The following is a 125969-nucleotide window of genomic DNA, read 5'->3' as shown; positions in this document are numbered from 1 at the left end:
TTACGGGCCCTGGGGTGTGGACTACACTACATCGTCCCTCCTCTAAGGTGTTTACAATCCTCAAACCCCTATCACAGTGAAGAGGGCGTGGACAAGGTGCACAAAAAGGTTACAACGTCAACTCCTCGAGAGACACACCAGATGCGTAGGATAATCCTACTAGGATTCTAAAATATTCCTCCACCCTAAAGAGCTCCTCGCTCCGGCGGTTTCTCCATGCGCATTCACACGCCACTCCGAATCTCTCGTTTCACCTGATTCCAAATGGTTAGCATTGCAAGTGAGGGAACAGATGTTTTCACACGGCTTGTGTAAGGATGTCGTCGCCGGTGTGACAGCTGCACAGAAGACCTAGCTTATTGGCTGGTCCTCGCTCAGCTCCGGCCCGTCCCAGACGCTACATTTCCGTTTTATGGCTGATCCCGGTTCATTCTTCTTATAGGCTTGTTTGAGACATTCCACTTTCCCTGTGTCGCATCCCCAGAGCGTCTTGGCTGCTGCGATGGTCGTAGTCAATTATCAGCCTGCCAAAAACTCCACATCCCCCTCTCTCCATCCATACACACTCATACTGACTGAGACTTCTGGAATGAAATCACATGCGTTCATAAGCATGTGGAAAACATATTAGAATAATTTTTATTCAACGTTTCTCCTCCCCCCCCCTGGTACTTTTGAACTAAGATGCCTTTGAGATGAACTCAGTCAGGGGGTGGTGGGTGTTCCATGTCTCGGGATGCAGCTGAGGGCCTCTGTTGGCTAAGTACAAAGCCACCCCTTCCTACCCTGGCCTGCTGCCTGATCGTTTTTCCAGCGTTGTGAAGACGTTACAATGTATGTCATCTTGAAATGCTACTCCGGATAAGATGGACATTCTTATGCAAGAGCACCTCTTAACTCTTTTAAGATGCACAAGAAAACACCTGTGTCTGAAAGCAGAAAATACATTACTATTCACTTTACTGCTGTAGATTATAGATTTGATAGATTGATTAAGAATAGAGCATCTTAATTACAGTAGCGCATAATGGATAATGTGGAAACAGGCTTTGTATTTCCATTAGCTAGCCTTCTGTCTGACTTGGCATGTGTAGCTCACAGGCCAACACAATCAAGATTGGAAAATCACTTATTTCTGGTTTCTCACAGGTCAGTCCAAACACCAAACACACTCATTTTACATTCATCAACATACAGATGTTCGATAGTCACTGCAGAAACGGTCTCAAACAGTGTTTGGTTAGTCCAAACAGCAGCATCCCTTGCGTAAGAAACTACTGTTAATATAACACTCATCTGCAGATGCAAATTCTGCCTTTCTGCAGCAGAGACTGTCACACTGTCACAGCCAGCTCTCCTTCACACTACCAGTGACTGATAGTAAGCTATAGTATTCTGAGTCAAATAAATAAATAATGGAGAGGAATCTGTCTGAGGGTTATTGCCACACCCAGAGCCGTTCCTCAGCCTGTCCACTTTGAAAACACAAACACACCCTTCCCTAAAAGAAAACAACCACTTCTGGCTGCGGTGGCTGGCTGTTCCTTTAGCGATCACTTAGAACTATTGCAACGCAGCGACGACATGACCACAACATTGCAGAGATGCTAAGGGAGTGCTCGGCTGGGGCGTGTCATTGTACAGTACTAGGATTCGTGTTTTGGATGAGCAGAGGGGGGGGGGGGGGCATGTGTGTATACGTATCATTCACGACCTCTTCGACAGTCATTCAGGAGTCAATCGTGGCGTGGGGGGGGGGGGGCGTGTCCTTCCAGTCTCGTTAAGGTGCCAACAGCAGCCAAACCACTGAGCCCCCCCCCATCCCTCCCCACGACCAAAATTGGCATCATCAGGGTCAGGTGGTCCAACCACAAGACGACGCACATTAAACCTAATCTCTCTGGGAATGCTACAGAAAAATGGTTTTCCTCACATCCACGACCCTTTGCCTGCTAAAGACATCTGCTGTTACAGTTCAGGTGCCGCCGGTGATTTTCTAGGAGGCATCTCCTACAGGTTGTTGATTTGTACTCTAGTTCCCCTCGCTTTCTCCTTCTTAGTGTCGTTTTTTTCCAACTTGCAAAACAAATCCTTCTCGTCTCCACTTTGTCCTTTGAACCCTTTGAATTGATGCTGCTTCTGTGCTCCTCTGGGTTTACTGCGTGGCGCCATGTTGTCCACATGGTCTCTAGAGCTCGTAACGCTTCAGTGTGTAATGTTACCATATGCCTTACATGTTTTCCAGGACTAATAAAAAAGCATAACAAAAATTTGTAAGAAAATTGATTTTCTTTTATTTTCCGCAGCCTGTTCATACATCCGACATCTCAGACTGAACTCTTGAATAGAGCAGAATATAATCTATGGTATAATTATCGACTAGTGGGTTTCTTGATGAGAATAAAAAGAAATGGCTGTCTCATCTCACATGCACACACTCTTCTCAGAGCAGTAGAACATTTCTTCAATCACCATCATCAACCGGAAATTGTATCAAAAGCAGGACGTTGACAAAACAAGACAGGAAAATATAAAAGTGTAAAATACAAACTATATAAAATGCACTGTTCTATTCTAATCATTGAAGAAACGCCAGAATGTCCACGGATGCAGTTGACTACTATATGAAGGCTGTGGTGGTTGATCAGACAGTATGTTAGCCTTAGCTAGTTTAGTTGGTTAGCCTTAGCTTATAGTAAGGTATGGATGGAACATTACCATGCTACTTGTCATCATACAAGACATCGGAACTCAACACAGTGCAAGTTGTCTTTAAATGAGACAAGGTAAGAAGACAGAAGCTGCATTGACAACATTCAAGCTATGAGACAAAAAAGACATTCTGCAGCTATCATCTGTAAGATTGACATATTTCCATTTATACATAATAGCAATTAGCCATGAACCTATTCAAACAGGGAGCGAGGTGAACATCCTTCCCGCTTGCAGACTCTTACAACCACAGTGCAAATGACATCACTATATATACATATTATTAAAAAGGATATAAAACTAAGTTTAGTTTCAGATTTGAAACTTATTTGGTGCCTCTTCAATCCCATGAAAGGTCAGGACCTCAGACAGGCGAGTCAAATAGTTGGAATCTGGGTAGCCGTTCCTGAGAGACAAAAAGAACAGTCATTATCTCATTTGCATAATTGAACCCTTGCACTGAAGAACCATATGACTCAGTGTTGACAGCCCATGTATTTGCAGTTGTGAAGGCAGTCCAACTCACTTGGGGTGTGAACGTGATACATCACAAGAAAGTACTTGAGCGCTACTGTCTTTAACTATGAATGAACACAACACTCTTACATAACATTCTGAAAACGTTGTTGCTCTGAAAATGGGGTTATATGGTTCTTCGTCTGAGGTACTCATTACTGTTGCTTTGATTCCTCAATAAAGGTATTTCTTTATTGATCCCCTTGGGGAAATTCAGGTGTCATAGCAGCATGGGGGAGGGGAGATAGATAGATTAGATAGATAGATAGATAGATAGATAGATAGATAGATAGATAGATAGATAGATAGATAGATAGATAGATAGATAGATAGATAGATAGATAGATAGATAGATAGATAGATAGATAGATAGATAGATAGATAGATAGATATGGGCAGGGTAATAGTAGAAAGACATAAACAACAGGCAATACAATTAGATCTGAATGAAAAATAAACAGTATATACAAGGTGCAGTATACACAAGGTACACTAACTGGCATGATTCCATTAGAAAGCACTAGATGAGAGCGAGTCACTTACCCAGACCTGCCTCCCTGTAGGCTGGTCTTGTGGGGGATGACGTCCCATCTGACCTTGGCCCCGGACTCTTTGCTGGTCACAGTGAAGGTGAGTCCCTGCCTGAAGGCTTTCTCCAGCCTGGGCAGCAGCTTCCGTGTCCTCTCACAGAGAGGAAGGTAAGCCTCAAACACTCCTCCTCGAAATGGACACCCAGGAGAAAGGTGACCCTCCTGTTAGGACAGAAAGTAAAGGGGAAATAAATCACTGTCTTTAACATGACTGGTTCCGTGACTATTTGTATGGGAGGCGTCAGTGTGTGAAAGCAGGTGAAAACGGGTGATGCCCAGTCTTTTTGCAGATAACAAAGGGTGTAGTGCAAGGTTACATTTTGGGCCCAGTCCCCTTCACTATTTATGTTATGTAAATGATATAGTCTCTACTAGGGATGAGCTCGAAATCCGAATATGATTTCGGGAAAGCAGATAATGAGATGGACTACTAGAATGAGATGGATAACGTAAGGTTATCCTATAACCCTAGTTATATGAGTACTGGCTGAGTATGGAAGCAAATGAGTGACAGAAGTATTTGAATTTGATCAGACACCGAATTTATAGCATTGAAAATAATTACTTTGAAAACATGTATCTGAATTTTTTTCAGACACCGAATTTATAGCATTGAAAATAATTACTTTGAAAACATGTACCTGAATTTTTTCAGACACCGAATTTATAGCATTGAAATCATGTATCTGAATTTTTTGCTCCGAATTTACCTATGTGAAATAAAAATTCAGTGTTTAAAATTCAATGTAAAAAATTCGAATGCATAATAAAATTCAATGTAAAAAAATTCGATGCTAATTGCGGTGTATAAAATTCAATGTAAAGAATTCGATGCATAATTGCAGTGTATAGAATTCAATGTAAAAAATTCGATGCAGGGTGCTCCAGTAGCACACCATGTACCGCGCTGCGTCGCGGAATACCGTGCTGCGTCACGGATCTGGTTGACTCCGAGTTCGATTCCCGGACCCGCCGTCATTTGCCGAATGTCTTCCCCTGCTCTCTCTCCCGTTTCACCCTACATCTGTCGGTCATGCTTGACCAGAAAAGCGATAAACGCTAAAAAATAAAGTTACAAAAAAAAATAAAAAAATAAATCAATGCATAATTGCGGTGTATAGAATTCGATGTAAAAAACCATCATCCGGGCTACCCAGACAGGATAAGCAATCGAGCCTGGATGCAATCGAACTGACTTCTGGCCTATCACTGCACAGCTTTGTCAGTCATGTGATCACACCAACCCAGGAGAAAGATGGCGGTATATATACATACGGTGGGGAGAGAATATATACATACGGTGGGGAGGAGACTGTACATTAGGAGGGGGTGGGTGGGTGGGAGAGAAATATACATACGGTGGGGAGAGAATATATACATACGGTGGGGAGGAGACTGTACATTAGGAGGGGGTGGGTGAGTGGGAGAGAAATATACATATGGTGGGGAGAGAATATATACATACGGTGGGGAGGAGACTGTACATTAGGAGGGGGTGGGAGAGAAATATATATATGGCGGGGAGAGAATATATACATTCTCTCCCCACCATATGTACAGTCTCCTCCCCACGTATGTATATATTCTCTCCCCACCATATGTATATTTCTCTCCCACCCACCCACCCCCTCCTAATGTACAGTCTCCTCCCCACCGTATGTATATATTCTCTCCCCACCATATGTATATTTCTCTCCCACCCACCCACCCCCTCCTAATGTACAGTCTCCTCCCCACCGTATGTATATTCTCTCCCCACCGTATGTATATTTCTCTCCCACCCACCCACCCCCTCCTAATGTACAGTCTCCTCCCCACCGTATGTATATATTCTCTCCCCACCATATGTATATTTCTCTCCCACCCACCCACCCCCTCCTAATGTACAGTCTCCTCCCCACCGTATGTATATATTCTCTCCCCACCATATGTATATTTCTCTCCCACCCACCCCCTCCTAATGTACAGTCTCCTCCCCACCGTATGTATATATTCTCTCCCCACCATATGTATATTTCTCTCTCACCCACCCACCCCCTCCTAATGTACAGTCTCCTCCCCACCGTATGTATATATTCTCTGCCCACCATATATTTCTCTCCCACCCACCCACCCCCTCCTAATGTACAGTCTCCTCCCCACCGTATGTATATATTCTCTCCCCACCGTATGTATATTTCTCTCCCACCCACCCACCCCCTCCTAATGTACAGTCTCCTCCCCACCGTATATATATATATTCTCTCCCCGCCATATGTATATTTCTCTCCCACCCACCCCCTCCTAATGTACAGTCTCCTCCCCACCGTATGTATATATTCTCTCCCCACTATATGTATATTTCTCTCCCACCCACCCCTTCCTAATGTACAGTCTCCTCCCCACCGTATGTATATATTCTCTCCCCACCATATGTATACTATATTTCTCTCCCACCCCCTCCTAATGTACAGTCTCCTCCCCACCGTATGTATATATTCTCTCCCCACCATATGTATATTTCTCTCCCACCCACCCACCCCCTCCTAATGTACAGTCTCCTCCCCACCGTATGTATATATTCTCTCCCCACCATATGTATATTTCTCTCCCACCCACCCCCTCCTAATGTACAGTCTCCTCCCCACCGTATGTATATATTCTCTCCCCACCATATGTATATTTCTCTCCCACCCACCCCCTCCTAATGTACAGTCTCCTCCCCACCGTATGTATATATTCTCTCCCCACCATATGTATATTTCTCTCCCACCCACCCACCCCCTCCTAATGTACAGTCTCCTCCCCACCGTATGTATATATTCTCTCCCCACCGTATGTATATTTCTCTCCCACCCACCCACCCCGTCCTAATGTACAGTCTCCTCCCCACCGTATATATATATATTCTCTCCCCGCCATATGTATATTTCTCTCCCACCCACCCCCTCCTAATGTACAGTCTCCTCCCCACCGTATGTATATATTCTCTCCGCACCATATGTATACTATATTTCTCTCCCACCCCCTCCTAATGTACAGTCTCATCCCCACCGTATGTATATATTCTCTCCCCACCATATGTATATTTCTCTCCCACCCACCCACCCCCTCCTAATGTACAGTCTCCTCCCCACCGTATGTATATATTCTCTCCCCACCGTATGTATATTTCTCTCCCACCCACCCACCCCCTCCTAATGTACAGTCTCCTCCCCACCGTATGTATATATTCTCTGCCCACCATATATTTCTCTCCCACCCACCCACCCCCTCCTAATGTACAGTCTCCTCCCCACCGTATGTATATATATTCTCTCCCCGCCATATGTATATTTCTCTCCCACCCACCCCCTCCTAATGTACAGTCTCCTCCCCACCGTATGTATATATTCTCTCCCCACTATATGTATATTTCTCTCCCACCCACCCCTTCCTAATGTACAGTCTCCTCCCCACCGTATGTATATATTCTCTCCCCACCATATGTATACTATATTTCTCTCCCACCCCCTCCTAATGTACAGTCTCCTCCCCACCGTATGTATATATTCTCTTCCCACCATATGTATATTTCTCTCCCACCCACCCACCCCCTCCTAATGTATAGTCTCCTCCCCACCGTATGTATATATTCTCTCCCCACCATATGTATATTTCTCTCCCACCCACCCCCTCCTAATGTACAGTCTCCTCCCCACCGTATGTATATATTCTCTCCCCACCATATGTATATTTCTCTCCCACCCACCCACCCCCTCCTAATGTACAGTCTCCTCCCCACCGTATGTATATATTCTCTCCCCACCGTATATTTCTCTCCCACCCACCCACCCACCCCCTCCTAATGTACAGTCTCCTCTCCACCGTATGTATATATTCTCTCCCCACCATATGTATACTATATTTCTCTCCCACCCCCTCCTAATGTACAGTCTCCTCCCCACCGTATGTATATATTCTCTCCCCACCATATGTATATTTCTCTCCCACCCACCCACCCACCCCCTCCTAATGTACAGTCTCCTCCCCACCGTATGTATATATTCTCTCCCCACCGTATATATATATACCGCCATCTTTCTCCCGGGTTGGTGTGATCACATGACTGACAAAGCCGTGCAGTGATAGGCCAGAAGTCAGTTCGATTGCATCCAGGCTCGATTGCTTATCCTGTCTGGGTAGCCCGGATGATTGTTTTTTTACATAGAATTCTATACACCGCAATTATGCATCGAATTTTTGACATTGAATTTTATACACCGCAATTATGCGTCGAATTTTTTTACATTGAATTTTATTATACATTCGAATTTTTTACATTGAATTTTAAACACTGAATTTTTATTTCACATAGGTAAATTCGGAGCAAAAAAATGCAGATACATGATTTTCAAAGTAATTCTTTTCAATGCTATAAATTCGGTGTCTGAAAAAATTCATTTTCAAAGTAATTATTTTCTGAACCTTCTCGCCACAATCAGCCGATTGAACGCAGATAGGTCCAGTATAGGTCTGACACCTCCCGATTTCTTGGGCACCAGAAAATACCGGGAGTAAATGCCACACATCGCGTCCTCCCTTGGGACCACGACGATGGCCTGCTTCGCCAACAGAGATTGGATCTCGTCAGCCAGGGCTGTCACTGCTGCGGACCCTGACAAAAGGGTCTGTACCAAACCCAAAAACGGAGGGTGGGGTTGTGCAAACTGTAACACAAGCCCCATCCTCAGCGTTCTCTCCATCCACCTCGACATATGGCACTCCTGTAACCATACGTGATGATAATCCCAAAGCGCACCCGCAGCCAACTGGCGCTGGTCCGCCAGGAACCGTAGATAGGTGGCCCGGTCCCTCCCGCTGTGCGTTGCCAACCCTGGACTCGCCAACCGCGCGAGCAGGGTGTCTCGCGGAGCCGGGATATCGCACCCCGACTCTACCAACGAGGCAATCGCACCCAAGGGGGGACCCCGACAGAAAGGGCCGGTCTGATACAGGGAGAGCGGCCATCACCCCTGGTGACATAGGCTCCCCCGCTGAGCATCTTCCCGGCATAAACTGCTGAGGACAGCCTGCTCTGCAGCTGGACATGCTTGGTGTGTGGTCCCCACGCTGCCCGATAGGGTGAGTCCCTACACACCGTAGCCCTGTAGTGATATTACTACCACCCAAATTATGCATGCCTGACTGACCACCGCCGGTCTTCCGGTCGGGGGAGGCACTAACGTAATACCCGGCCTGGTGAGGGCGGGCTGGGGGAACCCACGCTGCGACCTCCTGGGCCTAGAGTTCCCCCTCTGACAATTTTTTTTAGATACAGGGAACCCTGCTCCGTCGACAGACACAACACCAGGCTCACCAAACACAGATGCAGGACGTGTGGTGTGGGAGACGCTTGACAGCACAGCATTCTCATACAGACCCAGGCCTAGCTAGCAATTGGGTGTCAGCCCCTGTCTCCATGAGAAGAACGCGGCCCGCAGCCAAAGGGGTCAAATCAGAGCCCTGTGTCCCGTAGTGTAGCGGGAGGGAGTAACCGGAGAGCGTGCTAGACACAGCTAGATGGCAAAGTTTTTTTTAGGGCGTGCGCATCTAATATAGCCGATCCCTCGGCCGCCGAGGCTGTCGGCATTGTGATCACCTGTTTTCTTTGTGCCCAGGGTATCTCAGGCGGGGGAAACATGGCCTCTGGCCGGGGGCCTCGCCGCAGCCACTGGTGCTCTCACCTCTGGCTGCGCGGTGTGGGGCGGTGTGGAACCCAGGTCAAATACCGCCCGCGTCTCCTCTCCTCCTCAAGGGGAGATTGCTCCAACCAAAGATGCCTGTGAACAAGCGTTGACAGCATCCTAGCCCTCCCTGCGGTTATAGCTTGCGGCTGGGTCAAAAGCTGAATAACCTCAAAAACATGTGCGATGTTTTTGACATCGGCTGGCCCTAAGGCCCCACCACCCGACACCATTTTGGACAGAAAAGCAGCCAATTGAGCAATGTTATTGGTTGCTGCTAAATTCTGTCCCGCGGCGGTATCAGCCCACTCAGCCACCTGCCGGGCCGACTCGCCCTCCGGCGTCGGCTTCCGGGTGGGATACCGTTCAACCATGCCAGGGCAAAGAACCGATGCTACCTGCTCCTCTAAGCCTCAGCTAAACCCCCAACATTAGACACCGATTGACCTTTAGCAATGAAATGGTTAAGAGGAGGGAAGAGTGGCGACAACCCCCGGCGGGGCACATGGGAACGGCGCCCCAAACATCTTAGCATTAGCATCAGCTGCGCGCTAGGATACCCAGCCCCCCGCGCCAATACATCGCCCGGTCGTCTCACGAGACAACAAGCAGTATCAAACATGCCAGTACCAACGCCTGTCAGCGTAGGTCCTACCTGAGCGCGACCTGGCTCGACTGCCAAACGCCGCGCGTAGCCCATCGGTCCGCTGTCAAGCGACGAGGAAAACACAGGATAGGACCGCCGTTCTGTCTGGACGTGCCGAGAAGGTTCCGGGGGCTGGCGTACTTCTGGCGAAAGCCCAACATTGCGTAATTTCTCCCTACGCTTCATAACAAAGTTCCACCTGGTTGAAGTGCATATGAGCTGCTTCCGCAGTTGGAAAAGAATGAGGAAGGGTGTAAGCGTGACCACTTCCTGCCTATTGTAGAGGCACGCAGGGGAGTGGCGTGGTCACATGCAGGTGGGTGCATGTGTTTGGTTTCCATGGGCACAATAGGTGCTGGAGATAATGATATCTCAGAAGGCAGAGCGAGACGCGATTGCCAGTATGAGATATAACTACCTGTAGGACTGCTGTCAAAACTACCTGTAGGACTGCTGTCAAAAATACCTGTAGGACTACCTGTAGGACTGCTGCCAAAACTACCTGTAGGACTGCTGTCAAAACTACCTGTAGGACTGCCGTCAAAACTACCTGTAGGAATGCCATAAAAACTACCTGTAGGACTGCTGTCAAAACGACCTGTAGGACTGCTGTCAAAACTGCATGTAGGACTGCTGCCAAAACTACATGTAGGACTGCTGCCAAAACTACCTGTAGGACTGCTGTCAAAACTACCTGTAGGACTGCTGTCAAAACTGCATGTAGGACTGCTGCCAAAACTACCTGTAGGACTGCCGTCAAAACTACCTGTAGGACTGCCGTCAAAACTACCTGTAGGACTGCCGTCAAAACTACATGTAGGACTGCTGTCAAAACTACCTGTAGGACTGCTGTCAAAACGACCTGTAGGACTGCTGTCAAAACTACCTGTGGGACTGCTGTCAAAACAACCTGTAGGAATGCCATCTAAACTACCTGTAGGACTGCCGTCTAAACTACCTGTAAGACTGCTGTCAAAACTACCTGTAGGACTGCCCTGTTTCTTAATTTGGACCCACGGAAATATCAGTAATCATATTTTTTAAGTTGTGGGTCAAATGAGAGAAAGAAAAAGGCAGGCATTTTCTTGAGTTTTCTCTCTATCTCAGCTGTTCCATGTCGAGCAAGGTCTCCCCTACATTTTCAAAAGCCTAGAGAAAGCTTGTCTTAAATCATCATCATGAGTTATGCATGTCTAATTAATTATATTTATTGCGTGCGTGCGTGTGCGCTCCTTTGGAGACCTATTTCAGAACCAACCCAAGACACACAGCGCGCTCCCCGCCTCTCCTCTGTTACTGCACCAACAGCAGCCTTTACTTACGGCAATTCCAGGGATATGATTTATAGATATAATTTATCTGTTCAAAAGTTGTCATGAGTTGTCATGGGTTGTCCTGGTATTACAAATGCAGTTACTACTGGTAAACGGAGATTGTTCTCCAGACATACACCATTCCAAATATTTCCTAAATATTGCCTATTTATCATTCTTATGTATGAATAATTTGTTAGATGACAGACTTTAGAAACAAAATCTTGAACATGGGCCAATTTATATTTGTAGACAAGATGTGAGCATTTTTTTTTTTTTTTTTTTTTTAAGATTTACTTTTTGGCGTTTTATCGCTTTATTACTACTGGGCAGTCCAGTAGGGAGAGACAGATGAGGAATGGGAGACAGAGTGGGGGGAAGACATTCGGCAAATAACGACGGGTTCGGGAGTCGAACCCGGGTCGGCCGTGTCGCGGCTGAGCGCGCTATGTGGTTCGCCACTGGGGTGCCGATGTGAGCATTTTTTTAAGATTTGTTTCCGACGGTCATTAGTATCATGCTTAAACTTTTTCTGCTCTATAAGGCTGATTTTGTTTTGAGAACATCACACAAATATTAGATTAAACATTATTGTCAGAGAACAACTAAATCTTACGGGCAGCCAATTAGTCTACAGGCTGCGTAAAAAGAACACACTTGATTTAGTAGAGGAGGGAAGGTGGGGTGTGTCGCCTGCTGTTCTACTCTTAACAGAAATGGTGCTAAATTGCACTAAAAGTGGTTATTTGGCCCGTAAAAAGGTTAATGTATACTATTACCATTATGTAATACTGTTGTAAATATTTATTTCAGTTTCCGATTGTTCAATGTCCCCCAGTTAAAGGGGGGGCTCAACTCCAGACAGTTCATAAAGCTTACGTTTAGTTAAAAACAAGAATAAAGAGAGAGAGAGCACAAGTACAGATGACAAGTATGAGGAGGTATATATATTCATAATTAATGATATGTCAATATTAAATCGATTTGATGTATGGTGGGAATTTCATCAAGCATTCGGCTTGATGAACAATTTTCTTTTAAATACCACATAGCCAATCTCCATAGCAAGCTGAGACAAATTATTGGATTATTTTACAGAAACAAATCAAGCTTCCCTATGATTTGCAGAAAGAGGATTGTTGAAGCAGTCTTTATGTCAGTTTTGGATTATGGTGATGTAATTTATAGAAACTATTTTACCACTGCTCTTTTAAATAATTCTGCTCTTAGATTCATGCTGATAGTTAAGGCACTCATCATTACATCCTGTATGATAAGGTGGGTTGGTCTTCTCTATCAGAAAGATGAAATAGGCATTGGTATCTGTTTATCTTTAAGGCCATTTATGGAAGATTGCCACCATATATATCACAATGTTGCTGATTGGAATTATGGACCTTATATGACCCGCTCAAATAATTGGCTTACACTTAAGGTACCATGAGTTCAGTCTGAACTTGGTAAGTATGCCTTTTGTTTTGATGCACCATATTCCTGGAATGATCTTTAACGTAATACTTAAAATCAATACTCTATCTTATGGACAATTTAAGAACATGATCACAAACCTCCCAACCTCAGTATGTAAGTATTTAATTGAATTCGATTTCTTTGTTTTTTCTCTTTCCACCTGTGTTTTTTCCTATTCATGCAAATGTTGACGATTATTGTTCAACGTTATATTTTTTATGATAATTGTGTCAAACTGTAATGTAAATGACAATGTTAAATATTAAATATGAATATAGTCCAACGGTGAGGAAGATAGAAGTAAGCCCCTCACCCCTTGGATGCCATCAGGAATGGAGTAGGTGATCTTCACAGTGGAGTCTCTGCTGTGACCCTGCAGGCTGAAAGGCAGCTCTGAGTAGCTCATGTCGCCCTGGAAACCTCGGGCCAATCCATCCGTCTTCGGACAAACCCTACAGTGGACATGTACTACGACTAGGCACTCGGTGCACAGGGTCACCCCGCACTCCATCCTCGTCACTGAGTACCCGGTCTTCCCGCACACACAGATGCCCCCTAACCCAGGACCCCGAAAGGCACAAGCCCTCCCTGGGTTCCACTGGTTCCCTGTTCCTCCTTGTTGTTCATTGTCCTTCTGTTGCAGTTTGGAATGTAGGTTGCTCTCCTTCAGAAATGTGGCTGTGTCTTCACCGGTGTGTGTTGATGTCGACCCGCTACCGTTTACAGGTCTCACACTTATTTGATTTTCTTTCGCAGCACGGCTGATAAATGTGTCCGTCTTGTTCCCGTCCGCCTCAATTATCCCTCCCCTTCCTAATCTCTCCTTCATGACGGGGTTTATCCGAGCTACATGTTGGCTAAGAGCTCTGTTCCCGAGTTCTGCGTCTGTATTTCTCTGTCTTTTAGTTGAATCACCTCTTTGGATGGATTTCTGCTCCTGGCAGCCACCAGTTCCATCCTCTCCTCCACTTCGGTTGTCCAGCTTCTGCCGAGGGTCGTCCATATGGTACGGAGAAGTATTTAGGTCCCTGTTCTCCCACAGAGAGATGGAGAAATCTTCCTGTCCAGGCATCCGCCTTGATGTTCCAGAGAAGACCTCTCTGAGGACAGAGCCGACCTGAGAACACAACTGTTTGGGGCCAATGAGAAGTATACTCTCCTTAGATATCTGGATGGAGACTTTCTTGAAGCGTCTCCGCACCTCAGCACAGCAGATCTCTAACGTTTCATCCACTGGGTCGACCACACCCAATTCTGACAAACGCAGCTCCTGTAAACAGAAGTCTGTGGCAACCTTGGCAACAAGCCTCTGTAAATCGACCTGACAGGAATTCACTCTGGATGAGTCAACCCCCCTTAAGATGATAGTCACATTGTGGCTAGCTTCCGAGTAGCTCTCTTTCATTTGCAGGTCAGTGGTCAGGTCTTTCAGACGGGTGGCATACGCCTCTTTGATGTACTGCCACATTTCTATATCAACAGTTATCTCTGCACTCAAGACTTCCCCCTTGTCCCTACCCGTTCGATTACTGAAGCTACTTGACCTGCCCCGGACTTGGGTTGTGGCCTTCCAAGAATCCTCTTGATCCTCACTCTGTCCAATCAGCTGGGCCTTAGGCCTGGATGTCCCTGAGAAACTGCTGGCTCGCCTTAAGTTGGTCCCAGACCCAGCGGGTGGGAGTGTATTTCCCACTGACAGAGTGGCTGTGCTGAAGGGAGCTGTGGTGAACTTCTGCCCGGTGTTCACTGATGTTGGGCTCAGAGAGGGGGTACTCTGCATGGAGGTGGATGACAAGAGAGGGGCTCCACTCTTAAACAAGATGTCCCCACCAGTGTTTTGTTTCCCTGCTCTGGAGAGACCTCCACTGATCAACCCTACTCTCTCTGAGCCTACCAGAACGTCATGGCCCAACATGGGCCCAAGGCCTGTTTGTGTACTGGGAGAAGGTCGGCCTGCAGTAGCAGAGTCTCCTGGTCGATTCCCTAACACACCCAACCCTGAGTCCTTAAACCGAGCTGCTAATTTATACCGTCTGGCTCCCTCTGTTCTCCTCTCGTCCTCGTCCAACCCCAGCACCTTATCTACCCTGCGCTCCAGGGATCCTGCTCTGGTGGAGAGCGTAGGCGTGGGCCTCTCTTCTTCAGCTGATTTTGTTGAATCAGAAGCAAATGAGGGAAATCTCAAAAGGCTTGCCACATCATCGATCAGATCCCCTGCTATTCCATGGTCCAGGAGAAGAAACTGTTTGGCCTCCGACACGTCACTACTGCTCCCAATGATGTAGACATCTCTGTCATCTTCACTCAGGAGGAGCTTGGGGAGTCTGACACCCAAAATCTCCATGGCCCTCTGCAGGTCACCCCTGGGGGAGAGGATACTCTTGGGTAGCTGAGCTCGGCGAATCTTGGCCTCATTCTCCTGGTAAAGCCTACTAAGTTCACCACTTGCCAATCGCAGGCACTCCAGCTTACAGTCAACATTCCCCACCACTGTTGCATTCTGCAGAAACAGAGTGGTCACCCCCTCACTTGTCACATCCACAACATCGACACCATACTGACCGAGGATGTGTTGGTACTCCTCCCCGCGGTGCTTCTGCAGATACTGGAACAAGTCAGCATCCATGATCAGTGAAAAGTCTTCCTCTACCATGGTAGGATCCCCAGGCAGTTGCATAGCTACAGCCCCATCCTCCGCCTGTCCTGTGTCTTCCCAGCTGTGACCTCCCGATGTCAGATCTTCTTGTGGGCTTGAACTTTGACCCCCAGAACTTTGAACCCTGCCTATGTGATTCTGCTCTGTATGTTCTCTGTTCTCACCATGTCTCCTGCCGTGACCTCCTGACTGGTGACGAGCATGTGAACTCCGCTCTACAGGACTGGCATTGGGGCCACTGGTGGTGGGGTGAGAGGTCTCTGTATGTCCTCTAGGTCCTGGGCCTCCAGGAAGACCAAGCAGCTGGGCTACTGCAGCCTGGACCTGGGAGTAGGGGCCCCGGAGTGTGCACAGCTCTTCTGGTGTGTTGTAGTTGATCTGGACATCAGGGTAGCTCTTGTGAAGGCTTGTCATGGCTGTCTGTCCCAGAGGGAGCTGGCTGTAGTCAACTGTCACTGACATGTTCAAGATGACCTTGATGAAGGAAGATGATAAATGTTATGATTATGTATATATATTTTCTATTTTCTCATCCACCTCCATGCATGCATATATATATATATATATATATATATATATATATATATATATATATATATATATGCATGCATGGAGGTGGATGAGAAAATATAATTAAAAACATAATATATATATTTTTTTTTTACAATATAATAATCTATCAAAATATACCTTATCTGGCTCCAGGCTCTTGTGATGCTCACTTAAGGTTAGTTGATACTTCTTCCCATCCAGTCTCAAAATGTGTTGACTGTGTTGAATGACTCTCTGTGCCACTGTGTGAGTGAGGTCACCAGGGGGAAATCAATTTGTATCTGAGAAGCATTCTGACTAAGCACTTTTACCACTGGCCACCCCATCGAGATGGATGCCAACACTCCAGCTCAGTATGAATCAATGGTGACAGGCAAATAAAGCACAACACATCACGCTTAAAGGCACTTCTAGTAAGATTCCAACATCAATACACCATTGTAAATTCACTGTTCATACGGCAGTATTACTGCAGAATCATGATGAGACCAATGAGCATGAAAAACAATGGAGGAAACCGCAACGGGTCCTTTGGAAGCCTCGACTTCGTCTTGGTATTGTGTGCCACCGTCCACGTCAGATCCACAGGAGTTCTGCCGAACGGCATTATGGCACTAAACTAAAGGTAGCCTTTCCAAACAAAACTCGCTTTATCAATAAAACACATGGAATGTTTTTGCAATGCACTTTAAAACTCAATACTTTAGCATCCACTGGTCAGTTTAAATCTATAATAGCCAACCATTTCATCTCAGTCTGTCGTAGTTTTAATTAATTAAAATTGTTGAATTGATTGCATTTATTATGTGCTGTACTTCCCGACGTCGTTGTAAATGAGAGCTTGCTCCCAATGATCTTTCGAGATTAAATAAAGATTGAATTGAACATTCAGTTAGAATGGGGGAGGCAGAATCTCCTTTCCAACAGAAAGCAACGGCATTTATGGGAAGAGTGGTCTTATCGTGACAATTAGGCTTTTTTTTTGGTCAATGGTCTCATTTGTTTCCTGTAATTATACCAAGGTATCACAACTAATATGTCAATGTATGATATAATATGTTATTATTGTTATTATTCTCCCTTTTAATACTTTGCAAACAAATGAACAATAACCATTTTGTACAGTGAAAATAACATTCATTCTGGATCCGTCATAGCCTTACAAATGAATGTATATTATTATGGTACAAAAAGTCTAAATAACATTCAAGTGTCTTGATAGCTTGATATGTTCTCTCACCACCAATGTGTCTTGTATAAAATTAATGAATTAAGTATCCTCACAAATTCCCCACTCCGTATTACACTGTTTTTATCCCCCATACTTTATATGCGCAGACACACACACACACCCTCTGACCACACTGACCTCGAGCATCCTCAAAGGTGATGAGGGCAGACCCAGGCGTTGCCTTGACGATGGTGACAGAGGCTATTTCCCCGCCCCCGTTACTGTGCCTCAGGAAGTGGATGTGTAACTTGTCTGTCAGCCTGTCGTCTTCAATAGCAGTGGGCAGGCCACTCACCCTCACTGTCTGACTCTGTTCTGACATCTGGTGGGACAAACAGGACCATCACTGCCAGTGATTTTTTCATGACTTTTTCACTGATGGCCAACACAGAAATATTTGGACTGCTGATGGTTATGTGAAAGGGAACTCCAGCACCACAATGACCAGTATTGTACTTGTATTAACCAGGTCACAGTGACCCTCACATGCAGTTACACAGGACTTCTCGACCAATTGGGGAGTGTTGTGTGTTATGATGCCCATATTTGATAACATAACACCCTCTGCTGGAGGTTGCTAAGACACTGCATCAACACCCTCAATCTGGCCTATATTACCAGGCTCATCTGTATTGACAGAATTTAGGCTAGGTTCACACTGCATGCAGAAGAATAAAAAAAATGGCTCATATGTGACTCAGATCTGTTTTTTTTTCATGACAGTGTGAACAGCACAAATCACATAGAATCTGATCTTTTCTATTCAGATTTGGGCCACTTTCATATGTGGTCCTGAATCAGATGCAGGTCTGATTTTTTGCAATGCGATTGCGACCTCAGTCTGAACATTCTGTCATATCAGAATTCATGCGACTTTTACATCACTCTAGATTGACATTCATCACAATTCTGTAGTGGGAGTCACTCAGTGAATATAAACATGGAAGGCCGCTGTGATGGAGGTGGTCAGTGGAGGGACAGTGAGGTGTTTACCTTATAAGTGTTAGGGCCCGGGGTAATACTTCTGTACAAGCAGAAAGAGGGGACATATCATAACCGGTCTGTGTTTGAAGGCATTTTTGAAAGAAGGAAATGGCTCTCCCATTATCTGCTCACAAATTAGTTGACATCCACTACAACTTGTAAATTAAAACATAAACTGTGACTTCAGTGTCCTCCATGTTTATGTCCATCTTCATTATTGTTCATTTCCGCACACGGGTCAGTTCAAGAGTGTGGCCAGTTCATACTGGAATCTGATATTGGCCACTTTAAAAAAAATAATGTGAACAGTCAAACTAAAAAAATCTGATCTGAGCAATAAATCAGAATTGAGCACCAATGCAATGCAGTGTCAACGTAGCCGAAGTGTGAACTTACAATTCATTAAAGTCTTGTGGTTGCCATGGTAACCAATGACTCTGTGGCAGAGTGGGAGGAAAATGCATTGTTCTATCACAAAATTGTCCTTTCTAACCAAATTAACCATCCTGTGTTGTTTTCTGTGACACAATTTACCAGTGTCTTCAAATATGATAGAAAGAAAATGATATGTATGAGAGACTAGACTACCCATTGAAAGAGATAGGGGTCGGGTTTTGTTATTCCTCGTCATCAAGAGTGAGGCAGAGTGAACCAACTTGTCTTTAGACAGACTTTGATCATATAATTACTTGGGCTGTTCAAATTACAGTTAGCAAACTGGAGTCAAATGCCAGATGAACTTAATATTCATACATTTAGTCATTTCGTAGACAAACTCATCTCTAATCATCAGTATTAATTTTGAATACTTGAGTATTCTGGTATTCTTTCAAACCAATACCAAATGGTGAGATTATGAAAGTTTTTTCTCAAAATTGAAAAGAGTTAGTATATTTAATAGATACAATATGGGCTCCATTTACTGTAACCATAATAATAAGAACTACCTACCTCATACTATAGTCTACCCATATAACTCTGTATGATAGCATGTACAATAGTGCTGTATATGCAGTATATATTCCATATTGGTCTGAATATACAGGCATAATCCTTCTATACCTACTTACACCTTCATATAACCCATATAACTCTGTATGATAGCATGTACAATAATGCAGTATACCGTATAATATAATATCTATCACCATAAATTATATCTATCCACATCTGTCTATACATACCTGCATGATTGATTGATTGAAATTTGTATTAACAGATGCAGAATGGGTACAATACAGTACGGCTCAATACACACAATTGTTAAGGGGATGCAGACCAGAGAAAGACTTACGTCTTGTTTACATCAGGGTCCCCATTTTCCATTTACAGCAGTCTCCCGTAGCTTCTCTTTGAGAGTGGTTTTGAAGGTGGGTAGTGATTCGCATTCCTTTACAGCTGTGGGTAGGGCGTTCCACATTGATGTGGCATAATTGCGAAAAGTGTTTAGTCCCTTGTTTGAGCCGAATCTGGGTTTAACATGATTTGTGGAGCTCCCTCTGGTGTTGTGGTCGTGGTATTCACTGATCTTTGGTATTGGTTGGTGTGTATTGAGCTGTACTGTATTGTACCCATTCTGCAATCTGCAATTCTACAATTTTCAATAAATCAAACAAATCTACTTGCAAAAACTCCCCTACCCCATCCACAAGAGAGAATTACGAGTTACCACATGTTACTGACGCGGACTAGAAGATGTTTCCAGGTGTAGACTACCCTAATCCAAATCGCTTCAGCGTGTCAACATGCACGACAGAGGTTGACGTTGGCCGTAGTCGTGGGGCAGTTGACTCGATTGAGCATATCTGTATGCGATTGAGGGCTAAGGTTAACACAAGTGAAACTTAAAGGAAGTGCAAAAATCAGGAAGATCCAATACAATCTGACTACAACCTAATCTACTAGAATGCTGCATCTTTATCTACACCATCTCAGCGATATCGTCCACTAGGTTGCATTACGTTTACCTTACCTTACAAACTCATATCATTGTCTTTTGTATCAAACCCTCGTAGCTCGTACGTTACTTGAGCAAAAACACGGATGAAAAGTGAAACTATAACACTGTGACGATGTACTGGTCATGTTCGCGCGAGGAAGAAACGGAAATACGAGGTGTTTTCCTATTTCCGTTTGAAACCAAAATCGAAAAAACGGGGGGAAACAGCAATACGGAGCTGTTTTTCGTATTTTGGTGTCAGAATATTTTTTTTAAAGGAGTAAATAATGGGCCGATTTTGGTTTTTGACAATTCTTTGTTTCGTTATTCCTTTTTGATATGAAGAATGGAGAACGGAACCACGTGACAAGTACATTTTTCAATGTAAAAGCCATGCACGATCTAACGTTAACGAATATGTATAACGTTATGAATAAATACATGCATACAGATCTATACCAGGGTAACGTTATGATACATACATTTTTTGTTTTGTGCATTTCATTTAGACATGATATTTTATGTGAAGTAATAGCCTAATAATATGCCTGTGTGGTCTGTCCCAAATAGTGTTGTCTAAACGCACGTTACCCAACAGATATCCTATTCAGTGGTCGGCAATAGGCGGCTCGCAGGCCGAAATAGGTCCGCCAGCAATAATATCTGCCAAAATTCTTGATTGTGATTGGTCAATAGCGCTCGGTTGCCCGTAGCAGCGGTCAAATATTTCTCGATAATTCACTGGCGCTGCTATGGGCAACGCGCAATAATGACGCTGTTAGGGGCAACAGAGCGCTATTGACCAATCACAATCAAGCATGTTAAAGTTAGAGGTTCTATGTAGGATTGCAAGTAACTGTCTAACTGTATTTAACTGTTTCCACTAACTGTACATATGACTGTTTACACTAGTGACTGTTTATCTGTATAGACGAATTGTATCTATCAGTGGTTGCTTTGGTGCATGTATATCTGTCCCCACTGGAGGGGGCTCTGGGCGTAGCCACACGGGTATCCTAGTATATAGAATAAAGAAGTCAAGCCAGTTCGGGCACAATAGAGAATCCATGCCTCTTAACCACATTCTTGACGCCCCAAAGCGAGTTCTGCTAACAAAGCATTTTTTTTATTTTATTTTTTATTGATCTTTTTCCCCCTCCTTTTTCCTCCGATTTTCTCCCATCCCAATGTTAGTCGTTATGCCAATTCCCAATCCCCTTCCTGGTCGCTGCGCACTTACCCCCCACAGTCGGTCTGGGAGAGTGGAGGCTATCACGTGCTTCCTCCGACACACGTCCAGCCAATCAACCGCTTCTTTTCACCTGGCAGCGCGGACTCTCACTGAGAGGGTGTAACGTGTGGAAGGATCACACTACCCCCCTTAGATCCTATCCGCGCTGAGCAGGCGCCCCAACCGAACTGTAGGAGTCGCTGTTTACAACGACCCGGACCCACCCCGCCAGCTTTCCCACCCTCTAATACAGCCAATTGTATTAGTGTGAACGGCCAGCCAAGCTGGTGACAACGCCGGAGCAGTGAGCTGGATTCGAACAGGGCTAACAAAGCATTTTGATCGCAGTCACGAAAGCTAAGCTTTACCATTATTCACAGCACAGCTGCACTACATCAGGTGCAATCAAGTCCACACCTGCCGGCGATGACAGAGGAGCAACAGAACAACTGCGTCTGCATTTGATCTCGTCTTGTTGATGGTGTAAAATGAATTACGTATATTGTTAGTAAGTCAGCCCTGTAATAAGCGGGATAATGTATAGCTATACTCGGTCATTGTTGCAAAATAATTGACCTTCACTGCGTTTAGAACACCGTGTCGGTCAATTATTTTGCGACAATGACCTCGTAGCTATACATTATGCCTTACATATTCACTACAACAAAAAATAAATACTTACTTACTTACTTACAACCCAGTTGGGGGGCTCTTGCAGCAGCCCAGGGGGGGCCCCACATTGGTGCGTGCGGTAGAGGGGCCCCTCGCATTTTGCCCCTACTCCTCCGTCTGTGCATGCCACGAATAAAAGTAATACTAATAATAGTTATTTTCTGACATTAATTTACTTTATATTAATTGTGTGTGTGTGTGTGTAAGTTTACAAAAGATCATTCACATGGAGATCATTCTCATACTGTATCTCTTCATTGAGATATACGGCATGTTATTTGCTTAGACAGTATTCATAAATGATGTTCTCTTGTGTGTCGACGGTTTAGACGCCTGGCCCTCTGGAGAACCTGCTTGTCTGCTCCGCCCCAGTCCACCATCACCCAAGTCACACACATAATAAACCTCTCCATAAAACAGGGACACGTCCCCAAGGACTTCAAAATTGCGAGAGTGACCCCTCTGCACAAAAAGGGCAGCAAATTAGACCCAGGCAACTACTGCCCTGTTTCTATTCTTACCTCCATCTCGAAAGTCATGGAGAAAATAGTCTACGAACAGGTCGAAAAGTACCTGGCGGAAAAAAATCTAATCTACGAATTCCAATCTGGCTTCAGAACATCCCACTCCACTGACACATGCCTTCTCTATTTGAACGACCACCTCAAACAAGAGGTGGACGTGGGCAAATACTGCGGCATGGTCATGCTGGACCTACAAAAGGCCTTCGACACTGTCAATCACTCCATTCTGATTGACAAGCTAAAAGCAATTGGTTTTGATAGTTTATCAGTGAGCTGGATGCAATCCTACCTTGAGGGGAGAGAACAGATGGTGGAGGTAAACGGTACTCTATCCCCCCCTCTCACAGTGAGCTGTGGTGTTCCACAAGGAAGCATACTAGGACCGCTACTGTTCCTAATTTTTGCAAATGACATGTCGTCAGCTTGTGACTGCAACTTGTTCTTGTTCGCGGACGACTCAGCCCTGCTGGTCTCTGACAAGAACAAGTTACAGGTTGAAAAAACCCTCAGCTCTGAACTCGGCAGAATCTGCACCTGGCTCGCTGATAACAAACTATCATTACACCTGGGTAAAACAGATTCCATTCTCTTCGGATCAAATAACAAACTCAGCAAGACCGACGGCTTCTCAGTTACAGTGGGTGACAATATTGTCACAAGGAAAGATGAAATTACATACCTAGGTTCCATCCTAGAGGCAAATCTTTCCTGTGACAAAATGGCATCCAAGGTAATAAAAAAAGTCAACCAACGAACTAGATTCTTGTACCGGATCTCCTCTCTGGTAAACAAGAATACCCTGAAGACTCTGGCAGGAGCACTCATTCAAGGGTACTACGACTATGCTTACACCTCATGGTACCAAAGCACCTCAAAGGCGCTAAAAACAAGATTACAAACATCACAAAACAAACTGGTCAGACTTCTACTTGACCTTACCCCTAGAACTCACCTCACCCCTGCCCACTTTGACAACCTAGAATGGCTTAGAGTAGACAACAGAGTACAGCAACTTGCAATGGGCCTGGTCTACAAGATACACTATACGACTAAGGTACCCATGTACATGTCAAAATACTTCCCAAAGGTCAGTGAATACCACGACCACAACACCAGAGGAAGCTCAACAAATCATGTTAAACCCAGATTCGGCTCAAACAAGGGACTAAACACGTTTCGCAATTATGCCACATCAATGTGGAACACCCTACCCAAAGCTGTAAAGGAATGTGAATCCCTACCCACAAAACCGCTCTTAAAGAGCACCTACGGGAGGCTGCAATTCGAAACTGGCCACCGTAAATGTCCAAACTCCCCCACCCCCACCCCCTCCTAATAGACAGTCTCCTCCCCACCGCATGTATATATTCTCTCCCCACCGTATGTTTTACATTTACATTTACATTTAGTCATTTAGCTGACGCTTTTATCCAAAGCGACTTACAAGTTCTGTACGACAAGCCATCAGGAAGGGCACAACTCTATCAGCTGAGCAACAATGTTCATCAAAGTGTTGAGTGCTACAGTGTAGGTTAGTTTATTAGGACAAGTGCATGACAGTACGGTTAGTTAGGGTTAGATTTTTTTTTTTTTTTTTTTTTTTTATTCAGATAATGGTTGAAGAAGTGCGTCTTTAGTCGACGGCGAAAGATTGGACGTGATTCGGCTGTCCTAACTGGGGTGGGTAGTTCATTCCACCATTGTGGGGCAAGGACTGAGAATAGGCGACTTCTCTTTGATGACCCTCCCGGAGCTTGGATAGGAGTAGGTCTGAGGCGGCCAGAAGATGCAGAGCGTAGGGGTCTTGAGGGTGTGTAGTTAGAGACCATTGACCGGAGGTAGGCGGGAGCGGTTCCCTTTGCCGCACGGTATGCTAGGTCGAGGGCCTTGAAGCGGATTCGTGCAGCAATGGGGAGCCAGTGCAGGTCCCTAAGAAGTGGGGTGACATGGGCCGACTTCGGTAGGTTTGAGATCAGGCGGGCCGCTGCGTTCTGAATGAGTTGAAGAGGCTTAGTGGCAGTGGCCGGGAGGCCAGCGAGCAGTGCATTGCAGTAGTCGAGGCGGGAGATGACTGTTGATTGGACGAGGAGTTGGGTGGCTTCTTTTGTCAGGAAGGGGCGTATCCTTCTGACGTTGCTCAGGAGGAATCGGCAGGTTCTGGTCGTCGCTGCGATGTGAGCAGAGAAGTTCAACTGGTCGTCGAGGACAACACCAAGGTTCTTGGCGGTCGGGGACGCAGTCACAGCTGTATTCTCGACTGTGATTGAAAGGTCGGTTAGGGGGGAGGATTTGGCCGGCAGGTGGAGCAATTCTGTTTTGCTTAGGTTCAGTTTAAGGTGGTTGGACGTCATCCAGGCTGAGATGTCGGACAGACAGGCCGAGATCCGCTCAGAGACGTGGATATCTGAGGGAGGGAAGGAGAGGAAGAGTTGAGTATCGTCGGCATAACAATGGTAGGAGAAGCCATGAGACGTGATAATGTTACCCAGTGATTTAGTGTAGAGGGAGAAGAGAAGGGGTCCTAAAACCGAGCCCTGGGGGACACCCGTCCGCAGGGGGCGGGTGGCCGACAGGGTCCCTCTCCATGACACTTGGTAGGAGCGGTCATTGAGGTATGATGACAGCCATGTCAGCGCAGAGCCAGCCACTCCCATTCCTGCGAGGGCCGCAAGGAGGATCTGGTGGTTGACTGTGTCGAAGGCTGCAGATAGATCTAGGTGTATATTTCTCTCCCACCCACCCCCTCCTAATGTACAGTCCCCTCCCCATCATATGATACTCTGTCAGGATCTATGGGTAACAGTACTACATATTTGCATATCGTATATGTCACAAATGTAACAGTACTAAATACCTGTGTCATGTATGTCCCTATGCCATAAATGTCATGTATGTATGTTGTGTATGTCATAATCATAAATGTCACTATGAATTGAAAATGGGGGACCCTGATGTAAACAAGACAAACTTCTTTCTCTGGTCTGCATCCCCTTAACAATTGTGTGTATTGAGCCGTACTGTATTGTACCCATTCTGCAATCTGTTAAATAAAGTTTTCATTCATTCATTCATTCATTCATTCATTCATTCATTCATTCATGCATTCATTAATCCCCCTGGTGGCTGCTTTGCTACCATCAGTTCAGCTTCTCTGTTCTACTGTTCTCTTTACCTCTGCTGCTCTCTTGTGGACTGATGCTTGTAGTCCTGAGTTGATGTGGGAAACAGCTGACCGAAATGATTTTCGTTCACCAATGAATTTGAGTTATAATCACGAAACCCAGCACTCACTATCCAATCAAAGGGGATGTTATTACAATTGTTGCACATGCGCACTAGAGATACTATTTCATGCGTTCTGGAGCGTACGTCGTCTCCGGTGGAGGTCACACACATTCATCTGACGAACCCGTAGGTAAGCTCAAATGGACCGTTTTCTTTGCACTCATATGTTGAATTATATAACAATGAGGTGGTCAGATAGACGAACAATCGAACATTGATTCAACACGGGGACATTAACTTGTTAATTTGGTCAATTATAAATGTACTGCGTACATGATATGTTCGAGGAGTGAGAGTCTCGTCTGAATGAACGGTGCAAGCTTGCTTGCAGCTAGCTAGCTCTAAACCCAACCAGTTTCAGTTGCAGCCAGCTAGCATAGCTACATTTTAATGTTGGCTCGGTTGCTGTTAAGGTGAGATTAACCGTCTACTTTTATTTCGATATCGTTCTGAACAATACTTGGGATAGCTTGAAGTCATCCACGTGACACTGAATTTGGTTAAATAGTTGCCACTTAGCCGGCTGACATGACAAGCAACCTAAGCTAACCTTAGTCCAGCCAACACTCGAACCTAGGCCGTTGCTAAATTGTGCCACCTGAAAGATGATCGTAAACTTGATCGTACTGGCAAGCAATCAAATACAAGTTCCATAGTTGAACTTGGGAATGGAACATGTATGTTAAACGTTGCATCTCATGTTATTGCTTCACCTGTGTAGTGTCACTGCGTTGCTGTCATGGCGAAACTGTTTGAGTCCATCGGGAAATTGGGTCTTGCCTTGGCCATCGGTGGAGGTGTTGTGAACTCTGCCCTTTTCAATGGTGAGTGCTGATCAATTGACCTTCACAAAGGTATTGAATAAAATTTGTTGAGATCAGAGGCTCTGTGTAGGATTGTTAGTAACTGTCTAACTGTACATATGGCTGTTTACACTAGTAACTGTTTACCTGCATATATAATTGTCTCCACCAGTGACTGTCTAGTTGCATATATATCTGTTCCCACTAGAGGGCGCTCTAGGCGGAGCCACCCAGGTACTCTACCTTGTGGCGAGTATAAAAGCAAAGGTATACTCCCATTTCGTTCTCTCCCCCAATGTCTCTCAGTGAGAGAAGAACATGTATGTTACTGCTGCTCTTTCCATGTGAATAAAAAGAAACCACGCCAGTTCAGGCTCAAGATAATAATAATAATAATAATAATAATAATAATAATAATAATAATAATAATAGATCAAATTTATATAGTGCCTTTCATAGAACCCAAGGTCGCTTTACAATCAGGACAAAAAATAGGGCAAGGAAAGTAGGGGGGGGGGGGGGGGGAAGAGGGGATGAGGGAAAGTAGGGGATAATGGACCTAATTTAATCTAAAACTAACTGATGGGGAAAGCCTTGGTGAAGAGGTGTGTTTTTAGAGCGGATTTGAAGGTGTCCAGGGTTGGGGCGTTGTGGATTTCGGGGGGGAGAGAGTTCCAGAGGGTAGGGGACGCCACGCTGAAGGCTCTGTCCCCAAAAGTCTGTAACCTGGTGCGAGGGATGGAGAGGAGACCTAGATCAGAGGATCGTAGGTTCCGGGATGGAGTGTACTGGTGGAGGAGATCAGACGGGTACCGGGGGGCGAGGGCATGGAGGGATTTGTAGGTGAGGAGCAGGAGTTTGAAGGTGATGCGGAACCTGACTGGAAGCCAGTGGAGATGGATGAGGGTGGGGGTGATGTGCTGCCAGGGCTTGGTGTGAGTGAGAACCCTGGCAGCTGACCACATTATTGTCGCCCTATAGCCGAATTCTGTTAACACAATTTACTCCATTTAACTGTTTGCTTGTGAGCTGATTTAAAGCAGATTATTGGATGAAAAAGCTGGTCCACTTGGACCATACATACCGTAATTCCTCTAATAGTAACCGGGTCTCAAATACAAGCCGGGTCTCTATTAATGGCCGGGTGCGCTCTTGAGCTAAGCAATTATAAGCCGGCCTCCTAATACAAGCCGGGTTACTAATATACTGAGCTGCATACTGAGCTGCTGAGGTAAAGTTACTTGATTTCACTTTGAAAACGTTGAAATGACCAGTGACCACCTGTAATTGCACTGTTTACTATTTCATACAGTACTTGGTTTAAATAAATGAACCCAGTACATTTTACTGGGTTCAAACTGACACAAAATGTTGATTTATTCATTATGATCCGTTTGAACATTTGAAATATAGGCCTCCCTCTTATACAGGCCTCCTCCTAATACAAGCCTGGTACCCGCTACAGTTGAAACAAATACAAGCCGGGGTTACTATTAGAGGAATTACGGTAGTACACCTGTCCGTGCATAGTGTATTAGATTCAAATGTATCGTCATTATCTAGCACAAGTACAGTACAACAGACGGTACAGGACGTTTGACATCCAACCAGAGTGCAAATGTAACGGTATAATGCAATAGTAATATACAATGTACAGATGATTAAACTGGGTATAAAATATATAAATGAGTAATAGTGCATATGTATGTAGTTGTATTGATATGTACAGTACAGGTATAAAGACACTATGGTAGTAACTATACTCTTCCTCCAACATCACAAGTCCGTGGGGCTACGTTAGCCAGATAGCCTAACTACTCTTCCTCCAACATCACAAGTCCGTGTGGCTACGTTAGCCAGATAGCCTAACTACTCTTCCTCCAACAGTGGATGCAGGGCATCGGGCGGTGATATTTGACAGATTCCGGGGGGTGCAAGAAATCGTGGTTGGCGAGGGAACCCACTTCCTCATTCCCTGGGTCCAGAAACCCATCCTCTTTGACTGCCGTTCCCGTCCACGCAATGTCCCTGTCGTCACAGGCAGCAAAGGTACATCCATACTTTATTACAATACACACTAGGTGTTTTACTAAGTTTGTCCACTCTACTAGGGCTGCACGATTTTGGGAAATAATCTAATTGCGATTTTTCTGACAGATATTGCGATTATAATATTTAAAAAAAAAATAAGCAGCCCCACAGAGGTTTATTGTAAAATGCAGCTTACATCTGGCCTACGCATGGGTCTTTTCGGGACACCGAGCCTGACCATTTTTATTTTTACCTGGGAATCGATACCGGTACCCAACGGTACCTTTTTTTTCCTGTACTTTACTCTCCCTCTCTGAAGTCTAAACTTCACAACACACAATCTAAAACCCCTTACCTCCCTCTCCCAAACCGATCTTGTATCTCAATGGGACTTCCTGGTTAAACAACGACAAAGTATAAAAAAAAAAAAAAAAAAAAGCGATTTGATAATTGCATCATTCCAAATCGTGATTTCGATTTTAAATCGATTAATCGTGCAGCCCTACACTCTACCTATTTATACTCTCCGATCTATCTACCTGACTACATAGTGCCTTTGAGAATTATTGCCCCCCCTAGGTAAAAATGAACTAAATCAGCTTGATTTTACACTCAATATGAGATTATTTGTATCGATGACATAATTGTAAGCACCCTGATAAATTCTCATGAACACAATCTAATATGTATATTCTGATTTAAGATTTTACCTTTGTGGGCATTCCTGATATTTAGGCTTTCCTACTAATTAGGGCTGAAACGATTTCTTGAGTAACTTGATTACTAAAAAGCATTGAAGCAAATTCTTTGCATCAAGGCCTCGTTTAATTATCACCTTACGGAAATGCAGTGGTCATAGTAGCACGGGAGGTACAAGCAGGGTAAGATAAATTACATTAAAATATGATTTATATTTAGATATTAATATATCAAGAACAAGATAAAATATTAATTCAAAATAAATTATAATAAATAAAGGTGGTCTGGTCGGTCAGACAGGTGAGACATGCATAATGCATATCTATATACAACACGCTTACATTTTCACTGGACACATGTTTCCCACAGGATTTTGTGAGACTGGTGGGTGAACCTCGGACCCTCTAAGGGGGTCCGGGGTCATGCCCCCGCAACCTGTTTTTTTCTTTGTATATTTTAAAGTTAAATGCATCAATCTGGTGCACTTTGAGAGTAAAATAAAGAGGCTATATCTATGATGAACTTTGTTCTCAAAACACAAAATTGACTAGAGCAGTGCTTCCCAATCCTCTCCTCGAAGCACCATGCAATGCATGTATTTGTTAAATTCCACCACCAGCACACCTGATTTAACTTAACAAGCCCTTTATTAGTTGAATCAGGTGTGCTGGTGGTGGAATTTAACAAATACATGGAACGGCTGGGGGCCTTGAGGAGAGGTTTGGGAACCACTGGACTAGAGCATACATTTGAGCCATCAAAGAAATGAAGCAAAAGTGGTTACCAGTGTTGAACTGGTTTATTTTTTAGAAAATAAAAAAATATATACTGGATTACTATTATGACTACTACCACTGCCAATACTACTGATTAGTGATGCACGATATATCGACCGATATGGTAATTTTTTTAAACATCTGTATCGGTCCGATATCAAGATAGGGCTGATATACCACTAATATTAATAATTTTTTTATATATATATATATATATATATATATATATACACACATGTTTTGGTCTTAAATAGTTTCAAAATATCAGTTATTTCTGAAAATAAGTTACAAAAGTAAATAAAAATTCGTTTTGGAAAATAGCTCTTTATTTGATTATCATAAAAGTGTTTTCTATACAGAGATATCGACATCGGTAAATATCGGTATCGGCCAGAACAGCAATATTGTTATTGGTATCGGCCACAATTTTTACATCGGTGCATCACTACTACTGCTGCATCCCTATTGGCAAACTTTATATTCAAAAAATATATATTTTAATAAAAAATAAATAAAAAAAATCATTATAAAACTGGCGGGACGCCAGTCTAGGTAATTAATGGGAAACGCTGGAAGAAGATAAAAATGATCTTCTTAAAATTAAAACTATGCTACTACTCTGGAAAAATAAGCAGCTACGCTTTTTGATTTTAAAATTGCGCTCACCACCTACAAGGCTTTAAAGGGTGAAGCCCCAAGCTACATTGCTGAGCTTATAACCCCTTACTGCCCTAATGGGGCTCTCCGCTCCTCCGACCAAGGAGAGCTCGTCGTCCCCGGACCAAACTAAAAACCAAGGGTGACCGGGCTTTTTCAGTCGTAGCATCCAAGCTATGGAATCAGCCTGTTAGTGTGGAGTCTTTTAAACAAGGTCTAAAAACCTTTTTATACAGTGAGGCTTTTAATTGATCATGTAGTATAACATGTGTGATTGTATTTTAATTTATTTATTTTTGAAGTATTCTACAATCTTGTATGTGATGTAACATGTGTGGTTATTCTATTCTGATTACTAACCTTTTACTGCCTCGATGTGGGCATAAAGGAATGGCGACGATGCAAAGCATGTTGGATGCATTTGACCCGTTGTGAGAGAAAAAAACACCACAGACTTATTTCGGGTCGCAAAATAGGCGCACTGCTCTGCTTAATGCAGACGGCATGGACTGGGCGGATATGACTCGTCGAGTTGCCACGGCCCGTGGGGATTTTCAAAATAAGAGTATCGATATTAACCGAACGTTGCTAGCTGCCGGAGCCATAGATATTATAGCTGGAGCTGCGCTTGAGGCGGAAATGAGACCCCCTACAGGATTTTCAAAATAAGAGTATCGATATGAACTATTTTGTTACACGCCAGGTGGCGGGCAGACCTCTCATTGTTACTCGCCAAACCTTAAATCTGCCCGCGGTTGGCAGGTACTTATTTTGTTCCCTGCCACTCTCCCATCTCATCCGCTCCACTTAAGCTAATAGGGTCTTGTCCAATTATATAGAAGTCGTAACTCTTTGATCTTGTTGTCTAGTTGTTGGCTTACTAAAGATGGCACGTTTTTAATTGACAAAGAAAACAGGAAATGCAAGGAAAGGTAAAGGATTCTAGCAAGCCCATGTCTGCAGGCGATGCTACAGAACAGTGCCAGGTAACCGACTTCTATAAGTAAATGATTTAGGAGAGGTTGTTGATGGCTCCCATTTCAACATCACTGAAGCAGCAGTAAGATGGCCCAATACACTTGTCTAAAGTGTATTGCCCAATATACATTTTTGATGCTCTCGTGCTAAGCTAACCCCTCTCAAAGCTAGCCGACCTGAGAAATCATACAGCTGAGTTAGTGGGTTTCAGTTGATGAGAAAAATACTTTGACTATCAACTTTGACTGTCGATAGTAAATTAACTTAGAACATGCAGGCAGCTGCACCATGTTCAATTGAGTGAGCAACTAACATTTCTCTTTTGTATATTGCTCTTTAATAAAGCAAAAGTATTACTTATCCGATTAATCAATGGAATAATCTGTAGATTTTTTTTTTCTTTTTTTATAAATCTTTTTCTCCCTCTGATTTTCTCCCATCCCAATGTTAGTCGTTATGCCAATTCCCAATCCCCTTCCTGGTCGCTGCGCACTTACCCCCCACAGTCGGTCTGGGAGAGTGGAGGCTATCACGTGCTTCCTCCGACACATGTCTAGCCAATCAACCGCTTCTTTTCACCTGGCAGCGCGGACTCTCACTGAGAGGGTGTAACGTGTGGAAGGATCACACTACCCCCCCTTAGATCCCATCCGCGCTTAGCAGGCGCCCCGACCGAACTGTAGGAGTCGCTGTTTACAACGACCCGGACCCACCCCGCCAGCTTTCCCACCCTCTAATACAGCCAATTGTATTAGTGTGAACGGCCAGCCAAGCTGGTGACAAGAATATTACATTTCTAAAATAAACTATTACTAAAATAATCGATAGCTGCAGCCCTACTACTACTAATAAAGCAGAGGCCAACGCCCCTCAATACATTTGAATGGGACTTAAAGGGGAACTATTTTACTATTTCTTTCACTATTTGGGCACTTTTACACAATTCCTGTGAGTCTATGGAACACCTCTGTAATATATATATTTTTTTTATTCATTGTTTTGTATTTCTAATCAAGTCCTCAAAAACAGCATTTTTATACCTCAAGATCTCGAGTCGTTTTGAGCCTGGGCTCCTAAACCACTGCGCAGCGTCGTCGTCGCCTGAACATTAACATGCAGCAGTGTCTCTCTGACATCACATATCGCGCATATTTTCAAATGACTCAGTTCAGTGAGGGTGAATATTGTGAGAGGAGAATTGGAAGACTGCGCCAATATGAGAATTTTGAGACATAGATCATATTAATATAAGTTCACATAGCTAGGAAACAATGCTAAACACTCAAAAAGGCCATTTATAAGATAGTTCCCCTTTAATGGCATTTTTGTGTGTACAGTGGACTCTCCACCAGAATACTCAAACACTGTATGGGATATGTTGTTGACTGGAGTTATCAGGATGGCCACAGGGTGCATGTCTTTATAGTGCAGCTTTAAAGGTTAGGTTTCTCTCATATTTTGAGTGGAAGATCAAGCTGATAAACAAACAATTATATTTTAGTCACATCCTTTTTTAGGTGCTCACAGCACCTAATGATGGTTGTACGATAAATAATTTGAGTTGTTGCCGTTGTACGATAAATAATTTTGAGTTGTTGCAGTTGTTTACCATGAGCCTCCTACCATCCCTACTGCCCCAATCACCCACCATCCCAGAGTGACCTAGCTGTCTGTCCATGAGTGAATTTTGCATAGAAAGCTAAATTCTGACCTCAAATTCCAATCAAAGCTTTATCTAAACATTTGACTCGCACTGATGGGCATATTGGAGCAGAGTGATGGTCATGATGATTTGAAGGCACAAAATGTTGGTATGCTAATAATAATAATAATTATGGCTCAGAAAGTCTTTCCTCCTTCTGTGAGAGGCGCCTCCATCTTTCCAAAAGCAACAAGTGGCCCAGCTGATGGTGTAAACCCCTATTGATTGAATATAAAGGATGGCTGACTCAAGGGTTTATCCTTCAAATAAAATTTCAATGACTGTTACTTGTTCCAATTGCAAACATCTTAGGGTAGATGTTTGAGTTTAGCACTTCTATTTTAGAAATCAACATGTCCATCTGCAATCAGACAGCCGTAAGGATGGGAGTGCTTGAATCTAATATACTTGCATGATTACATCATAGGACCTGTAGTGTTGTATCTATACAGCATATTTGCAACATGCCCAATACTTTCAAGGAACTTCCACATGGATTTAGGCTCCTTACTTCATTCAGCCTTGTTTGAAATGTCAGGCGCATATGAATGTTCTCCTGAGTTATCGATATGACTTCCTCTTACTTGTTCATCAAATTATGTTGGAGACAAGGTGATGGCACACTTCAAGTTGATTTTATTTCCACATCAATGCTAACTTGTTTAATTAATCAACTTGATTGCCAACAACAAAACATTCATGAATATTCCTACAATAAGTGGTCACTATGTTACTGTCCCATACAATGGTCTAATAATAATATAAATGTACCTGAACCGGGTTGTTGTGAACCTCCAACCTGTTCAGGGAGTGCATTTAGCACCGGTCCCGGTAGGAGGAAATAATAAAGCGTTTTCAAAAGTAAATTGTATTTATTGTCATGAAGGGGAATGAAACACACAAACCACCACCGCAGACCTACATGATTGTGAATGCAATAACTCCAATAGCTTTCATTCTAATCTGTTCTCATTTGCGGTGCACATTCATGACCCCTAGAGAATGAGCGCTATGGATTCTCTGTGACAACATGACCTTTCCTCTAGTCTAGTGCCATTGCCAGCCCAAACTCAAATGGCTTTTATTTTAATCTTTTCAAAGTTGCTGTGCCAATTCATGATCCCTAGAGGAAGAAGCCTTTTGACTTTGCTGATCCCATGACCTTTCCCTACTGCAGCGCTCCGAAACTGATCATGGACCTGTACTTCACGACTTTGTGAATTGGTGTGATGAGAATTACTTGGACCTCAATGTCTCTAAGACTAAGGACATAATAATTGACTTCAGACCAGGGTTCGAAATTAACGGGGGCTTGGGGCATAATGCCCTTGAAAATGGACAAAATGCCCTCGAAAATCAGTTAAGGGGGGCACTTAATGCCCCCGACAGTTTACTAATTATATATATATATATATTTATCCGGTAATGGATCGTCTGTGTAGCGTACGGTTCAGATGACGAGCAAATAAAAAAATTCATTTGGCGGAGCCCGGGGAGCCGGTGTTCTGCACTGGCTGCAGGCAGCACTGCAGCCCGTTGCTAGTCAGTTTGTGTAAAAATGGCACGCACAATATAAATCAATCTTCATTACGACTTTAAAAACATAGCCATTAACATTACATAGGCCTACACACATCTTGCCATATCGTTAGCAGTTTGTAAACACAACGCACGTTTTAACTATGGTAGCCCGACGCAGCCCGCAAGCTACTACTGTACAGTCAATGAAATGTTACCGTAGCTACTAGCTAGCATAGGAGGAAATGGGAGTCGGAGAGGCGGGGTGTTTAAAGACAATGATAGGCGTTTATTCAACATCCAAGAAGGCTAACATACAACTGTTTTACTAACTCCTGCTTGTTGATGTCCTAACGTGACCGGAGCTGAAGGTGCCACACGCTAAAATGTCCGTGGGGACCCGGCGCCAACCCATAGATAGTTCCAACTCACCGAATTACGTAATCGATTGATTGATTGATTGAAAAGTTTATTAACAGATTGCAGAATGGGTACAGTACAGCTCAATACATACAATTGTTAAGGGGATGCAGACCAGAGAAAGACTTTCGTCTTGTTTACATCAGGGTCCCCCATTTTCAATTCATCATAACATAATGACATACAGATAGACAGTACTGCTACATCTATACATTTATGACATATCAGATTTGCAAATACAGTACTGTTTGTGATACAAAAGTGTCCAGAAAAAGAGTGTATATACATTTGGCGTAGAAACTCAAGTTCAAGTTCTTTAATAGTTGTCATACAGAAGTACAGAATACTTTCATACAAAATGCTTCTTACTGTTACGCTCCAGAGACTGTGCTAGACAAGATAGTATCAAATAACATAATAACATAATATAGCATGAATTTAGAAGAAGAAAATGAGGTCACAGTGTTCGGTATAGACATATGTACAATGTTCTGAGTTACCATATAATATACAATACACAATACTATGCAGTGTACTAATGTACAGTACTATCTAGTGCAAAGCAGAAATGGGATGAGGTACAATTTTAGGTACAATTTACAGTAAGGTGTACGAGTTGTAGTGCAATCCTTCATCCATAAATATAAAGTGTGTGGAGTGGGTGCTACAGTGTGTTTGTTTAAAGTGAGTGTGTGCTATGTGCGTTTGGTGGTTGTTGTTGTGTAGTTAGGCCTGCCGCGATAAGCAATAAATCGATTAATTGCCGCGATAATTAAAATGAATGCAATGATTTTGACGGGCGCGATTAATTGCTATTTGCGCGTTTGTTTTAATGAGGCGGACCCAGTGCCCCTTGTCAGTCACTGTTCGTGTTGGGAGGCGGGCCGCTGGCTTTACTACAGAGCACAGCACAGAGTGTGTCTATTCTACTAGCATTAACGTTACTCATACAAACAGAGTAAACACAGTTTTCAATCAATCAATAACAACATTAACGAGACCCTCGTTGTGTCTATTCTGCTAACGTTACCTCTCATTGTGTCTATTCTACAAGCGTTAACGTTAGCTAGGCTGTCTATGCTAACGTTAACGAGCATTAGGCTAACAAGCTGTAACGTTACCAGTCGCGTCTATTTGCTAACGTTAGCATTAGGTAATAACCGGTTTAAAATTGATGGTGATTACCTCACGTTGTGTCTATTCTACTAGCATTAACGTTACTCATACAAACAATCAATAGCGAGTTATATTGATCACACTATGTACGATAGCCATGCTAAAACGCTAGCACAACATTAGCACCTAACCTAACAACAAGCCTTAACAAGTCAGCGATCTTTTTGCGAGACTAAACTCTCCGCTCGGTGGCAAATTGTGTTGATGTCGGTTTTGTTTAATCAATAAATGAGGCAGAATACACAGTGACTGTATCCTTTGTTTATTGCACTTGTGCCTGCTGCAAACATAATGATTATGAAATCCTAGAGACGCGTCTCTATTCAGTGGTCTGCAGTGTTTCACAACAATACTTCCGGTCCGGTCGGTGGGCTTCAAAATAAAAGTCTTAAACACCGGAAAAGACGGAGCGGTGGGCTTCAAAATAAAAGTTTTGGGAAATTTCTCCAAAAAAAAAATTCTCTAACCGGTCGCAATAATATCGCTTATCGCGATATTTTCGGGGGCAATTAATCGCCCAGCAAAATGTGTTATCGTGGCAGGCCTATGTGTAGTGTTCATTCATTGTTCGCTTAGCAGCCTGATGGCCTGGGGATAGAAGCTTCTTCTGAGTCTTTCTGTGCTCGCCTTGAGACTCCTGTATCGCTTGCCTGACCGCAGCAGTTCAAAGAGGCAGTTGTTCGGGTGACTGGAGTCTTTAATGATTCTCTTAGCCTTGCCCTTGCAACGCTTGTAGTAAATGTTCTGGAGGGTGGGGAGCCCCCCTCCAATTGTGCGTTCGGCTGAACGTGTCACTCTTTGTAGTCTGCTTTGGTCTTGTGCAGTGCTATTCCCAAACCAGGAGGTGATGTTGCCGGTCAAGATGCTCTCTATTGTACATGAGTAGAAGTTCTTAAGGATCTTCTGGCTGACTTGGAACTTCCTTAGGCGCCTGAGGAAGTAGAGGCGTTGTCGTGCCTTCTTCACAACACTGTTAATGTGTGTGGTCCATGTCAAGTCCTCGGATATGTAGGCTCTGAGGTACTTAAAGCTGTTGACTCTCTCAACCGGTGCCCCGTCGATGCTGAGGGGGCTGTAGTCCTTGACCCCCGACCTCCTGAAGTAGGGCTGGGCGATAAAACGATAACGATAACTATCGCGATAAATTATTTCCTCGAAATAAACATGAAACGTGGTCGCAAAGTTTCGATATATCGATTTTCCAAGCTTGGATATGAGCACGCACTAACAACCAATCGGTGAAGGAGATGGCCGAGAGCGAATGAGACCAGGAAGGAAACCCAGCGCTGCACCTCTGGGTAGAGAGGTAGGACTCACTCAACAACAAGGCTTGCTAGGCTAACTAGCTTGCACGTCGATGTTTTATATATTTACGTGCCGAGTATGTGTGCGGCATGAATTCTGAGGCCACGTTCATAGTAGTGTGGGTATACAGTGGACGTCGTTTCAATATATTGTGGCGGAAGAGAGTATTTTAGTGTCATATTTATTACATTGCCATGAGATATTCCGCTTGACGGCTAACTTCTAACGTGCGCGGACTGATGACGACATCAACTCGACTCGAGACATTCGCAGCAGCATAATAAGACAACAGGCTGGCTAGGCTAACTAGCTTGCACGTCGATGTTTTATATATTTACGTGCCGAGTATGTGTGCGGCATGAATTCTGAGGCCACGTTCATAGTAGTGTGGGTATACAGTGGACGTCGTTTCAATATATTGTGGCGGAAGAGAGTATTTTAGTGTCATATTTATTACATTGCCATGAGATATTCCGCTTGACGGCTAACTTCTAACGTGCGCGGACTGATGACGACATCAACTCGACTCGAGACATTCGCAGCAGCATAATAAGTTAATTAAACTTGACATACATTATATCGACGATAATTATCGATATCGAATTATATGAAAATAATTTTATCGCGATAACGTTTTTGGTCATATCGCCCAGCCCTATCCTGAAGTCCACAATCATCTCCTTTGTTTTGCTGACGTTCAGGGAGAGGCTGTTTTCCTGGCACCATCCCGCCAGGACCTTGACCTCTTCCAGGTAGGCCCTCTCGTCGTTGGCAGAGATCAGGCCCACCACCACTGTGTCGTCAGCAAATTTGACGATTGTATTGCTACTCCGCTGAGCCACACAGTCGTGTGTGTACAGGGAGTAGAGGAGGGGACTCAGAACACAGCCCTGGGGGGCCCCTATGTTGAGGGTGATGGATGAGGAGGTGCAGTTGCCTGCTCTCACCACCTGGGGTCTGCCAGTCAGGAAGTCCAAGACCCACTGGCAGAGGTCATAGCCCAAGCCCAGGTCCCTGAGCTTGGCTATGAGTATGGAGGGGACTATGGTATTGAATGCCGAGCTGTAGTCGATGAATAGCATTCTCACATAGTTCCCCTGCCTCTTGTCCAGGTGTGATGCTGCTGTGTGCAGCACATGGGATATGGCGTCCTCCGTGGACCTGTTGGGGCGGTATGCAAATTGCAGGGGGTCCATGTTGATGGGGAGGGAGGAGCAGATGTAGCCCTTTACTAGCTTCTCGAAGCACTTCATGGCTATGGAGGTGAGAGCTACAGGGCGGTAGTCGTTGAGGCAAGCAGGCTTGGATTTTTTGGGTACAGGGATAATAGTGGACTTCTTCAGGCAGGTGGGGATGACAGCCTGTTCTAAGGACAGGTTAAATATGTCAGTGAATACTGGGGCCAGTTGGTCGGCACAGACTTTTAGGACGCGGCCGGGGATGCCGTCTGGACCTGCTGCCTTCCTGATATTCACTTTTTTTAAAGGTCCGCCTCACCTCATGCTCTGTTACCCTGAACACTGCGCCTCCATCAGCAGCCGACCCCCCCCCCCCCATTGCCGAGGCTTGTGAGCTGGTGTTATTACCAGCATCAAACCTCGCATAGAAGGTATTGAGGTCATTTGCTAAGGAGATGTCACTGTTCAGTTTGAGGGAGGCGCCTTTGTAGTCTGTCATCGTTTTGAGCCCCTGCCACATAGCTCTAGAGTCAGCTTGTTCAAACTGGAGTTCAATTTTATCCCTGTAGCGTCGTTTGGCCTCTGACACAGTCCTCCTTACGTTGTATCGCGCCACCTTGTGGTCATTCATGTTGCCTGCCTCTAGGCCGTCGTTGTATGCTTTGGTGCGCTCTCTCAGAGCTTCACGGACGGATTGGTCTACCCAGGGTTTTTGATTTGGGTAAACTTTCATTTTGGTAGTGGGGATTGTTTCTTTCACCCTAGTACAAACATAGTCCAGCACTGTCTCCGTGTAGGCATTAATGTTATCTGTGTCGCGGAACACATTCCAGTCTGTGTTGTGAAACACTGACCGGATCGTATCCTCTGACGTCACATCCCATTTCTGCACCTCTCGCGAGACTACGGGAGTACTTTTAATTCTCTGTCTGTACTTTGGTGAAAGAAAAATTGATGCGTGATCTGACTTACCGAAGCCACTATCAGAATGAGCCTTGTAGCCACCTTTAAATTGCGTGTAACAGTGATCTAGGATGTTACCGCCTCTGGTGTTGCAAGTCACATGCTGATAGAAGTCGGGCAATACCTTTCTCAGATTGGCGCTATTGAAATCTCCCAGAACTAAAATGGCGGCGTTAACATTCGCCTCTTGGATTCTATTTACCTCGTCGTGTAGTCTGGAGAGCGCAACCTTGTTGCTGGCTTGCGGTGGAATATACACTCCGACCAGGACGATCGCCGTTTAACTCCCTCGGGAGGAAGAAAGGACGACACTTGATGGTTATATATTCCAGTTCTGGGGAGCAGTGGTTGGATAATTCCTTCACGTTAGTTGGGTCACTCCAATTTTTGTTCAACATGAAGGCAATACCTCCTCCACGTTGTTTACCGGATTCTGCTGTTCTATCCTTGCGGTGAATGAAGAAATGATCGGCCGGTTGGATGGCGTGGTCTGGGACTTCTGGCGCCAGCCACGTCTCGATGAAGCAGAGAACGTTACAGTCCCTAACGTCTCTCTGGAATTGAATCCTTGCTCGGATGTCGTCTAGTTTATTGTCTATTGATTGTACATTGGCTAGCAATATACTGGGTAGTGGTGTCCTGTGCCGCCTGGTTCTCAGCCTGTTACGGACTCCAGCTCTCTTTCCTCGCCGTCTGGGTCCTTTGTCCCTGGGGGCGAGATCCGGTCCTGATGTCCTCAAGATCTCAACGGGCCATTGTTGCCGTTCAGAGAGCTGATCCAGAGAGTAATCCAGTCGGTAAGTTTCCCGTAATCCAATGTCTATAAGTGACTGACGGTCATACACATTAAATGCACCTACTGTTGGTACAGACAAAACTCTTAAAACTATAAATATTAACAAAAGTATGCACAGTCTCGACGGAGCGCACAGACAGGCAGCCGGTCGTAGCGGCGCCATCTTTCTGTACATTGGATCCACCACAGTTGCACTCAATATTTAAATAATGTTAGTCTAAATAAATGTAGACAGAAACATAATAATTTCAAGCAGAAAACGAATCTTTCCATTAAGAACTGACAATCAGGGAATTTAAACATGGTTGACATTGTTTTTGTGTGTTTATATTAATTAAAGAAAGGAAAGTCTAGTGCTGGCTGAGCATATTGTTTGTTTGCACTAAGTTAATTAATACTTTGACAAATGTAGCCTATATTTTTCAGTCAGTTCGGTCTTTGTGTGCCAAACATTATTTAAGGCTGTAAACACTGTGAACCTTTTATTTTATTTTTAATAAATGAGAAGCATGTTTAGATTTGAGTGTAATAAAAATTTACGTATATCGAACTGAAAACCGTGACCCCAAAATCGTGATACGAACCAAATCGTCCATTTTGTGAACCGTCCCACCCCAACCGTTTATCATAAAAATTCAGTGCCCCCGAAATACAAAAAAAAGCCCCCGAAAATCAATTAAGGGGGGCAAAAAAAGCCCTTGAAAAAAAAATGTTAATTTCTAACCCTGCTTCAGACACAACCCCGATCATCAAGCCAGTGTAGCTAGTGTAATTCACGATGAGGACGTCCAGATTGTTTAATCGTACAAATACCTGGGAACTGTGTTTGACTGTAAACTGAAGTTCAACCTAAATACAGAGTCTATTGTTAAAAAGGATCAGCAGAGGATCTACCGGCTGAGAAAGCTGAACTCTCTTAATGTTAGTGAGAATATCCTGAGCACTTTTTATAGTTCTTTTATTGAAAGCCTCCTAACTTCTTATCTGCTGGTTCAGTGGCCTGTCCATTAAAGATAGGAACAGCCTACAGTACATAGTGAAAGTGTGCTCAAATAATTAGAGTAAAACAGAGAGACCTATGTTCTCTCTGGACGGACCAGGTTGTCAAGAAGGGGACGAGCATCATTAATCAACCCCTCCATGCTCTGTCTCAGCGGTTTTCACTGTTGCCTTCTGGCCGCCGTTATGACGTCCCACCAAGTAAGACCAACCGCTACGCCAAATCTTTTGTCCCCTCGGCTATCAGACTTTTAAACACAGACGGTAGTCATTTTAAGTAGCCTTTTGCACTTGGTTGTCTTTTACTTTTACTGCTGGATTGTGTATCACATGGAGTGTTTCTGTTTCTCTTTTTTATTTGCCGTGCTGTCGTTGAGATGTTTGTTGTTTGTCTTTGTTGCTTGTTGGTGAAGCTGCAAATATGAATTGCCCCACGCGGGATCAATAAAGTTGTCTGAATCTGAATCTTTCTTTTAGTGCCACCATCAGGACAAACCTTACAATGGGTATATCTCCTGATCCGTTAGTCATACAGTAATGAAACTGGTATCCAGAGACGTGTCCTATTCATGCACAACAACTTTGCCTAGTGAAGGACCTATGAAGACTGCCACGTTGGACTTTTTTTGGAATTTGTGGGGAAAAAAACGTTTTGCCCTAGCCTGTTCACCCGATTCTCACCAAACCTGTGTGGAATCTGGGGAGGAACATCTATAAATTAATTTAGATAATCCAATGTGATCCATATGACCGCCAGATCCAATTAAAATTCAGAAAAACGTATGGTGAACAGGAAGTGATTCGTTACTTGTGAACGCACTGTCAAAATATGTTTACCTTACAATAGCAAAGAGGCATGTGAAGAGTCATCAGGGTTCACAGTAGGGCTGGGTGATATGGCCTCTAAATGATATTGTGATATTTTTTTGGCCATATCACGATACACAAGATATATATTGTGATATTTTGACATTTCCTCTAAAGCACTTAAAAATGCTTGATTTAACCCTTTGATGCATACAGTCACGCCAATATGATGATTATAATAAGTCCCTGCAACATATGTTTGCATTATTAAACCATGAAGATGCTTTAAAAAATAATTAAATGAAAATGTACTAAGAGTAGTCTACTGACACACTAATAAAAAAATATATTTACATCTAAGACAATTTATATAAAAGACTTTTGCACAGTACTGTTTCTATCCACTTTAGCCAAACACACACGCATATATATATATATATACACTACTGTGAGAAAATAATAATCGCACACAAAGGGATAATGGCTTATAGCAGACTTAATGATTTTAGAATATTTCAGATTATGAAATTAAATGTTTATCAACTATCCAGATAATCCAGTTAGTATTTATGCTGTAACGTTTGGCTACTTTAAATCATTGAAGAGAGAGAGAGAATCGTCTAAGCTGTCGCAGGTGATGACATCACACTCTAATGTAAACGGGAAGAGTTTTAACACACAGAGATGGAAACTGGATGATATAAAGAAATGAATAACCAATAAATATGAAGTTATGTTTAAACTTCTGTTGTCAAGCGTCGTCAATATAACCCACCCCCTTTCCTCACGAATGGAACTAGTGTCGTGGAGTCCGCTTTGAGCGTTTTCCAGGGTTAGCAGCTAACGCTATGTAGCTTAGCATAGTCATCATGGATAACTAGTTAGCAGCTAACGTTAGCCCATTGCTTGCGTCAATTAAATTGCATGTCATTAACACTTTGATTGCCTAAGGCTAAATTCATGATATACCATCCCTTGCCAGCTCTATTTGTCTATGGAGAAGTTCCCCTTCTTTGCAGGGCTATAACTTTTTAAATTCTATTGCTAAATTGCCATTATTAGGGCCCATTCAATGTCCTATATGTATTGTTCAGGGTGTATGAACGTTAAACTTTTTCATTCACATATTCATACTAAAATATGATCTAAAGTATAAGTGTTTTCATCTCTTTCTGCAGCTTTCTCCAGAACGTGATTTATAGCCCCAAATGCATTATATTGATCAAATACAGTTTGATAGCAATCGGCGCGATATAAAAAAAAATCCAACTGGACGGACTTCTGGAAGTTACTACACGTCATCTGATGTTGACCGGATGGGCGAGGGGGCGTTTATAATTCTGTGGGCAGCGTTATACCATTCATCTAATGTGGGTCAAATGTTCATCATAGCAGTTAGTGTCGAACACGGTAATATTACACGCTAAAACTCACCCCAGTCTCCGCGGGCCGTTGGGCGATCAGCGTGGGGTAGACTGTTTTCCATTATGGGATGTCGAAATACCCGGTCCATTTCCAGGTTGTATAATACTATATACGTCCAAATCATGTTGTTTATAGAGTTATTTGCAACCGATCGATGTCCAGTGTATCAAGATGGAGTCCCGGGACCTATAGCGAGTGCCCGGAAGTAATATGGGTGATCAGCGCTTCATCCACATAACTTCCTGTTTGGCGCTTCTGCCGATCGGCCACCAGATGGCGCTCTTGATCCGCTAGAGGATTGAGAGGAGCTCAGAACTGTGTGTGAAGGCTGCGGATGGAAAATATGATTCCGATCACAGATTTTTGAAATATTGATATTAAAGACGAGTTACGGCGTCCTCGGCAACTTGAGCATGGCGGGGAAGGACGCCTAAACACGTTTTCGGCACTTAAAGTGTTAAAGGTCCGCGCTGGTCTGTAATGAAATTACAATTGCATGTAATTTAAGGTCCGCGCTGGTCATGTGTCTATAATGAAATGAGAGGAAAGCTCTGCGCTAAAGCAAGTCTCATCTCAGCCGTGACGTGACAACATATACTCGATGTTCACGATATAATAATTTACTACATCATGTAGAACAAGCCGCGATACATCGAGTATACTCGATATATCGCCCAGCCCTAGTTCACAGTGGTGCTATATTCTCATAAAACTAAAGACATTAACACTTTAAGCGCCACGCCGGGTTTTCCTTTTTACCGGCTGAATGCCACCATCGGCGCCAATGTTAACGTTAATATCGCCTAATCTATGTTTTAAATTATGGCTATGTGTCTAATCTGCCCATCGCATTATCAAAGACTATTTTCCAGTCAGTGCTGTCAAGGCAGATTGTTTTTTTATCGCAGCATTTCCGTTTCAGAGCATTTAGAAAAGCACCCGTTTTCAGATAAAAAAAACAGCCCATTCTGGAGCATTCTATGAAAATCTCCTTTTACTGGAATATTCCACAACGTTGATATTCGTCAGCCTTTTTATGAATCGTTTTCAAATAAACGCTAGATGATCAATATTATACGTGCACGCAAGCACATTCGAGCCGCGCACGGATAATCGCCCCGTTGATTTCCTCTCTGACTTTTACAGTGAAACCGAAAGAAGACATTTCACAAAACAGCTTATAACTTCATCAAACTTACTCTGATTATCCTAACACTGATAACATAGAGTCCTTACCTGACATCAGATGGTATCCAACTGGTATATTCCAATTCCTGATCACCATTCGAAAAAATCGATACGTGTATGGATCCAACGCGATACAGTAGAACTCCATGATCCGCGGGGATCTGAGGTTCCAGAATGAACTGTGGTAACCCCGGCTGGATCAGTGGACTGGAAAATGTGGAGTACCGGATTTTTTTCCCCTTCATTTTCATTGAGTCCATTCCAAAATCACTTATGTCATCTGGGAGACGACAGGGGGCGCTTTTTTCCACAATGATCGCCGGCGCCGCTCGGCTATACTCGGGTAGGCTCGGGTGATGCAATATGATTTCAGATCGCTAAAAAAAAGAAGACATCTGTAAGGTTTATTATTTCTAATAAGAGTACTCAAAAGCATCATGCATCATTTTCCAGCCTCAGGATTTCAGCCTGTTATTGGATGGGCTCCGCCCATAAGCGCTTTGACAGTCACCCACACAGCGTGATACATACGAGAGAGCGAGAGAGAACGAGAGAGATGTCCCTGACACACACGCAGTCAAGTTTGTGTATGTGTGTCCCCGACGAGGGAGAGGGATGGCGCACACACACTTCTGCAGTCCCTCCCGCCGTCCCTCTCTCTCTCCCTCGCCTGTCAAACCCTGTTTGAGGAAGTGTCTGGTTACACTATGCCTACGTTCCCGACACACACGCAGTCAAGTTTGTGTGTGTCCCCGACGAGGGAGAGAGATGGCGCACACACATTTACACACACTTCTGCAGTCCCTCCCGCCGTCCCTCTCTCTCTCCCTCTCGCTGTTCTCTGCCTGTCAAACCCTGTTTGAGGAAGTGTCGGATGAAAATGAAAATTGTGGGCGGGCATTGGCTCCGTGGTTGGAGCCAATCGGATCACAATCAGCTCCACCAGCGCCTCGTTACGTCACCTTGCGAGTCAAATCAGAATGACCTAATTAAATGGAGGAGGAAATTGTCGCAACTGAATGAGAGCAATCCGCCAATATGGTATTTAGAGACACAGACCCATTGATGCTAACTCCTATTACTATATAACAATGCTAAACACTGAAAAAAGCCATTTATAATGCATGTCTCCTTTAACTCACCTCAACAGCTCTTATTAGGGGCGTGGTTAAAGGTTTAATTGTTTTTGCGCTGTTAGGGGATATACCCGCTGTCTGCAAATGTCTATTAAATGTATGCAGCTCGTTTATCTGGGGGTTTCTATGTTTCATATTAAAATGATTATGGCTAATTAAAGTTTTCGGCAGAGGCTATGACTACAGAGGAAACGCTAATGGACCTGGATTGGCCAGACACTATGGAGCTCTATTCTGCACTCCGTAATGAATCTCCTCCTTTGACCCATCAACTCCCACAGATCTACAGAATGTAAACATCACACTGCGTATCCTCTTCCGGCCGTTGACGACCGAGCTCCCGCGCATCTTCACCAGCATCGGAGAGGACTACGACGAGAGGGTCCTGCCCTCTATCACAACAGAAGTCCTGAAGTCTGTGGTGGTGAGTATCGGGGCAAAGACAGCGATTTGTTTTGATGTAACCCGGTTCAACCATCTTTGCACACTGTACTGTTAAATCAGTGTAACCTATTAGATTCAAATGTATTGCCATTATACAGCACAAGTACAGTACAACGAAAAGAGGTTTGGCATCCAACCAGAGTCTAAATGCAATAGTAATATACAATGTACAGATGATTAAACTGGGTATAAATTATATAGAATATTTCTTAATGCATGTGTTTCCTCACAGGCTCGGTTTGACGCTGGCGAGCTCATCACCCAGAGAGAGATGGTATCTCGGCAGGTCAGCGAGGACCTGACGGAAAGAGCCACCACCTTCGGCCTCATCCTGGATGATGTGTCATTGGTACGACTCTGTTCTGTACAACGGTATCAAACGCTGTCTCTTTGTACTGTTCTCCAGGTTTCTAATGGAGTGACCTCTTATGTTCTCCTGACAGACACACTTGACCTTCGGGAAGGAATTCACAGAAGCTGTTGAGATGAAGCAGGTGGCCCAGCAGGAGGCAGAGAGGGCTCGGTTTGTTGTCGAGAAGGTAACCAATAGTTTTGTGTTCTATACAAGTGGCCCCTACATATGTATGGCTACATGCATACAATCGAAATTCTACACATGGTCCTGAGGAACAATTGGCGAGGTTGTGAGGAACAATTTAATTTCAAACCTTTACGTAAACTCTAAAGGCAACCGAGATTTCCCTCAGTCACATCGAGGGACTGAGGGAAAAATAATTGTATCTTAACGATCAGACAACAAGACAAGGCAAAAAGTACAACTTGATTGACAAGGTTGGAGATCAAGGTTTTAACCTCTTTAGCCCCAGTGGTCCGTCGGCGGACCGCAGATGACATCACGTCATAAATCCATGTCTACAGATTGTATGGATTAATGTTGTGTTTTTCCCCCAAATGTAGCCAAGAGTAAAGACTAATCCTGTCAAAATAGCAGTCATAGTGTATATTTTCAGCAATACGTTTGTTTACCAATAGGTTAAAGTGTTATTAGTGAAATATTAGTCTTTGAAATGCATTCATTTACAAGCGATTATCCGCCATTTAGAATTTGCGTCGCAATTTTGTTTGTAGTCATATGAGGAGACGAGACCTTTTTTTTCAAATTTTTCGGGATTATCTACCACAAACGTTATTGTCATAGATTGGAGCATAGTTTGTTTGTCTACCTTCTGTGAACGTTTAGCAAAAATCCGCGTTCCATTCCGATTCAAAATGGCGGAGCCATGTCTATTATTAGAAAGTAACTGTACTTACAGTAAATTTCATTCACGGTTCTTGCTGCACGCCTGGTGATACTAAATCCAAATTGAAATCTGCCATTGGAAGAGTCGATTTGGCCCGATCCATAGATAATAATAATAATTTTTATTTGTATAGCACTTTTCATACAGAAATTGCAGTTCAAAGTGCTTCACAACAATAAAAAATACAGGCATAAGTGAGCATAAAAAAATATAGAGGTAAGGTAAAATACAGTTTTTCAGTAATACAAATAATAAAATAGAATAGATTAGATAGAGTAAAAAAGTGCGGTTTGATTCAGTTTAAAAACAGGCTAAAAATAATAAAATAGAACGGACAGTAAAAAGTGTGATAAAACTGTTCAATAAAAAATATATAACAGAGCAGTGCATCGCTCTTAATACTTTGAGTTTCTTTACAAAGTTCTAACATACAACAGAGCATCGCTCTTAACACTGAGTTTCTTTAAAAAGTTCTAACATACAACAGAGCAGTGCATCGCTCTTAACTGAGTTTCTTTACAAAGTACAGTTCTAAATTACCTTATAGAACAACAGAGCAGTACATCGCTCTTAACTTTGAGTTTCTTTACAAAGTTCAGTTTTGAATTTCTTTACAAAGTTCAGTTTTGGGGCGGTTAGGTGGTCGAGCGGAGATTGCGTTCGTCACCAGCCCCGGAGCTGTGAGCTTGGTTCGCCTGTTCGAATCCAGCTCACAGCTCCGGGGTTGTCACCAGCTTGGCTGGCCGTCTGCACTGATACAATTGGCTGTATCAGAGGGTGGGAGAAGCTGGCGGGGTGGGTCCGGGTCGTTGTAAACAGCGACTCCTACAGTTCGGTCGGGGCGCCTGCTAAGCGCGGATTGGACGTGAGGGGGATAGTGTGGTCCTCCCACACGCTACGCCCTCTCAATGAGAATCCGCGCTGCCAGGTGAAAAGAAGCGGTGATTGGCTGGACGTGTGTCGGAGGAAGCACGTGGTAGCCTCCACTCTCCCAAATGATCTGACTGTGGGGGGTAAAGCGCAGCGACCAGGAAGGGACTGGGAATTGGCATACGACTAACATTGGGATGGGAGAAAATCGGAGGAAAATGGAGGGGGAAAAAGACAAATTAAAAAAAAAAAAAAAAAATCAGTTTTGAATTACAACAGAGCAGTGCTCTTAAAATTACAGTGCATAGGAGGTAGTGAGATCAAATTTGCATAGAACCGAGTCCGACGCATGAATTTGATAGGAAGTGTATAAAAGTAGGTAGGGTAAGAATAGTGCAGGTAAAGTACAATTTGTGTCAGGATATCCCTGATGTTTCATTTAAATGCCTGAGCAAAGCTGTCTTTTGAAGAAGCGAGTTGGCTTCCCTGATGTTTTGGGGTAGTTTGTTCCATAGTTTTGGGGCATAGTTGATAAAGGCTGCATCACCTATCCTCTTTTGACTGTTTCTGAGAGCCTCTAGTAGTACAGCAGCTGATGATCGCAGTGTTCTTGCTGACCTGTAATTTATTAGAGTGTTGACGATGTAGCTAGGTTCTAAATGTTACAGGAAGCCAGTGTAAAGCAGCTAAGACTGGACTAATGTGCTCTCTCCTTTTGGTTCTAGTTAGCAGTCGGGCAGCAGAGTTTTGGATTAGCTGAAGCCTCTCTGTGGTTTTCTTAGGGAGACCTGTGAAAAGTGCATTACAGTAGTCTAACCGGCTAGTTATGAATGCATGAATTAGCTTCTCAGCATTGTTTTGATTAATAAATGGTCGTACTATTGCTATATTTCTGAGATGGACAATGTTTTGCTCACTTTGTTAATATGAGAATTGAAGTTCAGTTCTGAATCTATGATAACCCCGAGACTTGTGACCTCAGATTTTATTCAAGGGGTTAGTCCTCCCAGGTTCTTTATTAACATTTCTTTTTTTGTTTTGGGGCAGATAATTAGAATTTCAGTTTTGTTCTCGTTTAGTTTCAGGAAGTTCTTACTCATCCATTTATTTATTGCCAATAAGCAGTCTGTAATGGAGTTAATAGCTATCATTTGGTTCAGCAGATATGTACAGTTGTCTTATCATCTGCATAGCTATGGAAACCTACATTATGTTCTCTGATATCACCCAGCGGTAACATGTAAAGGGAGAAGAGTAAAGGACCTAAACAACTCCCTTGTGCAACTCCATAATTGTTGTCATATATCTCAGACATGTGGCCTCCTAGTTTAACATAGAATTTCCTCTGTATGTTTTAAACCAGCTTAGCACATGTTCTGAGAAACCGACAAGGTTTCTGTTCGATCGATTAGAATATCGTGATCGATTGTATCGAATGCTGCACTGAGATCTAGCAGGATGGAGACCTTATTCTCGTCAGAGTTTAGTCTGAGGTCACTGATTATTTTGGTGAGGGCAGTTTTAGTGCTATGATATTTTCTGAATCCCGATTGAAATTCTTCTAAGATGTTTTCTTCAAGAAGGGAATTAATTTGAACTGAAACTATCTTTTCAAGTACTTTACTAATGAATGGTAGGTTAGATATTGGTCAATAGTTTGCCAGTACATTACTATCCAAGTTAGGTTTTTTTTAGTAATGGCTTTACAACTGCTGTTTTTAAAGGCACCTGGGAAAATACCAGTTCTAAGGGAAGTGTTGATGATATCTAGCACAGGGCTTGAAACACTATTAAACACCCGTTTGAAGAAAGCTCTAGGTATAGGAACACGTTGCGTTTTAAAACTAGCTCCAATCCGGCTGTAATTTGGGTGCATAGTATCCTACCGTCAGCCCATGTGATCGCCGGCAGCATTTCGTCATAATACATCGGCATCTGGTAGATCGATATGTCCATTGGCTGATCATAAATCCCATTATTCCAGGCTGAAATCTGCGCTTCCAAACGTGATCAAAGATTCGTTTGGGATTCGTTTGGGATCCAGGCTCAAATGAAACGCCCACAGACAGTAAAAGAAAATCCCAATCGGCCTCAATGATACTGCAGTGGAGCGATGGCGCCCCTAAGAGGATCTGGCCGGTATTGCATGTTGCCGAAATCAAATATGCGGGTAGGTCCCCAGAGTCGATCGGGGACGTTAATACGTTTATTAATATGGAATAAAACAATAACAACTTGCCACGGCTATATACGTGGCTCTGGTCCACAACGCATGGCACCGAAACACGTGTATATATACGTGGCCGGTCCTTAAAGTGTTAATAGTGGAAAAAAGGATTCTGGAGTTTCCAGTGTTTTATGTAATGATTTTAGAGAAGTCTTTCCTTGCTAAGAGGACTGTTTTATTATAGGCAGTTAAAGCATCTTTGTATATATCACAGCAGATAGTGGTTTTAGTTTTTCTCCATTTTCGCTCAGCTGCACGACATTTCCTTTTTTCTTTGTTGACCGCATTATAGTTCAACCAGGGGGTTGCTCTGGTTTTCTTATATATATTTTTTTCAGTCAGGACAGAAGGCTCTACAAGTACAACACAGTGGTCTATAGTCACAGTCAGCACAGTAGGCTACAACAGTGGTCTATAGTCACAGTCAGGACAGTAGGCTACAACACAGTGGTCTATAGTCACAGTCAGGACAGTAGGCTACAACACAGTGGTCTATAGTCACAGTCAGGACAGTAGGCTACAACACAGTGGTCTATAGTCACAGTCAGGACAGTAGATGCTACAACACAGTGGTCTATAGTCCAAAGACTAGAGGAACCTCTGGATGCAGAAGACTTGTGGATTAAGTACAAGACCGACGCATACATTTGAAATCTATATTTTATGTTATGCGTGTATAAAACCCAGAATTAGGAGTTTTCTGTATGTAAGCTGCACTTTTTTTAGTTTGTAAAATTGCATTATGACGTATTACTAAAGCACTGTTTCCCTTGTTTAGTTCCTTGTTCAAGTCATACGCTTGTTCAGTTGTCACAATGTAAATAAAAACATGCACTGAAAAGTTACAGTATCTAGATTTGTTTATTTGTATGATAAAGTCAGAGGCAACCCTTGCAACAACAAAAAAAGCGTTTTATTTAACACATTCGGTGCCAAACCCAAGATAAGTCATGTTAACTCGCCATGTGTTGGACGCCAGACCCGAGATATCTCGGGTTTTGGTAGTCTTTTCTTTTATTCGATATTTTTTCATTATTCATCCACTGACCTTGGTGTTGCCATAGGAAAGGATTTTGAGATCGCCAAAGTGCAATACCGGCCGCATCCTGCCAGATGGCAGTGTCGCCCACCCTTTGAAACCTTATATCTAACCCCGTGTTACACTCTAATGTCTCTGGGCGCTATATTTAGACGGAGCCAAGTAAATCGCTTCATCCGATCCTTGTTCAAGTCATAAGCTTGTTTAGTTGTCACAATGTAAATATAAACGTGCACTGAAAAGTTACAGTATGTAGATTTGTTTATTTGTATGACAAAGCCAGAGTCAACACTTGCAAAAGTCAGTTTTATTTAATGAATTGAAAACAGCATTGATATTACGTAAAAGCAAACTGGCAATAGAAAAGATGTTCAAAATAATCTAGTTCCCTTAAAACGCTAATGATATTAAAAAAATAGATGCAGTGGAGGTTAAAATAAGAATATGACTTGGCCTGAAAAAAGTTCAGTCAGGGGTTTTCTTTTTGCTTTAATCCCTGCAAAGGTCAAAGCCACATGCATGAATCAAAAGTAATTCACCATCTCTAGCCCCGCCCTCTTTTATTGATTCTCTAATTACAACTGTTGCTTGTACATATGTCTAAACTGAACACTGTGACCTCATTTTTTTTACTTCTAATTTTACTATGTTATTTTATTTCATACTTATCTTGTCTTGCACAGTCTCTGGAGCGCAACAGTAAGAAGCATTTTGTATAAAAGTATTCTGTACTTCTGTATGACAACTATTAAAGAAACTTGAAACTTGAAACTTGAGGAAGCAAAAGTTGGGTTTGGAGGATCAAGAAAAGAGGGCAGGGTTTAAGATTGGTCAATTCCACACTGTACTCTTTACTTGAACTCACCATGAACTCACCAGTCCTTCCCATCCGTTCAACCCCTCCCAGGCTGAGCAACAGAAGCAGGCAGCCATAATCTCAGCAGAGGGAGACTCGCAGGCCGCCTTGCTTATCGCCAACTCCCTGCAGGAGGCGGGGGACGGTCTGGTGGAGCTACGTAAGCTAGAAGCGGCCGAGGAAATCGCTCTCCTGCTCTCCCGTTCCCGTAACGTCACCTACCTGCCCTCTGGCCAGGGCACGTTGCTCCAGCTGCCCCAGTGATGGCATCGGCATGACCGCTGACCACCCTCTTCCCCGTCACCAGCTACTACGTGGGTCATGGCTTGAGGATCCAAGATGGACTCTCCAACTTCACACACACACACCCTCCTCCCACTCGCTAACTTGATATAGACTGGGCACTTATGTGATGGGAGTGAGGGGAGATGGTTTAAGGTTACGTAGTCCTCCGTGTGTGTGTGGGTGCGATGGAGTGGAGGGAGTCGCTCCATGTATGCTAACCTACTTATAGTGCTTTATTTAGGGAAGGGTTGCGCTTCAATAATATCATTTTCTGAAGTGCTTAAAAGTATTCATCTGAGCATATATATATATATATATATATATATATATATATATTAAGAAAGGAAAAGCAAAAAGTACCACATCCCAAAATGTTTATAAAATAAATGCTCATTAAGCAAGTCTTCATCAAAGCATAAGTACCGTACTTTGTAATTTTGTTTAAAAAAAAATTGCTTTTTGCTTCTTTTTAATATATATATATATACATTGGCAGAAACGAAGTCGCTGAGGCAGTAAATTCTCATCAGATTTGTCTGTTATATTGCAGATTCAAAGCACTGCATGTTATTCTGTTGCATATGTTATGTGGAGAGAAGAAATATATGGGTAGTTCTATTAATAATTTCAAGATATTCTCGTTTAGCTTCTTCTGTATCGCCCCCAGAACCACATATTCAGAACAGCACAGAAAGTCTTCCCTTATGTTTAATTAGGGAAGCAGAGTTTGGAATCTAATGAAGAAAAGGAGATTATGCAGCACTAACGTAATGACAAATATATTCACTTATTAACCCTTTAAGGGGGTTATGTCTCGGAATGTGATCTTAAAATTCTGAAACTCCATAGCCGTGACATTAGAATGTTCACTTCTTCTGATTTCTGAGTAAAGATGGCGTGTTAAGTTTGACTGAAGCCCTCTAGTGTGGTCATCATACTTGCTAGATAGAGGGGCTGGCGCTCTCTTATTAGATCATCTCTTGGTTCCTAGCAAAGCATCCCTGTATTTCGAGTGATCAGCCTCCTCCATCGAGTGGAAGGAAGTGTGCCTGTCAGAAATGGTAGAGGATGGTAACCGTCCTTACATTATGCTGTGTCTGCATTCCACTCGAAATGTCTCAATAAAATTGTATTATTTCTACAACCCGGTGAGAACTTGTGTTGTCTGAAGGCCTTTTAGATGGTATCCAAATCGCTGTACAACTTATGTCACACATACACACTGATGGTGAAGGCGACCATGCAAGGTACCAACCTGCTCAGGGGGCTAAGGGTTAAGTTTCTCGCTCAAGGACACTTCGACACTGCCGGGAGGAGCCGGAATCCAACTGGGAACCCTCCTATGCTATGGTGCATTTACTCCATCTGAAGTATATTTTGTGCATTATGTTCACTGGATCATTCTGGCTTTTCAGTATCCAGTGGTGGAAGTATTTTTACTCTAGTGCTTAAGTACAATTTTGAGCTTTGAGGAAACTACATTGGGAGGGGGTGGGTGGGTTTAGACATTTACGGGGGCCAGTTTCTAATTGCAGCCTCCCGTAGGTGCTCTTTGAGAGTGGTTTTGAAGGTGGGTAGGGATTCAAATTTTTTTACGTCTGTGGGTAGGGCGTTCCACATTCATGTGGCATAATTGCTAAACGTGTTTAGTCCCTTGTTTGAGCCGAATCTGGGTTGAACATGATTTGTAGAACTCCCTCTGGTGTTGTGGTCGTGGTATTCACTGACCTTTGGGAAGTATTTTGACATGTACATGGGTACCTTAGTGGTGTAGTGTATCTTGTAGACCAGGCCCATTGCAAGTTGCTGTCTACTCAAGCCATCCTAGGTTGTCGAAGTGGGCAGGGGTGAGGTGGGTTTTAGGAGTAAGGTCAAGCAGTAGTCTGATCAGTTTGTTTTGTCGTGTTTGTAATCTTGTTTTTAGTGCATTTGAGGTGCTTTGGTACCATGAGGTGCAAGCATAGTTGTAGTACCCTTGAATGAGTGCTCCTGTTAGTCTTCACGGTATTCTTGTTTACCAGAGAGGAGATCCGGTACAAGAATCTTGTTCGTTGGTTGACTTTTTCTATTACATTGGTTGCCATTTTGTCACAGGAAAGATTTGCCTCTAGGATGGAACCCAGGTATGTAATTTCATCTTTGTAATTTCCTTGTGACAATATTGTCACCCACTGTAACGGAGAAGCCGTTGGTCTTGCCGAGTTTGTTATTTGATCCGAAGAAGCTACTTGTACTTTACGTGAGTATTTTAATTTTAGGGAACTTTATACTTTAACTCTACTACATTTCAAAGGAAATATTGTACTTTTTACTCCACTATATTTATCTGAACCCATCGGTTACTAGTTACTTTGAAGAAAAATATTTTGCATAGAAAACATTTATGAAGTTTTTCTCAATTGCTTAAACACATTATTTGGAACATCAGACACAACATGCACAACATGAAACTCATTTACCGACTGCTAAACCAATTCTGCTAAACTCCAAACACATTTTCTGCTTTAGACTGATTCCCATTCCAAACCACACATTTAGTTTGGAACATTGATGAGAGGTGAGCAGCAAGGCAGAGGAGTGAGAGGAAGAGGAGTAGGAAGAAGATGAAGAGGTGAAGGAGGAGGAAGTGGCCAATGAGGAGGTGGAGGAAGAGGCCAAGGAGGAGGTAGAGAACGTGGAGGAAGAGGACAGGGAGCGAGGGCAGGATGCAGACTAGTTATGTTTATTGCCTATTTTCTGTTATCTCTTTAATTTCATCCCATTTTGGGTAAATAAATACATTGTTATTATACAATAAAATATTGTGTTTTCTATTTGCGTATACGTAAAACATGGTAATATTTTACAGAACCAAATATTACAGTGACAAATACAGTAAAACAAAACTTGAAACATCCAACAGGTAAAAGTGTAACACTGAACATGCAAAGGCATCATTCTACTGATGAAGCATTCATATAGTGTTTTCCATGTAGTGTTTTCCATTTTGCACACATTGTTCAATGAGTGCTTAGAATGTCTACTCATATGATGTGTGCTTGTCATTTGAAAAGAAAATACCATTTAATGAATGAATGAAAACTTTATTTAACAGATTGCAGAATGGGTACAATACAGTACGGCTCAATACACACAATTGTTAAGGGGATGCAGACCAGAGAAAGACGTTTGTCTTGTTTACATCAGGGTCCCCCATTTTCAATTCATAGTGACATTTATGACATACACAACATACATGACATACAGGTACTGTTACATTTGTGACATATATATGCAAATATACAGTACTGTTACCCATAGATCCTACCCATAGAAGAGTTAACACTGTCTTGAGGGCAAAGTGTGCTTTTGCAAGAGAAGTGTAGGATTTAGCATTTTGTGTGAGTTTTGAGATTTGTGTTTAGGGTTTTGAGGAAGTCCGGTAGTCTATCAGGAAATGTGTTTAAGCTATTGAGAAAACGAATGGTGGACATAATCAGAGCAGCATAACTGCATGACATACCATTTAACATAATTTATAGAAGTCAACGGATCGAGGATTAAACGCTCCCAAGCACTGGAATACATAAACGTCATGTAGAATGCATTTAAATACTTAAGTACATTCAATAGCAAATACTTCTCTATTTTTACTTACGTAAAATTTGAATGCAGGACTTTCATTCCTCCATTATTTTTACCAGGGTACTCATTTATCTGGGTATTTCTACTTTTACTTAAGTAAAGGAACTATGTACTTCTTCCACCACTGTTCAATGATGATTGGATTTCTTTTTAATCTTATGTATGTCTTACTTGCAGGAGAAGAATTATTACATTATTAAAATCATGTGCAGTGTCCTCTTAGACATTTAGACTTAAAAGGGGAATGCCACTGAATTTCAGAATTAAAATGTATAATTGCCAAGCCCAGAGTAGTTTTTCATTTCTAAAAAAGTATGTAGTTTTCCATTGTCCCAATAAAAATAACTGTCAGTTTTACCACAATTCTCCCCCTGAATAGGTTTGATTGATTATACTGTTTTGAATGACAAATGAAAAATGTAATCAAACCTATTATCAATTTATATAATTCACAAGGTTATATCATATAAGTTAAGAATACTTGTCTTCTTATGCTATGAACATAAGAAAGGCTATTTAGAGACCCTGTTTCTCTCTCTCCATCCCTGTTACACTGGTCGGTGCCAGTGGGATACACACACACACACCCATTAAGGCCATTATTAGTGGACGATTTAAAGTACCCATTGTTGAGGATGTCTGGTGCCTGGACAGGAGCTTATAGTTACCATATTCTGATTGGCGTTAGAGAACAATGATAAAAGAGACTTCCAGATAACTCCTTTTCTATTGGGTTAAAAAACACATAATTAACTAGGGCTGCAACTAATGACTAATTTGGTAGTCGACTAATCTGCCGATTATTTTTTCGATTAGTCGACTAATCGAAAACCAATGTAAACAACAACAAAAAAAGGATTTTTTTTTTTTTTTTTTTTTTTTTTTTTTTTTTAAATTACCTATCTTTGTGAAAGTGGCTTCTCAGCTCTGGTCCAGCTGAAGACAGAGCAGAGGAACAGATTGGACATTGAGCATGACCTCAGAGTTGCTTGTCTACCATCACCCCAGACTTTGAGACTCTTGTCAGGACCAAACAACAACATCATAACATGATGATCCCATAGCAAATTAAAATAATGACTCATGAAACATTTGAATTTGGATCTTTAAGCCACTTTAAATGAAAATGTATTTGAAGAACAATACAGCAATCACTCATAACAAGATAAATAAATTAAATAATACAAATTAAAGTGGAAGTGTACTTTAAATAACTTTTGTTTGCTGTGTGTGAGAGGAGTCCGTGTGTATGTGTGTGTGTCTTACTCTGATCGCTGTGTGAGTGAGAGTGTGTGTACTGTGTAATTTGTGTGTGTGTCTTACTCTGATCGCTGTGTGAGTGAGAGGTGTGTACTGTGTAATTTGTGTATGTGTGTGTGTCTTACTCTGATCGCTGTGTGTGAGTGAGAGGAGTGTGAATGTGTGTGTCTTACTCTGATCGCTGTGTGTGAGAGAGGAGTGTGAATGTGTGTGTGTCTTACTCTGATCGCTGTGTGTGAGTGAGAGGAGTGTGTATGTGTGTGTCTTACTCTGATCGCTGTGTGTGAGTGAGAGGAGTGTGTATGTGTGTGTCTTACTCTGATCGCTGTGTGTGAGTGAGAGGAGTGCGTGTGTAATGTATTGTGTGTCTAGTCTGATCATCATCTCCTGCAGGGGAACAATGTTTTCAATGTCCAAAATTTGCTATGGGATCATCATGTTATGATGTTGTCTGGAACCCTGAGAAGCCACTCTCACAAAGATAGGTAGTGCACAAAAAAAAATTAAAATAAATAAATAATTTTTTTTTTTTTTTTTTTTTTTTTTTTAATGACTAATCGACGCAACAATTTCTCGTCGACGATTTTTTATAATCGACGTCGTCGATTATGTCGACTAATCGTTGCAGCCCTATAATTAACATACTTATATTTACACACGCTGTTACGGACCCTGTCCTTGTATGTATATAGAGGGAGTTATGTATGTTATCTGTTGTATAGGCATGTTTTGTTTGTTCTGTTTTTGTCTCCCTCCTATGTAACATAGCCCATTCTCAGGTGTCTCCCAGTTGCAGCACCAGCAGCCAGCTGGTCAATCAGCAACTCACTCCAGTGCAACGGCAGGTGAAGCTGATCTGCAATCAACATCCACTCTCCCTTTATATATCCCCATTGTGTGCAGTGTTAGGGAGCTCTCTGGTTCATTGGTTGTGGTAACTATATTCTGTGTCTTTGTGGTAGAGCTCTCTCTGTCGTTTGCTATAGAGCCGTGGCTCTTTGTGTGTTTTGGTATAGAGCTGAGGCTCTTAGGTAGTTTTGTGTGAGAGCTAGTCAAAGCTCTGTGTGAGCTGGTATTGTGTGAGAGCTGGTCAAAGCTCTGGTTGTCTATACTATAGCATAGTATCTTTTGTGTTCCTTGTTTTTGCACATTTCTGTTAACCTTAACCTTTTGACATTTGTTTATTCCCTGTTCACTGCAGCCTATGGTGATTGTCTTTCTTTTGTATTAATCTTTTGTTTTCGCACACAGGGACATTGAGGACAGGAAGATACCCTGGGGTCTACATTTTTGCATCACGTAGGTGACCTGCTGTTAAAAACACCAGTCTTAGAAGTGGGCACCGCCACCTGTACTTTTGGGCATCTGCGCCTGTAATGGGGGGTGGGTTTTTCATTTCCTTTTGATATTTCATTTGGTGCCACTGGTAGTCCTCCCTGATCTCTGTGTTGCTGTGTTTGTAAAAATAAATACTATTTTGCAAATTGTTTCATGGTTTTGTGTCACTGCACCCTCACCTACCCTGTCTGTGGCCTTGTGTTGCGTCTCCTTACTGGGGTACGTAACACGTGCACACACATATACGCATTAGTACAACATATACACAGAGGCCTAACTTGAGGTTGATCTTTGTTTCAACAACACCATAATAAAATTAAATACTTACTATCTATGCACAGGTCCTGTGATAGGTGACATCATCAGTCATTTTTATCATTATCATCATTAGGAATTCAACCAGGCATCCTGACACAAAAAATGCATATGCTTATGATGGTCTATTTTGGACTTGAAGAATGGTATATAAGTGTAGGACAAGGAGCTTAAAGCACATTTTTCCCTAAATGAATTTAGTAGTTGGCGGCTAAGTGGCGCAGTGGGCAAGGCGCTCGCCACTAACGCAGGATATGCTGGGTTCGAGCCCAGCTCTCTGCATTGCTACCAGCTTGGCTGGTCATTCATACTAACACAATTGGCAGTGTTAGGGGTGGAAAGCTGGTGGGTGGGGATCGGGCGTTGTGGACAGCGACTCCTACCGGTCGGTTCGTGCGCCTGCGCAGTAGAATCAGGAAGCAACGGGGGCGGCGTGTCCCTCCCACGCAGACCCTCGCCGCTGAGAGATCGCGCTGTGTGCAGGTGAAAAGATGCGACGGCTGCCTCCTTGTGTACCGGAGGGGACACGTGATGCAAGTGTCCACATTGCAGCCGACCTGTGGGAGGCATGGCCTAACAGCGTTCGAGACTGGGATGGGATGGGAGAAAAATAGAAAATGGGAGAAAAAGTAGATTAAAAAAAATGCATTTAGTAGTTGTGATGACTTTTAACTTTGATCTTGTATTGTGAAAATTATTGTTATATATATAAGAATCTCAGTAAACTTTGATATCAATAATTATAGGAGGATTTCCTCCACACCCCTACTGACATCACTAAGTCTCTGCTGCCCAGTTTAATGTCAATGCAGAAAATGAATGGCTATTGTAGTAGTAATAACATATCAATACAGAAAAAGAAGGGCTGTAGTAATAACATATCAATACAGAAAAAGAAGGGCTGTTGTAATAACATATCAATGCAGAAAAAGAAGGGCTGTAGTAATATATCAATACAGAAAAAGAAGGGCTGAATGAATGAAAACTTTATTAACAGATTGCAGAATGGGTACAGTACAGTACGGCTCAATACATACAATTGTTAAGGGGATGCAGACCAGAGAAAGACTTTCGTCTTGTTTACATCAGGGTCCCCCATTTTCAATTCATCGTAACATATATGACATACAGATAGACAGTACTGCTACATCTATACATTTATGACATACCAGATTTGCAATTACAGTACTGTTTGTGATACAAAAAGAGTCCAGAAAGAAAAGAGTATATACATTAGGCGTAGAAACTGTACATTGGATTGGGTAGGTGGGGGGGGACTGTACATTGGAGGTGGTTGGGGGGGGGGGGGGGGTTGGGTAGGAGTGGGGGGGGGGGGGGGGTTGGGTAGGAGGGGTGGGTGGGGGACACTGTACAACTGTACAAACAACACTGTACATTGGATTATTGACAAGACCATACTTGGTAATTTACTGTACATTGGAGGGGGTTGTGTTCGGACATTTACAGGGGCCAGTTTCGAGTTGCAGTCTCCCTTAGGTGTTTTTTGAGAGTGTTTTTGAAAGTGGGTAGTGATTCACATTCCTTTACAGCTTTGGGTAGGGCGTTCCACATTGATGTGGCATAATTGCGAAACGTGTTTAGTCCCTTGTTTGAGCCGAATCTGGGTTTAACATGATTTGTGGAGCTCCCTCTGGTGTTGTGATCGTGGTATTCACTGACCTTTGGGAAGTATTTTGTCATGTACATGGGTACCTTGGTCGTGTAGTGTATCTTGTAGACCAGGCCCATTGCAAGTTGCTGTACTCTGTCGTCTACTCTAAGCCATCCTAGGTTGTCAAAGTGGGCAGGGGTGAGGTGGGTTCTAGGAGTAAGGTCAAGCAGTAGTCTGACCAGTTTGTTTTGAGATGTTTGTAATTTTGTTTTTAGCGCCTTTGAGGTGCTTTGGTACCATGAGGTGCAAGCATAGTCGTAGTACCCTTGAATGAGTGCTCCTGCTAGAGTCTTCAGGGTATTCTTGTTTACCAGTGAGGAGATCCGGTACAAGAATCGTGTTCGTTGGTTGACTTTTTTTATTACATTGGATGCCATTTTGTCACAGGAAAGATTTGCCTCTAGGATGGAACCCAGGTAGGTAATATCTTCTTTCCTTGTGACAGTATTGTCACCCACTGTAACTGAGAAGCCGTCGGTCTTGCTGAGTTTGTTATTTGAACCGAAGAGAATGGACTCTGTTTTGCCCATGTGTAATGATAGTTTGTTATCAGTGAGCCATATGCAGATTTTTTCCTAGTTCTGAGCTGAGGGTTTTTTCAACCTGTAACTTGTTCTTGTCAGAGACCAGCAGGGCTGAGTCGTCCGCAAACAGGAACAAGTTGCAGTCACAAGCTGACGACATGTCATTTGCATAAATTAGGAACAGTAGCGGACCTAGTATGCTTCCTTGTGGAACACCACAGTTTACTGTGAGGGGGGGGGATAGGGTACCGTTTACCTCCACCATCTGCTCTCTCCCCTCCAGGTAGGATTGCATCCAGCTCACTGATAGACTATCAAAACCAATTGCTTTTAGCTTGTCAATCAGAATGGTGTGATTGACAGTGTCGAAGGCCTTTTGTAGGTCCAGCATGACCATGCCGCAGTATTTGCCCGCGTCCACCTCTTGTTTGATGTGGTCGTTTAAATAGAGAAGGCATGTGTCAGTGGAGTGGGATGTTCTGAAGCCAGATTGGAATTCGTAGATTAGATTTTTTTCCGCAAGGTATTTTTCGACCTGTTCGTATACAATTTTTTCCATGACTTTCGAGATGGAGGTAAGGATAGAAACAGGGCGGTAGTTGCCTGGGTCTAATTTACTGCCTTTTTTGTGCAGAGGGGTCACTCTCGCAATTTTGAAGTCCTTGGGGACGTGTCCCTGTTTTATGGAGAGGTTTATTATGTGTGTGATGACTGGGGTGATGGCGGCTGCTGAGTCTCTGAGGAATTTGGAGGGGATGTTGTCATGGCCAGTGGCCTTGTTGGGTTGGAGGGCGCTCAGTTTTTTGAGTACCTCATCTGTTGTTACCATTTCCAGTTTGAAGTCGTCTTTGTGGACCCCTAGGTTCTTGTAGTATGCTACTATGTGTTCTACCCCATAATGCCCTGAGTGGGAGGGTAGTTTGTTTACCAGTGTTGTGGCTATGTTTGTGAAGAAACTATTTAAGTAATTGGCTACATCCAGCTTTTCTGTGATGAGCGTGTTGTCCGTCTTTATGTTTATGTTTGAGAATCTGGTTTTAAGTTTTTTACTGCAGCCTAGTTGGTTATTGAGTAATTTCCAAAGTTCACGCGGTTTGTTTTTGTTTTCCTCGGTTTTGTCATTGATGAATTTTTTCTTTGCTGTTTTGATCATGGAGTTTACATCATTTCTTAGTCTGTTTATTTCCAGTTGTAATAACATATCAATGCAGAATAAGAAGGGCTGTAGTAATAACATATCAATACAGAAAAAGAAGGGCTGTTGTAATAACATCAATGCAGAAAAAGAAGGGCTGTAGTAATAACATATCAATACAGAAAAAGAAGGGCTGTAGTAATAACATATCAATACAGAAAAAGAAGGGTTGTTGTAATAACATATCAATGCAGAAAAGGCAGGGCTGTTGTAATAACGTGTCAATGCAGAAAAGGCAGGGCTGTTGTAATAACGTGTCAATGCAGAAAAGGCAGGGCTGTTGTAATAATAACATGCCAGGGTGGATGGTGATTTGGATGATTATGTTTTTAATCAGATTCATGTGCAATAGTAGCCTATAGGTATGACTCTTCCATTGCAAGTGACCTCACTCCTTTTAAGATGTGTCATTTTCCAACAAAGCCAGTTTCACCTTACAAATGTGCTTTTCTTTGTCATCTTGCACAGGATGGAAGCCAAGTTTCCTGTTGGTTTGACACACAGTAGTGAGTACAGAGTATTGGGTACCAAGGCTTATCTGATCTACGAATAAGGTTGGTTGGTTGGTTGGTTGGAGGGGGGGCATGCCGCATGAATGAATGAAAACTTTATTTAACAGATTGCAGAATGGGTACAATACAAACAATACAGTACAGCTCAATACACACAATTGTTAAGGGCATGCAGACCAGAGAAAGACGTTTGTCTTGTTTACATCAGGGTCCCCCATTTTCAATTCATAGTGAATTGCATGAATAATTGCTTCAACACTTAAAATCCAATTACGAGGTACCTTGTACCTGTGAGAAAATGCATGGTTATTATTGTATTATTTTTAAAGTCAATCATTTCAGTTCAGCGCGCGCGCGCGCGCATTGTACCCTGTGTGGTTTGAAGAAGCAGAGCCACGTGACTCTGGTTTGAAGGAGAGACGGAAGAAGACAGTAAAAAAACGAGACAGTACGCCACCGCGCGGCGACCACTCCGACACACAGGGGCCTCTGCCTGGGATGAGCGCGCGCGAGACCTCGGCCCGGGCCACGTAGGTAGCGATGGGTCTGCAGCAGTTGTGCTGACTCGCATATTTCTAAAACCCACCACAACCCACTTTAGAAAAAGAGCCCCAAATTGAGAAAAACAAACAAGGTAAATGCACATGAATGCGGAGGGTGAGCGGCAGAAGTGCGCGTGCAACACGGAATCCGTGCAACTCTGATCGCACGACATGCAAGAGAGGGAGGAGGAGGGCGCTCTCGGCGAAGGTAAGCCAGCACAGTCGACACCACCAGATCTGGCTATAAGTTCTTTTCGTTTATTAAAAAATATGACAATCGCGGACGATGCAAGGTGACGTGAATGGATGTGATCGACGACTAGGTGTCTTGTAGCTACGACGTGAATAACATTCATAAGGTAACATTCAGTCCCGACGGTCGAGTTCAGTGGGTTTGTCAGCCTGGGTTTTGTTAGGAAAGCGGGGCTTTTTTTTCTTTCTTGCACGGCAAGCTAGCTATACTGCTATACTAGCCATACCGCGAACAAAGCTTTGACATCGGATGTTATGTGTTTCAAAATAATCGTCATGACTAATGTTTGCTGAAGTGAAGGTGCAACGTTGGTCATGGTTGCAAACTGTACGTGTGATCGCTAGCTAGCTATAATCTGGGCGGTTTGGGGTTAAAAAAAAGTGAAAGTCGTTTAACGTTAGCTATCGTTAGCCAACGCGCGTCAGCTATAACGCTATCTTTGAGATTAAACGGTTTAACAAATATTCTTATATTTTTGCACATTGCAACGTTAACTGTCTTGGCTGCACCTTAAACTAATGTAGCTAAACGTAGCTGATCCTGTGCATGATGCAGGTTAGTAATGTTACCTAGCAGGCATAGCTAGCTGGCTAACTAGCCCAAGTTGGCCAGCAGTAAGGCCTGTCTTTACATACTCTTCCAATCCAGTGTTTGATTGATTGATTGAAAACTTTATTAACAGATTGCAGAATGGGTACAATACAGTACGGCCCAATACACACAATTGTTAAGGGGATGCAGACCAGAGAAAGACTTTCGTCTTGTTTACATCAGGGTCCCCCATTTTCAATTCATCATAACATAGATGACATACAGATAGACAGTGTTGCCTTTTTTTAACACTATTTGCTGCGCTGACACTAGATTATTAGCTACCATGTTCCCTATGTGAATAGGATGTCACTACATATTTCAGCCCAATAAAGTATATATATTTTGTACAACAATGGGTAAACCTGCACTAACGCTTTGCAATCTAACATGAGCTCTTAGCACTAAACTTGTGTCATTTTGGGCACGAGTTTATAGCGACGTGACCAACCAGTCGTTGATCAGAAATAAATAAGCTTTTTTACTGGATCCAATCCAGCAGCTGTTAAAAAGCTAAATCATATATTACACGGGGTGTGTTCTCTTTCCCCCCCCCCTGCTTTATATTGTTTGTGCTCCTGTTTTTAATCATGATTATTTAGCCAAAGAACCTGCCTTGGACAATCTAGGTCTACACACATCCGCTAAATATGGAATGCTATGCTACTGTTGACATTTAGCCTCTGGTGACGCTTTCAACAATTTCTGCCTGGTGAACAGATTTACCACAAATATAGGAACTGAGATTTTTCTTTTTCAATATAGGAAAATTGTATCTGCGTTATCTTGTGATGTCTTTAGTTAGAATCCTCTTGTTACCCCCCCCCCCCCCCCCAAATGTATGTAGGTCTACTTCTCTCTTTGACCCGACTTTAGGCTAATACCTACAGAAGCATGAAACACCCCTGCTGTGCACCACACAGTGAGCTGGTTAAGGTCTTATGAGTTTGGACGGAGTCAGGAATGTGAACCCTCACACGTTTCCCTCAGCGCTGTGAAAGGGAAAGCTCATTAAAGTTCAGAGGGAAGATGGATTGGAGCAGCGCTGTTCTGCATAACGCGAGGTGATGGAGGATGGTGCGTTCGGCTGCTCCGGAATCAAAAGCCCCACCTGTCATTTGTCTTGCCGCACATGCGAGATAACGCCTGGCCTCGCTTTCAGTACTCCTCCTTTGTACATTTTCTTTTGGCGAAGCTCTCATCTTTCTGTCATGCAAATCTTAACTCCCCAGTAGCGTCTATCTGGGCCTAAGTCAAGCTTAGTTTGATTTGATGTCATCCACTAAATTAGAGTGGTTTGGCTGCTCGTTATCTCATTGAAGCATGATTGTACAAGGGCGGAAATTGGATATTGTGGAATAGACTAGCATGGGTCTTCTTGTCCAAATAGCTGTTGATGGTTATTAATGCTGTGGATTATTGAATCGGGGCGGTCAGGGGGAACGTCATTGATATGTAGAGCTGCCGCGGTATTGATGTTTTCCTTACCGCACAAATTTGCGAAATATTTCCTACACACGCACACAAAAAAAAAGTTTGAATGCATTTTATTTTTTGTAGTCTACTTTTTATAGCATATAGCCTGCCTCTAGTCTAAATGTCTATCTTTAGAGGATGACTTTGCAGCATGAATATTGTTTGGGATTCGGCAAGCACGCATTCGTTATTGAAAGTGAAACACGGATTCGAAGTCTCCCCTCTGGTCGTGCGCCGTTCACTCTGTGTCGCGGGCAGGGGTGGTAGCGGCACGCCCGGCGGTTACCCCCCCGACCCTTTCTTCTTCTTCTTCTTATAACGTTACTACTTATGATTACAAAGGCATTCGTTTTGTGGCATTAACGTTATATAGTTACACGTTCAATAACATCAGCGTATTTACCGGACCATAGCAAGGCAAGCATTACTCAATTCATATCTCAGTTCCTTTCTTTGCTCAGAGCGTGCCGAGTTGTGCCCATTCTGCGGTCTGTTAATAAAGTTTTCAATCAGACAAGTGTATAGAACGAAGGGCTTTTATTATAACATTCGTTGCAGTAAAATCATTATGCCTCGTTTAGTAATCCTGAGGAGCGACGGTAATCCACTCCGGCGGGAGCTAACGTATTAGCCGTGTTGTGAGCTCTGATCAATGGCTGACATTCAGGAAGTAAAAACCTAATACGCGCTTGCCGATTGGTGGTAACACACTGCAGGATGCTCCAACGTGTGACACGTCTCTTCTGACCAATCAGTGGTCTGCAGTGTTTCACGTGACTTTTCTGGTACCCAATAGGGTCGCTTGGAACCTCGACAGAGGAGTAGGGTATATCTGCAGAGCCGCAAGCCCAACGAGAGCAGGGTACTTTATTATTATTATAAAAAACAGCAGTGATGCGGTATTCAGCCTAACTCTGCAGTGGGCGTGATGTAACAGCGATACCGCGGTAATACCGATACCGCGGCAGCTCTATATGTGGGTAGTGTGTTGTCTTTACTCTTTATTTTTTCCAGGGAGCAAAGTTCGTCTTTGAAAGCTGTCCAAACTGGAAAAGGCAGTCACAAACGATCATCATTCTACTATGTTTGACCTCGAGATCTGACAAAGCATTAGTGTGTAATGCTTGTTAATTACCACCGATATTGAGATGCATGCTCTCTTGCTACGTCCCACATCAAAGGATTGTGTTCTTTCACAGCGAGTGAAACTCTGAAATGACTCATCATTGCTAACGATAAGCGGGTGTAAGGATTTTTTTTATTCTAAAAACATGGGTTACATAATCCTGCCTGCCCGGTGTTAGTGTGTTTATGCACATGGGTATATTTAGACAGTTTTGAATGTTTGTTCATGAATATATAGTACTATTTTCAATCCGCATTTCATTCCACTAAATATAGGAACAGCATAACATTAGTTTAATGCAGAGTTTAGCTATCAGTGTATCACTTTCTGGCCAGTAATGGTTGTTTGTTGCCATGGTAAGTGGGAGACCTGTGGCTTTTAGTTCTCAACCAGATTGTTTGACGACGAGGGCTGGGCAACAAGACCAATAATCTTATCACAACTTTTTCATATTGGTCATGAATAGGGCTGCAACTAATGATTATTTTGGTAGACGACTAATCTGTCTTATTTTTTTGATGAGTCAACTAATCTAATGATTATTTCTGTCACACCCTCCATCTCTGCTTTCTGTGGGCGCGGCTCCTTTTCAGGGCTCCAGTGCATGTTTTACCTCACGTGCTCAAGTCTGCACACCTGTGAATGTCACCTTCCCTCTGCCTTAACATGATCCCATAGCAAATTTAAATAAGGACTCATGAAACATTTGAATTGGGATCTTAATTAAGCTACTTGCTTAATCAAATGTATTTTAATAACAAATACAATAATCAATCATAATGAAAACGAATTAAATAATACAAATTAAAGTGCAAGTTTAAATGTAAAGATAATGTGCAAATAATGTTTTAAAAGTAGCAGCCTCTGCCCCAGCACTGTGGTTCTGATGGGGCTGTTAACCTGGCCCAGGAGGGTGACGTGGATCCACTCACGAGGCTCCACCATCTCCAACAGCTGTAGGGGAGAGTAGAGGAGGACGAGGCAGATCACAGACTTCTAGCTCTTTTGTTTGCTGTGTCTGTGTGTGAGTGAGGGGCTGTGTGTGTCTATGTGTTTTACTCTGATCTCCTGCAGAGGAACACACCATTTACAAATGACAGCATCCATAAAGGTACCCGTGATTGCATTGCTATAGCAAACTTATAAATCATCAGATACAAGATAGCTAGCACTAACGTTCCCTGTCTCTGCAGTCTTAGCCCAAAAAGTTCAACTTTTTTCAACTGAGAAAAAAAAGCAGCCTAGTCTAGACCATGGCGCTATATAGACAGTGGACGTTGGCACTAACTATCTTAACTTACCTAATTAATACTCCAGTCTGCAAAAATACGACACTTGGTGCTAATTCACGGAGCTGTAAATACCTGTAGCCTAGCCAAGCTCTAGTAGGCTGTAAGCTTGGCGCTGTTTAACGTTAGCTAACGTTACATACAGCTTGTTGGTGGACACGCAGCCTCAACAACATATTAACTGAAAGAGCGTTCGCTTAGCAGCAAGCATTATCCACCATGAGACATTCTGTTTTCCAACATGTAAGCTAAAACTTACCCATGATCCGAGTAGCTGTCATCACGGTTCCAGGGTGCTTGCTCGTGTATCACTGCTTTCTTCTTCGTCGTTAGTACACAGAATGCAGTCATGGCAGACAAGGGAAATGATACTGCCCCCGCACTTGGGGCGAAACTAGAGCCCGCCATTGGCGCTCAGTTTTTACGTTTGGCGCCTCCCACTGAGAGGTCTGCCCGCCGTGTGGCGGGCAATCAAATAGTCATGTGAAAACCGAAAATCATGATCCAATTCTGAGTTCTCACTCGCTGTCTCAGCACAGACATGCAGCGCATTGCTGCTCCTACCCCTCCTGCACCTGTTTCTGTATGCTGCATGTAAACAGAGGACAGTCACCGTGACGTTAGTCTAGTCAGAGGGACCTCCGTGAGCTGATGTTAGCTACTGTTACAAAATGACCCAGTCAACTATTCACTTTTAGTTTAATACATGAGGCATTGTGTAACGTTATCCAGCTGGCTAGCTACTGATAGCTCCCGACATCAACAACTGCTCCAGCAAGTGTCCAGTGCATAATACCTCCGTTGGCTAGGTAGCTCATGTTAGCCCACGTTAGCTCACTAGTCACTACGAAATGTCTCAGTAAACTAAATAGTTCAGAGGCGTTGTCCCAACGCCATCCAGCAGTAGCTACAGATAGCTCCTGACATCAATGTCCTACAACATGCGTATTCGAGCCCCTGGCTTACATCGCATGAGGGCTGCTGAATAGGGTCCAGGTGCAGCGCAGAGAATCCTTTCATGCTGAATGTAAGAGTTTAGGGTCCAGCTGCAGCGCCGGAGAATCCTTGCTGGAGCTGGAGGCCACTCGAGTATACACACAGACAGTGGAGCTGTTTGCAGACAGCGAGGTGGCGATGTCTCGCAGATAATACAACTACAAGTATTGTTGTGAAGGGCCAGATTAAACTGAATATATATATTTATCGTTTGATATACTTTGTATATTATTTATATATATACACGGAATATCCCTTTACCTGCGTTCAGACCAGAGTAATATTCGCTCTCCTATTGGACAGCGCCCCCAGGCGCCAGCGCGCAAGCCCCCAACGGCAAGTTCAAAGACAACTGCAGGCATGTCAGAACATGCCCAGAGTCAGCGTAGTAATACGAGACAAGGACTGAGGTTGGGACTAGATATTCACTTAAGTATATATATTGGCGCAGGTGTAAACAGCAGTACCCTTACCCACCTTCACCACGAGTCAACGTGCAGTGAAGTGAGCAACCTTGCGTCTAAATAGAGCATTGAGAACCGCGTGCGAATAGAATGTTAAAGTGTCAGAGTTTAATGAAGTAACGTTGAGTTCGACTTAATCTAATGTGATGTAAATAGTCGATCATTTATTGTATATCGTGCGGCCACAGTTCTTCCGTGTGTAGCATTACCCATCGGTTCGTCGTGTCTTTAGCTAGTGCACTTAACCAGGCTGTGTGGCCTAAATACGTCGCCCACACCCGAGGAGTCCTAGGCGGAGAACCATTGGACATGTACACAGGAGAATCGGCGCCGGCGATTGCAGAACCATTCCTGGTTGGATTATATTGATTTGGGACGTGACTACCGGAGAAGAGCATCGTTGATTTCCACTATCGTTTGGGATTCAACCTTGTGAGGATTACAACTCGGGCCTGCCTCGTGGACGGGGCTGGCTAGCTGTCATCAATGCTGTCCAGGCCTGTACACTGCGATGATATCATCGCGAATTGCCCCTTTAATTGGCCGTTGCGATTGGTAAATATTATCTGGGGGCGGGCTTGCGAGTAGTGCTTTCAAGCCTTGGATTCGCATTTCACTCCTAAATTATCCAAGGCGTGTGATGACGCGATGACGTCACTCACGCGAGCTGAGCAGTGAGCACTCAGCAGGTATGATCAGCGGGAACCAGGGACCGAAACTAGAGAGCGCCACCCGCCATTTGCGCTCAGTTTTTACGTTTGGCGCCTCCCACTGAGACGTCTGAGCGCCGTCAAATAGTCATGTGAAAATCGAAAATCATGATCCAATTCTTTAGCGGAGTTCTCACTCGCTGTCTCAGCACACATGAAGCGCGCACCGCGCACTGCTGCTGCTGCTGCTGCTGCTGCTACCCCCTCCCCACCTGTTGCATGTAAACAGAGGCTATTGCCTCACCGTGACGTTAGTCTAGTCAGTAGGACCTTCGTGAGATAACGTTAGCTACCGTTACAAAATGACCCAGTCAACTATTCACTTAGTTTAATACATGACTTTGAGGCATTGTGTAACGTTATCCAGCCGGCTAGCTACGGATAGCTCCCGACATCAACAAATCCATCAGCAATAGTCCAGTGCATAATACCTCCGTTGGCTAGGTAACTAGTCACTACGAAATGTTGCAGTAAACTAAATAGTTCACTGAGGCGTTGTCCCAACGCCATCCAGCAGTAGCTACAGAAAGCTCCTGGCATCAATGTCCTGGCTACAACAACAACATGCGTATTCGAGTCCCTGGTTTACATCGCATGAGTGAGGGCTGCTGACTAGGGTCCAGGTGCAGCGCCGGAGAATTCTTTTGCATGCTGAATGTAGCGTTTAGGGTCCAGCTGCACCCCCGGAGAATCCTGGCCGTAGCTGGAGGCTACTCAGTACACACAGACAGTGGAGCTGGTTGCATATAGCGAGCATTTAGACGTGTTGCGTGGTGGCGATGTCTCGCAGATAATACAACTACAAGTATGATTATATAATATATATATTTTATTTAAAAAAAAATTATATAAAATAATTTTTTTCTTCTTTTTTAAATAAAAAACAATCGATATAAATAATGGTAAAATTGTTATTTAAAAATTTGCCCCTAAAAAATATTTTTTGCCCCTAAATTTCTCATTTAGGGGCAAGTGTGCCCCTAGTGAAAAAGCTTAGCGTACAGCCCTGCTGTCGAGCATTTTGGATTACAACTATTGCTTTTGCTGCTGATCAAGGGAGTTTACAAGCACCGACTCCTGTACCTGGAGTCTCTTTATTCCTCATTGCATCAGACGGAGTACCCGAACATTCCTCTACCCTCCAGGCCTTACACCCGGAGGGAACCCATTCTCTCCAGTTGGTACCAGTGTTGCCCTATATAATTGCTACTATACAACAGGTGGCGTCAGCTTAGACCCATCGTAGGATTCCTGCTATTCTTAGTGACTTATGCTCTTGACTGACTTTACGTATATTCTTCGCCATACAAGCGCAACCCTAATTCTCATTCTGTAACCTAACGTTGCCTAATAATAATAAATTACCCTCCAATAGTATTTCTGTGTCAATGCCGTGTTCTTGTGGGTGTTCACCATCTATATTTGATGTACTGTCTGGCCAGTAATTAAAGTACATAACTAGCAGTGGTTTAATCTATCACAATCTTTAATACAGTCAGGGTTTTGTAACCCCTCAGTTACAAGTATGATTATATAATATATATATTTTATTACATTTTTTTTTTTTATCAAAAAAAAGTTGGCAGGTAAGAAATATGCTTGGCGGGTAGATTCTTCCCATCTACCCGCCACTGGCCGGTGAGTCAAAGTTAATTTCGTGCCCTGCATACAAATATATAATTTGTACTAGAAAACTATAATGTTACCGTCAGCGTCAACTAAAACTTCATTCTGTGATGTGATATATTGGCCATATCATCCAGCCCGAATACATTTTTAGGGATGCTCGATATTGGCTTTTTTACCGATACCGATATTGTCCAACTCTTAATTTCCGATACCGATATCAACCGATACCAATATATGCACCTGGCAGGGAACAAAATTAACTTTTTGACTTACCAGCCATTTGGCTGGTAGATTTAAAAAAACTACCAGCCAGGCAGATTTTTCACCAGCCAAAAATTATAAATAGCTTTTTAGTATATCGCCATGTGTTATTATTACTATATAATACTCTTATATGCTATTTTCAATTAATATCATAAACAACATAAGGAATATTAGCATAATTATGAGTGGACTGAAGGAATGAGTCAGCGTTAATATTTTTAAATGCAAATAATTTATTGAAACATAGAAGTGGGGTCGGGACTCGGGACACACACACACACTGTTTCAACTCACCACCCCCGCATCATATTGTAGTCTAGTCTGTCTTCAAACTTCCACTCCTCTTGAAACTTTTTTATATTTGAATATCAACATTATCTGTCCATCCTCAGTTTACTATAATATACTCCTGTCCTGACTAGTGACTTCATCGTCTTTCCAAACGCACGCACACAAACAGAGAAAGGGAGAGTGCCCCCCCCCCCCCCCCCCATTTCCCTTTCCTCAGTCCACACTGTCTGCTGTTCTCTATGGCTCTGCCTCTGATCAGGATTAGCTTGTTAGCTTACGCTAACGTAACGTTAATTTCGGGCGATGTGGGCATAAAGGAATGGCGACGATGCAAAGCATGTTAGATGCATTTGACCCGTTGTGAGAGAGAGAAAACACCAGACTTATTTCGGGTCGCAAAATAGGCGCACTGCTGTGTAGCCCTGCTCCTCTGCTTGACCGCCCTGCGCCACAGACATTAGCACGGACTGGGTGGATATGACTCATCGAGTTGCCACGGGGTTTTTCAAAATAAGAGTATCGATATTAACCGAACATTGCTAGCTGCCGGAGCCATAGATATTATGACTGGAGCTGGGCTTGGGGGCGGAAATGAGACCCGGCACAGGATTTCAAAATAAGAGTATCGATATGAACAATTTTGTTACACGCCAGGTGGCGGGCAGACCTCTCATTGTTACTCGCCAAACCTTAAATCTGCCTGCCGTTGGCGGGTACTTATTTTGCTGGGTTCCCCCCCCCCCCAAAACTGAATAATTTCAGGTAATTAACATTACATATCTCTTGTCGTGTAATTAACACAACATTATGTATACTTTGACAATAAATAAAATTATAATTTGTGCTTACTTGCTTGCCTGGGTAAATAAAGGTTAAATAAATGTTTTTTTTTATTTTTTTTTAAACGGATACTGTAACTGAGGGGTACAATTCCCTGACTGTATTACTAGATATGATACTTACTACCACTACCTTTGTACTTAATATTCGGCCACCCAGTACACGGCATAAATATATTATGATGAACACTGTCACGTAGATGAAACGGATCCAACACAAATGTACGAATTAGAAATAGGTCTTTATTTCTACACAGCGATGGTGTGTAGAGCAAGCACTTAATCAAATCAATCACATTTATGAATGGGAATTAGTATGCACTTTTATGGCAAGAGTATTCGTCGGTATATCAATAGAGAATGTCCAATCTCTGAAGGCGCAGGTGGTACATATACGACCTGGAATAGTTAAGGAATAACAGCAGTGATACTTTAATGATTATATACTGGATACACTAAGGGGGGGTTAATCCGGTCGCTTGTAAGCCGACAGGAGTAGGAAGGGGGGGGGGGGTAGAATCCAGCAGCCTCATCCGGCCAAGGGTATCCCAGGTGAACCCACTGTAGTGCCGTTCAATGCGCCGGCGATCCTTGGACCACAGATGAAAGCAGATGGACTCTTTGTGGGCCGGCGTCCTCCGGTCCACGGAGGAGAGACGTGAAGCGACCTCGTCTTGCAGAGCGTCTCCTCACCTTGCGTCCTCTCCAGGGGGGGGGGGTTCCAACACACGGCAGTGTCGGGGGTCTTTATCCATGGAATAATCAACGTATACAAAGCATAATCCGTGCCTGGGAAGGCGGGCTGTCGTCGGTAGAATAATCCGGTATACAGGTCCACTCGCTCGTCGGCTCTGGGGCTCCTCGGGTGCAATCTCACATGGGGTCGATCATCCTGGTTAAGCAGCCAGTTCTCTGCCCGAAACGATGGGGTGCTGACTACGGTAGTATTCTCACCGCACGAAGCACTATATATTAACAGACTATTATTAGCTTAATAGACTACGTCCAACTCGACGATATAGTGCCAAATATGACTATTCAAATATTAATATACACGATGTCTCAATACCGATGGTAAGCCGAACTTGGCCTTACTCCCACACGTGGCGTCGCGGGGAGGCTTTACGTCTGTGACTCTATTGGAGGGTAAGAAACTGGACTGAAAAGAAAGTCCTACTTTAGTAGCGCAGTATATATACGCACTATGAACAAATAGTCCCATTAGTGGTGCGGTAGCCAGATTCCTACGCGGAACTAGGACTTGTTCGTACATGTTGAGCGGTACGTTTGAACTGGGTCTGAGGGGTATGGCAGCCTGGCACCAAGGTCTCGACCAATAGTAGAATGGAGACTATTATGGGATGTTCAGTAGGCTAGAATGGATATTCAATGCATATTGTACAAGGAATATACAAGGGATATCAGGGAATATTAGAGAATATACAAATACAATTAAATATATATATATAAATAAATATATATATTCGGTTTAATCTGGCCCTTCACAACAGATACCGATAATCATATATCAAATGTTTATGCCAATATCGGTAGGCCGATAATATTGTACATCCCTACATTTTATATAGTTTATTGCCCAGCCATGGTGTGATAACCAAGTCTATATATGAGCAGAAATATCAGATAAAAGAATCACACAAATATTTAGAATGCATTGGCCCTAGTTTGATACATCCAGAAAATAATTATCCTATGGCCTTTCAAGTCTTTACCTTCAGGCTATTGTTTCTCATACACCACAGGCTACATAGGGAGGCAGGGCTGTACAGTGCTACGAGGGCGTCGCATATTACCCCCAAAAATAGCCTGTGCTAGTAGAATTTTTTATTTTTATTTAAACGTTGCAAACTAATCTTGTTGGCCGTTTTCTATATCTCTCCCTCGGTCTCGCTCCATCTGCCCGAGGAGCCAGGTTACTTACACACTTGCGTGACTGACACTCACACATGCACATAAGGGTACTTGAGAGGTGCTGTCCGTGCTGAAGCAGAGCAGAGCTCATCATAGCGGAGAGAACGAAACGTTCGAGAAAAGCATGCATAGCACGACCTGTAGGCCTGCTGCGATAATCAATAAATCGATTAATCGGTGCGATAGTTAAAATGAATGCAATGATTTTGACGGGCGTGATTTAATTGCTATTTGCGCGTTTGTTTTAATGAGGCGGAACCAGTACCCCTCGTCAGTCACTCTCCGTGTGGGGGGCCACTGGCGTTACTACAGATTTATCAGATGAAGCTGACCACCATTTCTAAAAGCAACCATGTTATCATTATTTGTATTCGCTGCATATTAAATCACTGTAAATACTAATGTTAATCATTGTTTCGTTGTACATATTGTGTATAGTTTATAACGTTATTGTTTTTTACATAACGTTAGTAGCTAGCTAGCCATTCCCGAAACTCATCTACATGCCCCGATTTTAAAATGGTTATCTCCTCTTTGTATACTTTTGTCCTCAAAGTATTCTGCCAGGGAACTTATGGACATGACAGTAGTAGGGATGGGAATCGAAAACCGGTTCCCGTTGGGAACCGGTTCCTAATTGGCCGATGCCTGGAACCGTGTGGCTCCTGTGACTTTCGATTCCCTTAACGCTGCCAGGTTTTTCCTACAGTTGCGCGCGTTAGCATGTAGCCATGGCAGACTCTATTTGATTCCTTAAGGGCTCGAAATTGCCTGGCTTTTGGTCATATGCTCCCGAAATGCTCCCGCTGTTTGGCTACTTCTATGTGCAGTGAAAACTACTTGAATGCTTTAGAACAAAGTCATTGATTTAGTTTAGGGTGAGCTAAAATTAGCCGCGGAGCTATCGCTAGCTAACGTGAGCTAACGCTATTTAATCAAGCTCACAAAGAGAGATAAACAGCTGACAGCGGATAGTACAGGTACAAATACAATAAAACAGCGGGTGGGGACTGTTGTGTAAACATTGTACTCTTTAGTTCACATATAATAAGAGCCGGATTGTTTATTTACTAAGTCTCTACTCTGAGTCCGTCAGACAGGAAGTACCATGGTGCAACATACAAATGTGTCCGTGTAGCAACACAAGCCAATACCTACAGGACAGGGGCCCGGGGAGGGAGCTCTGTGTGTCTGTGTGTGTGTGTGTGTGTGTGTGTGAGACAGAAGTCAGAGGAATAACGACTGTTATTCAATAGATTAAATTAGTTTAAGAATAAAAAAATAAATACATTTTAAGAGAATCTCAAATACATTATTTTATTTAAGTGTAGGCTATAGTTAATGTTTTATTTTTTACAGTTTTTGTATTTTTCTGACATGGTAAATGGCTGCTTTTTTATATAGCGCTTTTATCCAAAGCGCTTTACAATTTGTTCCTTACATTTTACCCAATCACTCACACATTCACACAACGACGGCGCAGGCAACCATGCAAGGTGCCAACCTGCTCATCGGGAGCAGTTAGGGGTTAAGTGTCTTGCTCAAGGACACATCGACACGCTGCCCGGGAGGAGCGGGAATCGAACCGGGAACCTCCGGATTGCCAGACGACTGCTCTACCTCCCGAGCCACTGTCGCCCCTGACATGGGGGCTCAACAATAAATGATAATCAGAAATGTCAAGTTGCATGTTGTTATTCTAACCAGCTTAGTTCTGTTGCATTTCCAATTTATTTATTTAAATTATAAAGTGATCAGGTATCGATAAGAGAATCGATAAAGAATCGAATCGATAAGCAGAATCGATAATGGAATCGTATCGATAAAATCCTATCAATTCCCATCCCTAGACAGTAGTAGTTATAAGGTTTTTGAGCTTGTAACGTTTAGGGGTGCACCGATGTATCGGTCGGGTATCGGTATCGGCCGATAAGTGCCTTGTTGACTGCAATCGGCCGATAAGCTCGAATGTGCCGATGGCAGTAGCCGATGAGTTCAGTCGCGTCCTGCACAACGCCGCCCCCAGTCCCCCACACAAGCTACTGCATCAAAGTTACTACTAAATATTCAACATTCTCTTTTGAGACTCCGCTTCAGACTCTTATCATTTGGCACTAAAAGCTAAACATTGTCACCGATATGGCTGTCCGCAACATGTCATTAATTGTGTACACGAGGTGGTCGCTCAGTGACGACGCTAACATGAGCTAGGTTAGCTAGCATGAGCTACCGGGAGATGGAAAGACTAAAGTTACTGGTGAAAATGTGATTTACGTTGGAATACTCCTTTGCCAACTTGCTGTACTTTGCTTGCAGGTCTGCAGCCATTATTGCTGGATTATGAATAGCCCCAACTTTAGCCAAGGTAACGTTATGGCTAAACCTTTAACGTTAGTTAACGCTAGCTTTCGGTTAGCTGTTCAATGCTAATAACACAACCAAGCGAACCCATCACAGCTCCCCGTCAACACCCCTCTCTCGGGAAGATGGCATTTAAGAAAGTATCTGCTGTTAAAATGACACAAACATTCGTTTTGTGGCATTAACGTTATGTAGTTAGTGTTACACGTTCAATAACATAAGCATAGTATTTACCCGAACTACTAGCTCAGTTCCTTCCATTGCTCATAGAGCCCTGAGAGTTGTACCCAATCCATTCTGCAATCTGTTAATAAAGTTTTCAATCAGACAAATGTATAGAAAGGCTTTGTTTTATTATAACATTTGTTGCAGTAAAATCATTATGTCTCGTTTGGTCATCCTGTGGAGCGCTGGTCGGCGGGCATCTAACGTATTAGCTACGGTAAGCTTGTTGTGGTTCTCGCAAGCAGATCAATGGCGGCATGCCCGGAAGTAGAAAATGAATAAACGCTTGCCGATTGGTGGTAAGAACAGCAGGAGGTGGGTGCTAGCGGTGTGACGTAATTGGCCGAATCGACTGTCAATCAAAATTGTTCTATTGCATTGGTTGAGAGCTCTGGTTGAGACAATTGTATCCAGCTGCAGGCCGCCAGACCATACTGGGAGAGGGATAGTGCTACATGGCGGAATTAATACCATAAACATATTTCTTGATGTTTCCTTTTTTTAAGTAAGTAAAGAGGCCTACAAATACAAACATACACATACAAATATACAGTAGTTTCATTAAAAAAAAAATTACAAAAAAATATATAAAAAAAAAGATTACAAATATTTATTTTTTGCCACAAATATCGGTATCGGCCGATTGTGTTAGTTGAACAATCGGTATCGGTGGCAAATTTTCATATCGGTGCATCCCTAGTAACGTTAGTTAGCTATCATATCAACCGGCTGTTGTGACGTGTAGTTTGCTAGCCGGCATGATGCGTGCAGTGCTTTGCCCCAGAGTGTAGCCACAGGTCTGAGAAGAGACCTGCACATTTTACTCTGTCCCGAAACTCCTCTACATGTCCCGTTTTAAAATGGTTCACGACAGTAGACATTGCTAACGTCTAGTATGTTTAGCGAGGTAACGTTAGCTAGCTTGGTATCTATCAGCTGGCCGTGACGTGGATTAGGCGACAGCACTGAACAGGCTGCCTACTGAACAACAGGCTGCCTACTGGTAAAAGTAGTTATTTTTGTTACGACAAATAAAAAACCTTATAACTACTTTTTTTAGGGATGCACCGATATGAAAATTGGCCGCCGATACCGATACCGATTGTTCAACTAACACTATCGGCCGATACCGATACCGATATTTGTATATAAGTATTTGTAATTTTTTTTATTTATTTTTTTTTTTTTTTTAATGAAACTACTGTATATTTGTATGTGTATGTTTGTATTTGTAGGCCTCTTTACTTACTTAAAAAAAGGAAACATCAAGAAATATGTTTATGGTATCACTATCTCTCTCCCAGTATCGTCTGACGGCCTGCAGAGGGATACTATTTTCTCAACCAGAGCTTTCAACCAATGCAATGGAACCATTCTGGGGGCCTGCAGCGGGATACTATTCTCTCAACCAGAGCTTTCAACCAATGCAATGGAACCATTTTGATTGACAGTCGATTTGGCCAATTACGCCACACCGCTACCACCCACCTCCTGCTGTCCTTACCACCAATCGGCAAGCGTTTATTCATTTTCTACTTTCGGGCATGCCGCCATTGTTCTGTTTGCGAGAGCAGAACACACTTAACGTAGCTACGTTAGCTGCCCGGCCCGCCGACCGGCGCTCCACAGCATGACCAAATGAGACATAATGATTTTACTGCAACAAATGTTATAATAAAACAAAGCCTTTCTATACATTTGTCTGGTTGAAAACCTTATTAACAGATTGCAGAATGTGTAGGTGGGTACGGAATGAGCAACGGAATGGAACCGAGCTATGAACGGACTAACGGAGTAATGCCTTGTTTACTGCTATCTTCGGGTAAATAATATGCTTGTTATTGAACGTGTAACACTAACTATATAACGTTAATGCCACAAAACGAATGTTTGTGTCATTTTAACAGCAGATACTTTCTTAAATGCCATCTTCCCGAGAGATGGTGTTGACGGGGAGTTGTGTTATTAATAGCATTGAACAGCTAACCGAAAGCTAGCGTTAACTATTGTTAAAGGTTTAGCCATAACGTTACCTTGGCTAAAGTTGGGGCTATTCATAATGCAGCAATAATGGCTGCAGACCTGCAAGCAAAGTACAGCAAGTTGGCAAAGGAGTATTCCAACGCAAATCACATTTTCACCAGTAACGTTAGTCTTGCATCTCCCGGTAGCTAATGAACGGACTCGGAGTAATGCCTTGCTGCTATGGGTAATAATAATATGCTGATGTTATTGTCCGTGTAACACTAACTATATAACGTTAATGCCACAAAACGAATGCCTTGTTAATCATAAGTAGTTACTTTGATGCAGTAGCTTGTGTGTGTGTGTGTGGGGGACGGCGGGCGTTGTGCAGGTAGGTCGCGAGTGATTTTTTTTTTTTGCCTTTTGACGCTACACAAATTGATGGGTATTTATCGGCGACTGCTATCGGCACATTTGAGCTTATCGGCCGATAGGCCGATAGCAGTCAACAAGGCACTTATCGGCCGATACCGATACCCGACCGATTTATCGGTGCACCCCTAACTTTTTATTTCAACCAAAAATGCTTAAACAATAATGTTAGTGGTAGAAGGGAACTCATTTTGTGCAAAAATGGAAGTTTGTCCATTTCCATGCGGCAGAATTGTTACAATAGCAGATAATCCATTTTCCCAATGATTAATCCCTATACGGGTGGAACAACCAGTGACGTCAGACTACACCTCCCTATTGCCCTATCATCCACACACAGGATAATCTATTAGACTTGTGTCTCTCAAGCAGACATGTGAGTTGAGTTGCTCTGTCAGTGCAGAGCTTGTCCTCCTCCCCCCGCGGTCTTAATGCTCTGAGCTCCCATCCAATTGACCCGTCTCAAACCTGTCCTTTTTTCTTGATCCTCCAATCACAACTGTTGCGAGGGAAGCAACAGTTGTGATTGGAGGATCAAGAAAAGAGGCGAAGGTTTGAGGTAAATTCTCAGAAAGGATCATCATGCACATGAAGACAGGTGTGTGTATATTATGCACCATAACATTTTATATGAATGGTATATACCCCATGCAGATTTGATCGATTTAACTACACAATGAATGCATGTGTTTGCCTGTTGCTGTTAACTTGGCACACATCATGTGGATCCCACATTGTCTTGTCCCTCCCTACCCCCCTACATGCCTCCCATCTTGCACAAGATCAGGGCATAGGATGAGTAAGCTGCTGCAGAATCAAAAGTTTGGTGCTCATTAGCTGGATGCAGCTACCCATTGGCACGGCACATGATGGAAATTGTTTTAAAAGGGTTTTGAAACCTCCTCATAGCCCCCCTGTAACTATAGGCTGCCACTTTGATACCAGAGAACGGTTTGGTGAGACAAATTGCAGGTGTGTGACGGTTGGAAGGGAGGATGTTTATAGTTTATGAAAGAGGAAATGTATATCGTGCTGCTCAGAGAGGTTGCTGCTAGCGAAGAAACCCGCCCTAGCCAGGTGTTGATATCATGCCTAGTGTTTAAGGTCATCTGGGGTTTACCAACTGTCACCTTGGTATGCCCAGGTGTCAAGAGGAGTAGAGGACGGTTGTATTATGAAGCTAATATCGTTTTTTTCATTCATTCATTCATTCATTCATTCAACCTTTTATTTAAACTCGAGGGACACTGAGGTTTCCCTCATTTACAGTGACATGGAGTATACAACAACAAAAAAGATGGAATAACTCAGACAAAACAAAGATAGTAATCTGCACATTAACACTTTGACTGCCCAAGTGTAATTTCTTATTAGTCCCTTGAATGCCCACATCCACTCCAATGTTAACGTTAATATTGCCTAATCTATGTTTTAAATTATGGCTATGTGTCTAATCTGCCCGTCGCTTATCAAAGACTCATTTTCCAGTCAACATTGTCATGGCAGATTTTTTTTTATCGCATCATTTCCGTTTTCTAGCATTTTGAAAATCACTCGATTTCACGGAAAAAACAACACATTCCATGATAATCGCCTTTACTGGAATATTCTAGAACGTTGTCATTGTTCGGCCATGTCATGAATAGTTTTCAAATAAACGCTAGATTATCGATAGTATATGTGTACGCACTAGTGATGTGACGATTCATCGATTTGCATCGGTGCGCCGGCATACACGTTCACGATGCGAGTGCACTGGTGGAATATGTCCGCATCGGCAAAATTTCAGGCTGAACTCGCGATGCATCTTGTTGTAGCGTCTTTGCATCGGTCAAAAACCGATGCATTCATATAATTTCCTCTCATCCACTTCTGTCAACAAACAGTGGAAGTCGAGGAGACATTAATAGAATTGATCAACATGGCTAATGCTAGTTAGCCGTTCAGCTAACGCTAAACTAGTGTCTAACTAACTAACGTGACTCTGCAACACCAGTTCCATTAGTGAGGGGGGGGGGGGGGGGGGGGGTATATTGAAGACGCTTGACAACAGGGGTTCAAAGATAACTTCACATTTATTGGCAATTCGTTTCTTAATTATATCGCTTCATGCATCCAGGCAGGCTCCGTGTGTTGTTGACGTGTGGACAAGGACATCCTAGTCTAGTGTGTGTGACATCATCAACTGTTGACGGTAACTCAGACGGGGAAGGGCTCTCTCTCTCTCTCTTTCTCTCTCTCTCTCTCTGTTCAATGATTTCAAGTGGCCAAACGTTACAATATAAATAACGTTTATATTAGGGATGCCCCGATCGATCGGCCACCGATCGTTATCGGCCGATAATCAGTATAAATATGCGATCGGTGATCGGTGATAATGCTTTATTTTCGCCGATCGTCAAAACAGATCTCACTCGCTGAGTTCTGTCTCAGACACCGGGAGCTGCACACAGTGCTGCGCGTCTGCTCCTCCTCCAGCTCCTCCCGCACGCATGTAAACACGGGTCTAGTCTAGTCTAGTGGGACGGGACCTCCATGAGCTAACGTTAGCTACCGTTACAAAATGACCCAGTCAACTATTCACTTTTAGTTTAATACATGATGAGGCATTGTCTAACTGAACGGTATCTAGCCGGCTAGCTACTGATAGCTCCTGATATCAACAAATGCTCCAGCAATAGTCTAGTTATCTAGTACTAGTGTATGATACCTCTGTTAGCTCACGTTAGCTTAGCTCACTGTTCAAAACGAAATGTCCCATTCAACTAAATAGTTCACTGAGGCGTTGTCTTAACGTTATATTTCCGGCTAGCAGTAGCTACAGACAGCTCCTGATATCAATGTCTTATAACACTCATTCGATGCATATTCGAAGCCCGGCTTGCGTCGCAGTCACTAACGGGGATAGCTGAGGGAGTAGGGTATATCTGCAGAGCCTAGGGTAAATCTGCAGAGCCGAATGTGATTTGATCAAAGCAGAGTATGTACAAACAGACAGTGGAGATAGCGAGCATTTTGACTTGTTGCGTGGTGGCGTTGTCTCGCAGATAATACAACTACAAGTACAAGTCTAATTATATAATATATATATTTTATAAAAAAAAAAAAAAATTATATAATTTTTTTATTTTTTTTTATTAATCAAAAACGATCGGTATCAGGGGGCGGCTACGTGGCGTAGTGGGCAAGGCACTCGCCACGAAATACTGGAGACGCTGGGCTTGCCTGTTCGAGCCCAGCGCTCCACATTTGCTTTCAGTTTAGCTGGTCGTTCATACTAATACACATTGGCCGTATTAGGGGGTGGGAAACTGATGGGTGGGGATCGGGCATTGTGGACAGCGACTCCTACAGGTCGGTTGGTGCGCCTGCGCAGTAGAATCAGGAAGTGTCAGGGCAGCGTGAGCCTCCCACGCGTTACTCCTCGCCACTGAGAGATCGAGCTGCGCAGCTGAAAAAAGATGCGACTGCTGTTACCTCAAGTACCGGAGGGGACTTGTGCTATGTATGACTTAGTCCACATTGCAGCCGGCTTGTGGGAGGCAAGAAACAGCGTTCAGGGGAGTGACAGGGGAGGGTTGAATTGGATGATACGAAATTGGGATGGGAGAAAATATATAGAAAATGGGAGAAAGAGTGGATCAAAAACAAAAACGATCGGTATCGGATCGGTATCGGCCGATATGGCTCAAGACGATCGGTGATCGGTATCGGTGGCAAAAAACGTGATCGGGGCATCCCTAGTTTATATAAATAAATCATTAAGTCTGCTATAAGCCATTATCCCTTTGTGTATGATTATTATTGTCTCACAGTAGTGTGTATATACATTGTGTGTGTGTTTTTAGCTAAAGTGGATAGAAAAGACAGTTTATGCAAAAGTCTTCTTAGGCACCCAAGAGTTTTTATATAAATTGTCTTACAGTAGATTATTTTATTTTTAATAATAATATAAGCTGCATATAAGGAATACAACCAAATCCTCTGTCATACCATAAAATTGTATCATTATTTTGCATCGTGTTGAATCGCATCGTATCGCATTATGTTGAATCAAATCGTATCGAATCGTAACTCAACAGGGGGTGAATCGTATCGTATCCCATCGCCCGGTGCTTCAAATGTATCGTTAATGTATCGTATCGTTGGCACCGTATCGAGATGCGCATCGCATCGGCCTCAGTGAGGAGATGCACATCCCTAGTACGCACGCACGCTCTTGCGGCGAGCCGAAAATCGAGTCTCCTATTTCCTGACGGCGCGCACAGTCAAACAGCGATAACACACAATCACATAAAAGCTTATATCTCTGTGAAAACGAGTCTGATATCCTAATACTGATAACATAGATTCCTTACCTGAGATCAGATGGTATCCAAATGGTTTATTCCAATTCCCGATCGGCATTCGAAAAAATCGCTCATTTGATTGATCCATCGTGTATACAGTAAAACGCATATTTCCCGCGGCTCCCAGGCTCCAGAGTGAAGCTGGTAGACCCCGGTTACATAAGTGAGAAGTAAAATGTGGAGTGCGGGTTTTTTCCCCCCATTTCATTGAGTCCAATCCAAAAGGGTGATTTACCATCTGGGAGACGATAGGGGGCGCTTTTTTCACATCTGAGCGCCTGGGGTGACTGGATCTCCAACGGTAGGGACAATTGATGCAATATGATTTCAGATCGCTAATAAAAAAAAATGAATAAAACTAATATTCTCGTGAGTGGGCATTCAACCCGCAGGGGGTAAACACGAGAAAACTCTTGGATGGCATTCAAAGTGTTAAAATCAAGTTAAAATAGTATAAAATCAATTACAAAATGAAGTACAATGGTTAAGTAAAGCTATAAATTGTCCAAAGATTGGAAGAGTATTAAAGGGCATTCCAAGAGTATGTATGAAGCACTAAAAGAGAAGGCGGTTTTTCCAAAATTAGAACAAGCTCGGGGAACCTTAAGCCCTAGCCCTATTTTCTGAAAATTACCGTACTTTTCGCACTATAAGCCGCACCTGACTATAAGCCGCAGCAGCTAAATTGAATGATGTGTACATATATAAGCCGCACTGGACTATAAGCCGCATGTGTTTTAATGTTAATTACCATATGTAAGGAGTGGAGCCTGCGGCTTAATTTGACTCAACACGGGAAACCTCACCCGGCCCGGACATGGAAAGGATTGACAGATTGATTGCTCTTTCTCGATTCTGTGGGTGGTGGTGCATGGCCGTTCTTATATTGAGCTTTAAGTTCCCACCTCTACAGAGAATTACTCCCATTGGGACACAATACTGTCGGACAAATAACAAGAATGAACTCATTTGTATTAAGTTTAGCAAATAAGGGAACAGATAAATAACATTTCAATGCAGTAAAAAAAGCAATATTTAGATTTTCGGGTTTTGTCCACATATAAGCCGCACCGTTATATAAGCCGCAGGGTCGAAAAATGGGGGGGAAAAGCCGCGGCTTATAGTCCGAAAAGTACGGTAAGTAAATGGAAGATGGCTCCACTTCTACAAGGTCCATTTGCATGTTCTTGGTATCTAGGGACATCTATGGATCTCAGGGAATGTATTCCCAGTGTCAGAAAATATTGTGTCTGTTACTAGGCTTGAGTAAATTGTAATGAACCAAAGGAGAATATTTCTTTAATTTATTATGAATTTTTTTCATCTTTGGCGTTGAATAACACCATGCTAAAATTGACCAGACCAGATGGAAAATTCAGCATCTTCTTGAGATCACGTGTACAAAAAATTAAGCAAATTAATAAAGGGAAGATGATTAAACGGAAGCATTTGGAGATGCAGTACTGAATTTTGCCATCCGGACACATGCAATTTGAAATATGATTATAGAATATCATCAGGCCTATAAATGACCTTTTTATTATGGCCAAGTTGCACATCTATGGATCAGGCCAAATCTCCCCTTTCCAATGGCAGAGTTCAATCTGGATTTAGTATCACCAGGCGTGCATCATGTAGATAAATATATGCATGGGGGGGGGGGGGGGGGAGACGTATATGCATGGGGGGGAGACTGCCTGCATGTCTCTATTCATAGGTGTACTATAGATTAAAATGCACACTAATATATTATGAATTGAAATGCGCCTAATGTTCCTTGGTTGTGTTGTTATGAAGGCGGATTCCGTGCTGCTGAGGCTTACAGATAGTGTTGTGTTTGATAGTAAGATCATCCACTTGTACACGGTGAGGAAGAAAGGGCCGGCCTGGCAAGAGTTTATGCTTGAAACACGTCGCCTTGTGTGGCCTGTATCGCCCATTATTGTCCTCTACTGCCTTTAATGCACTGCCTTTATCTATGCGCCATTTGAGCAAATGGCCTCCTATTTTTCAGTTTTGAGTTCTACATATTGCACCATCGAGGGGTAAAATGATGACATGCAGCTTAGGCGGCCATTTTGCTCTTATGTCATGCTCAGGTTGGGATTCCTTTCCACACTGTTCCAAGGTGGGAACAGGGTGTAAAGGAATCCCAAACCGACCGTGACATAAGAGCAAAATGGCCTGCGTCACGTGTGAATATGGTTAATGAAGATGACATTTTTATAGGGTCACAAATGAACACATTTATGACACTTTTGTGTCCTTGTTCTAACCTTTTGTCTCTCTTTGCTTTCTTTTTCTCTCGTCTCACAGGCAACAGATTGTAAATGGCTTCTGATGAGAGATGCGGAGATCCTCTGTCTGCCACTGAGCTCCTCTTCACCAGCTTTGAGACTTAAACTGACTGCCGTCTTAAAAGCACAAGAGCCTCACGTGGAAAACCTGGGAGCCCGCCCCTTAGTGGACACCAGACAGCAGTTAGTGGCCTAGTCTCAGACGTCGAGTCATACACACACACTCGCGCACCTAACCTTTTGGTCTTCAGGTTGAGTGTTAAGCATATGGAACAAAACGCGGAACAGATTTTTTCTCTTTTCGATTGTCTTTCTCGTCTCGGAGAACATGGACGCCATCTTTGAATCGGGGTGAGCGTCTCGCGTCATCCCCTCCCTCCTTTCTCTTCAGCAGGGAGGGGTGGGGGATCGGTGTGGTGGTTCCCCCTGCCCCTCCTTTAGGAGTCCTAGTTTAAGTAGGCAACAGACTCACTGCCCATAGCCTAGTGCTCCCTTCCACCACCTCCAGCTTTCTGTCCCCCCCCCCCCCCCCCCCCCCCCTTCATGAAATCCTGCCAGAGCCTCAAGGAAGAGGTGTCCGTCCCAAGCCTAGGTGGGATGTCCCAAGAGGACGGGCGGAGGACACAGGTGTCCCAGTCCTTTTTCCACTCCACTACCCCAGATCTGGACCTGACCGGCAAGCCGTACAAGCGGGAGGGCGGTGGGAAGCCTTACTCTGTGCTGGTAGACAACAAGATGGCGACCAAGAACCCGATGGGGGACGGGACTCTCGGCCAGTTGCCCCCTCAGCATGTGACGGCCCAGCAGCAGCAGCAGCACTACTATAGAGAGGGAGGGTTGGGGCAGGAGCTGGGGGCGCAAGAGTCCCAGGTGGGTGACGGGGCTACCTCCGAGGACAGCGAGGAAGAGGACGACGAGGAAGAGGAGGGCGAAGATGATGATGAGGACGGGGAGGAAAGTTTCAAACGTGAGCAAATAATCGTGGAGGTCAACCTGAACAATCAGACTCTTCACGTATCAAAGGGTGAGAGCAAGGCCATCCCCCAGGCAGAGGACTGCGAGAGGGCCGGTAGTGATGAGGAGGAGGACGAGGTGGAGGACGAGGAGGAAGAGGACGAAGATGAAATAGAGGAGATAGAGGAGAGTCCAGACGAAGTGGAGGAGGACGAGGTAGAAGATGAGGAAGAAGAGAGTCAAAGAACGATAACCAAGAGGGCTCGTCCGGGGTCCGGCGGCGCGACAGCCGGCAGACAGCCGCGCAGGAAGACCGTGAGAATGCCGCTGAGCGTCGCCGCCACCGCCGTCGTGACCGCCAGGGGCAGACGGAAGCGCGCGCCGCCCCCCAAGAGGAAGCGTAAGTTGGCCAGGGCCACGCCTTCCTCCGCCGGCTCCACTGCAGCCGAGGGGGGGACGGGGGACGGCGAGGACAAGGAGCTGCTGACGTGCGAGAAGTGTCCTCGCGTGTTCAACACCCGCTGGTACCTGGAGAAACACATGAACGTCACGCACAGACGCATGCAGATCTGCGACAAGTGCGGCAAGAAGTTTGTTTTGGAGAGTGAGCTGGCCTTACACCAGCAGACAGACTGTGAGAAGAACATCCAGGTAAGAAGCAGCATGCCAATGTGCTCTAATAACCTTGTTGTAGTGTTTAAATCACCTCTTTGTAATGCTCTTAAAGCTACAATATGCAAGATTTTTTTGTTAGAAATGTTCTCCATAACATATCTTAGGGGTAGTTCTGATTGTTGGAACCCTAGCCCTTTTTTTAGTAGAGTCCTTTCTCAGCTAAATCCAAGCTGTTCCTCATCCTTCCTCATACTAGCTCTGGCTAGTTAACCACAAACCAATGGCAAGTCAAGGGGGTCCTGTCTGTACAAGCTGACTTGAGGCTCACTTACTTTCTAAGCATTGTGGAGTACATTTGAGAGTGAGCCTCAGCTTGTATAAAGAGGAGCTCGACCCCATTGACTGTGCATTGGTTTGTGGCTAACTAGCCAGGGCTAGTACTAGGAAGTATGAGGAGCCGCTTGGATTGTGCTGAGAAAGGACTCTTACTAGTCAACAATCATCATTGGTAAGTAAGAAAAGAAATGCAGAGATATTCTCTCAAGTTTCACAGCGAGGCTCTCTCTTCTAACCAATCAGAGAAGCTCAAAGGGAATTCCGTCAGAAATGTAGCTGTTATTTAGTCTACATGGTCCTCATAGCCAGACTGTTGAATGAGGACCACATAATCTTAACCACTAAAAGTGCTAAGGGTGAGGTCATGGCATCACTTGCATTGAAAGCGCTTCTGTGAGTAATGTTACTCACATAATCGCACATGAATGCAGTTGGGCTCTTTGGAGTGTCGGCTTTACAACTACATCCAATTCATGCAATTACAAGACTAGTAAGGAACCACATTATGCAGAAATAGGCGCATATAAAAATCTAAAATAACATATTTCACAGCACGCAATGAATGTTTTTAAGTCTAACCTACATAGGACTACAGTAGCATGAACTGAGCCTGGATATATGTATGTATGAATAAATGAATGAATATAGCGCTTTTCTAGACTCACTCAAACAAGCGCTTTTTACAATATAGGGGGGAATTTGCCTCCTTCACCACCACTGTGTAGCAGTAGCACCCAACCTTGGGCTACGCAGGCTCAATGGCTGCCATACACTGGCACCAGGCACACATCACACGACTACACAATGGCTGAAGGAGAGGAGGCTTGATATCAGCCAATTAACCCTCTGCGGTCTGGGCTATTTTGTGATTGTGACCCCCCCCCCCCCCCCCCCCCCCCCCTGATTGTGGGCGCTTTAGGTGGATTTAATTATTACTATAATAATATGAAGGACAGGTTCATACCTTCAAAATAAGCCATTGCTTGTACAAATCAGACAGATACTTTTCAATCTATTGTGACAAGCCTGGTGGTGTTCAGACTCGTCACGGTTCAAAAGCAAACAAATTCAAATGTCCACAAGTGCAATAACAATCAATAAGAATATTTATTGATTACAGGCAGAATATAGTTCAATGGGCAAATAGAATGGTCGTAAGGGTCAGTACACAAGGGGGTAGGGCTGGGCGATATGGCCTAAATATGATATCACGATATTTTCTGACCTTTCGGCGATACACGATACACATCACGATGTTTTTCTTTTTTACCCCAAACAATTCATTATGAGGCTTACCAAGACAGTATTTGATTTTGCAAGCTAACATTAAAGACAAAATAAAATACCCATGCATTTAGCATTTTTATATTATATATTAGATTTAGATTATTAGATTATATATTGCATATATTTAGCAATGAGATATTATATGATTTAGATATGAAATATGATTAATTGAAAATGGGGGACCCTGATGTAAACAAGACTAAAGTCTTTCTCTGGTCTGCATCCCCTTAACAATTGTATGTATTGAGCTGTACTGTACCCATTCTGCAATATGTTAATAAAGTTTTAAATCAATCAATCAATCAATCAATAGCATTTTAATGAAACTACTGTATATATGTATGTCTCTAAATGTTTTGATGAATTGAAAATGGAGGACCCTTATGTAAAAAAGTCGAAAGTCTTTTTCTGGTCTTCATCCTCCTGTACTGTATTGTACCCATTCTGCAACCCTTTAACAAAGTCTTCACTCATTCATTCTGACGGAAACATATAATTTTGATTGACAGTCGAGTCTGCCAATTACGTCACAGCGCTTGCACCCGCCCTGCTGTTCTTAGCACCAATCGGCAAGCTCCTAGCTTTTTACTTCCTGAATGTCCTGTGGCTGAACAACGTCAACAAGGCTACTAACGTTAGCTCCCCGCGGCCGTCGAGTAGGAGACCAGTGCTAAACAGGATGACTAAATGAGGCATAATGATTTTACTACAACGAATGTTATAATAAAAGCCTTTCCATACATCTGTCTGATTGAAAACTTTATTAACAGACCGCGGAATGGGCATATCTCAGCACGGGCTGAGATATGAACGAGTAACGTGTGGACAGATTGACGCGACACAATCCTCTTGGGCAAAACATCACGATATCCACGATACGTTGAAAAAGTGTATCGTTAATGAACTGTACCCGATATTTATATAATATCGTCATATCGCCCAGCCCTACAAGGGGGGTTCTCAGCCAGTCCAGGGTCCAGTACACAATGAACACCTTCTCGCCTTCACCTCTCCTCTCACTACCTCGCTCTCACCTCGCGAAACTCCATACACAACAATCTCTCTCTCAATACACCAACTCCAACCTCACCTCCACTCCACTCAACTCTCTCTCTATCCTAGTGTATTTGTAGTGTGTGTGTCTGGGGTGTGTGCGACATGGGTGAACTAATGATGCACAGATGTGTTCTATCAGTACTAATCAGCTACCTAATTGTTTCCACTCCTTCCGTGGCAGTAATATCTCCGGTCCTTCACATATCCATGAGAGGGTGGGTGATATCTGCCACACTATGTATGAAACATGCTGATAACACACTATTTATTCCTTAGATACAAGCCCACAAAGTACCCCCCCCCCCGACTTGGCACATTCATTCTGAATCTGAATCCTGTCGCTAGGCCTTATTCATGTGTCGCTGCCCGCTGTCTCCACTTGCAAGTTCACATTAGATTACATTAGATTCATATTTATTGTCATCATACAGCACAGTACAATGAAAAGAGGTTTAGCTTCCAACCAGAGTGCAAATGTAACAGTAAAGTGCAATAGTAATATACAATGAATGTACAGGTGATTAAACTGGGTATAAATATATAAATTAATACTACTACTGAGTGAGTTATAGTGCTAATCAGATGTATGTACAGAGTTAATTAATATGTACAGTGATACAGGTATAAAGACACTATGGTAGGTCATACTGGCCATCAGTGTAACTAGTAAGTGTAGGTAAGGGATATGTACAGATATAGCATCTATATATAGATATGTAAAAAGTATTATGCAGTTATGTACAGACATGTGGATAGATTATATGGTGTATATATATATATATATATATATATAATACAGCATTATTGTACATGCTATCATGTACAATGGGGGTGACTGGCTCGGGAGGTAGAGCAGTTGTCTGGTAATCCGGATGTTCCCGATTCGATTCCCGCTCCTCCTGGGCAGCGCGTCCAAGTGTCGAGACACTTAACCCCTAATTGCTCCTGATGAGCAGGTTGGCACCTTGCATGGTTGCCTCTGCCGTCGGTGTGTAAATGTGAGTGAATGGGTGAAATGTGAGGAACAAATTGTAAAGCGCTTTGAATTTATTTTATTTCCAAGAGCTTTAAAGTACCCATTGCAGAGCACCAAGTATCTAAACATCACCACTGAGCTTTTGCCAGCTCAGACATTTTGTGTGTGTTTGATAAGCTAGGAGGATTTAATGAGTTAAATCCACAAGGCGACCATATTTAAGCACTTGGTCCATTTCAAGTTGTTGGAGCAGATCCCGATGTATTTCAGTGAGCCAATACTAAACTGGCACTACACACTGAACAACAACAAACTGCTCCAGTGATTAGAGTAGATTCTAAATAATGTATTGTCATTATTATGCAGCACCAGTACAGTACAGTACAGTACAGTACAATGGAAATAAGTTTGGCATCCAACCAGAGTGCGAATGTAACAGTTAAGTGCAATAGTAATATATTACCTGTACATTGTATATTACTATTGCACCTTACGACACATAGATTGCACTCTGGTTGGCAAATGTAACAACCAAACCTCTTTTCATTGTACTGTACTTGTGCTGTATAATGACGATACATTTGAATCGAATCGAATCACTGGAGCAGTTTGTTGTTGTTCAGTATGCAGGGGACAGTTTGGCCAGCAGAGGGAGCCGGCGTGTAAGAAACTAGTCGAGGCCCTGAACTTGAGCCGTCTGGATTTCATCCATAAAGAATTAACCCACGTCTACCTTCCAGTCTGCGACTCGGGATTCTCTCTTTTTTTTTAAAAACTTTGACCAGACAGCTGGTTCTTTTTAGCGTTTATCGCTTTTTCTGGTCAAGCATGACCGACAGAAACAGGTTGAATGGGATATAGATCAGGGGAAGACACTCTGAGAAAATACGGCGAGTCCGGGAGTCGAACTCGTGTACCCCAGATCCGTGACGCGCACGGTTGTCCCCGACGCCGAAATAGCGCCGAGATACGCGGTGAGCTACTGGAGCTCGCCGACTCGGGATTCTTATTGATCAGCCTGGTTCCAGATTGGAATCACCTGGTCTTTACGGTGTATGTTTGTTTCTTATGCTTCCCAGTGTGTCTCCTGCAATAAGTCCTTCAAGAAGCTTTGGTCGCTGCATGAGCACATTAAGATCGTGCACGGCTATGCAGAGAAGAAGTTCTCCTGTGAGATCTGTGAGAAGAAGTTCTACACCATGGCTCACGTCCGTAAGCACATGGTTGGTAAGTGGAGAGGCCAGTATTGTCCCGTTCTCTGCCCCTGAACTAGTGTCCCTGCTTCCTGTGGGCACTGACTGCTCTGGTGCCACACCACACTTGTTTAACCTCCAGAAAAAACAGCATGACGATGTGTCAGTGTTTCCTCTACATCACCACCGCCGCCACAACTGCTACTGCTAGGGAACAATTGGAATTAACAAAGCATTATGATTTAGCTTAATTTCCCTCCTAAAAGCTACAAACGGGCATGGGCCTGGTGTGTGGATGTAGTGAGACGGGCAAGGATTCATCAACATGTATGTCACAAATACTTTTTCCAACCAATGTATCAAAATGAACTATAAAATACTGGTGGGAAGGCGAGTGTGATTTGTGAACATTCATGAATTAACGTTCTACCTATTGTTTTACGCCATGTTAAAAAAAAAGACTAATAATAATTAGTGCTGTCAGGCGATTACATTTTTTTTATCTAATTAATTACAGGATTTGTAATAAATTTATCGCATTTTAATCGCATAACCATTTTAGGGCTGATATTCTATATTATATAATCATATTTCAAATGACATGTGTCCGGATGGCAGAATTCAGTACTGTATCTACAAAACCTTCTGTTTAATCATCCATTTATTCATTTGCTTAGACTTTTCAGGTCTGGTCAATTTTAGCATGGTGTTATTCACAGTCAAAGATAAAAAATAATTGAATTGATATTCTCATTTGTTTCATTACAATTTACTCAAGCCTAGTAACAGACACAGTATTTCTGACACTGGGAATACATTCCCTGAGATCCATCTATGTCCCTAGAATCAGATACTAAGATACTAAAAGAATTAATAAATAAAGGTTTGCGATGAGAAAGTGGTGTAAACTGTTTCGTCCATTATTGCCCACTTACACCAGTCTGACTGGTGAAATTCTATGGATGCGCCAATATGAAAATTGTGGCAGATGTGTTATAATGCACTTTCTTTTCCCGTTCCTACAGTAATCCAGTTTTGTATAAACTGAAATTGATAAAACATGCCATTGTAAAATGGGAAATAATCTTAATCTTAATTTCTGTCTATTTCAATGTTATACCTTGCTGGTTCCTGGCTGTGTGTGAACCACTATGCTTTGCTCGCTTCATATCACAGCCGGGCAAATGAACATGGACTGGAATTAACTTTTGATCTTCCGGGGTGACGGCCCTGACGGGATGTCATTTTATTTGACTAAATCAGAAGTATGACACGTTTATATTACCTAAACACACCAGTCACTTATTTGTCGACGTTGAAATGGTCCAACTTCTCTTATTTTCTTAGTTTTATTCAGTTTTATTCACTTCTCACAAAACTACATAGTGTACCTTTTTTAAATACATTTTTTTTAAATCACAATCAGCCAATATTGTGCATCCCTAGGAAACAAAAATAATATTGTAATTCTAAATGTTTCACAGTACACAAAGTGTTATGATTTGATTGTTGTTGATTGTTCCTCCGTTTGACGGTATTAAAAAGCTAAAATAATATCCCATGGGCAATAGAATATTACGTCAATTATACTTTGGTTTGGGTTGTTTGGAAAGTCAATCAAAATCATGTGAATATCATGTGAATGGGATATTATCACAAGATGACACTAAACCTCTACTGTCTTCAACTATGAATGAACACACCACTCTAACTTACCATCTTTAGATAATAAAGTTTGAAAACATTGTTCCTCTGAACATTTAAAATTGAGTTATATGGTTCTTAATCTGAGGCACTTGATTATTGAAAGAAATGCAGGCCTTTCAGATTTAAATCTCTATCTCAGTTTATTTGACTTACTTGACTTAAGCCTTTGCACTCCCTGCGGAGCATAGGCCACTCAGTTTATTTACCGGGATCTAATTTATTACAAAAACATCAGGTTTATAGCTTTGAAATTCAAACATCCAACAGCTGGTGTCAGTATATTGATAAAAGTACCTTCAGTGGTTGCAATATTGCATATTTGTTTCCCACTTCCCCGCTACTAATTTCAGCAAATACCTTCATGTTTTGTGATGAGCTATATGTCCAGATGTCTCAACAGTTTCCCCCCTTCTGTCTGTCCCTCCCCCAGCTCACACTAAGGACATGCCATTTACATGTGAGACGTGCGGGAAGTCGTTTAAACGCAGCATGTCGCTAAAGGTTCACTCACTTCAGCACTCTGGAGAAAAACCCTTCCGTTGTGAGGTGAGACACATGTAACGCTTCTCTCTCTGTTCTTTCTCTGTTCTTTCTCTCTCACTGCTGCTTTAAAAATAATATGGGTTACTATATTAAAGGACGTTTGACATAACATACAGCACACAGAGAGGTGGGGCTTTTTTAAATTTGTATTACTTAACCTTTAATTATACATATGTCAACCAGCCTATATTCCACAGTTGGGTGTGGGACTTTTCCCCATAAATTATAGGTTTGTTTGTTTTTATTATACTGTACACGCCTATCTACATGCGTACATGCATTTAGGGAAACCTGGAGTTATACCAGAGACTAGGTGCTGTCACAAAACAGCACAGCAGCACAGAAGGATCTGGAGAGGGTGATCCATGCCTTTATCTCGACCCGGCTGGATTACTGCAATGCGTTGTATGTTGGCATTGACCAGTTGCTGCTCCGTCGCCTGCAACTGGTACAAAATGCGGCTGCCCGTCTTCTTTCCGGTACCAGGAAACGTGACCACATCACACAAGTTCTGGCTTCTCTCCACTGGCTCCCCGTCCGTTTCCATATCGATTTTAAACTTTTACTGACTGTTTTTAAAGCACTACACGGGCTGGCTCCACTGTACTTAGCTGAGCTCCTGCATCACCCCACCCCATCCAGAGCTCTAAGGTCTGCTGACCAGCTGCTGCTGGAGGTGCCTAGGACCAGGCTTAAAACCAGGGGAGATGGAGCCTTTGCTGTTGCTGCCCCCCGACTCTGGAACAGCCTCCCCCCACATAAGATCTGAAACACGAATTTTCGAATAGCACTTTTGCTAGAAAGGTCTCATCTAGGGCTGGGCGATTCTTGCTTAATGTGAATCACGATTTTTCTCTCTAAGAATTGAGATCACGATTCTCTTGCGATTCTTATTTTTTCAATAAAATCATTTAACCCTTTATTCGCCAAGGACGAGTTTCCACGTCATTCTCCGCCATGCGTAATCTGCCAATGCCGCCGTAAGGCGTCTTTGAGATCAATATTTCAAAAATCTGTGATGGCAATCATATTTTATCCACGGAGTCTTGAGATCTCCTGTTGATCTCCTCTCAACTCTCCAACGGTTCAAGAGCGCCATCTGGTGGCCGATCGGCGGATCGACCAAACAGGAAGTGACGCGCCGGAAGTGGTGCTCGCCCATATTTCGTCCGGGCAATCGCTATCGTTAGCAGGACTCCATCTTGATACACTGGACATCGATCGGTTGCAAATAACTCGATAAACAACATGATTTGGACGTATATATTATTATACAACCTGGAAATGGATCGCATATATCAACATCCCATAATCGAGAACTTTCTGCTCCACGCGGACCACCCAACGGTCAGAGGAAGATGCGGTAAGTTTTAGCGTGTTTGAATAATATGATCCATATAAACTGCTGTGATCTATGTATCGCCCATACTACATGATTTAACGTCGGCCACGGACTTATAAACCCCCCCCCTCCGGTCACCAGCAGATGATGAGGCATGACGCTTAGGACCTTGCACAATTGAAAGTTTTAATATGACGTCAATCGGTATCAAACTACATTTGATGATGTAATATAATGTATTTAGGGCTATAAATCACGTTCTGCAGAATGCTGCAGAAAACGATAAAAACATAATTTATACTTTATACCGTATTTTAGTATGAATATGTGAATGAAAAAGTAGAACGTTGCTACATCCTAAACGATAGATACTTGAGGTTGAATGGGCCATAGTAATGTCAATTTAGCAATACAATTTAAAATGTTATAGCCCTGCAAAGAAGGGGAACATCTCCATAGACAAATAGAGCTGGCAGAGGACGGTATAAGGATGGATATAAGCGTGGCAGAGAAAGGGTTAAAAAGTAAAGTAAAAAAATATATAATAATAATACTAATAAAAAAAAAATTATAAAAAAAGATATCGCCATAACTTAGAAATGAGATTGCATAGGCCATAATTGCCCAGCCCTAGTCCCATCCCTACCCAGAGCCTAGAGGTTTTTAAATCATTGCTCAAAACACACTTCTTTTCCCTGGCCTTTGACCAGAGCTAGCATGCCACTACATATGACGTCCGCTGTCACTCTGGACTTTTTATCCAATTTTCCTGTCTCTTTTTATATTGCACTTTGCCCTTGCTTTCTTAAATGTACCGTACTATACCTTTTGTCTGTAATTTGTGTATTTTATTGCATTGTATGTGTTTGTCATGTGAAGCACTTTGGTTTGGCTTTTAGTCATTTGTAAATGTGCTATACAAATAAAACTGACTTGACTTGACACACACACACTATTTGCCATTCCTGTATTTGTTGGAAGGTACACTGTCATGTTTGACATTCTAAACCACTGATGTATTTGTTTGGTTTTTACTCTGTACTCATGTTTACCGGTTAGGATGAATTTAGCCTAGTTGTAAAGGCTCATTTACGGCAAACGGGAATTCTGGCTAGAATCAGGTGTTTGTTATTTGAGCAGAGGGAAGCTTGTGCCATGTGGTTTGTGACGTCCTTCACAGGTGGACTGTCCCTTGACTCATTGGACTGTTATGTAGTCAGAGCAGATGTCTGCTCCACGTCAAACATTGGCAGACGCACAAGGTCTAGTAGGTTCTACCGAGTTAACTGGGAATTAAGAATAACATAGGATGAAATGTTGGATTGTTTCCTACTTTAACCAGGCAGGCATGTGGCCACAGTGTGGAATAAGCTTATTTTCAGTTGGTCTGTAATGGTTGATGATGCTCATCCGGCCTCTAAATTCAGAGGAGGAGGAGGCAGGTAGCAAGCTGACGGTTTCCCCCCCACCCAAGGCCTTCTTGTGGCCAACCACAAGTAGAGGGCTGGGAGGGACCCTAGTTCTTGGGTGGGGCAGCTGCCATTTTCAAAGGGTCCCAAACTACCATGGAATTACATGCTTGTTAAAGAATATTTAAAAGGGAGATTCCACATTATACTCCATTTACCAGTTTGAGGCATAACTGATTGATTGAACAATGTGGCCAAAATCATCTCTGCTCAAAAACAATGGCAGTAGAAGGTGCTAATTTTGTCATAATAGCCCCACGCATGGGAAGGTTCCTAGTAGGGATGTCGATCACGTTTTTTTGCTCCCGATCATGTGATTTTGAGTATCTACAGATACCGATATTTCACGATCCGATCAATTTTTTTTTCTTTTTTTTTTCTTTTTTTTTAATTATTCAACAAACATGACCATGTTCACGTCTTAAACTCATACTGAGGCCTTAGTTTTGGGTTTAAATTACATATCATCATTCATTTACATTAAATAATAATAATAAAAAAAATTGAGAAATGTATTTGGGTCTGAGAGTGTGGCTGGTCTGCCGTTCTGCAGCTGGATACTATTGGTTTGTTTTGGCAAAATTCTTCTGCTCTGTGTGACAATAAATAAATGAATGATGATATGCAATTTAAAACCAAAACTAAGGCCTCAGTATGAGTTTAAGACGTGAACATGGTCATGGTTGTTGGAAAAAAAAAACGATCCCGATCTTCGGAAAATCACGTGATCGGGTCGCGACATCCCTAGTTCCTAGTTCGATTGTGGCTCCTCCCACTTCCCCGTGCAAGTGTCCTTAACCGCTAACTGCTCCCGATGAGCAGGTTGGCACCTTGCACGCTTGCATCCGCCATCTGTGTGTGAATGTAAGTTGAACCTTCCCCTTGGGGAAATTCATTCTCTGCGTTTTGACCCATCCTAACTATTTAGGAGCAGTGGGCAGCCACACAGTGTGGCGCCAGGAGACCCACTCCAGTTGTGTACCAGTACCTTGGTCAAGGGCAATGGCAGGAGTATTGTATAGGAGGAAACCGGAGTACCCGGAGGAAACCCACACAAACGCGGGAGAAAAGATTTTAATTTTTTTTCTTATTTTGGAGATCGGTGTCATACTGTGCTGAAATGAAAAAATATTTCATCAACAAAAATATTTCATCAACTAAAATATACAGTACGTCACACCCCGCGCCTCTCCCTGCCATCTGCAAGTGGCTAATCTTGAGTTTCCGACCCCCCAGTAAGCTAACCATGGATACATCCAAAAAAAGGAGTGAGGAAAATAGAGGGTTTAATTCAGCGTGGACAGATTAATTTGCTTTCACGACTAACGATGCAGGCTTACCTGGTGTGAAATTTGCGAACAATGAGAAATTTACTTTTTATTTGATAGATTTTCCACAAATAAGGGAAGGACTCAAATAGAGCTGCATAGTTTTTTTTTTATCCACTTTTTCTCCCATTTTCTATATTTTTCTCCCATCCCAATTTCGTATCATCCAATTCAACCCTCCCCTGTCACGAACGCTGTTTCTTGCCTCCCACAAGCCGGCTGCAATGTGGACTAAGTCATACATAGCACAAGTCCCCTCCGGTACTTGAGGTAACAGCAGTCGCATCTTTTCACCTGCGCAGCTCGATCTCTCAGTGGCGAGGAGTAACGCGTGGGAGGCTCACGCTGCCCCCGACACTTCCTGATTCTACTGCGCAGGCGCACCAACCGACCTGTAGGAGTCGCTGTCCACAACGCCCGATCCCCACCCATCAGTTTCCCACCCCCTAATACGGCCAATGTGTATGAGTATGAACGACCAGCTAAACTGAAAGCAATGTGGACCGCTGGGCTCGAACAGGCGAGCCCAGCGTCTCCGCATTCGTGGCGAGCGCCTTGCCCACTACGCCACGTAGCCGCCCTAAATAGAGCTGCATAGTTAAGGGTTTTATTTCAAAGTAGGTCTACAGATGCCAGTGTTTTTTCTCCTTTTCTGTGTTTTATTTCAAAGTAGGTCTACACATGGTAGTCTTTTTTCAAAGTGGACTACTTTTTATTTTATAAATGTTCCACAAATAAGGGAAGGACTCAAGATATACCTGAATAGTTCAGGGTTTTATTTCAAAGTCGGTCTACAGACACCAATGTTTTGTCTCCTCTTCTGTGTTTTATTTAAAAATAGGTCTACACAGCCAGTATTTTTTCTTCTCTTCATAAGAGTTGAGGTTTTCCTTTATTATATAACAGGTAAAAACAGCAGTAAAAAGTCAAATATTTTCTTTTTGTTGCTTTATAATTCCATTAATGCAACAAACTGTGCTATAAGTATAAAGTATAATAAATCGCAAATTACTTTGGGTATGCAATTGTCAGGCGTTTTATGCTAAATGTGGGGTATGCTTGGGGATATATAAAACGTTAAACACGTATCTTCATTTTAAGGGTAAATAGGTTGTGCGGCTCCCTGAGCATTTTATTTTGTGGGAGGGGGGGAAAGTGGCTCTTTTGATAGTAAAGGTTGCTGACCCCTGCCTTAGTCAGAAGGTATTCCCCAAGTGAACGCATCGCCATCGCGATTACCAGTGTATATGTCTATACTCGTTTATATGGAAAATACGCTTCAGGCAACACAATTTCGAGGCGATCGCTGTGTCTCACTGTTCAGGCAGGAGGAGGAGCCCTTGCCAAAAAAAATACGTGTATCCACACCAAGCCATTCCAGTTCAAAGGTAGGCGATACTGCCACCTGGTGATATTCGATCGTCATTGCAATTCCAACATAGTTGGATGAATCATAGACACCTAGATGGCTCCGGCTGAGCGTATAGAATGGGGATCAAAGGAAAATATCAAAGGATCAAAACCCGAGTATCAACGCATGGCGAGATAACCAGACTATTATACTCGGGTATGGCCGTAAAAGAGTTAGGGCCGCTGACCCCTATTAGTCGACTAATCGGTCGAAAGGAGCCGTAGTCGACTGCCAACCTCTTAGTCTAATAAAAAAAATATTATAAATGTTTTTTATTTTGAATTTTAAATTTTTTTTAATCATTCTTTCCAAAAGAAAAGAGGCCTCTAACGCTAATGGCACGCATACCAGAGGCTAACTGCCTACGAAAACAGGCACAGAGGCACTGAAAGAGGATTTCACCCATCTAATGAACACACTAGACTAGACAAATATCAAGATGTATCCATCAGTGGACCAATTGCATGCTTTTGCAGAGGACAAGAAGCCTTCAGTCGACTCCTTCAGACATTAAGCACCCCCACAGCCCAAATGGAATGATTAAAAAAATATATTTTTTAGTCGACTAACGGCAAATTTTGGCCAATCATAGTCGACTATCCAAATCCTTAGTCGGGGACAGCCCTAGAAAGAGTTAAGCCCGACTGGTCCGGTACCGGACCCAAGCCATAAATCAATCTCTACAGACTGTATGAATTAATTTTTAATTTCTTTTATGTACCAAGAGTAAAGACCCTAACCCTGTCAAAACAGCACTCATAGTGTATATTTTCAGCAATACGTTTGTTTACCAATAGGTTAAAGTGTTATTAGTGAAATATTAGTTTAGGAAATGTATTTGGAAACAGGCGAATATAGATGCTAAAAAATCTGCGCGGCCATTTTGTTTGTAGTCATATAAGGAGAGGAGACCCAGAGCTTTCGAATGGCGTTGGAATTTCGAAAAACGACACTACCCAGTTCAAGCCAGCTCCTGTCAATCAAATTACTTGTGGAATAACTTTTTTATTTATCTTATTTTTCGGGATTATCTACCACAAACCTGAACAGTATTGGCATAAATTAGAACACAGTTATGTTATCTACCTTTCTGTGAACGTTTAGCAAAAATCGTTGTTGCAATCTGATGAGAAATGGCAGAGCAATTTCCATTATAAAAAAGTAACTTGATTTCATTCACGGTTTGTGGATCACGCCTGGTAAATCCAGATTGAACTCTGCCATTGGAAAGAGGAGATTTGGCCTGATCCATAGATGTGCGACTTGGCTATAATAAGGTCCTTTATAGGCCTGATATTCTATAATAATATTTCAAATTGCATGTGTCCGGATGACAGAATTCAGTACTGTATCTACAAAACCTTCTGTTTAATCATCTTTCCTTTATTCATTTGCTTCGATTTTTGTACACGTGATCTCAAGGTGCTGAACAAGCTCAGTGGCAGTTTCTCAAGTTTGGTAATTTTTTAGCATGGTGTTATTCACAGTCAAAGATGGGGGGGAAATATATTGAATTTATATTCTCCTTTGGTTCATTACAATTTACTCAAGCCTAGTAACAGACACAATATTTCTGACACTGGGAATACATTCCATGAGATCCATATATGTCCCTAGATACCAAGAACATTCAAATGGACCTTGTAGAAGTGGAGCAATCTTCCATTTACTTGGGGTATGGGTATGTATTTTTAGGCAGATTTTCAGAAAATAGGGCTTAAGAGGTTAATAATATACGTTCTCTCTCCTTAGTCTTTGTGGGGGCGACAGTGGCTCAGGAGGTAGAGCAGTCGTCTGGTAGTCGGAAGGTTCCTGGTTTTTATTCCCGCTCCTCCCAGGCAGCGTATCGAAATGACACTTAACCCCTAATTGAGCAGTTTGGCACCTTGCATGGTTGCCATCGGTGTGGGTGAATGTGAGGGGAAAAAATTGTAAAGCGCTTTGGATAAAAGCGCTATATAAATGCACCATTTACCATTTATTTTTATTTTTTTTTCTCAACTGTGTAGAAATTGCAAGTGTGTGTGTGCGCACGTGTCATCTGGTTGTCTCTGCTTCCTCTAGAACTGTGACGAGCGGTTCCAATACAAGTACCAGCTGCGCTCCCACATGAGCATTCACATCGGACACAAGCAGTTCATGTGCCAGTGGTGCGGCAAGGACTTCAACATGAAGCAGTACTTCGACGAGCACATGAAGACACACACAGGTGAGGAGCGGTGGACGTGCCGTTTGCACATCTCTCACAGGGACAGACTCCATAAGGCCGTCCATGTCTTTCCCACTGGTGCTCGTTATTTGTGGTTGAGTCGAGCTGGGAATATATACATAGTCCCCCCCCCCCCCCCCATGCTGCTATGATGCCCGAATTTCCCCCGAGGGGATCAATAAAGGAATATTTTAACTAAGTGGTATTGGTGCTGGACCTGTCCGAAATTGTGGTGGGCCACACGCCGCAAATAAATCTACGAGTGGGAAACATTGACCATTAATGGTTGTGTTCCGGATCTGCCAGTCAAAAAAAAAGAGAAGAAATTCATTAAGATGCTCAAATGTTTTTTTGACTAAAGCTACAGCAAACGGCCCTTCTTCCCCGGGCAGCCAGTCTCCATACGCACTCTAAAAAAAGGAAAGAAACGGGGCGTCCCGAGATGAAGGACACAGTGGTAGGAGCAGAGACTTCGCCCAGACTTTATAATGAGAGGGAGGCAGTGCATCAAAGAGGGACCTCGCGTCTATTCCCGCTTATAATCACTGCCCGAACACACGCTATATTACATCCCTCTGGGTCGCCTTCTATTTCTGAAGCCTAAACGGAGCGACGGTCTGCACCTCCCTCAGTGCCTTTTTCCAGCCATGGCTGGCGTGGGTGGACTCTCCGTTCTCTCCGTTGGCCCCAATGGTTCTATTTGCGAGGTGTAATTATTCTGCCCTCTCCTCTCCTCCCCGCCACTACCAACCAATTTGGTCTCCGGCGGTAGGAGACTACGCCCAGCGCTGCCCTGTAATAGGTAGCTTGCGTCAACCCCCGCACTAGCTTCCAAAGTTCAGCCTTGCTTTTTTCGAAGCCTTTTCATGCGTCCTTGCGAAGTGCGCCGCACGCTCGTACCAGAGGCCGCCGTATTAACGGTCACCTTTTGATATTCACCCTCGGCTGAGTGGAGCTTTGCGCCAAACACGCAGCGGAGAATGAGGCATTTAGAGAGCCCTCGAGCAGCCTATTAATGGCGGCTGTGTGGGTGGCTCACAGGCGCTCTGAATGGCTCCATAGAGGGAGGTTAATGAGAGTAGCATTCCAGTGGAAGCTGCTGTTCACTCTCGCGTCTCCCCTTCTCAAGAGTGTGAAGTGTGGCGGCTCCCCGCAGAGTGGGTGGGTTGGCGGCAGAAAGGCGTATTAGCATTTTCGATGGGGAAAACTTGTAGAAGAAGTTAATTTCCTCTCGTGCATCTTTAGGGAGGCTTGATTAGATTACATTAAATTCAAATGTATTGTCAATTGTCATTATACAGCACAAGTACAGTACAAAGAAGTCCAGAGTGCAAATGTAACAGTAAAGTGCAATAGTAATACAATGTGCAGGTGATTAAACTGGGTATAACATATATAAATTTGTACTACAGAGTATAGTGCTAATCAGACGTATATACAGAGTTGTGGTATTAATATGTACAGTGATACAGGTATAAAGACGCTATGGTAGTAGTCATACTGGCCAGCAGTGTAACTAGTAAGAGTAGGTAAGGAATATATATACCGGTAGATATAGTATCTGTAGATATAGTATCTATCTACAAATATGTAAAAGGATTATGTGCAGCTATGTACAGATGGATGGATAGCTATATATACGGTAAGAATAAATATATATATTTATTCTTATATCATACAGAGTTATATGGGTAGACTATAGTATGAGGTGGGTAGTATGATTACAATGTAGGGCAGTTGTAGATGGTGAAAGCTACCAAAAGATTAGCCAGGTGGTACATTGCACGTCCGTTTTTTTTATAATTTTTTGACTATTTTTAAACTTACCTAATCATTTTAAATTATTTTATTATTTGTATTACTGAATGAAACTGTAAACAGCCTATTGGGATGCTAGATCCTAATGTGAAACACTGTGATTTACCATACCTTGCTATGCTCGCTCATGCCTGTATTTTTTACTGTTGTGAAGCACTTTGAACTGCAACCTCTGTATGAAAAGTGCTATACAAATAAAGTTATTATTATTATTATTATTACATTTGACTGGAACCATCGGATCCGACTACAGAGTAGACTATTATGATGCACTGAATCGTTTTTCACCGTAATCAGGATCTTTGTTTCTTTTCCCTGCTTTCCCATCCAGGAGAGAAACCTTTCATCTGCGAGATCTGTGGGAAGAGCTTCACCAGTCGCCCCAACATGAAGCGCCACCGCCGCACTCACACGGGGGAGAAGCCTTACCCCTGCGAGGTGTGCGGCCAGCGCTTCCGTTTCTCCAACATGCTCAAGGCGCACAAAGAGAAGTGCTTCCGGGTCACCAGCCCTGCGGTCCTGCAGGCCGGAGGCCCTCCCGTGCCTCTCCGGATCTTCGCCAACACCCTCTCCTCCTCCTCCCCCCCTGGCCCCTCCGCCGCCTCTCCAGCCGCCGCCGTGGCCCCCCTGAGCCTCAGCCCGCCGGTGGGGGCCATCCCTCTGCGAGCCCCCGTGGGACACGCGTTCTCCCACCTCCAGCTCCACCAGACCCCCGCTCACCACCACCCCCACCCCTCCGCGGCGCAGCAACGCATCCCCCACCCCTCTGCGGCGCAGCAACGCATCCCCACCGCTCCCCAGCAGCACACCCCCCCGCCTCACCCCCAGCAGCACACCCCCCCGCCTCACCCCCAGCAGCACACCCCCCCGCCTCACCCCCACCACCACCTGGCGGTGCCCCCGGTCGCCCACCTGCCCCCTCCCCCTGCCCTCTTTAAGAGTGAGCCCCTTAACCACTGTGGGCACGAGGACGGTGGTTACCTGCACCATATGGCCCCTCCAGACAAGGGCCCCGGGCCCCCCCAGCACCACTGAACCATGCTCCAGGCCTGCCCTCCCTGACACCAGTCCCCCCCCCCTCCTCTCGACCCTGCCTCATTCTCCAACCCTCTACCGTAGGGGGCCTAAAAGCTGATATGGACGAGCCGCGCTATAGGCCTGTGCACGCCTTTTTTGCGCGTGAAACGTTGGGCCTGATAACACCTTCAGTGCACACGTTAGATAAGCCAGTACCCGCAGAGAGACCCCATTCAACTGACGTAGATTTTACAACATCCTTGCAAAAAGAAAAAAAAATTAGAAAAATACTTTTCAAGAGAACATTATTCTTATGAAATCTGCATAACATGTATTTGTAGAATTCCCGTCACGGTTGTTAGGAACGTTTGTGATAGGAGTGTCGTAGGAGTTCATGGGTGTTTGTGTAAAAGTATATCCTCTTCTCCGTCAAAGGCTGCTTATGTGATTCTACAGATGTATTAACCGGGGTTCAGCGGATCGTCTTGAGATCTGTCTCGCCCACTTTTAACTCTGCACGTCGACTCGGCTAACGGTTGCGCAGCGGTTCGGGGCTTTCGTTAGGACTGCGTTGCGAATCCCCCCCCCCCCCCAGTGCAGCCTTTTTCTCAGTAGCGCTGCAGAGCCTTGGACCTCAACGTTATGTATGAAGATGAATGTTTACGGTTCTCCCCGGTCCCTTTGGCACAGCAGAAGGCTTTCATTCCTCATAGGGTCAACAGCAGTAGTACAAGACTCAGTGCCATAGGTCTCAAAGGGGAAGGGAGGGGGTGAGGGAGGGACAGGACATCTGGTAAGTCTAGGCGTGGTCTGCTACAGAGATTCACATTGGATGTTTTAATGGTGCTCTCCATTCCAGTACTAGACATAGTTCTTAATGACAAGTCTGCTTTATGGGTTTGTGTGTTACACAGTTTTACCAGTGCATTTATTGTGTCATGATGCAGTGTTATCGTGTCCAAGCCCCTGATCTTTAAGCCTCTAGGGTCTGAGGTTATGAGGTTGGACATCATTATTTTTTTAACAAAAAGAAAATGCCCCACCCCACCCCCCAGGTGCACACCCTCACACTTAGCTCAAGCACACACATACCGGTATAGGCGATGGGGTGACTAATGTACGATTCAACCTTGGCTTTTCAGTGCTATTGCACAGGTCAGCAGACGCATTTAGATAACAGACTGTCAAAAACTGCCACTGTGAGGGCTTAAGCCCATAGCCCCAACCTCTCTCTCTCTCTCCTCTCTCACTCTCACTCTCACTCTCTCTCTCTCTCTCTCTCTGTCTCTCTCTCTCACACTCACTCTCACTCTCACTCTCACTCTCTCTCTCGCTCTCTCTCTTTCCATATCACCCACCGCTGCTGTTGAAATTATACGGGTTACCAAGTTAAAGGTCATTTGACATAACATACAGTACAAGAGTGTTTGGCACCTTTTATCCATACAGTTCTTAACATATTATGCATATATTCCAACCAGCCTATATTCCACAGTTGGGTGTCAGGCTTTTTTTTTTTAATCGACCTGGTTTGTTTGGGGCTTTATTTTACTCAAATTGTACACACCCATTGATACAGGTTCATACCCTATTGAGGCAAACAAATGTGTCAAAATGTGTTGAATGTTTCCTACCTGGATTGATGGCACAGGCTAGATGCTGTTTTATCAATCATACTTCTTTAGATATAGTTCTCAAGATATTTGCTCGTTTTCCGTTTCAAACGGAAGTCTAGTCTAGAGATGTACTGTTGCTAGCACACCATAGGAAATGTTAGATGAAAAAAGCAATGGTTATATTATTTCTAATACTTAACATTTCTTGTATAGATAAGATGTTTTGTCAAAAGTCGTTGCAAGAAATTACATTCGTCAATGTAATGTCCGATTGTGTGAATGTCTGTTAAAAGCTGCGCGTATCTTAAGATTTTTTTTATCGCTTTTTAAAAGGGGTCCGCACAGACGCGACTGCGTATACTTGACCTATCTCAAACCCATGCCCTCTTTTCTTGATCCTCCCATCATAACTGTTGCAACAGCTGCGATTGGAGGATCAAGAAGAGAGGGCAGGGTTTGAGATGGGTCAATTACGTTGGAAAAAGCACGTAATTTAGTGGTTGAGTCTACCTGGTCCTCGTTTGAAATGATGGAAAATCTTGGATGATGCATCTTTAAACATAAAAGAGGGCAGAACGAGGCTGATATTTGAGTATTTGGGAGGATATTTGGTTTCTTGATGGATTGAGAGTGGGTCTTGTCGCCCCCCCTCACCCAGTGTGTCTGTTATCAGAGTGGTGTTCAGGAACAACACGGACCATATTCCCATGGTGGCCATTTTGCTCTTATGTCATGCTCAGGTAACGGGTTGGAAAGCAGAGAGTATGACATAATAGCAAAATGACTGCCGTGGGAATATGGTCAATAGAGCTTTGTTCCCGTGGGTGTGTGTGTGTGCATCTCTCTTGTCTCATCAGCCTGCCTGTTCCATCTGTCTGTGTCTCTGGTTGCCCCTGGTGCTCCTGTACCAAAAGCTGCTTTTTACAGTTGCCCCGATCTTTGTATTTGGGGATACCAGAGATGGATGATAGCAGTAAGTTTATCACAGCCCTCAATCTACCGCCTTGATGGTATTTGGTCCTTGAGTGGTACAGCTCAGTAGCCTGGGGAAGTCCCTCCCTGGTTTAGCCCCACAAATATTCTGCCATTTCTGTGGGTCTTAATAATACCCCCCCCCCCCGCATCTATCTTCACTTATCAGTTAAGTCCCCCTCTGGTTCACTACTGTGCGTTTGGCGTTCCCCCCCCCCCCCCCCCCCCAGTATGAATCTTTTGTCATTTTTCTTTTTGATTTGATTGTTTTAATAAAAAAAACAAAAAAAGGCCTTCATTTGTGTGTAACCTCTGCACTTTACTGCTGCGTGGGTGAGGCGCAGGGAAGGGAGGGACCTGACGATACATTGTGGGAGAGAGTGACGTGTTGGGTGACTGGATGGAAGGAAGAGGGTTAGCGGTGATGGGTGGATGTTTTTTTTAGGCAAGGAGAAGGTGGAGAATCGGGACGGAGGGGGATAGTGTGAAGGGACCATAGCGGAACCAAGGACATTACTTTTTCATTTGTGCATAATGTTGTTATTTTCTACTTTTTAAAAAGAAATAGGAACTTTTTCTCTTGATATGGACCCCCACCCAAAGTGTGACAAAGCGATGTTCCCTTCTGGCTCTGGTGATTTTACACTAAGCCCCTCCCAGCTTCATATAAAATACATTCTTGTTGGTCAGAGGCGCTCTCTTCCTGGAGTTCCTTCTCTTTTATTGTACTGTTCTCTTTCGCTGTACGATTCTCCTCTTTTCTTTGTTGTATAGAATGCACTTTCTACTAAAATTCTTGGCTAGTTAAGAAAAAAAAATAACATTGTATATTCTTTAAAGATGTTTTTAAAAAGAAAAAAAAATCCATATACTTTTATTTCCCCCTCTGTATTTTTAACCACTTAATGTAGCATTGCGTATTTTATTACTGTGCGTATCTGGTACAAAATGTGCAGCTTTATAATGTCCTGGGTTGTCCTTTTTTCTTTAATTTTTTTTCTTTTTATGTTTGTTTTCTGGAGGTTGAGGAGGAGTAGAAATGTTGGGCCTTTTTTGATAATGTACATTTAACTGACTCTCTGCTAACTTTGAGAAGTAAAAACAAGTAGCCATGATTATCACATTTGTGTGACTTTTCTTGATCTTCAACTGCTTGGATTTAGCATGGACACAGTGGCTATAGGGAGGTGTAGTGGTTAGGTCATTGTTTCCGGCCGGTCCATCTCACTTGAAATCGCAATGTATTGCCCATTTCTAAATCGTCTCATTTAAAACGAATAAAGCATGCACATTTGCATGGTGTACCTTTCTGTGCGTATTCATCCACAATCTATATACATGAAGATATTCGCAATTAATCGTAAAATAATTATTTCAAATTTTATTTCAACCAAAAATGCTTAACAATTCGCCCCCAACAATTCATATTGAAATACATCAACATGCAATCAATAATCACTAACTTTCCAGCCATATATAAAACCGTAGATGCGGCATTACGTCATAAATCATGGGATAACCGTCCACTATCTTACCTGGGTCTCTAACCTTTTTGCCTGTGTTGTTTACAATAGCCACCTATGTTATGATCTGTGCAGCACTTGCTGTGCTAAAAGGATCAAATATTCCAGGGAGACTGGCATCACTTTCCACACGTCAGTATAGAGTAGATGAGATATAAAATAAAATAAAATTATTGGTCAACAAACAAAAAAAAGTGAGTGAATTTGGTAATTTTTTTGCTATTGGCTAAGTTAAATTAATGGACCAGCTAAGTCGAATGGTATTGCTGATTGCTAGCTCTCAACAGCATTGATCCGTTAGCTGAACTAAAATAAGTTATAGGCTAACCAGCATTTTTTTTATATAACTTTTAATGAGATTATCTTCATGATTTGTTTTTATGGAGCTATTATTCTACCAGAATCTTCATCAATCATTCTAGACCGGTACAGTGTAAGGGTTATAAAGACATACATACAGTACGTTTCTTTCACCATTGGCTCCAATTACAGCAAGTTAAACCTGGACCCAGGTACAGGGAAGATGGCTGTCATTATGGTCCCATTCCAGAATGTGAATTTAATATGACACGTCGCATCTACATTTTATATCCGTGTTTGCAGCCCCCTGTAAGAACTCAACAGAGAAAACCCAGCTAGCAACTGTGCCTAGCAACCACGTTTGAGCTAGCGTCAGTCAGAGCCTGAGGTAGAACATTTCTGCTAGCTTGTAGCACTCTTTATAGGGAAGTAATATTTGTATGTAATTCTGGGACCTATTTCTTCTTTCATAGTTATTTTCCATAATACTTTTGTGCCATTATGGCTGTGAAATAGTTATTACATTATATTCAAAAGTCTTAAAATGTCAACCTCTTAGCATGCGACAGCCCATATCGGGGTAGTTTTTAGGACGATTTGCCCACCGGCTTTTTGGCGACCCCTAGTGCCTCGGGTGTGCATATTTTGTAATACAATATATCGAATTAAAGCCCCATTTGTTGCCTGTGGATAGCCCTTTCAGGTGACAAAATCCATTGAGCGGTTCTCGAGTTACCTGCCGGTATTTGAGGCTTGTGCAAAGTACACGGTATTGCGCAAAATACCACTCCCGACTCAGGCTGCAGTAATTCTGTCAATATAGATCCGATCTCGAAGATTATTGTGGATCGTTGTAGCCAATGAGTGTGGCTTCCAATGATACCCCATGTGGGGATGTGTGAATCAGGGATCTAGGACTAGGTGAACAACTAAATTCTTTAACAGGAAGCCAAATGAATTGAAGTCTGAGAAAACTGAGTTTTTCTTTGTACACAGTTGACCAAAATCACTCCTAATCACTCATTTCTCAATGGATCTTTATGAAATTTGGATATGCACTACATAAGGCTTCAGGCTATGGCTCCGTCTGGATTCGTAAGCCATACCACCTTCTGGGGAAATACTACCTCTGGACTACTAACTACTACAGAAAAACTTGTGTTACAAGTTTTTCTACAACTCAAGTTCAGACCTATGTAACTATCACGTTAGCACTAAAAGTGAATTTTTTTCTGGAATCAGAAACTTCAGAATGTCATCTTTCAAAAGAGACCAGGCTCATGCATGTGCTATAAGTATAAAGTATGTTGTTTTGGTTTGCAAAAGGAAGTATGCAGTCCTCAAGTTCAAGTAAAAAAATTGCCACTTTTCTGCCCGCTTGTTATTAAATGTAACTTGTTGAAACCTGAAGGAACCCCATATATATACATGTGTGTGTGTGTGTGTGTGTGTATATATATATATATATAAATGTAGCAGTCTGGAAAATATGGTATATTATTCAGAACTGCTGACTGTGTTTTATATCCCTTTTGTACACAAAGACATTCTAACTAGTGTCATTGATATTCACACGAGCAATGACACAAGCGTCCCCTTCCGAAGAGCATTGGAATATGGATTATAAATGACAGTACGGAATCATATTCTACAATGCGTCTCCCCTTGTTACTGGCAGGCGGGACCAGCAGGGGGCGGTAGCAGGCAGAGAGTGGCGGAGAGAGTTGGGAAGTGATATATGGAAGAGACCAGCGGAAGTCGCTCTCTTCGGCAGTGAACTTGACAACGAGTAGTCGCAGCTAACTGGGCTCTGGATAGCCCTGTTGCTGACGTTATGCCAGAGGGCCCCGTGAGAGGACAACGGGTGATAACGAGTACTGGCTAGTGGACACGATATCCTAGCAGTACCAGCGGTATTATATGAACAATAAGTGCAGAGCCAGGCACTAGCAATCGAGTTATAGTAGTTGCAGTGTGCGGTATAGGTAACGTGCGGTTAAACAATTATCCAAGTCTTTAACTACCGAGTTATAGTAGTTACAGTGTGCGGTATAGAGTGCGCGCACCACGACGAACGTGGGCCAACAACCATTCTGCTCCGGCTGACTTCGACCAGACCTGCAACCGGCTGCCTGCATTCAGCCTGCTCCGGAGGACTTCACTCAGACCTGCACCAGGCTGCCTGCGGCCGACGGGAGTTCCGCCCATCCAGCAGGGGTCGTCATCACTCAGTACATGCTCTCAGCCGGCGCTGCCTCTGCCTAGCTCCGCCTGCTGACATCCTCGCGAGAGCGTTCGACGCCATCTTGCCAGTGGAGTGGCGAGGCGGCCATTTCGGATGAGTACAAATGAGCATTGATGCTCCCGATTCCTTATACAATACACTGTGGTGCAGCCCGCTGGCGAAAGTAACGTTGCTACTACCAGTTCATAGGGGTACCCCGAACAATATATGCCGGCATTAAGATAGGACTTTACCGGTATTTTGTGGGCTCACTCTTTTATTTCATTCCTTTTCTTTGAGCGTGATAAGGCGTGTATTTCATAATATTTCCCGTTCAGTGAATCCCTTTTATTCTCCTTCCCTATGCTCCCCCTTCCTTCCCCATATTATCAACCGGGAACAGTATGAGTGTAATTCCTTAGAGAAGGTAAATACTGTGTTCCGCCCAGACGTGGGCAGCACTTAGTCTGGGTACCTTGAGAGCACTTGGTGCCTGGGTGTAATACTATAATTGATTTATGCCAGTGTAATCATTGTGTGGATACCCATGGTGCAGTAATCACCAGACGTAGCATTGTTGTAACTAGGCTGAGTTACAATAACATCCATCCAGAACGGGAGCACTGTGTGCGTGTCTTTTATTGAACCTAACCCTAATCCTAACCCTTTGATGTGGGTAATATATTTATCATTAACCCCTTCCTATTCTACCTTCCATTTCCACTGTAAGGTTTCTGGTGTTACTGAGGGAGGGTACTGCTTGCGGGGGGAACCAAGTTATTTCTTTACCATCCAGTCATTAGGTGTGGGAGGGCTAAGGAAGCAATTGTGGAGGGTAAGGGTGTGTTGGGGAGTACTGCTGACTGCTCCAGAGAGAGGGAGGAAGACCAGAGTACCGGACCAGGTTTGTAAATCCTGGGCCTCATACATTCCCACTGCCAGTCTCCAGTTGACGCTCCGGACCCCAAAAACGGAGGTGCAGCTGGCCAGAGTGCTACTGTGTCTCGCTACCTAGTGACCGCGCACCACAGTTCCCACGAAGCAGGGATAATCCACCCTGCTACATATATATATATATATATATATATATATATATATATAGTAGTGTGTGCTTAGTTCTGAATTCATTGTCCATGGAGCAGCTTTAGAGTTTTAGCACTCCTAATTTTGATTGGGGGTGCACCCCAAATAGGCTAAGATTTAGTTTCTCTGTGGGACCCAGGCTCATTGAAACATATAAAAAATATATTACTACTGATGTCATGTGTACCGTTACCCGCAACCCATTTTGGATACCAACCAATAGTTTAAGAAACCAAGAAGTAGAGGAATGAAAGATGCAAAGGAATACCTCTCTCAAGTTCTTGTATTTCTCTCGTTATTCAAAATGCATCAATAACCAAGACTTTTGTAATAGCTTGAGTCTTTCTCCAGAGTAGAGGAAGAAGACATTGTGCACTGTGTTTTGTAGTGAAACTGGCTGTTCGGTTATTCGCTTTCAGGCTTATGTTGTCTACTTCACTTTATTCCATGGCTTTGTCTCAAGTGTCTCAGGGTGTGGCCACAATGTTTGTTTTTTAGAATTTCGGGTCACATGTAGCTACAGCTGAACTTAGTTGACCTCTGAGAGCTGTGCAGTACTGCTGCGTTGCCCAATAGGGGGGCTCCCTTTTCCTGCTCCTTCCCACTGACCCACTGCACTGTGCGTAATCTCTTGTAACAGTTCACATCCACCTCCAGTCCTTTTTATTGGACCCAGTGTATATTTTGCATTGAGATATTCCTATTTAAACACCATGTAATTCCACAACATGCAGTTGTGGAATTGTACTAGACGTCTGGTTCATGAGGCTGGTCTTGGCAAAGGCAATAGAGGCCTTGCACAGAATGTTTGTTTAGTTTATTGTCTTCCAGCATGGCTGCCTGGAACATAAAAAAACATAATTTTGTACATGGCAATGGAAGGGGCAAATGTGCAAAAGAACTGTTGCATGTGTTAATATATGAAAAACACATCACCAAAAACATAATAATTTTGTGTTTTTATTATTGCTGGATCTTGTAAACATGTCACAGTAGAACAGTAATATGCTTCTCCAGTGTTTGACCTACTTTACCACTGCACAGAAAGTATTTTACCTACTCTACCACTACACAATTTATTTTTGAAAGTGGTTACCAATGGTTACAGGCAGCCATACTGGAACAAAGACAACTATGCAAACATTCTGTTCAAGGCCTCTATTCTGTCTGCGTGAATAATGAAGTGAATATCATTATCATGCCCGAGCCTGTGAGCTGTTGACATCAGAGTTAAAAAGCCCTTCCTTATGTCAGCTTGTCTACGCAAACAGCATGTTGTTACTGCCGGCTGAACGCTGCACATCTCCACTTTTGGTGTTTTGCATATTTTTTTTACTTAAAACCTTACATGGTATTCAATGTGCTGGCTAGGTTTCCTGGCTGTAGGGGTCAAGTCTAATGTCAAAAGGGGGCCTGTTTCACAATCTAGGGGCCTTGACTGCAAAATCACCTCTTTTATGTTTATGTTTAGAGCGAGGGACAGGAGGCCCATGTCAGATGACCTGAGGGACCTGGAGGCAGGGCTTAAAGGGATACAACTGTTTGTAGAACCCCAGCCTTATTAGCTTCTTACCAATGATGTTGATCGGTAGAGTCTTTTCTCAGCACAATCCGATGCTATTCCTCATTCTCGCTCCGGCTAGTTGGCCACAAGCCAATGCAAAGTCAGTGGGGTCAAGCTCCTATCTATACCATCTGACTTAAAAGGGGCGCTTCACTGATTTTCAACCTTAATCCTATTATTCTCTTGAGAGGAGGATGTGATAATTAGACACTCACCAACGTGTTCTGTGTCTCGAGAGCTCAGCCGCATCGGCACCCTGAGAAATTCCCCCGGGTGACGTCACCGAGAGGAGAGCAGACCTATAGTGAACTGCAGACGCTATTTCCTCAACCATTTCTCCAACTTTCCTTGAAGTTGGGCTGACTACTCTGAAATAGTGTATGGATTTTGGCAGTCCAAATGTTATTTAGCCACTGGGGGAAAATTACATTACCTTGCCATTTGGCCAGGGTTAAAAAGTCACAAGCAATCAGTTAGTTTTAATTAAAACATAGCCGTGCTTTTTGGACACTGCTGACCTAATTTACTGCCCGGGCTGTAAACGTTTTGTACTCTGGGTGTGGGCTAGCCAGGCAGGGAAGGGAATAAGTCATTTAAAATCTGGTGAGTTGCTGCACCGACAAAATACAATTTAAATACTGGAAAAGATATCGTGTAACCATAGTCCCCGTCGTCTACGGAGAACACCGCCTTGTGTTTCTCCAATACTTGATTTAGTCGGCTCACTTGGGCCGGTGTGAGATCCTGCAGGTTCGCCTGTACGGGCACGGTGAGCCCTCGGGTCCTCCCGTACAGCTCCACCTCTGGCGGGCTGTCTCGAGCCTCAATCGCCGTCACTCGGACGCCTCCGTCTACTTCCTCCACGGTCACCCTCTCTTTAGGCCGTACCTGACGGGGACAGTGGAGCTCCGCCAGCCTGGACCGGGGTCTGAGCACCATCTCGACGTCGGTCGGGTTCAACACCCGCACAGGCACTCTTCCCTGACGGGCGTATGCCACCACGTTCGTCACCAGTAGTCCGGGGGGCAGGTTGGCACTCGGCGTGTTCTCTAGCATCATGGGACGCCGCATCCCCGCCGTCGTCTCACAGCGGCCTGAGACGATCACTTCGCTGTGCGGGGGAATGACCACCGGCTCTCTGCCGGCCACCTTAACGTACCCCATTCTTCCCGGGGCGGTACACTCTCGGGCTTCTTGGGCCATGGCGGCGACCACACGGCGGATGGCGATGCTTCTAGCGTCGACACGTCTTCGGCTCGCCAGGCGCATCCCCTTGATCCCCTTGAACAGGCCGTCTACCCCGCCGAGCACCTTCATGCCCAGAAGTCCCTGGACGGCGTCTCCTGGGGCCACTCAGGCGGGATCGTCTTTTAGTATGAATATGCATTTCCCCGTAAATGTCATATCTAGGCACTTCACCTTGGCGTAGAGACACCCCACCACTGGGATCTCCAACCCGTTGGCGGCGATGAGGGTGATCCAGTTGGAGGGGGTCAACCTCGACCGCGGGAAGTGTCTTCGGAAGTGGCTTTCGTTCATGGTGGTGACTTCGGCGCCTGTGTCGAAGAGGCAGCGGGTCTCGACCCCGTCGATCTGGACGTCTAGGGTGAGGCACTCCCCGTGCACGTCTTGCGTCTCGGTGCCCTCCCCGGCCGAGTCGGCGACTCCGGTTACGACGGCGTCGACTGCCCTTCGTGGTCCGGGTCGGTACCCTGACGGGCCCGGAGCTTCAGGGGTGGGAGTAGGGGCTGGGCGTGGCCCGCTGGCTGAGCGGGGGCAATCCCTGCTTATGTGGCCCGGCTGATTGCAGGCATAGCAGATCAGCCTGCCCTCTTCGTCTCGGCGGGGTGGTTCCCGCGTGGCGGCGGTCGCGTCATCTCGGCGTCGCCGTCCGGTGGCGCCTCTCCGGGGCGCGTCACGTTCCTGTTGGAAGGCCTGGAATAGTTGCTCCTGGCGCGCACCTAGCCGCTCCTGTCCTGCCTTGAGCTGCTTAATAGCTTCCTGCAGCGTGTCAACGCTCAGCGGGGCCTCTCGTCCCTCCGCGGCCGCGGCGTGGACTAAGCCCCGGGGGGGACCCTTGTCGGAGGGGAGGACCAGCTCGTCCTCCGACCAATCAATCGCCGCCTTCAGCACCTGGGGAAACGGCCGCGTCCCGTCCTCCCTCATGTACTTCCGCATTTCTCGCCTCAGGGCTTCGTCTCTGAGGCCCACCACGAACCGCTCCTGCAGCAGGGCGGCGGCGGCGGTGACCTGTGTAGGCGCCCGACGTTGTAGGCGACGGATCCTCTCCTGTAAGTCATAAGCGAACTGGCGCACAGTCTCGCCGGCGGCCTGTCTTCGGTCAAAGAACTCCCCCAGGCGAACGCAGACCGGGACCTTGTCCCCATAGGTTTCCTCGAGTAGCTTGAACAAGGCTTCCGTGTCGGGGATGGTTCCCTCCGTCAGGAAGCGTACCGTCTGCTTCGCCTCACCTTTGAGGTGGAGCTGTACGACCTCCGCTTGTTCCTCCGCGGGCACTCGACTGGCACGGAGATGGGTCCTCATTGCCTGGATCCAGTCTTCCACAGGCAGTTCCCCCCTCTCTTTTTCACCTCCGAACTCGCTGCACTTCCGCTCTCGTTGGACGTACACCACCGGGAGGGGCGCTGGAGGGAGCCGTTGGATCATGGCCTGCGCCAAGGCAAGCGACTCTTGGTGTCTGGCCTGCTCCAGCTGTTCGTGCTGGTGGTCCAGGGCGCCCGCCTGGTCTTGGAGTTGACCCCGTAGGAACTCCACTTGTGCGGCCAAGGTCTGCCTCTCCTCGGCTTCCCCTCCTTCCTCTTTGAGAGGGGCCGGCGGGTCATCTCGTTGCTCCGCCCGGGACGACCCGGCTCTGACCTCCGGCTTCGGGGTGTCGCCCTCCGACATCTTAGGTCTCTTGGTCGTCACGTACGAGGGAGTGGAGTAGGATGTGTATCCTGTTCGTGACGCCAAATGTAGCAGGGTGGATTATCCCTGCTTCGTGGGAACGGGTGTGCACAGCCACTGGGTAGCGAGACACAGTAGATCTCTGTCTGACTGCACCTCCGTCTTTGGGTCTGGAGCATCAACTGGAGGCTGGCAGTGAGGGTGGATGGGGCCCGGGATTTACCAACCTGGTCTGGTACTCTGGTCTTCCTCTCCCTTCCAGGGCGGTCAGCAGTACTCCCCAACTCGCTCTTACTTCCCCCAATTACTCCTTTAACCCTCCCACACCCAGTGACTGAATGGTAAATAAATAACTTGGTTCCCCCCGCAAGCAGTACCCTCCCTCAGTGACACTAGAAACCTTACAGTAAGAAGGGAAAGGTTGAATAGGAAGGGGTTAATTGCATGAACGTTACCCACACCAAAATGATTACTACTGGGCACAGGAATGGACACGCACACAGAACCCCATCTAATGCTTTATATTAATTTGTACTGTTCAGTTACAAAGATTTAATAGGAATGGTCAAATAGAATGAAGTCCTACTATTACTCAGTTTGTAACTCAATACCTTATAGACACTTATATTATACACCCACCTCTGGGTCAGTACCAGGGATAATATACTTCAATGTGCTTGACTCATCACCCACGTCTGGGTTAGTACCATGGATAATACCTCTCTCAGGCTTTAATTATATGGTAGGAATAATACCTCTCTAAGGCTTTACTTATGAGATCACAGGTCTGTAACCTCCCCACAGGGAAAGGGTTAATTAGATGGGAAATTATTATTAAAGAACCAACACGTTATCACACTCAAAGGAAATCAAAAAGGTGGGCCCACTTTACCAAAACAAGAGTCCTATACTAATGCCGGCATATAATGTTTATGGGGTACCCCTATGAACTGTAGTTAGCAACGTTAGCTTCACCCGTAGGCCGCATCACACTGTGTACTGTGCAATAAGATCCGGAGCACTGACGCTCTAATGTACTCAACCAAGATGGCGTCCTCGCCGCGCCACCACTGTCCGGGTAGCAAGATGGCGTCGAACGCTCTCGTCACGGGCGCTAGCAAGCGGGGCTGGAGCAGAGGAAGCAGTAGCGGGCTGAGAGCGCGTGCTGGGTGATGGCGACCTCTGCTGGACGGGAAGAACTCCCGTGCTGGGCTGAAGACAGCCGGGGCAGAGCAGACGTCGAACGCCGGCGAAGACTGGTTGTTGAAGGCCGGTGCTGGGTAGACACGCAGCAATACTCTAGCCCTACCTTTACTGAAGCTACTCTTTGGGTCCCAAACAGCCCTCCTGCTAGCCGCAATATATAATGACGCAGGGTGTCTCTAAACACCGGTCCTCTTCAAGCCACGCTGGCGGGGCACCTCACTAGAGGGAATATCGTTAACATAAGCCACACTTGGCTATACCGCATTTCTTGTAGGATAACTCGTTGTATCACTAGGGTTATTCATTGGGGAAACATGCAACACGCTACTACGTTTACTTTTCTAGGATAACCCGTAATATACTCAAGTTCAATACGTTCACCCGTGTGGTCCACTACGGGGCTCTGTCTAGACACGACCGATCACATCCAAGTCCAATGTCGAAGAGGCTGGTTCCTCCCACTTCCGTCTCAGTTGACTTGCTTCCTTCCCCGTCTCTCTCGTACGCTCCGCCTGCCACCGCTGCCCCCTGCTGGTACCGCCAACTAGCCCCACAGGAGAAGCACTGGGTGGAAGAATATGATCCAGTGTTACTGTTTATAATCCATATTCAGGCCGGTAGGAGAAGGAGAACCCTGCGTCATTGTTCGAGGGAATATCAATGGAAACTAGTTACTATGTCTTGGTGCACCAAGGGGAGATAAAAGGCAAGTCAGCACTTCTGAATAATATTTTCAGGGTGCTACACATGTCAATGAAGCATATGTCTGGGCGTCTACTAGGCGGCCGTGCCTAACGTCCACGAGGAGCCCATATGCACAAAGGAAATCCGCCCGAGTAGCGGGAACGAGATGTCGGCCGTGACGAAGTCCCACGTGAACCACTGGCCCCCAAAACACAATTCCACGGTCCTCGTACCGTAGGTGCGCATAGGGTTACCGTTGGCGGTCGTCAGTCGCGGACCCCCATCCCCGCCGGCGGTGTCCCCCACCGTCACAGGTAGGACGCTCATCTGCGCTCCGGTGTCGCAGAGAAATCTCCGACCGGAGAGTGTGTCCTTAATGAACAGTAGCCTGTTTGACGTACCTGCGTTGTCTGCCAAACCACGCTGTACAGCGATATTGAGATCAATATTTCATTTTTTCGCCATGGCATTCATAATTCATATATACACCTCCGGCGCTGCAGCTGGACCCTACGGCTAAAAAAAACGACGGCTCAATACCGCCGCCTGGTGGATGGTCGGGCGAGTTACACTGGTAAACAGGATATGGCTGCTGTGCGTCGATTAAATTCATCCGGCCGTCAGATATTGTCGCAAGGCTCCCCACAGACACTATAGTACATACCGATCGCTTTATAAACGTAATCATCTATATGATTTCGGCGTTTATTGCGACATACAAACCGGAAATGGACCTAGGCGATCGACGTCCTATACCTGGGATCTTTCACCGCCAGTCTCATTGACGCACGGTAAGAGGACGCTGACGCTATTTTCAGCCCAATTGTTTATTCTTTTCACTGCAAACCGATCTGATCAATATATAACCCATACTACATAAAGCATTTACTGACGATCACGGAATTATAAACGCCCCCCCCCCCCCCTTTCATCCGTGCATGATGATGCATAACGTATAGGATCATATACAGTTGAATTTTTTAATATAGCGTGTATCGGGAATAAACGGCAATTGATAATCTATATATGCGTTTATGCCTATAACTCACGTTCTATGAATTACTGCAGAAAACGATAAAAACATACTTATATTCTAGAAGGTATTTTTGGATGAATCTGAATGAAAAAGTATAACGTTCCTACATCCTGAACGATAGATAATCGATGTTGAATGGGCCATAGTAATATCAATTTAGCAATACAAAAAAAGTTATAGCCCTGCAAAGAAGGTGAACATCTCCATAGGCTTAGAGTGGTGGCAGTGAGGCTACATTGATGGATATAACCGTGGCAGGGAATGTGTTAATACAACTCCCAAAACGAGCAATGTTACCTCTGCTGAAACTATGGTGACTTCCTCTCACCTCAGACCCCACTCGTTCACTTCTATTAGAAAAGGTCAATTGGAAAATTGGAAAGTGATCAGAAATATCAGTTAACAGCAGTCCTGATTTGCTTGTATATTCAAAATTATTAGTAAAAAATATTGTCAATAAGAGTGGCAGATTGCTTAGTTACTCTTGTTGGTTTATGAATGAGAGGCAGAAAATAAGTAGAATACAAGATGTTTAGGAAGTCAGTGGTCAAAGAATGACTATTGTTTTCTAACAAGTTAATATTGAAGTCACCTAACAGAGTACACATTTTATCTTCCAAGTTAATTCCATCTAAAGTAGAAGCAAAAGCATCATTCAAAACTTTTATGTCAGTATTTGGGGGCCTATATATGCATCCAACAACAATATTTTTTCCTCCAAACATGGTACATGAAAGTATTTCTATAAACACTGACTCTGCATCAACTGTCGCCAAAGTTAATGCAAGATCTTTTCTTTCAATAAATTGAAAGTTTTGATGTATATAAATTGAGACTCCCCCTCCTGATTTATTCTCTATGCAGGAATGAATTGAGTTATATTATGACATATCATAGGATGCAGCGATGTCCTCACAGAGCCAGGTTTCAGAGAGGGCAATTACAGAAAACTGATGCTCTAGTGATGATAAGTATTGGTTTAAATGAACGTAATTTTTCTGCAAACTATGTATGTTTAGATGGAAACTTGAGAAGGTGTTACTATACCTTCTGTCCTAGAAATGTATTGTACTTCTTAAACTCCTCTTCATCATAATAATCACTAGTACCAAGTTCATTCTTAGTGTTGTTAAAAAACATAGTCAGGATCAAACTCATTATCATATTCCATAAGTTTGTTATTTTCTTTTTTTTTTGATCAAATTTTTTTATTGACATTCTCACGAAACAAGACAACACATTAACCACAATCACAATACATAGAACTTCACAAGAAAATAACAAAAACAATAATAATAATGACTAACAATTATACAGACAAGAGAAAAGAAACCAGAGTTCAACCTACTAAATTAATTCCAAGGGGTACTATCTAATAAATGGTCTTTCCCAGTGTTCAGTCTCGATTCCCGGCCGTGTGACCCCATATTAATAAAACGTACATCTCCAACCCACCACAAGGACCATTTTTTGGGGGAACACGACCTGAAAACAGAGCAATGAACCTTCATGAAAAAACAAAAACCTGTAGAGGTGTTCCATAGACTCACAGAGACCGTGTAAAAGTGGCCAAACAGTGAAGAACTAGTTAAATAGCTGCCCCCCCATAATATCCCCAGCTAAACTCAAGATGACAAGACAAGGGACAAGACAGACAAAAACATTTCCTCCTCCCCCTCCCAAGAGACCGCCGGACTCACCCGAACACGCACCCCAACCCCGCTCAGCCGCACACTGCGGTCTTTACCTTCTCAGCTGCTGCGAACCACAGGTCAATTCCAGCCTGCCCCACCCCAATCACCCGGGCTGTGGATATCTCAAGATAAATCACATCCAATAGAGTTAGGGACCAGTTAATCATTGTAAGCTTCTCAGGCTCCTTCCATCTCATTGCTATTAGCTTCTTCGCTGCTGTGACGCCCGCTAGGACAACCCTTTTCAGTTGTACGGACGCGGGTAGTAAGTTTGTTATTTTCATTAAGTTCAAATGGATTAAAATCAAGTTATTGAAGTCAGACAAAGGAAATAACTCAGACTCAAAAACAATATTGCTAAAATCTGTGTCATTTAAACTGTGATAAGGAAATATAGTAGAACAGCCATCACAAATCCATGATGACCATTCAGCTGAATTAAATCTGTCTAAAGGTGTACACCTTGTATGAAATAGTCTATTACAACATGTACAAACAGTACCACATTTAACTTTACCATAGCACTTTAAACAAAGTGTGATAACTGTCATTGAAAGAAAGTTTGTGCATAAAGGCCTAAAACAATAAAAACTGGAATATTATCCATTATGAATTATCACTGTTTGTGTTGGTGTTGGTACCAGGTCGGTGGACTATGAGTCGGTCAAACTTCAGGTAGGCTATGTTCCCTTTATCTCTCTCTTCTCTCATTTTTGGCAGCAATTCTTTTCGTTTTGCACGGACACTCTCAGTGTAGTCCTCATTGATAAAGATTTTGGTGCCTTTAAGTGATTTTGCACGTCTCATAATCTCATCCTTGTCCTTAAAACTAAGAAGTTTAACAACAACAGGTCGATCCCGACCTGATGCGTCATACTTCCCGTTCAAATTAAACTCTAGTAGCATTTATCTTGAGATGTCAGTAAGTACTTTCCTGGCCTTTTTTTCTGAGTCATTCCAAGTTTCAGATTTCTCATCTGGTAAGCCATCAAAAACGAGATTGTTGCGTCTAGACTGATTGTCAAGGTAGTCTGTTTTTGAGGACAATTTCAGATTGCATTGTGGCAATGTTTTTTGATATCTGTTGCAATTTATTCAAATCATTCTTGTTTAGCAGACTTCAAATCATCCACATCTGCCTGGCAGAACTGCAGACTAGATTCTAGGTCTTGAACATCTTTGGAAACATTGAGTAGATCTTTCATCAAGTTGTCAACTCGCACGTTTGTGGAGTCAACAATCAATTGCAGGAATGATTTCTTTTTGTATCCACTTTTTCTCCTTTTTCAGTTTTTCTCCCATCCCAATTTAGTCGTGCCAATTCCCCCCTCCCCCGTCTTGATCGTTGCTCGCATATGCCCCCCACTGGTCGGTCGTAGGGAGGGTTGAAGAATCTATCGCATGTCCCCTCCGATACATGCAGAGTCAGCCAGCCACTTCTTTTCACCTGCCAGCGCGGACTCTCATTGGCGAGGTGTAACGTGTGGGAGGCTCACACTACCCTCGACATCTCCTGTCCTTGCTGTTCAGGCGCCCTGGCCGACCTGTAGGAGTCACCCTACCAGACCAGATTACCACCCATCGACTCCCCTCCCCCTGACTCTGCCAATTGAGTCAGTATGACGGCCGGCCCAAACCGGAGGCACCGCTGACAGCCGGATTCGATACCGGTGTCTCGCGCGTTGGTGACGAGCGCTTAGACCGCTGCGCCACCCAGCCGCACCAATTGCAGGAATGATTTGTAATTATTTTCTTGCTGCTGTATGAGATCTTTGTGAAACAGTTTTTGTTGTTCAAGCAGTTTATGAACCATTGAAATAGTAACAGCGTCTTTCCTCTACGTGACATATTTACAGTGACTA

At 43.6% G+C, this 125969-nt stretch overlaps 3 protein-coding genes across 9 annotated transcripts; 2 read left to right on the top strand and 1 right to left on the bottom strand.

Moving 5' to 3' along the window:
- Positions 1-2307: 2307 nt before the first annotated feature.
- Positions 2308-20452, bottom strand: LOC311240115 (uncharacterized protein). 6 transcript variants are annotated; one of them, XM_084328640.1, is made up of 8 exons: positions 20348-20452; positions 20045-20180; positions 18772-18812; positions 17530-17713; positions 16299-16402; positions 13266-16082; positions 3772-3980; positions 2308-3118 (listed from the first exon to the last, which is right to left on the bottom strand). In XM_084328640.1, the coding sequence occupies exons 4-8, from the start codon at positions 17711-17713 to the stop codon at positions 3025-3027; spliced, it is 3408 nt and encodes a 1135-aa protein (XP_084184766.1). In that variant the 5' UTR covers positions 18772-18812; positions 20045-20180; positions 20348-20452; the 3' UTR covers positions 2308-3024. The 6 variants fall into 6 exon arrangements, with proteins under 6 accessions (XP_084184766.1, XP_084184765.1, XP_084184769.1 ...); XM_084328639.1 differs by lacking the exon at positions 18772-18812; XM_084328643.1 differs by lacking the exon at positions 20045-20180 and having other exon boundaries at positions 20348-20448.
- A 5596-nt stretch (positions 20453-26048) lies between these two features.
- phb (prohibitin) lies at positions 26049-54710 on the top strand. The gene is made up of 7 exons (XM_084328654.1): positions 26049-26156; positions 26748-26850; positions 28717-28878; positions 46865-47007; positions 47260-47376; positions 47471-47566; positions 53333-54710. The coding sequence occupies exons 2-7, from the start codon at positions 26766-26768 to the stop codon at positions 53543-53545; spliced, it is 816 nt and encodes a 271-aa protein (XP_084184780.1). The 5' UTR covers positions 26049-26156; positions 26748-26765; the 3' UTR covers positions 53546-54710.
- Positions 54711-64507: 9797 nt separating this feature from the next.
- On the top strand, positions 64508-111332 carry znf652 (zinc finger protein 652). Of its 2 annotated transcripts, none has more exons than XM_084328646.1 (6): positions 64508-64756; positions 88057-89642; positions 94341-94488; positions 96592-96707; positions 104319-104463; positions 106613-111332. In XM_084328646.1, the coding sequence occupies exons 2-6, from the start codon at positions 88581-88583 to the stop codon at positions 107314-107316; spliced, it is 2175 nt and encodes a 724-aa protein (XP_084184772.1). In that variant the 5' UTR covers positions 64508-64756; positions 88057-88580; the 3' UTR covers positions 107317-111332. The 2 variants fall into 2 exon arrangements, with proteins under 2 accessions (XP_084184772.1, XP_084184773.1); XM_084328647.1 differs by lacking the exon at positions 64508-64756 and adding an exon at positions 64763-64907.
- The last annotated feature ends 14637 nt before the right edge of the window (positions 111333-125969 follow it).

This window comes from Notolepis coatsorum (assembly GCF_963971535.1).
Source record: "Notolepis coatsorum genome assembly, chromosome: 14".
Classification (NCBI taxonomy): Eukaryota; Metazoa; Chordata; class Actinopteri; order Aulopiformes; family Paralepididae; genus Notolepis; species Notolepis coatsorum.
This window is presented reverse-complemented; position numbering and strand designations above follow the sequence as displayed.

Bases quoted from the DNA above. Each gene is read 5' to 3' on its own strand.
- LOC311240115 (XM_084328640.1), bottom strand. From the start codon at position 17,713: ATGTCAGAACAGAGTCAGACAGTGAGGGTGAGTGGCCTGCCCACTGCT. The intron at 3,981-13,265 runs GTGAGGGGCTTA...CTGTCCTAACAG, and splicing joins TTCCTGATGGCATCCAAGGG to GAGGGTCACCTTTCTCCTGG. The intron at 3,119-3,771 runs GTAAGTGACTCG...TTTGTCTCTCAG, and splicing joins CTACAGGGAGGCAGGTCTGG to GAACGGCTACCCAGATTCCA.
- phb (XM_084328654.1), top strand. From the start codon at position 26,766: ATGGCGAAACTGTTTGAGTCCATCGGGAAATTGGGTCTTGCCTTGGCC. The intron at 26,851-28,716 runs GTGAGTGCTGAT...TTCCTCCAACAG, and splicing joins GAACTCTGCCCTTTTCAATG to TGGATGCAGGGCATCGGGCG. The intron at 47,008-47,259 runs GTGAGTATCGGG...GTTTCCTCACAG, and splicing joins AAGTCCTGAAGTCTGTGGTG to GCTCGGTTTGACGCTGGCGA.
- znf652 (XM_084328646.1), top strand. From the start codon at position 88,581: ATGAAATCCTGCCAGAGCCTCAAGGAAGAGGTGTCCGTCCCAAGCCTA. The intron at 89,643-94,340 runs GTAAGAAGCAGC...TATGCTTCCCAG, and splicing joins ACTGTGAGAAGAACATCCAG to TGTGTCTCCTGCAATAAGTC. The intron at 96,708-104,318 runs GTGAGACACATG...TGCTTCCTCTAG, and splicing joins AAAAACCCTTCCGTTGTGAG to AACTGTGACGAGCGGTTCCA.